Source organism: Kogia breviceps, chromosome 7 (genome assembly GCF_026419965.1).
Source record: "Kogia breviceps isolate mKogBre1 chromosome 7, mKogBre1 haplotype 1, whole genome shotgun sequence".
Lineage (NCBI taxonomy): Eukaryota > Metazoa > Chordata > Mammalia > Artiodactyla > Physeteridae > Kogia > Kogia breviceps.
The window spans coordinates 48,341,913-48,446,019 of record NC_081316.1 but is presented as its reverse complement, the minus strand read 5'-3'; the positions used below and the strand labels follow the sequence as shown (position 1 = coordinate 48,446,019).

General features: G+C 38.7%; 3 protein-coding genes, 1 long non-coding RNA gene and 10 other non-coding genes across 28 annotated transcripts; 4 read left to right on the top strand and 10 right to left on the bottom strand.

The window, feature by feature from the left end:
- Positions 1 to 5,086: 5,086 nt before the first annotated feature.
- Positions 5,087 to 51,760, top strand: CEP295 (centrosomal protein 295). 10 transcript variants are annotated; one of them, XM_059067952.2, is made up of 30 exons: positions 5,093 to 5,220; positions 9,097 to 9,236; positions 10,273 to 10,473; positions 11,601 to 11,725; positions 12,420 to 12,513; positions 15,002 to 15,097; positions 23,686 to 23,826; positions 26,694 to 26,877; positions 27,093 to 27,260; positions 28,760 to 28,981; positions 31,246 to 31,338; positions 31,492 to 31,595; positions 33,710 to 33,847; positions 34,261 to 34,358; positions 34,617 to 38,079; positions 39,148 to 39,346; positions 39,483 to 39,626; positions 43,636 to 43,788; positions 45,215 to 45,318; positions 45,817 to 45,913; positions 46,295 to 46,543; positions 47,318 to 47,457; positions 48,150 to 48,351; positions 48,963 to 49,579; positions 50,420 to 50,557; positions 50,822 to 50,915; positions 51,040 to 51,204; positions 51,278 to 51,377; positions 51,455 to 51,554; positions 51,643 to 51,760. In XM_059067952.2, exons 2-30 carry the CDS (start codon positions 9,120 to 9,122, stop codon positions 51,676 to 51,678), a joined length of 7,782 nt encoding a protein of 2,593 aa, XP_058923935.1. In that variant the 5' UTR covers positions 5,093 to 5,220; positions 9,097 to 9,119; the 3' UTR covers positions 51,679 to 51,760. The 10 variants fall into 10 exon arrangements, 9 of the variants coding, with proteins under 9 accessions (XP_066894384.1, XP_058923935.1, XP_066894386.1 ...); XR_010841373.1 differs by having other exon boundaries at positions 5,113 to 5,220; positions 48,963 to 49,190; XM_067038281.1 differs by having other exon boundaries at positions 5,113 to 5,220; positions 47,336 to 47,457.
- Positions 45,440 to 45,519, top strand: LOC131760685 (small nucleolar RNA U2-19). Its single transcript, XR_009336789.1, has one exon. It is a non-coding gene; the product is annotated as a small nucleolar RNA U2-19 (small nucleolar RNA).
- LOC131760684 (small nucleolar RNA U2-30) lies at positions 45,659 to 45,728 on the top strand. The gene has a single exon (XR_009336788.1). It is a non-coding gene; the product is annotated as a small nucleolar RNA U2-30 (small nucleolar RNA).
- Positions 51,691 to 57,085, bottom strand: LOC136794499 (uncharacterized). Of its 2 annotated transcripts, XR_010841378.1 has the most exons (8): positions 56,822 to 57,085; positions 54,235 to 54,284; positions 53,960 to 53,995; positions 53,285 to 53,331; positions 52,898 to 52,945; positions 52,545 to 52,610; positions 52,074 to 52,212; positions 51,691 to 51,834 (listed from the first exon to the last, which is right to left on the bottom strand). It is a non-coding gene; the product is annotated as an uncharacterized lncRNA (long non-coding RNA). The 2 variants fall into 2 exon arrangements; XR_010841379.1 differs by lacking the exon at positions 52,545 to 52,610 and having other exon boundaries at positions 52,074 to 52,105; positions 54,235 to 54,365.
- On the bottom strand, positions 51,915 to 52,041 carry LOC131760674 (small nucleolar RNA SNORA25). Its single transcript, XR_009336779.1, has one exon. It is a non-coding gene; the product is annotated as a small nucleolar RNA SNORA25 (small nucleolar RNA).
- On the bottom strand, positions 52,381 to 52,501 carry LOC131760678 (small nucleolar RNA SNORA32). The gene has a single exon (XR_009336783.1). It is a non-coding gene; the product is annotated as a small nucleolar RNA SNORA32 (small nucleolar RNA).
- Positions 52,761 to 52,833, bottom strand: LOC131760669 (small nucleolar RNA Z40). The gene has a single exon (XR_009336774.1). It is a non-coding gene; the product is annotated as a small nucleolar RNA Z40 (small nucleolar RNA).
- LOC131760675 (small nucleolar RNA SNORA1) lies at positions 53,050 to 53,184 on the bottom strand. The gene has a single exon (XR_009336780.1). It is a non-coding gene; the product is annotated as a small nucleolar RNA SNORA1 (small nucleolar RNA).
- LOC131760671 (small nucleolar RNA SNORA8) lies at positions 53,397 to 53,534 on the bottom strand. The gene has a single exon (XR_009336776.1). It is a non-coding gene; the product is annotated as a small nucleolar RNA SNORA8 (small nucleolar RNA).
- LOC131760692 (small nucleolar RNA SNORD5) lies at positions 54,100 to 54,176 on the bottom strand. Its single transcript, XR_009336795.1, has one exon. It is a non-coding gene; the product is annotated as a small nucleolar RNA SNORD5 (small nucleolar RNA).
- Positions 54,325 to 54,455, bottom strand: LOC131760679 (small nucleolar RNA SNORA18). The gene has a single exon (XR_009336784.1). It is a non-coding gene; the product is annotated as a small nucleolar RNA SNORA18 (small nucleolar RNA).
- Positions 57,086 to 57,247: 162 nt separating the features above from the next.
- LOC131760687 (small nucleolar RNA SNORA40) lies at positions 57,248 to 57,374 on the bottom strand. The gene has a single exon (XR_009336791.1). It is a non-coding gene; the product is annotated as a small nucleolar RNA SNORA40 (small nucleolar RNA).
- Positions 57,375 to 57,795: 421 nt separating this feature from the next.
- TAF1D (TATA-box binding protein associated factor, RNA polymerase I subunit D) lies at positions 57,796 to 62,913 on the bottom strand. The gene is given in 7 exon segments (XM_067038288.1): positions 57,796 to 57,986; positions 57,989 to 58,105; positions 58,489 to 58,546; positions 58,877 to 59,052; positions 59,848 to 60,226; positions 60,988 to 61,151; positions 62,649 to 62,913. Coding segments are annotated over 6 exon segments (879 nt in total). The 5' UTR covers positions 61,047 to 61,151; positions 62,649 to 62,913; the 3' UTR covers positions 57,796 to 57,896.
- C7H11orf54 (chromosome 7 C11orf54 homolog) lies at positions 62,890 to 100,870 on the top strand. 5 transcript variants are annotated; one of them, XM_059067969.2, is made up of 10 exons: positions 62,890 to 63,023; positions 77,285 to 77,346; positions 87,179 to 87,277; positions 91,492 to 91,565; positions 91,749 to 91,850; positions 92,941 to 93,117; positions 94,574 to 94,723; positions 97,895 to 98,011; positions 99,272 to 99,493; positions 100,108 to 100,870. In XM_059067969.2, exons 2-9 carry the CDS (start codon positions 77,292 to 77,294, stop codon positions 99,443 to 99,445), a joined length of 948 nt encoding a protein of 315 aa, XP_058923952.1. In that variant the 5' UTR covers positions 62,890 to 63,023; positions 77,285 to 77,291; the 3' UTR covers positions 99,446 to 99,493; positions 100,108 to 100,870. The 5 variants fall into 5 exon arrangements, 1 of the variants encoding a protein (XP_058923952.1); XR_010841375.1 differs by having other exon boundaries at positions 62,943 to 63,023; positions 99,272 to 99,495; positions 100,114 to 100,167; XR_010841376.1 differs by lacking the exon at positions 62,890 to 63,023 and adding an exon at positions 68,172 to 68,201 and having other exon boundaries at positions 99,272 to 99,495; positions 100,114 to 100,167.
- The last annotated feature ends 3,237 nt before the right edge of the window (positions 100,871 to 104,107 follow it).

Genomic DNA, 104,107 nt, shown 5'->3' with positions numbered 1-104,107 from the left:
ACATGAGAATTATTGAGGGTCCCCCTACCCCGACTTTAATGCCAATCTCCCATATTGAATGTGGATAAAGATGAAAGGAACTCAGAAAACGGTGAAACTGTTGCCATCAGAGAAACATCTTAAACTGCTCCACTCCTGAACGGCTTTCACTGCATTTTTTTTTGCGGTACGCGGGCCTCTCACTGTTGTTAACTCTCTTGTTGCGGAGCACAGGCTCCGGACGCGCAGGCTCAGCGGCCACGGCTCACAGGCCCAACCGTTCCGCGGCATGTGGGATCCTCCCGGACCGGGGCACGAACCCATGTCCCCTGCATCGGCAGGCGGACTCCCAACCACTGCGCCACCAGGGAACCCCGCTTCCATTGCATTTTAAGGGGCAGCACTGCATAGCAACCAGTCACACTAACGTTGTTACTACCTAGGGGAAACTCTTCCTCTTGATCATTGTTTATTAATGTTCATTCCCTAGTGGGGTAACGACACTAGGAGCTAAACCTATATACCTATCCCTAAGCCAATAAAATACAAAAGGACCTAATTAAAAATTAAACCCTGACTATATTCAATATCTTGTAATAACCTAGGAAACAAAAACAGGAACGTGAAAAGATATCTGCACCCATGTTCATTGCAACATTATTTACAACAGCAAAGATATGGAAACAACCTAAGTTAGATAATGCAACTGTAATAAATATATATATATATGGAAAAAAATTAAACCCCAAACACTAATAAACACATTTCAAAGGTTTTTTTGTTTGGTTTGGTTTGGTTTTGGTTTTGTCTCCTGCAGTCTGAGATGTATGTATTAAAATAAAAGCCAAAAAAGATAACATTTATGGCATGGTTTGTGCTAAGCATTGTCTTAAGAGTTTTAAACCTCATAACCTTTCGAGTACTTTTACTACATCCCTTTTAAAGATGAGAAAACTGACTTCTCAGGAGGTTGAGGAACTAGCTCAAGGTCACAGAGTTGCTAAGCCAGAAATTTAAGCCCAGGCAGTTGGATTGTAGGTCCAATATCTGAACTTTGATTCTATGCTATTTTCCAAGATGCCCAGATGTTGTTTGCCTGTGAGAATTTAAATGTAAATCTACAGCCTCTTTCAATTTGCAAAAGTAAGAGAAACTCCCATTCAAAGCAGCTTAAGTAAAAGGTCAGGGAGAACTTAATGGCTCCTACCAGTAAGCTTTAGAGAGAGCTCACATCAGGGATGGCTGGATCCAGGCACTTGACAACTGTCAGGATTCTCTCTCTGTGTTCCTGGCTGAGTGTCAAACTTATTCTTTCAGACCAGCTTGTGGGTGACCACATGGTGGGAAATCTTGCTGGGGAATCTCCAGCTTCATACCATAACATGAGCTCAGAGAGTTAAATATTCATCTCTGCTGACTCCAGTAAGAAAATTCCTGTGAAAGACTCTGATTGACCCAATTTAGATTATGTTCCTATCCTTGGGTCAATCTCAATGGCAAGGGAGATAGAGAACTGTGATTTGCCCAGTCTGGGCACATGCCTACCCCTGTGGCCTGGAGGGCTGGGTCTGTATGAGAACAGAAAAGGAAGTTTCCCATATATAAAATAACTGCTAATGTATCTAACATGGTTTTGGAGTTTATAAGTGCTCTTTTTGATTCATGCCTTTGAGTCTCACAACCAGCCTGTGAAGAGGGCTGGTCAAGTATTACTAAGGAAACAGTGGTGAATTAAAGATGGCCGCAGATTTTTTTGTTACTTCATTGAGATGGCTTTTGTTTCCCCTTCACTTGAATTTGGGCTGGCCCTATGAAACTTAATCAATACACTGTGGCAGAACTTACTATAACTATTTCTCAGCCTTGCCTTTAAAAGGACTCGCAGCTTTCACTTTCTTGCCCTGGAAATACTTATTCTTTGGACACCCTCTTGAAACTCAGCTAGTAAGAAGTCCAATCCACATGGAAAGGCCACATGAAGGCACTTCAGTCAATAGTTGCAGCTAAGTTTTCAAATGACAATCAGAATCAACTGCTAGTCATAATGAGTGAGCCATTCTGGACATCCTAGGTTGGTTTGGTTGGCAACAGTAGAGAACTAAACTAGAAACTAAGGCTCATTGGCTTAGTGTTCTATAGCTGGAAAGTCTCAGAGTTATGATGCTAAATCAAACACTGACTCTAGGCCCACTGGGCTTTCTTTGATTCCTCAGTGCTTCCTATTAAAACCATAACAAGTCATAATTCAAAATCTTCAATTGTAAGATTTCTACCCAGGATGGAGGTAGAGGAAGTGATGCATATAATTCATTCATTTGTTCATTCATTTAACAAACATTAGAGAAGCTCTGTGGCAGGCAACTGAACAAAATGCACTCCTGGTTCTTGAGGAATTCAGAGTCTCATCAACAGAGTGCCTAATAAACATGTCATTTCAATAAGAATTGATAAGTGCCATGATGGGGAATGTGCAGAGTGCTCCTGGAAAACATGGTGGGCACTAAAACTAGCCCAAGGCATGAAATAATGGGCACACCTTTTGTTGGGTGTGGGAGAGTATTTATGAATCTGTGTTGAGGATGTTGAGGAGGTATGTTTAGAATAAATACAGCTATTCATTAAGATAAATGTGACAGGAAATGGATAGGGAAGCAGGGAGGAAGAACCCCAGTATTGGGGATAAATACATGAACTCTAGTCTTCGCTCTACCCTTCCCTTACATGTGCTCTTGGCCAGGTCACTGAATTTCTCTGTAACTCAGCTTCCTTGTCTGTAAAACCAAGTTGGATCACACTATTTCTTCTTCATCTTCTTCCTCTTTTTTTTTTTTAACATAATGGTTTCTCTTCTTTCTTGATTTTTTAAAAAATTATTTATTTATTTGGTTGTACTGAGTCTTAGTTGTGGCAGGGAGGCTCCTTAACTGCAGCACATGGAGTCCTTAGTTGTGGCATACGAACTCTTAGTTGCAACATGCTTGTGGGATCTAGTTCCCTAACCAGGGATCGAACCTGGGCCCCCTACCTTGGGAGAGTAGAGTCTTATCCACTGTGCCACGATGGAAGTTCCCACACTATTTCTTCTTTGTGTACTTGACAGTTCCTTTCTCCAATTCCTTTAAGTCTCGGTGTTCCTCAGAGTTTGGTCCTTAGTTCATTGCTCTTCTCATTCTGCAAATTCTCCCGAAATGATCTCATCCACTTTTATAGCTTTGGTTATAACTCATATGGAAATGAAACCCGAGTCTATACGCTAGTCCAGTTGTGAGCTGTCTACCATTGTATTCCTCTTCTTGCTGCACGTCATTCCACAGGCACGTGAAGCCCAACATGTCCGGAGCTGAGCTCATCACCTTGCCCACTAAATTGACTCCCACTTCTGACTTCTCCCTTGGTTACTGGCAGCACCATAATAGCGCTCCTTAAGCCAATGACTGTGAAGTTAATTTCACTCTCCCTTTTCCTTTAACCTCACAAGCAATTGTTTGTCAAGTACTGCTAATTTTTCCACCTAAATATTTCTGGAATTCATTCCTTTTTCAAGATATCCCAGGGCTTCCCTGGTGGCACAGTGGTTGAGAGTCCTCCTGCCGGTGCAGGGGACGCGGGTTCGTGCCCCAGTCCAGGAGGATCCCGCATGCCGCAGAGCGGCTGGGCCCGTGGGCCATGGCTGCTGGGCCTGCGCGTCCGGAGCCTGTGCTCCGCGGCGGGAGAGGCTGCAGCAGTGAGAGGCCCGCGTACCTCAAAAAAAAAAAAAAAAAAAAAAGATATCCCAGAAACGGCTCAAATTAAAAATATTCAAAACTTAACTCATTAATTTCCCTCCCCAAACCTAATCCTCTTCCTGTGTGTTCTAGGAGAATGTTATCCCCATCCACTCAGTTGCTAAATATGGAACTTGGGCATCACCATTGATTTCTCCCTTTTTTTGCCTTCCATAACCAGATAACCACCAACTCCCGATGTCTGACCGCCTATTTGCCTCTTAAATCTATCCACTTATCCATTCTTATTGTAATCATCTTTCACTTCCTGCAGCAGAACCCTAATTGGCTTCCCTGCCTTGGCTTCAGTCTTAACTTCCTCTGACTTCTTCTCCACAATGAAGCCAGATCTGATCATATAAGCAACTTCCCTCTCCCCCACTCCCCATGTTCTAATTCTTTGATTCCTGGTATGTTTCACCCTCTAGACTACAAAATCTAGGATGGGGTCATAATCCATTCACCCTTGTTTCCCCTGCACCTAGCACACTGTACTTGGCACAGAATAGGTGCTCAATAAATATGAACCCGTGCTCATCCCCTTTCTGACTCTCCGTTATTTACAGCAGATAAATCCTTGACATGTTCTAGGTGTGGCAGACCTCTGGAAGCACAGAATATCATGATACAGTTCACTGTTGCACGAGTTGAAAGCTATCAGAAAATAACTGCAAAATCAACGTATCTACTAAACAAAAACAGACTCACAGACAGAGAACAGACTACTAGTTGGGGGGGCAGGGTAGGGGAGGGAATGAATGGAAATCTGAGATTAGCAGAGACAAACTATTATATATAGGATGGATAAACAACAAGGTCCTACTGTATAGCACAGGGAACTATATTCAATATCCTGTGATAAAGCATAACGGAAAAGAATACGATAAAGAATATATGTAAATAACTGAGTCACTTTGCTGTACAGAAGAAATTAACACATTGTAAATTAACCATACTTCAATAAATTTTTTAAAAACAAAAAAATAACTGCACCGTAATAGTACCACATGAATTGCATAGTCAGTACACAAAAGGATGCATATCCCAAGGAATCTTCATGATGGCACTAAAGACTAACGTCACCCTCATGGCTCTGGGTAAACGTGTTCCACTTTCCGGACCTCTGTTCGCGATCTGCAAAATAAGCACGTTGTGAGAGGTGAGGTAAAACCCGTGATCCGCCCGCGGTGGGAGAAATAACCCGGCCAACTGAGGGTCTGCGCGTGCGCGTGCGCGTGCGCAGGGAGCGGGCTTTCCGGCGCGGCAGTCCCGGCGGCCCCCGGAGGAGGCGGGACGAGGCGGGTTCCCGCGGTTCCGCCGCGCCATTGGCGGGCGGTTTGAATGACGGAAGTGACGGAAGCTTGGCAATGGCCGCCACGCAGGCGCGCAAACGGCTGTTGGGAGGCTGCTGTGTGGCGGCCGCTGAGACCTTCTCTGTCTGAGCCGCGGTTCGTGAGTCCGGGGTCCCGTTTCCCGGGTGAGTGACGGCTGCGGGCGTGCACGACTCCCTGAGGCCGGGAACCGGGACTGTGCTCTGGATGAAGGGGGTGCCGCGCACGTAGCGCGGCCCGCGGTTCTCCGGCCTCGGCGGGCCGCGGGCCCCGGCTGGGGTCGGGCAGGCGGCCGGGAGGAGCGCCGGCGCAGCGTGTCCCGACCCAGACCCGCCTGCTTCGTGTGAGAGGCTACTCCGGGGCCTTTGGCGCGGGTGGTTTTGCGTGTCCTCCCGGGATCGGGTATCGCGGGGTCCCTGAGCTTCCAAGTCAGGGCGGCCGGGACGGCCTTCGCGGTCGCTACTGAGAACGCTTCTGGCTGCGTCCTGCCCACCCTGCCCCCAGGTCACCTGCGGAGTGGCCTCAATCCTGGTAGCCGTTTAAGAGCACTGCCTGGAATTGTTTAATGCGGAGAGCGTACTCTTTCTCGGTGTCTCTCACCTTTAATTTCTTAGATATTAAGTCCTGCCACAAATCCGAGCTTTTACAACAGTGGGGAATTTTGAATGTTTAATATTTAGAAAATATTTGGCAGTTTATAGTCGTTAAGTCACATAATCATCAGAACAAGCTGTTGGACACGATATTGTTATTCCCCTTATATAGTTTAAGGAAACGAGACCAAAGTGACTTAAGGGGCTTCCTTCTTTAAAGTGGTAGTGTTGGGCCCTGAACCCAGATCTTCTAAGTCTGGTATATGTGATTACGATGTGCCAGCTGCCATTTAATCCTCAGGACAAAGTGTTGCAAGATAAGTAGCATCACCTTTATTATTTGTCAGTTAGAATACATACAATTTGAAAATCCATATTAATGTGAATAAATACTAAAGTGAGGGAATGGGGGAAACTCTTACAGTAGGATTCCAGTTGGTAAGTGTAGAAGGAATAATGGAAATAGAGAATACCTTTTGACAGATGCCTTAGTAATTGTTTCAGGCAGTTATCAATGGATACTAAATTTAGCTGGTAGAAGTATGGTGAGGAACATGATATTTATATAACCTCAACTATCTCTCCACCAAATACTTAAAGGAAAAGTAGTATCTACAGTGGATAAACGTGTTAGACACCTCCTTAATCAAGTTATCAAAATTTGCATCATGTTAACATCATTTACCTCCTGGTGTGATGCACTGAGAAGGGTGCCTAGTGACTTCTGCAGTGGTTTCGGCAAAAATGCATAACCTTAGCCCAAACACAAGAAGGGATTAAACACATCCAAATTGAGGGACAGTCTGCAAAATAACTGACTGGCATCTTTTAAAAATGTCAAGATCTTGAGGGGAAAAAAAAAAAAACAGACTGAGGAAGCTTTCAGATTAGAGGAGTTGAAGGAGGCAAAACAACCTTGGCAGCCATTAGGACGTAATTCATAGACCCTCAGCCCCGGTGTTCTGAAATCTGTTTCCATGGATGACTTCCATGGACTGCTCCTAGTTAATGACTGAGCCTGGTATGGATGTGAAGGCAGGCCCGTTCCTAAGACACAAGGGATTCTGGCTTAAGGACTCCCCAGAAGTCTTGCTGAACCTTCCTGAGACTGCATGGCAGTCTAAGAGGCATCTATCCAACTTTCCTTCCCTCCTTCACTCAGTGTCAGATTTTTATGGAAGTCTGAAATGCTCCCATCTTTTACCAGCTCCCTCCCCATTTTCCCTCACACAGAATTTCCCCTAATAAAATCTTTGTGGGTTTCATCCCATCTTGACATCTTGGAGGACCCAGAGTAACACAACAGTCAAAGGATATGTTTCCCTTGGCTTGGGTCCTGGTCCAGAAAATGGACATTAGTGAGATAATTGATGAAATTTGAATACTGTCTGTAGATTAGTTAAAAGTATTGTGCTAGTGTTAATTTCCTGGTTTTGGTCATTGTACTACGGTTGACATTTAGAGAAGCTGGGAATTATAAGTCAAATTATTTCCAAATAAGTTTAAAAATTAAGAAAATGATATACAAGAGAAAACAGTTATTCTATCACATGTTAGGAGGTAAAAATAACAAGTGTATTATGTTTTTCTGTAATCCTCTAGGAAATGAAATGGATGGATACTCAAAACACTGAAAAGTTTAAGATTTTTTTCTTTTTCGTTGAGGTTTAACTTAGAATTAAATACACAAACCTAAGTGTACTGTTTAAGGAATCCTTACATATGTATACACCTGTTACACTTGTGTAAAACCATCATACGGATTAAAATATGGAATATTTCTAGTACTCCAGCAGGCTCCTTTGTGCCCCCTCATTCTCAGTAGTCTCAGAAAGATGACTGACCCCTATTTTAACCTCTTTCATCATAGGTCGGTCTTCCTTGTTTTTGAATTTCATGTAAATGGAATTTTATAATATGTCTCTTTTTTGCTTTTTTTCCTTTGGTACTATGTCTGTGGGACTTATCAGAAATTAGTTTTAATAGTTTGAATATGAGTGATTTTTCAGAGACCTTCAGACAAATGAATAAAGATGCATTGTGAAGACAATTTAACCTTGCTCAATTTTTTCTTCTTTGTTTAGTTCTTACCTGTTTTTCAGTCCCCCCTCGCAAAATATACTGGCTTAAACAAAATTTTCCTCACTCCATATATTTTAGCATTTCAGAAAGTTAGGAGCCATATGGAGTAAGAAAACGGGATTCTTCCCTTGGTTCTGCCAGTAGATATTGTCATTTGGGTCAAGTCCTTTAACTTAAGAGGCCTTTGTTTCTTCTTGTCTAAAATAAGGAGAACAATTGGCACTTTTCCAGTTTTGTGAGTACATTACCAAAGCCTTGTGAGTATCAGCTGAGTGGGATGCACTGGAAAAGATTACTCCTTTTTTGGCATCAGATTGTAACAGTGACCACATATGTGTATGTAGCACTTTACATGAATTAACTCATTGAATGAGTCATTCATTCATTCAGTCAACACACTGAAGGACCTGCTTACATGCAAGGCACTGTTTTTAGGCTATGCACGTAAAACCATGAATAAGATCATTCCTGCCCTCATTGAGCTTACATTTTGGTGGAGAATTCATTGAGAAAGTGTTAGTTCCTATTAGATAACCCCAACTTCTTCTGGCTGCTGTTTTTACACCTGAGTGAAAGCAGTATCTATCCATAGCATGTGAAATAATTCCTGGTAGTTGTGATTCATTGTTATTATTTTAATTTGAATATTAAAACTAAAAAAACCCAGAGCCTCTGTCCTTTAATTGTTAGGAATCTAACTAGAAAGGGCAAGCTGTAATTGATGAAAAATGAGAGGAAGGTGATACCAAGATAGCATAAGTTTAGTCCCCATATGAATGTGAAGGTAATATTCGTTATAGGTGGGCAAGTCAAGAATGAGTGGTAGGTGGGTGGAGCAAGAATCACTGGAGGGCAGCTTCAAGGAGAAGTGGTGCTTAAGCTTCAGAAAGGGAATTCCCTGGTGGTCCAGTGGTTAGGACTCTGCACTTCCTTTGCAGGGGGGCCCAGGTTCGATCCCTGGTCGGGGAACTAAGATCCCACATGCTGTGGCGCAACTAAGCCCATGTGCTGCAATTACTGAGCCTGCATGCCACAACTACAGAGCCCTTGCACGACACCTGCTGAGCCCTCACTCTCTGGAGCCTGTGCACTACAACTAGAGATAAGCCTGCACGGCACAACAAAGAGCCCTCACACTGCAACGAAATATCCCATGTGCTGCAACTAAGACCTGACGCAGCCAAAAAAAAAATTGCTATTTGTAAATAAGTTGGACTTGGTTTACCCAAATTATTTTATTTGCAAGTACATAGCCCTTTAAATGGTAAAAAATTTTAATATGAATTTAAAAAATTTTTCTAGTATTTGCTGCCCTACTTTAATAGATATATATATTTTTAAAATCAGAACCTTCATATTTAAAGTACTACATGAAAATGAAAAGAAAGGTGGTGAATGCCGCCGGTAAGCTGAGATTGAGTCCTAATGAGGAAGCCTTCATTTTAAAGGAAGATTATGAAAGAAGACGAAAACTAAGATTGCTACAGGTAAGATTTATTTGGAACATAGTGTCAAATTCTTCGTCTTCCCCAAAGTATCAGTATATTTTACATTAGAGTGCTTTAAATAAAATGTCACATTTAACAGTCTTTTCTGGCTGTACAAGAGCCCTGGTTCTTGCGTATTAACTAGTTTTGGAACATTTGAAAAGTATGATGAAACAGTAAATAAATTTGAGGATAAGGACTGACTCAATGATTATTAGGAAATAGTTCATTTTTTGAGATTATTAAATACTTAGCAATATATTTTTCTTTATATATATGTATATATATATATAACTTATATATGCAATATTTATTTCCCAAGATCTTCCCCCAAATAAATTTGCAGAATATATCATTTGACATAAAGGAAAAAAAAAAAAAAAACCCAAAAAACAAAAAAAACCCAAACAAAAAAACCTATGAATCAATACAAAAACATAGGCCAACTCCCCAACCCCATTGCTGAAAATAGTTCATTTTAAAAATCGTATGTAACTGATGAAGATTCGAGCAAGAATATTAGAATGACTTTGAAGATTTACTAGAAAGATAATTAGCTACTGAAAAAAATTTATTCAGAAGTTGTCTATTCTTCTCTAGAAGTCTTTTTAGAGTTACGCAGTTAAGTCTTTGTGAAACATTTTAGGTGCCATTCTGTCTAGAATTGGGGATGATGTATCACAGATACGGAATTCTCATCTAGATCTTTCTGTACTTGTCTGGGCTATACATTTTATTGAATCATGATGACCAATTTAGCCCCTTGTATGTTATTAGAATGATAATGGCAGTCCGAGAGGAGGAACATAATTGCTAATCAGGCAACTTTAGAAGTAGTCTTAAGATTTTAATTTTTCCTCCATCACTTGGATTTTCTGCTTTAAATAGGCCTTATCTAATATAATATGAATATTCAGGAGAATTGATGTAGCTAATACCTAAAGAGAATTCATTTAAGTTCCTTTTTCCAAATAGCTTTTCAGAAAAGTTGAAGGAAGCCTCTTTTCATAAAATGTGTTAAATATTCATCCTTCAGGTTCGAGAACAAGAAAGAGATATTGCTTTACAAATAAGAGAAGATATAAAACAGAGGAGAAATCAGCAACTCACGCGTTTGGCAGAAGAACTAAGGACAGAATGGGAGGAATCACAAACTCAGAAAATAAAGAACTTGGAAAAACTGTATTTGGCAAGTTTAAGAGATATGGGAAAGGGGCATCAACAAGCCAAAGAAAATGTAAGTGAGCACTTATTTGACTACGATTACAGTTGTTAGACACTTATAAAAATGTTTTCATGTAGAGAATTTGCTGTGGGCAGCCCGAACTTTTTTGTAAATTTTAATATAATTTAAGAATTCTAGGTTCATTTCCTAGTAAGAGTCATGCCAAGAATAATCTATTTCCAATGATGTTTAAGTTAACATTATTCTCTAACAAATTTATGGTTACCAAAGGGGGAAGGTGGGGGGGATAAATTAGGAAGTTGGGATTAATGTATACATAGTACTATATATAAAATAGATAACCAACAATGACCTAGTGGATGGCACAGGAAACTTACTCAATATTTTGTAATAACCTATAAAGGAAAGGAATCTGAACAAGAATAAATATGTATATAACTGAATCAGTGTACTGTATACCTGAAACTAACACAACATTGTAAATCAACTATACTTCAGTTTAAAAAAACAAACATTATTCTCTACCAGTCCTTAATTATCTGTGTAAATAAAATAGTAACCTTCAGATTTAGAAGTTGTTATTCATTTCAGGCATTTTGGACAGATTCAGTGGAGTGAATTCAGATTTGTGGTTTCATTTTCATTATCATTCATTATTCCTCATACCTCCAAAACGTGTTAGTGGAGTGTGTATACACTTGAGTTCATTCACAGACAGTAAAAATTCTTTGATGACTTTCACACAGGCCAAGTAGAACTTAACTCAGTATTTAAGACTGCTCCCTGACCTTATTTTGTTGTTTATTGTGCTTTATGGTTGGAAAATGCTAGATTGTGGTCCCAGAGGTAGTCAGAACAAAATAAACAAGCTGGGTTCCAAAAAAGGCACGTCTTTGTTACCAAACTTTTAGGGAATAAGAGAACTCTTTAAAGAATGTGGCAATCAAAATATTCTCAGTCCCGGGTTTTAGTTTGTGTTTTTTAGTAGTAGCCATAAGTTCTGACATCAGATTTTTGTAGCTTTATTTATGCCATCATTAATTTTGTGCTTTAGTGCAGTGTTTCATTTGAATACACACCTTCATGATTTTTGCCCTTACTGGGTACCACCCATATTATCATATATTTGACATTTTAATCCTGTTTAACATGACATTTTAAGTAATATTTGTTTTTAGGAGCCTGATTTAAATGCTTTGGCACAACGGGCAGCAGAAAGGAAAAAAAAAGCAGAAATGAGGCATAAAGAGGCCCTGAAAGTACAGAAAAATCAAAAAGAAATGTTAATGAAACAAAAAACCTGGTAAAGTAATAGTGATTTTTACCATATTCTCCACTGAAACTGATATGGCTGGAAGTAAAGGGTACATTGGATACTTTTTAAAAGTCAGTATATCCATTGTGTTTGTTAAACTTGGTTTAAAATAATGCAGTGGGGGAGTGGTTGCTTAGATGAACATACTAACAAATGAGCTTTCTCTTCTAGTCTGACTGTAGTGGCAATTACTAAGTTTCTGGAGAAATGTATTACTAGTTTAGAATGCAAGTCAACCAAAATCTGTGCCTCTGATATAAAAAGAAAAAAATAAGTGCAATTATGAACATTAAAAGAGGTTGTAGACTCTTTGTAAGTCATTGATGAGATTTTTGCAAGTATAAAAATGAAAGAGCATGTTTACTAGTCAGCAGTGGTCATTGTATACAGTGGCCCATCTTTATCAATAATTTGTAGTTTTTTTACTCTAAATTATTCTCAACTAAAGAACATTAGATGTTTGTTGGGTCACTCCCCATTGTGGAGCTTTATATCTTTAGATATACCTCTTTCACTTGGTAGTAAACATCTTTTTACCTGTTCACTGTGTATAGACTCTTGAGCCTGTGGGATCAGACTGGAGGATTTCTTGAGGTTGTAATGGCTTTTATATTCTTAACCCTAAGAGTTGTACTGTAATATTATCTGAGAGATTAATTTATGACATCTTGTGTTTTTTAAGGCATATAAAAGCTCGAAAAGAAGCACTGCTTGCTGAAAAAGAGAGATCTGCCAAAATTACAAGTCTGCCACCTCCTCCTCCAACTCTTTTTGAGGTGAATTACTTTGAGTATTGGAGCTAGGTTATAATAATTCTTCTTTACTATTAGAATTCAGTGTAGGTCAAAATACCATTTGTATTAATTTTTAACTGTACAAGTAACACATATCTGGAATATTTAAAAATAATCCTAGATATCATTTTACCTATGAATACTTTAGTATGTATCTCTGATGTTTAAGGACTTTTTTAAAAGCACAATACTCATATAATATTGTTCTTAATATAATCTAATACCCAATTTGTGTTCAGTTTTCCCCAGTTGTCTCAAAAATTTCTTTTGTTGTTTGAAAAACTGTAGTTTTTTTATTTTATTGGGAAAGAAGAGGATTATTTGCCCTAAAGACTTTCCTACATTCAAGGTTTGACTATTGTAAATAGTTACCATTTTACAGATAAAGAAATTAGGTTCAGATAAATTAATACATTTACACAAGATTATGTAAAATGAGGGCTTCCCTGGTGGTGCAGTGGTTGTGAGTCCGCCTGCCGATGCAGGGGACACAGGTTCATGCCCTGGTCTGGGAAGATCCCACATGCCATGGAGCGGCTGGGCCCGTGAGCCATGGCCGCTGAGCCTGAGCGTCCGGAGCCTGTGGTCCGCAACGGGAGAGGCCACAACAGTGAGAGGCCCGCGTACCACAAAAAAAAAAAAAAAAAGATTATGTAAAGTGATAAGAGAGGCCTGTTTCTTTATGGGAGTAAAATGTTTGATTTTGTGATTTGGAGCTTATTTTTTTAAAAAAACATTTAACTTATTAAGCAGAAATTAATTTTGAAAGGTCTTGCCTCTCGTTCAGATTATCTTGTTATGGTTATTAAAATGGCTAGTTTGGATGATTATCAAAATTACATAGTTATTTTTATCAAAAAAGTTAAATAGAAGTAAAAAAAAGTACACATACAGGGATATTTAATTTAGTTGTGTAGACAAGTGTATTTTATGTATGTATGATCAGCCTAAGTACCAGATATTCTGGTCTTAAGCCTCTGGTTTTGTCAGCCTTCCTGCTTTTATGTTGAGCCATCTGCCATGTGACAGTTGATCCAACAAGATCCAAATGGAAAAGGCAAATTTCAGCCACTCCCTCAGTACCTTGTTAAAAGGCAGGCAGTATTTTATCCATGTTTTTTTGATTACTTTTGTCATAATTCCTAATGTTCCTAACAAGCCAAGGTCAAAAATTTAAAGCAAGCAAAACATTGTCTGTGTAAGTGATTTGGCAAATATGCATTATATGTAAAAATGTGGTTGTACTTTTTTCCGCCACCTTTTTATTACAAAAAATTTCAAAATACAGAGAAGTTAAAAGGAGAGTACAAAGGAACAGCTGTTTGCATTGTGTATAGATTTCAAATGGTTGTGTATACATTTGAATGAATAAATATATACATTTGAATATAGACTGTAGAGATTGCATTTCACCTTGTATACTTCAGCATGCCTCTGCTAGAATAAGGACATTCTCTTATGAAACCACAATATCACACTAAGAAAATTCACCAGGATCCGGTCAAGGTTTACCTGTTGCCTCTGCTTGCTTTGTCTCTTGGTCTATCTCAATGTAAAACATTATCTCCCTCAACCCTAGTCAACATTTTATTTCAGAATTTTTGCATAGAGTAGACTAGTTTCTTATATTCTGTATTTGTCTGATGTGGTTATGTGACTACAAGAGATCTCCATTGTAAAGGTGTATTTTTCTCTTTTCAATTGTCAAGTAATCTGGGAAATGATACTTTGGCACTAAATAGGTATCTATCACCCTTCTACATTTATTCATTGGCCTACTTCTGTTAGACAAAAGAAAAGAGAACTTTCTCTTATCAGTGATTATGAACCACCACAACCAGATGATCAAACTTAGAAACAATAATAGCAGAGCACCTTGCCATTATGTGCCTCCTGATATCATGTAGTAAACTGTACAGCATCACCTATTCAGTATTCTTGTTGAAATAGAATCTGGGGCTTCCCTGGTAGTGCAGTGGTTAAGCATCCACCTGCCAGTGCCGGAGACACAGCTTCAAGCCCTGGTCCGGGAAGATCCCACATGCCACAGAGCAACTAAGCCCATGCGCCACAACTACTGAGCCTGTGGTCTAGAACCCACGAGCCACAGCTCCTGAGCCCGTGTGCCTAGAGCCCATGTTCCCAATAAGAGAAGCCACCACAATGAGAAACGTGCACGCTGCAACGAAGACTAGCCCCTGCTTGCCGGAATTAGAGAAAGCCTGCACGCAGCAGCAAAGACCCAGTGCAGCCAAAAATAAAAATAAATAAAATAAATTTATTTTTTAAAAAAACAAATATAATCTGGCTTTTAAACCTAAATTCCAGCTTAATGGAAATACAGTGCATGATCTCATGGAAAAAAAAGAATAACTGATTAAAATACAAAATTATTTTTTTCATTGGATCCTGCTTTAAATGAAAATTAATACGTTTAACCTAACAGTCTATTTTCTCTTTCATTTTTCAGAACATTGAAGTAAAGAAAACTTCTAATGTGAAAACCAATAGTTCTACCTACCATCATCTTTATACTTTTGTTAATAGAGAGGTGGACACAAAGCAGGTGATTGACTTTTTTCCTGACCTTCACTTTATTATTTCTCTGTTCATTGAATTGAGTTACATCTTTGTTCTGTTTATTGTTCTCAGATATCAAAATTTGAACAGCTCTACCAACCATATTAGGGTAGTAGTGATAAAAAAAACTTTTAAATATGCTTTGAATTATGATGTCATGTTTATTATGAATGCTGATTTAACATGAAAGAAAAGAGTTGGCTACTTAAACATTATATTTTAAAATAGTATTTTTTACCATAAAATTTTTTTCAACATAAAAATACATACTCTGTGAAAATTTGAAACTATACACATAGGTGCGAACTAGGAAAAACACCCATGATTCCATCACCAAAAAGTAATGCAGTTAATACATTAATGGATTTGTTATAGTGTTTATGTATAAACATATATACATACTTTTCAAAACATGATTTTTAATAGCTACTTAATATTTCATTATAGAATTTAACTATTCTATTGTGGTTTTCTTTTTTTTTGCTTCATAACTGCAAACATTATCATCTTGCACATTTTGTCTGCAGCTCTGACTGTATGTTTAGAATAGATTCCTAGAGAGAAATTATAGGTTCCAAACTGTACAACATTTGATAACATATTTAATATACAGATCATTAAATTGCCTTTTAAATAGCATTAGCAACATATGAAAATGGCCATTTTATCATACCCTTGTCTGTATGAAATGTTGTGGTTTAAAAATTATTGTAGTCTTAAGAGTGACAAATGATTATCATTCCTTATTATAATTGCTATTTCTTTGTAACTGGGTTTTCACTTTTTTCGTATTAGATATATCTGTCTACTAGGAAAATAAACTTTCATAGTATAGCATTCATCTGGAGGTTAGAAATCAACAAATTCCGTAATAGCAGGTCAGTATTCAGTCGAGACATGAGATGAGTATTATAGAATTAACTTCTTTTTATTTTTTTGAATTCTTGAATTTTATTTGTTTTTATACAGCAGATTCTTATTAGTTATCCATTTTATACGTATTGTATATATGTCAATCCCAATCTCCCAGTTCATCGCACCCCCGCCACCCCCCCGCCACTTTCCCCCCTTGGTGTCCATATGTTTGTTCTCTACATCTGTGTCTCAATTTCTGTCCTGCAAACCACTTCCGCTGTACCATTTTTCTAGGTTCCACATATATGCGTTAATATACGATATTTGTTTTTCTCTTTCTGACTTACTTCACTCTGTATGACAGTCTCTACATCCATCCACGTCTCTACAAATGACCCAATTTCATTCCTTTTTATGGCTGAGTAATATTCCATTGTATATATGTACCACATCTTCTTTATCCATTCGTCTGTCGATGGACATTTAGGTTGCTTCCATGACCTGACTCTTCTAAAATAATGAACAGTGGGATGCATGTGTATTTCTGAATCATGGCTTTCTGAGGGTATATAACCAGTAGTGGGATTGCTGGATCGTATGGTAATTCTATTTTTAGTTTTTTAAGGAACCTCCATACTGTTCTCCATAGTGGCGGTATCAATTTACTTTCCTACCAACAGTGCAAAAGGGTTCCCTTTTCTCCACATCCTCTCCAACATTTGTTGTTTGTAGATTTTCCTGATGATGTCCATTCTAACTGGTGTGAGGTGATACCTCACTGTAGTTTTGATTAGCATTTCTCTAATAATTAGTGATGTTGAGCAGCTTTTCATGTGCTTCTTGGCCATCTGTATGTCTTCTTGGGAAAAATGTCTATTTAGGTCTTCTGCACATTTTTAGACTGGGTTGTTTGTTTTTTTAATATTGAGCTGCATGAGCTGTTTATATATTTTGGAGATTAATCCTTTGTCTGTTGATTCGTTGCAAATATTTTCTTCCATTCTGAGGGTTATCCTTTCATCTTGTTTACAGTTTCCTTTGCTTTGCAAAAGCTTTTGAGTTTCATTAGGTCCCATTTCTTTATTTTTGTTTTTATTTCCCTTACTCTAGGTGGTGGATCAAAAAAGATCTTGCTGTGATTTATATCAAAGAGTGTTCTTCTGATGTTTTCCTCCAAGAGTTTTATAGTGTCCAGTCTTACCTTTAGGTCTCTAATCCATTTTGAGTTTAATTTTGTATATAGTGTTAGGGAGTGTTCTAATTTCATTCTTTGACATGTAGCTGTCCAGTTTTCCCAGCACCACTTATTGAAGAGGATGTCTTTTCTCCATTGTATATCCTTGCCTCCTTTGTCATAGATTAGATGACCATAGGGGCATGGGTTTGTATCTGGGCTTTTTATCCTGTTCCATTGACCTATATTTCTGTTTTTGTGCCAGTACCATACTCTCTTGGTTACTGTAGCTTTGTAGTATAGTCTGAAGTCATGGAGTCTGATTCCTCCAGCTCTGTTTTTTTCCCTCAAGACCGCTTTGGGTATTCGGGGTCTTTTGTGTCTCCATACAAATTTTAAGATTTTTTTGTTCTAGTTCTGTAAAAAATGCCATTGGTAATTTGATAGGGATTGCATTGAATCTGTAGATTGCTTTGGGTAGTATAGTCAGTTTCACAATATTGATTCTTCCAATCCAAGAACATGGTCTGTCTCTCCATCTGTTTGTATCATCTTTAATTTCTTTCATCAGTGTCTTACAGTTTTCTGCATACAGGTCTTTTGACTCCCTAGGTAGTTTTATTCCTAGGTATTTCATTCTTTTTGTTGCAGTGGTTAATGGGAGTGTTTCCTTAATTTCTCTTTCAGATTTTTCATCATTAGTATATAGGAATGCAAGAGATTTCTGTGCATTAATTTTGTATCCTGCAACTTTACCAAATTCATTGATTAACTGTGATAATTTTCTGGTGGCATCTTTAAGATTCTCTATGTATAGTATCATGTCATCTGCAAACAATGACAGTTTTACTTCTTCTTTTCCAATTTGTATACCTTTTATTTCTTTTTCTTCTCTGATTGACGTGGCTAGGACTTCCAAAACTGTGTTGAATATAGTGGTGAGAGTGGACATCCTTGTCTTGTTCCTGATCTTAGAGGAAATGCTTTGAGTGTTTCACCATTAAGAATGATGTTTGCTGTTGGTTTGTCATATATGGCCTTTATTATGTTGAGGTAGGTTCCCTCTATGCCCACTTTCTAGAGAGTTTTTATCATAAATGGGTGTTGAATTTTGTCAAATGACTTTTTCTGCATCTGTTGAGATGATCATATGATTTTCATTCTTCTCTTTGTTAATATGGTGTATCACATTGATTGATTTGCATATATTGAAGAATCCTTGCATCCCTGGGATAAATCCCACTTGATCATCGTGTATGATCCTTTTAATGTGTTGTTGGATTCTGTTTGCTAGTATTTTGTTGAGGATTTTTGCATCTATATTCATGAGTGATATTGGTCTGTAATTTTCTGTTTTGTAGTATCTTTCTCTGGTTTTGGTATCAGGGTGATGGTGGCCTCATAGAATGAGTTTGGGAGTGTTCCTTCCTCTGCAAGTTTTTGGAAGAGTTTGAGAAGGATGGGTGTTAGGTCTTCCCTAAATGTTTGATAGAATTCACCTGTGAAGCCATCTGATCCTGGACTTTTGTTTGTTGGAAGATTTTTAATCACAGTTTCAATTTCATTATTTGTGATTGGTCTGTTCCTATTTCCTATTTCTTCCTGGTTCAGTCTTGGAAAGTTATACCTTTCTAAAAATTTGTCCATTTCTTCCAGGTTGTCCATTTTATTGCCATAGAGTTACTTGTAGTAGTCTCTTAGGATGCTTTGTATTTCTGCAGTGTCTGTTGTAACTTCTTTTTCATTTCTAATTTTATTGATTTGAGTCCTCCGCCTCTTTTTCTTAATGAGTCTGGCTAATGGTTTATCAATTTTGTTTATCTTCTCAAATAACCAGGTTTTAGTTTTATTGATCTTTGCTATTGTTTTCTTTGTTTCTTTTTCATTTATTTCTGCTCTGATCTTTATGATTTCTTTCCTTCTACTAACTTTGGGTTTTGTTTGTTCTTCATTCTCTAGTTCCTTTAGGTGTACGGTTAGATTGTTTATTTGAGATGTTTGTTGTTTCTTGAGGTAGGATTGTATTGCTATAAACTTCCCTCTTAGAACTGCTTTTGCTGCATCCCATAGGTTTTGGATTGTTGTGTTTTCATTGTCATTTGTCTCTAGGTATTTTTTTATTTCCTCTTTGATTTCTTCAGTGATCTCATGCTTATTCAGTAATGTATTATTTAGCCTCCATGTGTTTGTGTTTTTTAAGTTTTTTTCCCTGTAATTGATTTCTATTCTCATAGAGTTGTGGTCAGAAAAGATGCTTGATATGATTTCAATTTTCTTAAATATACTGAGGCTTGATTTGTGACCCAAGATGTGATCTATCCTGGTGAATGTTCTGTGCACACTTGAGAAGTAAGTGTAATCTTCTGTTTTGGGATGGAATGTCCTATAAATATCAATTAAATCTATCTGGTCTATTGTGTCATTTAATGCTTCTCTTTCCTTATTTATTTTCATTTTGGATGATCTGTCCATTGGTGTAAGTGAGGTGTTAAAGTCCCCCACTATTATAGTGTTACTGTCGATTTCCTCTTTTATAGCTGTTAGCATTTGCCTTATGTATTGAGGTGCTCCTATGTTGGGCACATATATATTTATAATTGTTATATCTTCTTGGATTGATCCCTTGATCATTATGTAGTGTCCTTGTCTCTTGTAACATTCTCTATTTTAAAGTCTATTTTATGTGATATGAGTATTGCTACTCCAGCTTTCTTTTGATTTCCATTTGCATGGAATATCTTTTTCCATCCCCTCACTTTCAGTCTGTATGTGTCCCTAGGTTTGAAGTGGGTCTCTTGTAGACAGCATATATATGGGTCTGGTTTTTGTATATGTTCAGCGAGCCTGTGTCTTTTGGTTGGAGCATTTAACCCATTCACGTTTAAGGTAATTATATTATGTTCCTGTTACCATTTTCTTAATTGTTTGGGGTTTTTTTGTTGTAGGTCCTTTTCTTCTCTTTTGTTTCCCACTTAGAGAAGTTCCTTTAGCTTTTGTTGTAGAGCTGGTTTGGTTGTGCTGAATTCTCTTAGCTTTTTCTTGTCTGTAAAGCTTTTAATTTCTCCATCAAATCTGAATGAGATCCTTGCTGGGTAGAGTAATCTTGGTTGTAGATTCTTCCCTTCCATCACTTTCAATATGTCATGCCACTCCCTTCTGGTTTGTAGAGTTTCTGCTGAGAAATCAGCTGTTTACCTTATGGGAAGTTCCCTTGTATGTTATATGTCATTTTTCACTTGTTTCTTTCAATAATTTTTTCTTTGTCTTTAATTTTTGCCAATTTGATTACTATGTGTCTTGGTGTGTTTCTCCTTGGGTTTATCCTGTATGGGACTCTCTGTGCTGCCTGGACTTGGGTGGCTATATCCTTTCCCATGTTAGGGACGTTTTTGAAAAAAATCTCTTCAAATATTTTCTCAGGTCCTGTCTCTCTCTCTTCTCCTGCTGGGACCCCTGTAATGTAAATGTTGTTGTGTTAAATGTTTTCCCAGAGGTTTCTTAGGCTGTCTCCATTTCTTTTCTTTTTTTTTCTTTATTCTGTTCCACAGCAGTGAATTCCACCATTCTGTCTTCCACGTCACTTATCCATTCTTCTGCCTCAGTTATTCTGCTGTTGATTCCTTCAAGTTTAGTTTTCATTTCATTATTGTATTGTTCATCTCTGTTTGTTTGTTCTTTAATTCTTCTAGGTCTTTGTTAAACATTTCTTGCATCTTCTCGATCTTTACCTCCATTCTTTTTCCATGGTCCTGGATCATCTTCACTATCATTATACTGAACTCTTTTTCTGGAAGATTGCCTATCTCTGCTTCATTTAGTTGTTTTTCTGGGGTTTTATCTTATTCCTTCATGTGGTACATAGCCCTATGCCATTTCTTCTTATCTATCTTTCTGTGCATGTCATCATAGAATTAACTTCTAGGAAATAAGAGTAAATCTTGAAACTTGTTTAAAATTGTAAAATATTATTACAAGGTCAGTATTTTATAATACATAAATAATAACTTCCATCTATTTCTAACTTGCTTTTGCCCTATATGTTTGTCCACTTCACTGAAACATTGTTTTTACATATGTTTTTACAGTATTAAATAGATGTTTAATACTAAGATTGATGAAGAAAGACATTTTTCTTCTAGCTGTAGTATAGGGTGCCGCTGATGGTATCACAGTAAGTTATTAAACTTTCCTGTTTGACAGGAAAGTTTTTCCTGTTTAACTAAAAGACCTACCTTCTCTTCAATTTTTGGACTTGAAGATTATATCAGTAGTTATAATGCAGTTTTGTAAAAACAGCTACACAGGCTAAAGCATTCTGGTATTTTCTTTTATTTGCTTCCTCACACCATCACTTAGGAAAAATCTGTCCTTAATCCTTGGGTTTAAAATGTGCTTGGTTTTCCATATAACAAATGTCTGCACTTTCATCTGCATCTAAGCTTATTTCACATGCACAATAATTTAGAATCTTTCTTGGAGTATAATAATAGGATCTTTACAGCAGGTATTATATAAAAAATACTTGTACTCTTGGCATACATATTAGTTATTCCTTCAACTGCTTTCTCCAAATAAGCTAGTTTCTTTTTGTTCAGTCAGCCTTTTAGCATGTAATAAGAGTTGCTATCATTTTTTGTTTGAATATCTTGATAAAGTGGTTCTAAAATTTCTTGTATGTTATAAAATTTGTCTTTGAAGAAAAATGATGAATTTGACCTGCTGTATTCCTACTTAGAGCCAGTTATTCTCTAAATTTTGTTTTATGCTACATTTATGTTCTATACACACAATTAAATAAAACTTCGTATGCTTGAAATTTTTGAATTACTCGTGCCCCTCATCCTGTTTGTTCCTTTGTCCGCAACAATTAACACAGCACTTGTTAAAATGGATTTTTCATCCTAGAAATATTTTTCCAATCAGATCCATTATATTGTTTGTTGTGAGACCCAGAAATGTCAGCAGACAAGCAGAAACACTTAAATTCAATTTACCATCATACTTAAGATAAGTCTGATGTAGAAGATGCAGAAGTAGCATGTTTAGTAATCACTTATTGTTTTGTGTACTGCAGATTACAGTTCATGGAAAACATTTTCAGAAACATGTTTTCTAGAAAGAATTTTTTGCTTGGGTTTCACGGTTTTTGCAAATTTCATAGATCTTTTGAGTTCAACTGCTAAAAATGGAATCTAACTATTATTTCAACCAGATTTTTGTTTAAAGTTTTAATTGTATTGACACAAATTTTTAAGGGATTGTCTTTCTAAAACATTCTTGTAAAATCTTGTTTTAACATTGGGCAGTCAGATTAAAACTTGTTTGGGCTACCTAATTTTTCTCTAACCCTTTATTTACTTGATATTCTTTATGTACCTCATTATATCTGGACTGAACATGTTTATTATACACATTGTATGTTTTGAAGTTTTTCCTTCCTTTCAAATTTTGGTTTACCAAAATTGACATTCTGCTTTTAATTCATCCCCACATGATGTGAAGAATTCCCAAATAACATTTTTCTTGAAAACCTCATGGCCTAAATGAAATGAAATGTTGCTCCTAAAGATTATTTTATTTAATGTTATGCATTAATGCAGTCTGACCTGTGTTTATTTAGACTTGCATAAATATTTATTAGCTCCAAAGGGATTTTAATATTTTTCATACACTTGTTTGGCCAGTGCACTCTTTTTTTTTGGCCACACCAAGTGGCATGTGGGGATATTAGTTCCCTGACCAGAGTTCGAACTCACACCCGCTGCAGTGGAAATGTGGAGTCTTAACCACTGGACCACCAGGGAAGTTCCTACTCTTTCTGAATATGTTAACTGTCTCTACCTATTTATCTCACTGTTTGAGAGTTATAAATAATTTTAGATATGTAGTTAACAACTTTCACGGTCATTATTATTTCACTTGACTAATTGTCAACATATAAAATATATAAGATTTTTTACAAAGTGAACGTTTATGTGTAATACACATTGTGTGTCCTCCCACATTTGATATTATTGTTACGTCAATGAGATGATGGCTCACTGTGCAACCACGTAATCACTGATTATGCACAAGTTCTAGGAAACCAGAAATTATATTAAAGTAGGTGTTTTGGTGATTTGGCTTTCCTGAGGCTGAAGCCAAGCTGTACGTTTTGGCTAAAAACCAAAGACAAATCTTAGTGCTTCCCCAAATGGCTTACATGACCTTCAATGTTTGTGGTTTCTTAACTACTAGCTTTGCAGGTCTTTACCTTTCAACACTGTTGTTTTAATAGAATTTCTAAAGAAAAATGATGGAAAAATGTATTTGGATGAGTGTAATTTACTCTGCTTTAAAATGAACAACTTGTAAAACTTTACACTAACAATTTGACTTTTTTCATAGTACATGCTGTTGATAATTGTGGGCATTTAAAACTATAACTTGTTATCATTTAATTCGATATAAGTAGAAAAACATGATTTTAAGGTTGTTTTGTTTTTTAGTTATCACTTTGTTTCACACTTTATTTAATATCTAAAATGTTACTGATTGACTGCTAGCCAGATCCTCATTTGGCTGCTAAAGAAGAGGCTAAAAGATTGGAAGAATTACAGAAACAAGCAGCAGAAGAGAGAATGGAGCAGTGTGAGAAGGCACTTGCACGGGGTTTCCAAGCAATGAAAAAGATCCATTTGGCTCAAGTAAGAATTAAATTCTGGCTGTGACCACTACTGATAGCCTTAGCGATGGCACTGTAAAACTTAAGTGATAGTGAACAGGCTCAGAGGACAGAGTTGTGAAGAATGGGAAACTATTCTCTCTGATTCGTGTCATTTCAAGCTTCCCAACTTGCTTTTACCTCCTGTTTCAAATTCAGGTTGGGTGAAGCTGTTCTCATTTCTCTTCTAAAATTTTTACTGATGAATGTATTAAAATTTTAATATTTTAGTCAGTCTGAAAATAGCCCAAGAAGAAATTAATCACTTTTCTAATTTAATTATTTGAATTGCATTTGTGCTCTGCAAATTTTAAGATTCGATTCATTAAATATTTATTGAGCAAAGCACTTTTTGGCTTTGCAGAATATTGATTCAAAGGTAGAGTCATGATCCTTGCTGTCAAGGAGCTTTGACTTTGTTGCAGAGCTGTAAAATATGTATCGTGCAAACTGGCTTTGTAGTCACAGCTTTACATCTGTCTTGCTTATTGTTCAGTGTTTATTCTCTTTTTTTTTTTCTTTTTTGCGGTACGTGGGCCTCACTGTTGTGGCCTCTCCCATTGCGGAGCACAGGCTCCAGACGCGCAGGCTCAGCAGCCATGGCTCACGGGCCCAGCCAGTCTGCGGCATGTGGGATCTTCCTGGACCGGGGCACGAACCTGTGTCCCCTGCATTGGCAGGTGGACTCTCAACCACTGCACCACCAGGGAAGCCCAGTGTTTATTCTTGAAACAGCATAAAAATGATTCTTCATCTTTTTAGAAGTCTGAATTTGACTAATGCATTTAGATGTTTTAAACATTCATCTGAAGAATTAGTTTTTAAGTAATTCTATGGGAATTAAATGTCTTAAAATTCTTTCGTATGGTTTGAACTGAATTATGACCTTCTCCCTTAAATTTTTAGTTCTTATAAACTAAGGGTAAGTTATGATTATCATAACTTACCCCTAGTTTATAAAAATTAAAAGATGAAAATATTGGTAATAATTCAGACATTCGGTTACTTACTGAATGTAAAATAACTGAATGTCTGAATTATTACCCATAATTTTCATCTAAGATTTAAACTTATAGGAAAAAAAACATGAAAAAAGCAGTTGGTAAACAGAGCACATTCTTCCATAAATCAGAAGTGTTTAGTGGTTAAGAAAGTGGACTCCGTGGTCAGTCTTCCTGGATTTTCCTCCCTTCTTCACTGCTTAGCTGTTTGATCACAGGCAGGTTACCTAACCTCTCCGAATTCTGTTTCATCGTCTGTTTTATGAGGGTTAAATGAGTTTAATAAAGCCCTTAGAATTGTGCCTAGAATTTCATAAGTTCACAGTGTCAGTGGTCATAGTAGTTGTTATAAATAATTCAAGTAGAATAATATGCCACACTTTTAGTGAGCCAGAAATAGTATGCTTATTCAAATAATTTTGAAGTTAATTTAATGATATGGTTTGAATCTTAATATAAAAAATGAATTTGTTCATAATTTGATTCTTTTCAAGGTTGGGCAAAAAAAACTCATCTCCAAATGACAAAATATTTACAAATAAGTAGTGTGTAATCACTTTAACAGAAACTTTGTTTTACAGGCTCTCTACCTTTTTCTAGACTGTATCTCTTACACAAGAATGGTCTGCAATACATACAGAGGATTTCCTTTCCCCTGTTTGAACCTTTTTGCTGCAGACCATATTGTGCCCTGGGATCTTACTTACTGCTATAGTGTGTTGTATTTGGCCTCTACGTGCCTCTCCAACTTTATCTTTTTTCCTTAACCATCCCTGCCCTCCATACCCTATCTATAATGAACATTTTACTCTCCCTGACTGCCCATGCCTTCATCTGCATAATTCCGTGCTGGAGTTGTTATTTCTTACTTGTACTCCTCCTCTTTCACCCACTTATATCTGGCTAAATCCTCATCCCGGGGGTGAGAGGTCTTCCCTTATCCCCCCCTCCTTATCCTCCACCACCAAAATTAAGTTAGGGAACGTCACTAAAACATTGTGCTTAAACTTTCATATTTGCCAGACTCTAAACTTGGAAGAGATATGTACAAATCCCCTTTAATCTCGAGGACTCATAAGTGTGGAGTAACAAGAAATATCTGTTAAGCCACAGTTACCCTGTCTGGGTCTTGGTGCTCACCTGAGACTGGCAGCTGCTGCTGGCTGTGTGGAGAGCTGGAACAAAGTACACTGCAGGAGCAGTGGCAGCTTAGATAGAAGGTAGCTTCGTGACTGTCCTGAGGAAGAAGACCTGTGCCTGGCAGACACTTTGAAGCCCTGTGGCCTAACCAGAGCCGTCTTCTCATAGTACTTACTAACATCATATGGTTAACCCTGGCACTGTATGGGTCCACTTATACCCACATATTTTTCCATAGTAAATACTGTGGTATTGCGTGGTCCATGGTTGGTTGAATCTGTGCATGTGGAGGAACCGCGGGTATGGAAGGCCAACTCTTTTTTTTTTTTTTTTTTTTTTTTTTTTGCCATACGCGGGCCTCTCACTGTTGTGGCCTCTCCCATTGCGGAGCACAGGCTCCGGACGCGCAGGCTCAGTGGCCATGGCTCACAGGCCCAGCTGCTCCGCGGCATGTGGGATCTTCCCGGACCAGGGCACAGACCCGTGTCCCCTGCATCGGCAGGCAGATTCTCAACCACTGCACCACCAGGGAAGCCCTGGAGGGCTGACTATTAATTAGTGTCTTTGTGTTTGAACAAATGGTAGAGGAGGGGAGGGTACTAAAGTCCCTGTCTTCATGATTTCTCCACTTTTCCCTCACGATTCATGTTACTATCCACTGTCCAAAGTGTGTTACTCAATTGTTAATTAATTCTCTTTATTCTTGAAGAATCAGCAGAAACTAATGAAAGAACTCAAACAGCTACAACAAGAGGACCTGGCACGCAGGAGACAGATGGTAGCACGGATGCCACCACAAGTAGTTGAACTTCCATACAAACGCAGTGAAATGAAAGATGATTGGCAGAGAGAGCTAGAATTTGCCTTTGAAGACATGTACAATGCAGACAGGAGTAAGATATTTTCAGTAAACTTTCAACAATGCTTTGAAACGTTTTGGTAGGAAAATACATTTGTCTTGAAGCAGTTTTTATTTTGAAATGAGTTCTCAGTTTGAAAGAGGCTCTCATATTTTAGACTTTAAACTATGATGGTCTTTAAACTTTTATGCTCAAGTTCTTCTTAGTCATTTTGGAATGGAAACATGTCTCTGTATTTCTTTATTGAGAGGTGAAAGGAAACCTGATTTTGCACCTTGAACCAGAGCCTCTGCCCACTGTGACTAATCAGATCCAAGATGAAGAACTGGACCTCTCAATGGAACAAGAAATTTCAGGGGAGACTGAAAACATTCCAGTGACAGAATCTGAAACAATATGTTCTAGTGAAGCAGACGGTAAAAACTTCTGAGCTGAATATTGCAGTATTTCATAGGAAAAAACTGCTAATCATTTGCCAACAGGAAAGTCTGGTCTCTTAAGTGCAAACAGTGACTAATACTCATGGGAGTGATGGGAGGAGGGAACTTCAGATTTCCATCACTAAACATCCTTTTCATATGCATAGGAGGAATGTTATTTTATTTATATGTACATACAGTCTAAAGATTTTTAGGTTATTTAAGTTAGATGATCAATTTTGAATTCATTTGAAAGGTCAGCATTTTTTGTTTAAGACTTTGATCAAATCACCAGAAATCCTACTGTTATTAATTACTGCTAGGCACTTCATGTATAATGATGATCAGCACAAACTTTGGTCTCTCTTCTAAACTTTATCTCTATCTCCACCATTCTGAACTTTTTCACTTGGCTGTTGCACAGGTACTTAGAACTTGGTGTCTGGCAATAAATTTATCATCTTCTCTTGCCTACTGAAACCTTGTCTTCCTGCCTTCCTCATGTTAGTGATGATACCACAGTCTGCAGTAATCCAAGCCAGAGACATGAGAGGTACCTCCTAAAAGATAAAGGTGTCTCTTACTCCACATCTTCTTAGAGACTAAGTCCTCTTCCTTTTGACTTCTTTTCTCCCCATACCTATGAGTATCGCCTTTGTTTAAAACCACTCAGGCTTTCTTTTCATCTTCACCCTATACTGTGGATAGGTAGTCCTTGGGGTTCCAGTTTTATGTGGGTCTCCTCTTAGACTCCTTGGGTGAGGGCTCTAAGCTTTATCCCTGTCTCCTGTGCCTACACTGCTGTCCAAACAAAGTGTAAGCTTCCTGTGGTTTGGCATAAGCTTCAGAAGATGGGTTTAGGGCTCAATTGCCGTGAATTCCCCTTGAAACTTCATTTCTGGCCTCTGCAGAATCTTTTGTTTTCTTGTGAACCTTACAGCACATATTTTGAGTGCTAGTCTTACACACAGATTAAGAGATATGCATTCTGTCCTCATTTAGCAAGCAGAATAAACATCTTCCTGATACATTTTTACACTTGAAATTTATGTTGCTGCCTGTTGTTGAAAAATACAGTTGACCCATGAACAGCAAGGGGTTAGGGGTGCCAACCCTCCATGCAGTCGAAAAATCTGCATATAACTTAGAGTTGGCCCTCTGTATCCAATGTTCCACATCTGCAGATTCAACCAACCCTGCATCATGCAGTCCTGTAGTATGTATTTATTGAAAAAAATCCTCAAATAAGTGGACCTGTGCAGTTCAAGTGCATGTTGTTCAAGGGTGAACTATAGTTGAATTTTGGTGTCCTTATTTAAATTTAAGTTGAAAAAATTATTCCTGGTTATAAAATTGTGTTAAATTATAAATATTGAGGAAAATAAAGTTGTGCTTTTGTTTTAACCAGTGGTTGTTATAGTAACTAAGTATAAAGATAGAATAATTTACCTGGTTTGTAATACGTGCTGAATAAATTTTTTTTTCTGTTCTTTTAGTTCCCTTGCCAATGAAGACCCACCAGATTCCTTCAAAAATTCTTTTTAAAAAATTATTAAATAAGATACGAAACCAAAAGTCTCTCTGGACAATTAAATCCATGTCTGAGGATGAAAGCGAAATGAATACAATTGTTAATGAAACTGAAAGTAAAGCCCTGACAGTTGAATCAGGAGCAACTGTTAGTGAAGACAGAACATTATCCTCTGGGCAGAAACAAGGTAGTTCTCTCCAGTCATCTCATTTTATAGCACATAAACCCTTTCTAAGTTGTTCAAAAATATGCTCATTTCTGAAAAATGGAAGAATAGAGGTCAAAAGGAAGAAAATATTTTAAAGCCCATAATGCTGCCACTTAAAGGCAATAAATGTTAGAAACCTTAGTGAATCTCCTTCCAGAGCACTTTAAGTGTAGTAGAATTATATATGTATATATAATCTTACATATTTCAGTAAGTGGCAAAAAATTCTCTTGCTTAAGCCACAAAGCTTGTCATTCTGGTTCTGCTCTTCTGTATCCTACATCCAAACCATCATCAAATCCTGTCGGTCCTACCCTGAAAATATATCCAGAGTCCACCTGTTTCTCACCACCTACTATCCTAGTTTAAGTGATGTTCATTCTCTAGTGTAGATTCTTGCCTGTATTAACTGGTGGCCTCCTAACTGGTCTTCTATCCACAGCTTTTGCACCTTCCTGCAATAATCTGTTTCCAGAGACATCCTATTAAAACACATCAGCTTATCATTCCTCTGGGAGAAGCCTTCCAACAACTACCCATTTCCCTCAGGAAAACCATTTTGCTTACAGTGGCATCAAAGCTTTACATGAACTGCACACACACCCCTCCCCACTACTTCTCTCTCTGACTTCATTTTCTCCCCAACCACTGCACTGTAGGCACTGGCTTCTTGGCTATTTTTCCAACACAGCAAATACGAATCATATGGTCTTTGCAAGTGCTGGTCTTGGTTGGGCGAGGGAAGAATGCTCTTTGATATTTTTATGGTTCACTGTCTCACTTCCTTCAGATATTTGCTCAGATACTGCTTTCTCAGTAACGCCTTCTCAAACCACTCTATGTAAAACAACAAACTTCTATGCCTTCCCCCACCCCCATAATCTTCACTCCCTATCACCTCCCCACCCCGATAATCTTCACTTCCTATCACGTCTACTCCATAGCTGTTAAGCATAAATTTACTTTCTTGCTTATTTGCTTCTTGTCTTGACACCTACCCCTCTCCACCTTCCTCATCCTCCAGTCCTTTAATATAGGGCTTGATTTTGTTCATTGCTGTATCATCCCCAGAGCCTAGACTAGTGCCTTATACATAAAAGGTGCTCAGTTAATATTTGTTGAATTATTTGACTAGCCTAAAGCAAAGAGAGGTAAGTTTGGAAGTCAGATATACATATGATATTCAAGCACATGGGCATGGAAGAATTCTTTAGGGGAAAGAATTCAGTGCGAAAGGACTGCATCATTTAGATGATGGCTAGAGAAGGGGCAAGCAGCAAAGGCAGTAAAAAGGAGTGAGAAGAAGGAGAGAGAGTATGGTGTTGGCATTTAATACAAAGGGACACTTTCATCTTTAATCCATAACCAAGTTATTTTGGAAAAGGTCCTGTGTGAGTAGGCTTTCTCTAGCCTCATCTGGCTTCATTCTTCCCCTTGTCTGAGCCAAGTTTTTCACTCCTCACAGGGTCTTAATACCTGCTGATCTGTCTGGAAAGGTCTCCTGTACATCCCCACACTCTTTACCTGCTTGATTTCTCCTTACCTTTCAAATGTCCACTTAAATGCCATTTCCTAAGAGAAATCTCATCTGAGTTCCTAGTCTAATTCAGATTCCTCTGAAATACTCGATTGTATAACCCCCCCTTTTTTCTTATATAATACTTAGCACCGTTTCTAATTTTATAATTTTTTTCTAGGATAATTATATAATGTTCTGTCCCCCACTTAACCTCCTTTGAGGCCTTTTCTTGTTGACCATGGTAAGTGTGCAGTAGGTGCTGAACAAATGAGGTGACTGAATGCTCTGTTCAGTTTCTGGCTACCCTAATGTGATCAAAGTATACTGCTTTAACTTCCTTCTCTTCTCTGGATTCATAAATAATAAAAATCCTAACACCTAAGTATGTCAGAGATACATTTAAATTTCTTCTCTTTTTACACTTCGGTGCCTTGCTTAACTCTGCTCTTTTTATGCTTTCCCATTGTGTTTGAAACTCTTTCAGCCTACCTTTTAAGTCATTTCTCCTTTGTTTTTCCTTTTTTGTTTATAATTTTAGTCTTAGGTCTTTTTGTATTAGCCTAGAATTTATTGGATAAAATATGTGGTCTCTAGAAGGTGGCTAGATCTTAACTAAATAAGTCATTCAGGTGGACCAATGTTAATCTGAATGTAGATTTTTGTTACATTTGTCAGGTTTAAGTTTGACAGTGATAATATGTTCATAATGATGTATCTATTACAGTTGTTGAAAGTGACACACTAACAGTTGACTCTGGACCACTTACTAGTGAAGATAAACCACTTTCATTCAATACAGACTCTGAAAAGGAGCAAGGTATTTCTTTTTATCGTATTCTCAAATTAAACTTGCTTGATTCTTCACATCTTTTTCCTAATAAAATTACATGTAATAAATGAACAAAAGACACTACAGTGGTATCAAATTCTAAATTACTGAAACTAATTATTGCTTTGGGGATTCTCTTAGAAATGAAAGAGACTCAGCCTATCACAGCTGTAGTTCAGAGTTCAGTTCTACTTCATCCTCAGGAAGAAGCAGCCAGAATTAGAATGGCAGCAAGGCAGAAACAGGTAATTGGAAATTTTTATTTTATTTTATTTTTATTTTTTAATTTATTTTGGCTGCACTGGGTCTTCGTTGCGGCGCACGGGCTTCTCTAGTTGTGGCGAGCAGGTCCTAGAGTGCGCAGGCTCGGTAGTTGCAGTGCTCAGGCTTAGTTGAGGTAAGTGGGATCTTAGTTCCCTAACGAGGGATCGAACTCGGGCCCCCTGCATTGGGAGTGTGGAGTCTTAACCACTGGACCACCAGGGAAGTCCCTGAAATTTTTATTTTTAAAGGTTTCTTTCTTTCCCTATGTACTGTAGTTTTATTTGACCAGTGAAATTTGTCTTAACATCTGGCTACTTTTGATACCATTTCTTCTGCCTTGTCTTACACATTCATTTGATAGAAGGTACTTCATCTTTACTTGTACTACTCATTTGACCCTTATTGCATTCTGCTTTGTATTTTATACTCTGGTATGTATTTTATCTTCCCTATAAAATTTATCAGTTTTTTAAAGGCAGAGACTCTTTTTTTTTTTTTTTAATGCCTCACCATGGGCATGTGGAACTTCCCCGACCAGGGATCGACCCATGCCCCCTGTAGTGGAAGCATAGAGTCTTAGCCACTGGACCACCAGGGAAGTCCAAGACTGTCTTTATTAAAAAGTCAATTTATCCTACATAGTTTCTTGTACAATGCTTTATATATAGTAAGTACTCAATAAATATTTGTTGAATAAATGAGTCCCTATCATAACATTAAACATTGATCTGGGCTTTGTAATCCCAAAAGTTTTTTTGAAAAACGGTATTTCAAAGAAAAATTTTAAATTCAACTTCTATAACTGTAATATTTGTCCCTTCTACTTTAATGAAAGAGGTTCTTAACACAGATTACCTTGAAAGAAGCTAATTGTTACTAAGCCAGTCAGTTTATAGTCATAGTTTTTATAAAAATGCAGCTGAGGGATGACAATTCTATGAGCCAGTATTTTGTCTCAGATAAATGCTTTCTAATCAATATTCTAAAGCAGTATTGTCCAATAGATTTTCTACAGTAATGGAAATGTTCCATATCTATGTTCAGTATGGTAGCTGCTACCTACATGGGCTGTTGAATACTTGAAGTATGAGTAGTGCAACTGAGAAACTGAATTTTAAATTTTATTTGTTTTCGGTTGATTTAAATTTTAATAGTCACATGTAGCTAGTGACTACTATATTGATAGTGCAGTTCTAAAGTTACTACAAAACTGTAAATGGTTTAAATTCCATGGCTCCTATGAGAAGGAAAGGAAGGTGAAGACAGGAACTAAGCTATAGCCACTATTGCCTGATTAAGAATAGGTCATATTATACTGAGACATGTTTAATTTTTTAATTTTGAAAACAAGATCATTCTTCATTATCTCTAGTAGACGTATTCCTCTTAATAAAACTTCACATACATTTCCTTTTCTATTTATTCAGTATATGTTTCTTATATATGTTTCAAGGACTACTAGGTGTTGGATTTAACAGGCAACCAGACAGACTAGTCCCTGTCCTCATGAATCTTACAGTTACTTTAACACATGTTTTTAGTTCTTGGGTTTATGTGTATGTGTGTTGGTATAATTTTGAGTTGATTTGTCATCACTTTGCCATTATTTTCCATCTCTTTAATGCCTGACAGTAAGGACTGAATATTGCTCACTGTACTTTTATTTAGCTTGTAGATAACTGCACCCTTTTATGAGTATGCCTAAGAAATCAGTGTTGTGAGCATTCTCGATGTTTAATTTCTTAGGCATTATTCTTACTGAGAACAAGGTAAAATTAAAGATGTGAACACAGAATTTGCTACTTCTCTGGAGGTGGTGCTTTAGTGGTGATAAAGGTTTCCCTGTGCTCCCAGAAAATAGAAATAGTTAATATGTTTATTTTTACTATTCTCCCTTTTCCTTCTTTCCCCTTTTCCTGTCTCTTGTTTCCTTCCTCCCCCTGGCAGTGCAAATAACAGGTAAAACATCACCACTTTCTTCTTGGATAATTGGTACTCTTGGTGATGAGACCTGTTTCTTTTCATTGTAATGCATATAAACTTTTCTTTGGCATGAGTTTGTTGTTAATAAATCAATAGTACTTTTGTTATTTAGATAATGGAAATAGAAGAACAGAAGCAAAAGCAGTTGGAATTACTTGAACAAATTGAACAACAGAAGTTAAGATTAGAAACTGAGTGCTTCAGAGCTCAGCTGGAAGAAGAAAAAAGAAAAACAACTCAACAGACTGGGGTACTATGCAGGAAATCTCATCCCTACATAGATTTTTGGGGGCTAAAGAAGTGTGGGCAATCTTAGCATTCAGAAAAGTAAAGTGCATTTCTAATTTGTATTTGATAATTTTAAAAAATTATAATGTATACATAAAAATAACTGTACAAACCTAATGACTTTCATCTTTCAGTTTCTAGAGGGTGCTAATATATGTGACCATGACTTGTATGTAATGTGTATGTTGAGCTCTTGGGCTTGACACTAAAGGAGAGCGGTAGATTACTTCATTTCTTAACAATGGAAATGCCAGTCTTTTTTATAAAAAATAAAGCTATATGGAAGTTTACAATTATAGAACGTCAGTTTATGTAAAGTACTTTAGTTCTTATTTCTGGATTTGCCTTTTAGTTAGTATCTGTGTCTTTTATTAGGTTAGCACTGCACCAGCATCATGCATCATAAGTTCTGATGAAGATAATCACAGACAGATGATTCATAACTATCAACAACAGCTATTACAGCAAAACAGGTATTAGCTAGGGTACAATTTATATGTGATAGTGTGTGGCTGCATTTTCAGGATTTATTATTTGGTTTATATGAAGGTCTTACCAGGATTCCCTTTAGAACTATGACATGTAGATTTCTCAAAGAGCAATGTTAATAACATTGTTCCATTTCTGCCTTGATTATGGCCACCCCTAGATTGAATTTAATGTATAAAGACTTAAGAATGTGGGGCATTTTTTTTAATCAAAAAAGAATAATGCTTGTTTGTTTTGGGTAGGCTTCACAAACAGTCTGTTGAAACAGCCAGGAAACGATTACTCGACTATCAGACTATGTTAAAAGGAAAGTACCCATCCATGTCACCTACACCATTGATACCTGGTTCTGTTACATCAGTACCACCACAGAAATCTGAAAGACGTGCTGTTACATCAGAACATGAGGATCAAGGTCAGAGACCCAAGTTGAGTCCTAACAAACAACCTATGCAACCCATACAGATCTCTAAATTAGAGCAAGATTTTCAGGCTTCAAGACAACATCGCTTTCCACAAAGACAGGTAGAAACAACTGAAATGTTAGTTACTTCAGATGTTTTAGTCGAGCAAGCTTTGGAATCACAGGAACAGCCAAAGCAACTTTCACAGACTGAAGCACAACAGAGAGAGTATAAACTGGTCCCTAAAGACTCTCATACGCTTTCAAGGGCTTTGTCACATGATAAGCCACTGATAGTACAGGATGCTAGAGAAAGAGCTGAAACATCTGGGGCAACAACTTTGCAAACTTTAGACTCCCAGCAAATGTTCTCAGAGAACAATGAAAGTATATCGTCTAAGTTAATTGAACCTTCTTCATTCCTACCATTGGTAGCTGAGCATTCTTTTAGTTCTCTGCCTACTAAAGTTGAGTCTGGAAAAATGCAGGAACGCTTTTCAACTGGGAGCAAAAGTGTAGTTTCTGTAAGCCATTCTGTAGTTGGCCAAACGCGGGATAAGTCTTTGCCATTCTCAGAGAATATCATAGCCCAGCAAAGTAATTTGAAGGCTCTCCAAAAACAGTTAGACCTACAGAAAGAAGTTCTTCGGTTAAGACAGGAAGCTCAGGAACAATTGCTTTTGTGCAAACAGAAAGAACTGGAAGGGCAGACTGGCCTTTCTGTATTCCTTCCATTGGTACCTCTGGATTCGTTTGCTTCACTGCCTTCTGCCAAAGCTGAGTCAGGGAGAATCCAGGAATCTTCTTTAACCAAGAAAGAGACTACAGTTTCCTCAGGCCATCCTGGGGTCCCACAACTTCAGGATAGGCCTAATTTTAAATTTCTCCAAGAACAGTTAAATATTCAGAGGGACAGCTTTCAGGCTAGACAGGAAGCCCAGGAAGTATTACGTGTACATAAACAGAGTGAATTGGATGGAAGAGTATGGGCTGAACAGACTGAGCCCCCTTCTGTCCCATCTCAAGGAGCTCAGCATACATTTACTTCACGACCTTCTGCTGGTACCCAATCTGGAAAAATCCAGGACCAGTATTCATCTAAGAATGAGAAGGAAATTCTCTCAATCCAATCTGAAATCCCAAAATCTCAGGATGGGTCTTCAAGTTTCCTACAGCAGTTCCAACCTTTGCATGATAGTTTGAAGTTGCTCCAAGAACAGCTGACTACACAGAGGGATGCTCTTCAGGCCCAGGCAGAATTACTTTTACATAGACAAAGGGATTTGGAAGACTCTAAGTCTGTGCAGATGAGTTCTTCATTCCTGCCAGTGGTCACTCAGCGTTCAGTTGCTTCACAAGCTTCTTCTAAAATTGAGCCTAGAAGAATTCAGAACTTTTATTTCTCTGAGAAGGAGAGTGTTATTCCCTCAAGTCATTTGGTAATGCCAGCATTTCAGGATGAGTCTCTTAATTTTCCACAGCGTAGCCTGCCACAGCAGGAAAATCTAACAACACTCGAAGGTCAGTCACACATTCAGAGGGTAATGCTTGGTGCTAAACAAGAAACTCAGGAATTTGTACACAAACAAAGTGAATTAGAAAAAAAAATTCCTTCTGAACAGACTGGCACCTCTTTATCTCTGTCTCAGGGAGCTGAATCTGAAAAATTCCAGGACTATATGTCATTCAGGAGTGACAGTACAGTTCCCTTAAGCCATTGGAAGATCCCAAGATTTCAGGAAAGACTTCTGGGGTTTTCACGACATACACAACCTCTACAAGATAATTTGGAAGGACACCAAGAATGGTTAGACACAGAAGAGGAGGCCCTTCAGTTTAGCCAGAAGACCCAAGGGAATGTATCTTCTGAACAAACTGGCCCCTCGTTCACACCCCAGTTAGCACAGCTTTCTTTTCCTTCATTGCCTTCTGCTGAATCTCTTACAGCCTGGGAACCTCTTTCAGCAGAGGGTGAGAGTAGAATTTCTTCAAGCCATTTTCAGATCCCAGAATTGCAGGATAGACTTTTGAAGATATCACAGCTTATCCAGCCTCAACAAGATAATTTGAAGGCACTTCAAGAACAGTTAACTACACAGAGGGAAGCCATCATTCAGTCTAGACAGGAAGCACAGCAAGAATTACTTTTGCATAAACAGAGTGAGTGGAAGGGAAGAATATCTCCCGAGCAGGTTGGCACCTCTTCCTTCCTACCCCTAGTTGTACAGCGTCCTTTTGTTCCATTACCTCTTAGTGAAGCTGGTAGAATCCAAGAACCTTGTTCAACTAAGGGTGATAATATAGTCTCCCCAAGTTGTTCTGAGATACCAAGGTTGCCTGATAGGCTTTTGGGTTTACCACAGCCTGTTTTACCTCAACAAGATTATCCGATTACATTTCAACAGGAACACATGTATACACAGACAGGTCCCCTTCCATGTAGCGAGAAAACCCAGAAAGAGTTGGTTTTGCCCAGACAATATAAATTTGAGGAAAAGTCATCTGAGCATTTTATCCAACCTCTCCATGGTGATTTGAAGGCACTTCAAGAGCCGTTAGACATACAGAGGAAAGCCACTCAATCTAGACAAGAAGTCCGAGAAGAATTGATTTTGCAAAGACTAAGTAAATTGGAGAAAGGGGTCTTACCTGAGCAGACCAGCACCTCTTCATCATTATCCCACATAGCACTCCCTGTTGCTGACTCTGAAAGAATCCAAAAATCTCTTCCAACCAGAAGTGACAGTACTGTTTCCTCAAGTCATCCTGAGATTCCAAGGTCTCAGGATAGGCTTTTGAGTTTATCCCAGGCTTTTCTGCCTCAGCAAGATCATGTGTCAGCACAGTTGGGCTTACAGAGAGAAGTGCTGCATTTTAATGAAAAAGCTCAGGAAGAACTGCTTTTAAACAAGCAAGCAGAGCTGATTGAAGTCGACTCTTCTGAGCAGCCTGTTCCCTCTATGTTTCTACCCAAGGAAAGAGAGCATTCATTTATTCCACTACCTTTTGCTGAAGTAAAATCTAAAAACATTTGTGAATTGTGTTCAGCCAAGAATGAACATGCAGCTCCTTCAAGTGCTTCTATGAGCCCAAGACTTCAAGATAGATTTTTGGGTTTTTCACAACCTCTCTTAGCTCAGCAAGATAATTTGGGACTTCAGAAGCAGATGGAGCTACAAAAAGAAGTTCTGCATTATGGCCAGAAAGCCCAAGAAGAATCGCTTGTACAGAGACAAACAGCATTGCAGCAGCACATTCAGAAACATCAGGAGACCTTGAAGGATTTCTTTAAAAACAGTCAGGTATGTATTAATCTTGAATATCTAAGAATTAAACATCGACAATAACTCAACTCAGCCAAGCTAAATATTTGTTTCAATCCGAGGTCGAAATAAGTTCTGAGTTATTGAGAATAAGTGGTTTGACCTTAACTGTGCTTTAATTTTCTACCTTAAACAACGTGGAAATTAAAAGGTAAAAATTGATCCACCTTGCATGGCATTTATGAAGTTAATGGTTATTTGAAGCCCAACTAATTTCAGCCACTGGTTTGATATAACCAAACTCAAACATCATGGAAAATATAGGTTGCCTTTTGAAGTTTTGTTATAAAGGATTTTGAGCTTGCCACAGGGAAGATTAAATTGTAAAATAACTAGTTAGCAGAATTTCTCTTAGGCAAATGGCAGACATTGTGCATTCTGTAGAGCACTTTGTTGACATTTGTGTAGAATCAAAACCAGTACCATCTTTTTCCATAAGTGACAATATTAACATCTGTTATAAAAGTGGTGCGATTTTAGGCTGATGGACCACCGGACTGGCTGCTTGTGACTGAATTGTTGAGAGGACTCTGATGTGGTCACTCAGATGACTGTTCATAGTTTCTCTATATGGGAGACAATATTCTCTCCTATATATGAATGTGTCCATTTTATTTTAAAAGGCCACTTCCTAAATTTATGAGTTAGCCTAAACAGAATTCTGCAGTCCTTTGATGCTCAGGAGAAGCTTGAGTTGCGTTCATGAGAACTTGAGTTCTGGGTATTTACTGGTCATTTTAAGGAAAAGGAATGGGAAAAGAAAAGCAGAGAGGGATACTCAAGTATAGTCTCTTATTGAAAGGTGCAGTGGAGGCTGTTTGTAAGGTCCCAGGCTGTGACTGGTTGTACTTTTCAATGGAATTATTACCCTTTCAATATTAGAAGTACTTCTCATTTTTATCTATAGATAAAATTGTAATAATGTGGTTGATGGAGCTGTTCATGTGGTTGAGGTTCTAACTGAAGAAGGGAGATACAAATCTAATGACTTCTTCACATGATCTTTCATTTTTTGTCATCCCCACCCTCGTCTGTCTACTTTTTCAGACAAGTAAGCCCACAGTTGAAAATGATTTTGAAACTAAGAAGCTCAGAGAATGCCTTGTTCATCTCCAAGATCTAGCCAAAGACAATCAGGAAAACATTGGTACTGTAGGCAGGAGAAACTGTGATGATAATCAGCTCCTTTCAGAAGATAGTAATGCCAATCAGCTCCTTTCAGAAGATAGTAATGCCAAGCAAAGTGGTAAGATAACTGCATTTTATTGTACTGATTATCCTGATGATGATTCTTTATTTTAACCTCCTGCAACTTGCCAGTTGAAGAAGTTTCTTTCGTTAACAGATTTGTATTGTGCCTAACTTTGTCTTTGACTTGATAGGGGAGCATCAGGACAAAGAACTGGGTGGGAAATCCTCAAAACCACCTGTAGCAAAAGTTAAAGGTGGATTGAACTTGAACCAACATGAACTTAGTGCCATACAAGAGGTAGAATCACCAGCAAGTGGCAGAACTTCTATACTAGGTAAACAGATGGATTGATAAAATACGATTTTTTTAATATTTGCCAGTTTTCTGCAGTTTTTTCAGGATGCTAAATATTTTGTTGCTGAGGAAACTTAGACTGTGAGTACTCATGAAGGGGAAAAAATGGTTTGTACTAACAGTATTTAAAATGTGGACTTAAATATGTCATTAGGTAACTAGTTTCTTTATATATGAGGAAAAGCAATTTATTGTAGACAAAAATTCTTTGCTATCCATTATTCTGACACTTTTGCTTCCCTCTGCTTCCTTTCTAAACCAGTTTCTCTAGGATATAACCCAGTTTTTTTCTCTTCTGCCTTGCTGCTCTTTCACTTCAGTACCTTCACTGCTCTTTTCCTGTATCTTTCACAGGATAATCATGGTGCGTAAAACCATGGCTTTAAGAGCAGTTGTAACACGTACATTTCTTCACTGTACTTCTTCCTAGATTCAATTATCTTGAAAAATTCCTCCCTGCGATCCTTAGTAAATAGCCCTATTTTCATTTTTTAATTATTTCTAGATTTCAGACTCAACCAGATAATTCTCTTGATCAAATCTATCAAAGCAAATTCTTTTTTAAGGGGGAAAATAACTTTGTTAGTAGAAAGGTACTTAGAAATGTAATGTTAATATTAGCTATTTTGGTCTTAAAGCCATAAAATATTGTACCTTTGTTTCCAGCTAAAAGAGTTTAAGAAGACAGAGATTCAGAATAACTCTTAAGAATCATTCCCCTTTTACTTTCTTCTTATGTCTTATGGAAATTATAACAAAGTAATTATTCTATTTATTACTAGGCTTTGGAAGCTTTTCTTCATTTTGCATTATTTGGTAAACACAACTGTTCAGGAATTGATTGGTGCTTTCCCTAATTCAGAATGAGCATTGGGAAATTCTGACCATTGATTCCTATAATTTAATGAGTTGTGTTTGAGATTGCAAAGATGTCAGCCTATCTAAAAGGGAAAGCTATATATTCCCTCACTTCCACCTCCTTATCGTTCAGCCTTTTTTCAATGAAAAGAACCCAGATGTAAGTCTTGACTGTTTCCTTGTCTATACCTCTGCAACTTCCTACAGACTACCAGTTCTTCTCAGTTCTAGCTGATCAACCCTGGAGTCTGTCCATTTGTTTCCATTCCCACTACCACTCTTAATTCCGGCTGTCATTTCTTTCTTGAAGGGCTGCTACAACTCCCCATGTCTCCCTGTTTCCAGTCTAGCATTATTCTCATTCATTTTCCCATGGTGTACTCAGAGTAATCTGCCTCTACTGCTCAATGTTTAAACTCTTCAATTGTTTCCCTTTGACTGGAGGAGTGAGCCTAAATTAAGTCTGAAGTCCCTAGCTTCATCCACAAGGCCCTTCATGATCTCACTCCCTCCCTTCAGGGTTGAGGTAAGTGCCACTTGTGTGGCATAAACTGCCTCAGCTATCAGGCATCCCTCTCATCTGCTCTTTGGGAGCTTTCATCGTAGCCTTCATCACACTTCTTTGGGTAATACTTTTAGCCAAAATATTATAGGCAAATAGTGCCAAAAGGTTACAACATGAAACAGCATTTCTTCCTGCCCCTACACACCCCCCACCCCTTGATGCTACTCACCAGACACAGTCACTTTTCAAGTCTCCTAGGTGTTTCTTCTTGTATTTACTTCTGTAATTGGCAATGGATTTTAGCAAAAATTAAGCCAAATATTAAACACTGCTAAAATAATTTGAGATCACATCATTTTCTGTTTGTGAGAACATCTTTTAGTGCGATATTGGAGGATACATTCTTAACAAGGTTATTATTGTCCCCAAAGGGGATGAAAATTGGTTCTCAGGGAGATGAAAAAGTCTTACTCTTTATGTACCAAAGCACAAATGTACATAAAAAGATATACAGTATATATATAGTTATTAAGTTTCATAGAGTTAGGGGGCAATTAGGGAAAAAGTCTTGAAAGGGCTCCTTAGGTGGGTGATGATAAAGTTAATATTGAGAAACACTGAGCTATAATATTCTTCCAATTTTCTTTTCTTCTCTGTATTCTACTTTTTTTTTTTGGCTTCGCCAGGTCTTAATCTCTTTTTTTTAGTTGTGGCATGCAGACTCCTTAGTTGCGGCATGCGAACTCTTAGTTGTGGCATGCATGCAGGATCTAGTTCCCCGATCAGGGATCGAACCCGGACCCCCTGCATTGGGAGCATGGAGTCCTACCCACTGGACCACTAGGGAAGTCCCTGTAGTCTATTTCTTATGGCTTTATTTTTTGGGAGAATTTTCTCAGCTTTTTCTTCTTACATTTCATAGGAATTTTTATTTTGGCTCTCAAAGTAGTTTCTAAAAGCTTGCCCTCCTTTCTGATTTTTTCTTTTTGTAGCATCCTGCTCTTGTTTCATGGATGCAAAATACTACCTACTTTGAATATTTATAGGTTTTTGTTTGTTTGGGTTCCTGTATTTTCTCTGTTTGTCTGGGTTCTTCCTTTTTTTTTCTGTCTGAAATTTTAGAGGCTTTTCTCTACTATCTTGCATATTTGAGTGGAACACTGAATGGCTAATTGGAAATTCTATAGGTGGGGACCTTATTTACTTCTGGATTTCATTGGAAAATGTGGCTTTTTCTTGAGGACCTTCAACTTAGTATCTGTGGTTCTTTTCCCTGAGCAATTTACAGTTTAGTTTCTTCAAAGAAAGATCCTCCAAGTTTGATATAAGCCTGGCTGTTGCTGTCATGGAGGCAGAACTGGGGGGATCTGAGTCAAGGGTGCAAACTTTCTTTTAATACCTCTGATTTCCTTATGGCATTCTTTTTCTTCCTTCCACTCTTGCCCCTTTCAGTGCCTAATCCCCCTAAATTCAGAGTGTATTGGATTCATGTACTTGTGGCCAAGTGGTTAAGATGACAGACTAGAAATCCATTGGGGTTTCCCCACACAGGTTCAAATCCTGTCAACTACTGCACCTTTCCCCTTAGAAAGGTAATCCTTTGACACTTTACCAGTCTGAGAATCTGCTATAAATTTGATTGCAGAGTGTATAGGATTCAGTTTCTCTAGAGGATAAAACCTTTAGTCTTCTCTGGGGATGTTGTTGAGAGAGAGGAATCTCAGGTGATGGGAGGGATCTGTTCCATGTACATGTTTTTAAACATTCTTCCTGTTTTCAGTTCCCTGATTCACACTTTCCTTTTTTTTTTTTTTTTTTTTTGTGGTACATGGGCCTCTCACTGTTGTAGCCTCTCCCATTGCGTAGCACAGGCTCCAGACGCGCAGGCTCAGCAGCCATGGCTCACGGGCCCAGCCGCTCCGCGGCATGTGGGATCTTCCCGGACCAGGGCACGAACCCGCGTCCCCTGCATCGGCAGGCGGACTCTCAACCACTGCACCACCAGGGAAAACCCACACCTTCCTTTTGTAATACCTCTTGCCTTTAATTCCCAAGTTTTTCTGGGGTTCTGCACAGTAAACTAGCTTCTACTTCTGAGTGTCTCCCACTCCTTTGTTTGTTTCATGAGTGTTTATTTCAGTGATTATTACTTTGATAATCACCCTCAGGTAAACACCATCCAGGTCAGGAACTGGAATGTTAAAGAACTCCATAAACTCTTGCCTTGTACTCTCGCAATTACTCTTCCTCCTCTTCTCCCCAGGGTAAACCGCTATCTTGATCTCTAATACCACAGATTAGCTGTAGCTGTTTTTGAACTTTATATTGTGAATTCATATTATTCATTATAAAACTTAATGGTTAATAATTTTTCCAGGCATTTTTTCCTGTGATTAGTCAGTACTGAAGCATTTTCTATTATTAGGAAGTAGGAGTTTCATTAAAAATTAGTAAAATTGAAGTGAAATAATTAAAGGCTTTGTGAAAGTTAAGCAGTTACTATTTTCTTGCTACACTGATTAAGTCTTTAAGAGTTTAGATTTTTACCCATAATCTAAATTGCCTTTTTAGTTTTAACTAAAAACATAAGTGGAAATCCAGTGAGTCAATTTTTTTTCCCTCCCAGGTAAACCAGACTTTTACCAAGACAGAGACCCACTGAGGGTCTCAGTAAGCCGAGAACAAAGTTTTCTTGGGAGCCCCCTGGACTGTGATCCATTTGGTCATCTTCACCCAGTTGCCCAGGAGAATATCTGTGGTGATGACTCTGATAAAGCAGGTGAGAGAGAAGTTGAAACTGGAATTGCTGTGCATAAGAATATGTGGACAAAAGATAGTTATAGTAGTGTTATTTGTAATGAAAAATGGTAAATAACTTCTGTGAAACTGCAGTTTTGTGAAGGTGTTAAATGAGGGGAGAAAAGTCTATGTTCATGCATTTGAAAACTGTCTGGAATAAGAATCACCAAAGTTTAGGTATGGGTTAATCTTTGTTGGAGGTTGGGTTTCACACTTCTATTTCATATGTTTACATACTGTGAAATTTTTTTTCCATAAGAAGCCTATGTTATTTCTGTACACAAAAAGTTGAATGAGGGAAGTGAAGTTTATTTAGAGAATAATTAATTACACTTTTAAATTGTTTCACTAAATAAGTTAATGTTAGTAGGTATGTAAGGGTATGAGGTTTTTACGTTGGCAAACTCTACACATTTTGTGTTTAAGCCTATTTGTAACAATCCACATTAAATACTACTGAGTATTACCTTTTAAAAATTCTATCTGTGGCATTCTAAACGAGTTGTTTTATGTTTAGTTTTAAATATTTGGAAAGTATTAAGGAACAAGTTACAAGGAAGAAACTTTAAATCACTTAATTCTGCCACCCAGAGACAACTGATGTTAATTTTCTCACTTTTGAATTTGTGCATATTTATAACAAGCTATTTTATATGTATAATATTGACCCTGCAAAGCATAGTTCCAGTACTGCTTCATTAGTTCTAAAGCACCTTTTAAGTAGTTGCCTTTTCTAACCAGATTTTTTATTTTAGCTGTCACATATACTTGGATAATTGTTATCTTAGTTGTATCTAGAGTTTAATACAATGAGAGATGAGCAAGATCTATTTTCTTTTTGAGTGTTTATAGAAAAATTGACTTTAGCTTCTCCTTTTTTAATTGGAGATTGAAATAACTACAAAGTATAATTTCCAATGAATTGTAGTTTTTGACATTTTAAAATAAAAACCATTACCATTTTTTTAGATTTAGCCAGTGAATACTTGCATTTCTTTTTATTCTACCTGTCAATGTCTTCTAGCCAAAGACTACCAAGAACACACATGTAATTGAAGAAAGCTGGGTGCTTCAACTTGTTGTAGTGAGGGAGAATGCACATTGTGGGGAACCATGAGGCCAATGAATTAGTGAGAGGGTATTAGAAGGGACTTACTATAAGACTTGGGCTTTATTACGTGACTTTGAAATAGGGCTTTGCTTGTTAGTATTGGATATTATCAGGAAGCAAGGGTGATCCTGTTATTGGACACCTACAAAATTCTTTTTTCTGTTTGGTCTAAGATAAGGCAACTCTACAAAGCAAAATATGAGAGAAAATTGTAGGAAAGCAGGAAATTATGCCCTCTGGTGCTAAAAATTTGATTTGTCATAATCCAGACCTTCCCCCTCCTTCCCCATTTTAGTCCATGTCAGTGAGGCTGTGGTTGAGAATCATGCAGTATTAAGTTACGCTGTGAAGGAAGAAGACCATACGTACCTGGGTCCAAATGTGAAACCAGATGATAAGGTTAGTAATGTCTTGATGTGTGCTGCATTGTTAGAGTTGCTTGGCTTCATACTGTCTTTTAAGGTTACAGAAGTTGTGGAATATTAGTCTGTGTTCTCTGAGATCTGCTCTTACTGGAGTGGATCGGTGATGAAAACAGCCAAATCTGAGCATCAGAAGACCTCTTAGTCTACCTGATGCATGATCTCTGTAGTTCTGAGAAGCAAAAGAATAATTTAAAACAATAAGGGTGTGTGTGTGTGTGTGTGTGTGTGTAAAGGTGACTGGATAACTGAGGACTTATTGATGGGGGAGTGAGAGTGGGCTGGGGGTGTGTGTGTATGAAAGGCTGATCAGTTCTGAGCAATGATGAAAAGGTTTTACTACGGACCTTTATAACTATGAAGGTTTCTACACTTGATCTGAGCTCAGAATAAATAACTGCCGATGTTGGTGATTTGGGTTTTTTCTAGATATTACTTCCTACATTGTGGCCTAAATGTTCTCCTTAAATTTTAGGCTGAAACACAAGAAATTTATCATGAGCCATTATCTTCAATAACTGTTTCTACTGGGAGCTTTTTAAGTTATGAAAACACAGATTTGAGCCTTACAGGTAAGAATATCAGAATGTTTATAAATAAATTGAAAGAGAAGCACCAGTTGCACTGCAGTACAGTGGTGAGAGCCAACATTGCTTTTCACAAGGTGCTGAGAGGGATCGTTCTTTAAATCTCAAAAGTAATCATGCCTTTAGAATATTGGACAGTATGACATTCTAATCATGATTGAAGTCACAGGGCTGCAGACGCAGACACTCCACTGATCTCCAGTAGCACGTTGAGGAGGGTCTGCTAATGTTGGTGGGAATTTACAGAGCACATTTCTTGGCTGCACTGATTCCTTATTGATGTGTATTGCTATGCCTCTCTGCTAAAATCTATCTCAAAGGAAGTACCCACAGACACTGAATATTTTCATTAAACCCAATTTTCAGAGTCGTTTTCAGAGCTTGTGGACCAGAGGGAACAAGAATCTCCCACCAGTAAAGAAGAGGAAAGAAATGTTTTAAGTTCTGTAGTTCCTTCAACACAAGTTATTTATCAAAGACAGGACTCTCAGGACGCCCTTAAACCTCTTTTACCTGCATTGGAAACATTTACATCTGGTCAGACACAGATTCAGCAGATGATAGACAAGTACATAAATGAAGCAAATTTGATGACTGAAAAAACAGACTTGCGGGGTAAAATTATTTGTGAACAAATACTTTCATGTAAACTAAGTGCTTTTAACTTTTAACCTTTCATCCTTTTTAGTTGGAAGTAGTGTTTGAGCTTTGTGTTTTGATGGCTTGCTGTAGCAGGCATAACATGGAAAACGCTGAGGAGGGCACTTAGTGAGAGAGGGGCTCTGGAAACAGACTGAGACAGTGTAGAAGAGATGAGCAGATCTTCATTCACCTCTGCAGAGTTAACTACAGTAGCTCAGTATTGCCAATACTGAGCACAAGAACTCAGAAATCAGACCTCTGGACCGTTTCCTGTGAGACCACAGGAAGCTTACTCTTTTGTCTCCTGTGGAAGGAGGGGTGTTGGGGATAATGCACAGAAAGTGCAGTGTCTGGCCTGTGACAACAGTCGGTACAGTGAGCTTTTCTTCTTTTTTTCAAATCATTGATCCTGAAATGAGCTAATTGAGAATAACAAAACTTACTGTAACAAAGCAGTGACTATGATGGCATCTTACTCCTAACTAACCCCATAAAGACCTTGAGGCTAGTAGAAATGGAAACTTGCATTTGTCAAAGGTTCTGATCAAACCACTGCCACCACCTGCCCTTTTTGTACATGAGAGATAATGGTAGGACTTAATCTGAAAGTGTCTGCTGGTAATGAAAAAAATGCAAGTAATTTTGTTGGGAATTATCTTAAAATAACTTTTATGAGTATGTTCTTAGTACTACTTTTCTAGGCTTTATTTTTAAAATAAGTGTCTTTTTCCCTTAAAATTCCAACAGTTGACTTTGACTTTCCAGAACTGGAGCACAGTTTTCCAAATTTGCATCATCAGCTGTTTAAACCGTTAGAACCACATCCAGATTTTGATTCGTCATCATCTTTCTCTGGGATTTCTCAAGACAGCAAAAACTTTTACCAGGTATAACAAAGTAGATGCTTCTTTGCAGTGAAATTTCCAAAAACTATCTTTTCTTCTGTTAGAACAGAACAATGCTTCTTAGCCTTGGCTGCCAATTAAAATCATCTAGTAAGCTTTTAGATACCAGTGCCCAGACTGTATCTCAGACCAATTAAATCAGAATCCCTGGGAATGGTCACATGCAGTGATTACAATGCAGAACCAAGATTGAAAACAGGTGCATTAGAATTCTGTCCCAACAGTTTTATCTCCAGCTATTATGACCCATAAAAACTTATCTTCAGGGTTTTGGGGGCAGTTTTATCTCCAGCTATAATGACCCGTAAAAACTTGTCTTCAGGGTTTTGCGGGGTGGGGTTACTTTAATGGAATTCAGTCAGGTAAACAGAATTTTGCAAAATTTAAAGTCTCTTCCTATACAATAAAGGAGCTAAGATTCAAACCTGGGTCTTTCTATTTCCGGGCAGCTCTGCATACTTCCTGCTTATCGGAAAATGATTGTCATATTCTGACCTGTCTTGTTAATTCACAATGTTTTCTAAACAACGTCTGTTTCATATTTACTAAAGTGAAAGAATTGGGCTTGAATAGCAAGTGGTTTATGTGGTAGTAAATTGGAAATTAAGGAAGAATAATATTGAAGAAACAAAAAATTGATTCAAGTGGTAACATAGTAAATACTAATATTTCAGCCTTTCCCTGGTGTCTTCCATCAGAGGTCAGATTCCTCCTGTGAAAGCCTCCGTTCTAGTCTGTCACCCAAAAGTATAGCTTCTTTTAAAGCACTGAGGACCAGCCTGCATTCTTCTCTTAACACCAGCCTGAACCAGCAGCCTGACCCTAACTGGGCTCGTGATGAAGCTCAGAGTTTTGCTACAGAAAATGTTATTGAAGGTATGAAGAAGTTCAGAAGTTAAATAAAGCTCAATAGTTTTTCATGGATGTTTGTATCAATTTTCCTTGGAAATTGTACCTAGTACAATTTCCTAGTACCTAGTACCTTGGTTTGTCTCCGCTCCTCACCAGTTTCTCTGTGTATTTATTTAAATAACAAATATATGCTGTTTGCATTTTATTTTGATAAAATAAAAAGTGCTGCCTCTTGCTCAACTTCCCTACCTCAACCCTTACAGTTATCAGTTTAAGTATCCTTCTAAAACTTTTTATACAAATTTTATATATATATGCACACATCACAACATATATGAGATGCACATACATGTTTAAGTCTGTTATAGTCTATATTCTGTTATGGGGGAAAAGTCCTCGTGTTTAATAGTCAGAGTTCCTTTGTTAAATATAGAAAATACACGGTGTGAGCAGTAGTTATTTGAAAATCACTGTGACCATCCTTTAACTTTCTATTCATATCTATGTACATCAGTTTTCATTCCTAAAATTTTAAGTAACCCGACTTCATTATTTGCAATGTTCTCAGCAACTATTAGACTGTATCTCTATCCAAGTTTTACAACATATAATTATGATCAACTGATTTCTTATAGGGTCTGAACAATCTTTTCAACAACTTCTGCCAGAATTATCTTCACAAGAAGGAAGCCAGCATGCTGACTTACCAAGTATTTTTAGCAGCATTGAAGCGAGAGATTCTTCCCAAGGGGTGGAAAATCAGTACTCCTCTGAACAGAGTAAAATATTACAAAACAAGCAAAAAAGTGTTCATTTCCAGCTCTTTGTTGGAAATTTGTCAAGTTCAGTCTTCAGTTCATCTGGTGAGGCTAATGTATTTCATCAATTAAATCTACAGCATAGCACTCCATGTGGTTCTTCCTCTAGTGAGTGCTCAATAAAAGACCAACCAGAAGGCAGAAAAGAAAGACTGGGCTATGAAGAACTATCAGAAAGAGGAGTTAGTACAGTGTTACAAGGTCAAGGGCTCACTGATAAAGAAACCAGTGGAGTTTTAAATATAAATACACAATTATGTGTAAGAACTTCAATTCAGACACCATATTCAGTCACTGTTCAGAATGAAAAGTGTCTTGAGGATTCAACTAACGCAGAAACTCCAACAATCGTAGGAAACCAATCTCAACTAGCACAGTCAGAGCTCTTTGTAAGTTCTGGATCGTTTTCATTACAGAACTCTATTCCAATCTGGGTAAGTGAAATCTATGTTGTAATTTTTGGTTTCATTTTCAGGAGACTTTTTAAACAAAATTGCAACCAGAACTACTATCTGAGATATAGTCAATCTCATAATCATTGGAAATCTCCAATGAAAAGAGAAAAATTTTTTAAATTTGAGCTTCCTCTGAATTTTGCAGATCTTCCCAATTCGCATTTTTCTCCACTTTCCTGAAAAATGGTGGCTCAGCCCATGCTTCAGCACAAGTGTTGAGCCTCATTGTGCTGCACCGGATTACTCTGCTTGGTTTCCAGCTTACCTTCTAGTACTGTTTGTCTCTCCACAGATAAGCAAAAAATGTGATTTACTTGGCAGCTTTTAGAGTTTTGGGGGGGTGGGGTAAATTCTTGTTCAGTAGTGAAAGGTTTTTTCAATAAAGTGTGGTCTAGGGACTTCCTTGGCAGCCCAGTGGTTGAGACTTCTTTGCCTTCCAGTGCAGGGGGTGTGGGTTCCACCTCTGGTCAGGGAGCTAGGATCCCACAGGCCTCGCAGCCAAAAAACCAAACCATAAAACAGAAGCAATACTGTAACTTAAAAGTGGTCCACATCAAAAACCACATGGTTGAAGCAACTTGTGGTCTTGCTGCAGCCCAACGGCCATTCAGGTAGGTAGGGGACACACACACTGCAGTTCTGCACAGCCCCCCAGTCAGTCAGCAGGCACTTGGCTCTGTAACCCACGGAGGAGTTTGTCTTCTCCAGTATCCTTAGTTGAAGAACCTGTTTTTCCTCCATAATGTACTATTTTTCACATTCTGAGTGTTTGAGGCTATGATTTTTGAATATTGTTTCCCTTTTAATTTTACTGCACAGGAGACAGAATGTGGCCATGGTATAATGGAAGAACCAGAACTTACATTGATAAGCAACAGTGATAGCAGTATTGCTGAAATGGATTTTGCAAACTTAACTCTAGAAGAAAAGAGAGATGAGGCAAAGAGCTGTTTTCAGGTAAATTTCATAGCTCTCATTTTATACAGCAACCCATAGTTGAGAATTAGGGGATAGAAATGGATAGTTTTACTTAGCTTTCTACATGGCATTTCTTCTTACATTAGAATTGTATGGATGTGCTCACAGTGGACAAGCTGACAACTGAACTTTCTAGAAAGGCAGTTCCAAAGGACCTAGGGTTTAGAATGGGTAAAGTTTAGAACCTTTGCTGTGAATCTGTACAGTGAGGTAAAGTGGTAAGTCTGACTTTCTCGCAATTAGGTGAGTGAATTTCTGCCTCTTCTATCAGAAACACAAAACTCAGATTGTCCAGCTGTATCAGAACATCCTGTGGAGAAACCAGCTGTGTGTGCAGGTATGTATGCCCTTAGCAACAGATTAGTGAGCCCAGGGGCCAGTGGGGTTCCCCCTACTTGAGCAGAAACCCCACACGTTCGTATATTGCTGACATAAAGCCTCGATTTTTTTTTTTTAAACAGAAACCCTTTCAAAGTTTACAGCTATTCCAGAGAGCTTACAAGAAGCATTTATGAAAAGAAAAAAAGCATTTATAGAGAGGTCCTCACAGAGACAGAAAGAAATAAGGAATAAAATTCGTGTCTCTGGAAGTTCTCAAACCAAAATAGTAAAGGAGAAACCTACAGGTATACTCTCCACATCAGTTTTCAAAGAGAATCTGGCATTACATACATATTAAATGACTTGTTCTCTGCTCAGGTTCATTTGTCAGTCACCTAAAGGGTGTGAACAAGGTTAGAGTGTCTCTTCCTGAAGACAGAAAGACTGCACAAGCCCATATGCACCAAAGGGCTCTAAGGTATGTATGTGGATATATGAAGATATATGAATTCACATAGCTTAAGTGTCTTTTAATTCCATATAAATTTTTTACAGATTATACCATCAGTTACCTGAAGTGAAAAAGCAAAAGGAAGAGAAAGCAAAGCAAGACGCATATGCCCAAAACAGAGCAAGGGCAAAAGAATTTCATAAGGTGAGCAGCCACCGCCTCCCCCCACCAATTTTTCATGTCTAACTCACATCAGAACTACAACTGATAAGCGTTATTATTCCCTCTACAGAAAACATTAGAGAAACTTCGAGCCAAAAATACATAGTGACTTCCCGCACAAAGTGTAAAGGGTTTTTTTTTAATTATGTGTAACACAGTTATTTAAGTCAATAAATTTTTAAGGAATTTCACATGTTCCGATTCTTTCCACTGCCAATCACCTTAGTTCCTCCAAACTCATAATCTTCAAGATAAAATAGCCCTAAAGAAGAGAGTAGACATTGGTTAAAGTTGGAAAATATTTACATTTATTTTTACTTTCCCTAATCATAGGTATGAGTGGCTTGTATCTCCATCTGGAAAACATAGCACTATCAAGTTACTATTATATCCAGTGGAGAACTCAGTCTTTGGTCACAGCGTAAAGAGCTCCTGGATTTGGTCCCATCAGCCCTCTTTGAAATGACCTATAAAATTTTCTTTAATGTAATGTGTACATACCTTTCCAAAAGAAGTTATCATGTGAGTCAGCCCTGCATAACAAATACAAAGATAAGGATCCATTTTCAGAGATGCTCATGTAAAATTCTGAAGCCAGCCTCCCCTCCTTTAGTAACCAGGCAACCTGTAATGTAATAAACTAAAAGCCCAGGATTAAACAAAGAACTCCAGCAATCTAGGCACACACTGTTCAATATAATAGTCACAACCCATGTATAGGTACTGTAAAATCTAATTAGAAATGGCTTGTGTTCTATTTATACTGGAACAGAGCTGACCTAAGCAGTGGAAATACAAGTAAATAATAAAATGTTCCCAACAGGCTGAATGCTACAAAGTAGCAGAAACAAAACCTAGTGGGAAACTTTTTTTATGGTCATGTCCACAGCAAATGAGAAACTGCATTCTAAAAGCCTTGGTAATGACCATTAAAACCAAATAATTTGGTGTGATAAAATTTTTAAAAATTACCACAATTCTTTTAGTTAGGCTTCTTTGATCTCCAATGAAATATGGACACACTTCAAAATTCCCCACCTACAGAAAAAGATTGTAATGGCAACTGAGACTGATTAGGTTCCATTTTCATTCATACCTAAATTTAGCTGGATTGTTTCCAAACATGCATGTTTCGGGCAACTTTTATCTTAGAGCTTTCATGTTTTAAAATATAGCTTTATGTAAGATGGATGTTCAGAAAGGCTAATTTCATTCAGCCCACTCAGAGCAGTTGAACATTTTGCCCATCATCATGACATCATATGTCACTGGTAAACAGTAAAACAACTAATGGCCAAGGGAAAAAAATGAAATGAAAATCATACCTGTAAATCTTTGGGATCCAATTTCCTCAATCCAATTTCCTTAGGACCCTAGAAATTAAATGTACGTTGCTATTTATCCCTTCATCTTTTCTAATACTGAAAAGCCTTGTTATATCCAATTTTTACTCATCAGCCTAGCCAAAAAAAAAAAAAAATGTTGCAGGTCTCATTGTCACCACTGCAATAAAATTACAGTGATGGAAGCAAAACCTGTGTTCTCAATGTAGCCACATTAACAATTTACAGGCACCATGAACAACAGTGCCCATTTTCAATAGTATGAGGCTATTTCTCTCAAGCTTATATATACACTGTGCAAAAGGCTTCTGCTAACAATGCTATCAATGAAGGAAAGCTACTAGAAGCAACAGAAATAGAAAGCCTTACATGTTTAGGGTCAGGAGATGGATCTGCCTGGTTCTGAATTTGACACCCTAGAAAAATAGTATTAGTTACTGTTGAAGACTGTCAAACTGAACAGTATGAGAAAGTATAGGAATACTGTATCAGTAGAAATACCAGGTCTAACGTGCACAAAGCCAAGAAAACCAACGATGCCAAATACTGAATTTATATTGCACTGTCCTTTGAACACCCAGCAGGAACAAACTGCTGAATGCAGATACCATGCAGTGCAATTACAACTGAACCAGAAAAAACCCTCAAGTTTGTAATGTTACTATCTGAGAAATATTATCTTCACACATCTCTAAAAATTTAAGTTCTTGTAACATGTTAATTTGTCATTCCAATGAGACAACTACATTAACTCCATTTTAAACTATGAACCTAGCCATTGCTACCTTTACCCTCTCTATACCTGTAGAACTTACATAGGAAACTATCCGATTATACATATTTACATGTTAATACTGTCTCTTCATTTTTTTCCAATTCTGTAAACACAAATATTACAGCAGTATTTTTGGCCAAAATCCTGATAATTGTTTTATACCTAATTAACTAGCAATCACAACAGTAATGAATGCAATACTCAAAATTTACATTCTTATCAGAACTTCTGAATCCTTAATTTGAATAGAAATTAAATATTCCACTTACCTCTAAGAATGTATTAGGTTGAAATCATATTCACTCCTGCAGATAAAATATCAAATAAAAGATGGATACCATACTCATGTGATTAAAAATTAAAACCTCAATATATTAACTTTAAAAATTTAGATATTAAGCATACTCAGCTCTATCAGAATTAAGTTTTTTATTAGTTCATGTCTGTATCATTCAGCAGTTGAACGGTTAAATTCATCATCTGAACTGGAATGGTCGCCCCCCCCACCCCCGCACAAATTACACTGTCACTGATTAAAACTTACCTAAGCCATCACACCCTAGAACAGTACAGATCACTGGGATATGCCAATACCTAAGATAAAAAATCTGTTAGGTTTTTCAGTTTACTTGGCAGCTGTATTGTAGTTCTTTCCCACAGATCTAACAGGTAGCTCTATGAGTAAAGGAAACCACACAGTTAATCTATGAGGCGTTTCCAACGATGTAGGTTTACAGAAAAAGCCCCATCGGGATAGACCTCAACCACTGCTTACTTTTTAAAAAATATAAACAAGTCCACAAGAGAACAGTTATTTGAAAGAGCTCCAGTCTCTTAGATGAGTTCAAAACTGCATAACAGTCAGACATCACAAAGGATGTTTAAGAAATTTAAGGAAATCATCCCATGAATTAATCACATGGTAGGTATTTTAACAATGCTTAGAAAAGACAGCTCATCCCATGAATTAATCACATGGTAGGTATTTTAACAATGCTAAGACAGCATTATACTAACAGATAAAAATATGCAAAGTACTAATTAGCTATTATACATGAACCAAATGAAGTGTTCCACATATAAATTTAAGCTTGATTTTAAGAACTTCACTACTGCAACGTATTTTGCCTATGCAATTCCCAGATTACTGCAAAATTCTTACTTTAACTGAATTTTTGCCTTAATTTAAGAACTATATAAAGCATTTTCTCATTAGCTGATATTATAAAAACACAGAAAAATGTTAATGTGGCTTATGTTCTGACCATTGGGGAATCGTTAAAGACAAACTGGGTGTATTTAATTAAACTTTATATCATTCAGATTAACGAAATTTTGTGTCCTGTGTAGTCATTTCTAGCATTATACTTAAATTTTAAATCTTCTACCTCATTTTAGATTATGCATTCATTAAAAACATTGTGGGGACTTCCCTGGCATACAGTGGTTAGGAATCCACGCTTCCACTGCAGGTGGCATGGTTCAATCCCTGGTCTGGGAACTAAGATCTACAAGCCACCTGGTGCAGCCAAAAAAAAAAAAGAATGCACTGGCCAAACAAGTGTATGAAAAATATATCCCTTTTGCAAATCTAAATAACAAAGGTCAGATTAAATCAAAATTATAATCTATTAAATTATTCAGCATATTAACATGTATAACATTAAAATAATCTTTAGGAGCAACATTTCATCTCATTTAGGTCATGAGGTTTTCAAGAAAAGTTATTTGGGAATTCTTCACATCATGTTGACGGTGAATTAACAGCAGAACATCAATTTTGGTACACCCAAATTTGAAGGGAAGGAAGAACTTGAAAACATATGATGTGTTTAAGTAAACATGTTCAGTCCAGATGTAATGAAATATATAAAGTAGAGCCGCAGCCAGAAAATTTTAAAAATAAATAAAAATAAAACTATTGGATAGTACAGTAACAAAAAAACCCACCCAATCAAAAAATTTGCAGAAGACCTAAATAGACATTTCTCCAAAGGCGGCATACACATAGGCACATGAAAAGATGCTCATCATTGCCGATTATTAGAAATGCAAATATAATGAAGTACTACCTCACACCAGTAAGAATGGCCAACATCAAAAAGTCTACAAATAATACATGCTGGAGAGGGTGTTGGAGAAAAAGGAACACCCCCCCCCTACACTGTTGGTGGGTGTATTTAAACTGGTACAGCCAGTAATGGAAAACAGTACAGCGGTTCCACAAACTGAAAACAGAGCTACCATATGATCTAGCAATCCCACTCCTGGGCATATATCCAGAGAAAAACATGGTTTGAGAGGATACATGCATTGCAACGCTGTTTACAGTAGCCAGGACAACCTAAATGTCCATCAAGAGATGGATAAAGATGTGGTATACACACATATATATACACAATGGAATATTACTCAGCCATGAAAAAGCATGAAATAATGCCATCTGCAGCAACATGGATGGACCTAGAGATTATCATACTAAGTAAGTCAAAAGTAGAAATACAAATACCACAGGATATCACTTCTACGTGGAATCTAAAATACCACACAAATGAATACATCTATGAAACAAACAGCCTCAGAGAACAGACCTGTGGTTGCCAAGGAGGGGGATGTGGGGGAAGGATGGACTGGGAGTCTGGGATTAGCAAATGCAAACTACTTATGTATACAATACAGATAAACAAGGTCTTACTACATAGCACAGGGAACTATATTCCATATCCTATGATAAATCATAATAGAAACATGTGTAACTGAGTCTCTTGCACAGCAGGAACTAATATTGTAGATCAATTATATTTCAATAAACTTTTTAAAAATACTGTATAGGGTGCGGGGAGGTTAAAAATATGTTGTATATGCTTGAAGCAGGAATATCCAAGATTCTGATTATAATTGCCTAGTTTATAGTTCTGGGACCCTTTCCTTCAAGCAAAGTGAAACTGGCAGTGTCACTATATATAAAGCATGTCAATCACGAGATTCATTTTCTGAAATTACATTATGAACAGAAATTTTAAATTGGCGTAAATGCCTTTCAATAATGAAACCTATGGAGGTTTTAAATTCTGACAGTTTATCACATTTACACAAATGGGACCCAAACTCACCTAAAACATAAGACATACCTTTTTAAATTATCCAGACACTGTGTTCAAGATAAAAGCCTAGGGCTTCCCTGGTGGCGCAGTGGTTGAGAATCCGCCTGCCGATGCAGGAGACACGGGTTCGTGCCCTGGTCCGGGAAGATCCCACATGCCGCGGAGCAACTAAGCCCGTGAGCCATGGCCACTAGGCCTGCGTGTCCGGAGCCTGTGCTCCGCAACGGGAGAGGCCACAACAGTGAGAGGCCCGCATACCGCAAAAAAAAAAAAAAAAAAAAAGATAAAAGCCTAAAAAAAGAAGCCATCTTTGTTTCATGTCAATGTTAAAATTAAAGTACTAAATCAATACAGCTGATAATTTAAAAGCTTAAGATGAGGGAAATTATCAGCTCTATAGTCCTGGAAGCAATCTTTATCAATACACCCCCATCACTTGACTCTCTTAGGTATCATGTTCCTTCTTATCTGTATCAAAACTCATACTGAACAATGAGCTCTGGGTTGCAAAAGAGGATTTATTTTTGCACCTGTCTAGAAGTCTTTGTCCACAAATTAAACAAAAACAAACACAAGTGCTATGGTATAATGCAATATATAGAGTGGCATAATCTGTAACATACAGTGGTGATAAAAATGACAGTTGAAATATTATAGGTAGTTAGGAAAGGAAAATATTAAGTTCTTATTACAGTAATAGGCATTTCACACTAAATTTCTCTGAGAAAAATAAAAATGGAGTTGCAGGTACTCTAAGGAGGGTGGCTGGCTGTCAATCATTAGTGGTTATTGCAACTAAGATTTTCTTTTCAGGATTACAATCTTATTTCTTTGATTCAAAGCTCAAATGGCACCTTTAAGTTCTCTTACTCAGAAATACACCACCATATGCAAAAACAGTAAGACGTTTATTTTTTTGGAAGTGATTATCTCTGCTGTAACAGCCTCAATCTTTTTTCTACATAATCTCACTGTTTTTATTATTTTTCTTATAATTACTACTTCAGGAGTTTTATAAATTTGTTTTTTCTTTTTATTTTCTTACAAGGTTCTTTTTTATCATAAGGCTGGCATATGTATTCACATTTATCATCTTTTATTTCTATAAAGTTCCTTTTTCTCTACTCTGTTTACCTTGTCTGGTAGTCATAATCCTATCTATTTTCAGGCCATTCTGTCCTCTGTCCAGTGTTTTTTGGATTTTGATGCTCTCTTTTTAGGCAATGCAGCTTCTTCAGTATATTCCTCTTGTTCCAAATATACATTCTTCTTCTTTGGTAATTCAGAACTTATTATGAAATAATTATCCTCCTGCATAAGAAATAACAATACTAAGCAATAACTGAAACTACCACGGTTAATTACATATAACTAAACTCTAGGTTACTTAAAATAACCTGGATACATCTGGATATTAAAAATCCAAATTAACTTCCGCTGATTTTCTCATCTGATATCCTAGTAGCAACACCACACATGAAAACTTACAATAGTATTGTTTTTACTGATACAGTATTGATAATTCATGTCCTCACCAATTACCCATAAAATTCTTATTTTTATTCTTGCATTTCCTGCACCAAGAGCATTGAACCTTTCAAAACTTTAATGCAGACAGTAACACAACAGGATAAAATTCTCCCTTTGTCAACAGCTGTCCTCCCAAAATGAAGTGGGATAAAATTGTCACTTACCACCAATTTAATATCACATTCATCATGTTCAAGATTTGTTGTAATCTCCTCCTCTGCTCTGCAATATTAAAAGCATATCACTCAATGTATAACTGATTCAACTGTTATAAAGCAGAAACGAACACACCATTGTAAAGCAATTATACTCCAATAAAGAGTTAAAAAAAAGTGTATCAGTCAGATAACAAATCTTTTATAACTCAATGAGTAGTATACTCATGACATACAACTGAAACAGCAATACCATTTAAGTTTGTTAATATTTTATCTGTGCTCACATCACTATTAAAGTATAAACAAATTGATAGCATATGGAGCAACATTAAAATTTTAAGACAACCTTATAAAATCTATGTCCAAAATTATTCCAATCCATGATAGAACTTACGCTGACTCTTCAATAGGAGAGATAGATCCATCATCATCCAAGTATCTGTATCTACGACTATCAAGGTCTTCTTTTTCTAAATCTTCACCAACATTCATTTGGTTCAAGGATTCCTTGAGATGGTATTCATACTTCAGTTTTTCAAGGTAGTTAAAAAATCCTCTTGCCACTGCTTGCTATATACCAAAAATACCATATTTTAAGTCAAGGACTTAAAAAAATTTTCTTCCACTCAGCAAATGCCTATGTTCCAAACTGACAAGGATCCCCGTAACAAGGTCCTTACTGATCTTGATTTAACTACTCTGCCACATGGAGATCATGTGTTATCAATTCACAGTTCTACCTAGCAAGTTATCAAAGTTAGTACCAAGAAAAACAAGCGCAAATCTTGTATCATTTGGGCATTACTTAAGACATTTTTTAATGCAGAGAACTGTCTATTTTAATCACCTTAAAACATAAAGAGGTTAATGAGTATTAATCCTTTCCAATATATCAGATTCTAGAACAAGTGACTACAAATTATACAATCACTTATCTCAAATATTTCAGAGTCTACTGCTAAGTACTGGCGTTATTTGTCTGGTGATTCTGTCAGAAATTGAAATATCTGAACAAAATGAAATCTACTAAAGCCACTGAACATGAAAGGCAGGTGTAGGTTTCACTTCGGTTACTATAAAACAACTGGGCATTTGAGTTTTAGGAATGTTTACAGCCCTGACAGGATAAGATCAAGGTATAAAATCAGCCTTAGAGCACTTCATATACAGGTACATTCACCCGTGTTAACAGTGCAAGATTCCACCCAGAAGTCCAAGTGAACTTTGAGCTGAAGGGTATAGTCAGTACAGAGAAGTATTACAAAAGATGAAGACTGTATGTTCCAGGTACATCTGAATTCTAAAAGCGACCAACAACTCATTTCAGACATTTTAAGCTATGTGCATCAGCATATATAGACTCACCTCAAAGGTTAAAATTTTTCTCCAAGGTAATGGTTTTCTTCCATTTTCTGATTCTAAAAATGGGAAGCCAAGTCCTTTGTCTTTAAATTGTTTCTTATTTATTTGTGAGCTTCTAGTGTTTCTCCTTCCTTTTGGTCTTCCCCTTGATCTTCCTGTTGGCTTGTATTTCCTTTTTTTACGCTTCTTTTTTTTGAATCTTTCAAAAATAGCTTTTAAAGTCAATGGTCTTGGCTCTATAGATGAATCACTAGATGAATCTCTTGCTTGAGTACTTTCAGGTGTGTGAACAAATTTTCTAATAGGGTTTCTCTGCCTCCTTTTAGGTGGGATAGGAACACACTGAGTTTTAAATAAGCTGCTACCAGAGGAAGAGTTACCACTAGAAAACAGGGAAAGATTAATTGTACCCTCTTATATTACTGAGTGTTTATTACCAGTAATATACTTTTCTTTTACAAATCAAAGCAGAAAAACATGCCCAAAGTAATTTTTTAAAAGATGGGCTCAGTTCTAGCCAATCACTTAGCTCTGACCACTCTACAAATGGCCCATAATGCCATGTGCCACAGCACTTAGCCAAAAAATCATCTTCCTTTATGTAAGTTCCACAAAGGCAGCCTTGTTCACAGCTAGAGGCTAAACTAAGACAAAGCCTCCTTTAAATAAAACAAGAGTATCCTAGTGGAAAGATGTAGTGAGTATACTAGAAATGCTCATTTGTTTTCCCAGTGAGATCAACGATTAGGACTAGATACCTCTCATCATATACATAAGCCAGCATTCCTGATAATGTGGAATATAAGAACAAGTTGATTTTAAAACAAGATTCCCTACTGATATCCATTTTCTTCTTATAAAATGAAGATGATTTAATCAGGAAGACACCAGTTTGGCCCGGAGAATATACTCCTGTTTCCCTGAGTTAACGATGTGTCCCACGATAAGTAGTTAAAACTTCAAAGGCCTGTACAAACCAGGTTTTCCTTTTCTGTTCTAATGCATGAAAATTACCATTACCACCACTCATTATCTACAATGATTTATGCTTTCCCCATAATTCAAATACAGTAAAATTACCATCTAGTCTCTTTTCCAGAAAAACCTAGTGATTGTTTTTTTTTTTAAAAAAAAGGCACTTACCTTTGATTCTCAATTTCCACGGCTGAGTCAGATGCCGTTGCATAGTTGAGAGAATCCATTCCTGGTATGTGTTCTCCAAGCCTTTCTCAAATTTGTTGTCAATTGTCCTTTGTTTTAAACAGATTTCTGACCATATAAAATTCAGTAAATGTGATGTTGTTTCCCTGAAAAAATGCAAACAGCTAGTATCAGAGTAATGAAAATGTTGATGTAGTCGTGACAATTATGTAAATTAATTACACATAAATTAAGGCAAAAATCACATACAAGGCCTTTAATATTTTCATGTAGGAACTGTCATTTTAGGCCAATCCTAAAATCTAGAGATTTTATTCACAGGTTCTATCTTTCAGTTTTGCCTCCTTAATCTATCCAATGGAAGATTCCAGAAGAGTACTGTAATTTCCAACGAAAGTATCAGTTTTCCACAACTGTAAAAAATGTAATTTTACCCTTAGCCAAATAGTAATGTACAATGAAGAGTATCACTGTTCAACTAACGGCCAAAAAGCTATTTTTCAACAGCAGATGGGAACTAGTACGAAAATCTTTTGTATACAAAGCCAGAAGGTGGAGTATGGCCTCAGTATACCTGGGAAAATAATCAGCAGGACTTAACTACCTCTATCCAAACTCCTGGTCTGGAATTTGCTGTTATGGGTATTAATTTAAAAGTTCTGAATTCTCAAACTTTTCGATGAAAGGCTTACAGATTAAAAAAAAAAAAAGACAAAGGGCACTGTTGTTATCTCCTTAGATACATTACAATAGTTTGGACAAAATTTTTAAAAGATGTCTAATTTTACTTTTCCATCTCCCTTATCGGGGATGTCATCATTCTTCCTACTTGTATATTCTTAGTCTTTAGCATTCCTGGTAATGACAAATGAGCAACGATGAAAGAAGTCCTACAAGAACAATATACTTCAAACATAGGAAACCAATAAGGTCACAGAGATCTCAGATTCGCAAAATATACAATGGACTCCTGGTAATTTCATGGTATGTTTTATCGTAGTTAAATGCAAAATCTAAGAAATAAGTCACGAAATAACTGCCCAAAAAGAAATTCAACAAGTGGATCCAATGGCACTGATGGTATACCTAAGATTAAAAAAAAAATCAGAGCATATTATCAAAATTAAAGTTGACTCAAAACCTCTTTTTCGGAAACTAGAAAGCATTCCTACGTAAGTGTGGCTTCCTATTCCGAGATTCTAAGAGGAGCACATGACGATACTGCCCTTCACTGGCTCTAACAATTCCCCTTCAGCACTTTGTGCAATTCTGGGTCGAGCGTCTCCAGGAAGCGCCTAACCTCGTGCAAGAAGAACGGCGTCAGCAATGGTTACCTCGCACTTAACCCCTATTAATTCAGAAAATGTGTATCGTCTGTACCACCTTTTAACATCTACATGCCTAACAACGGACCACGACCACGCCACAATCGTTTACTGTGGGCCGCAGTAAAGCCACTAGGCCCGAAGTCCACAAAAACCACGAGCCCTACGCCCTCGGGGACTGACTTCCGCGGCTGGACCCCGCCACGCCACGCAAGGGCCTGGGAAAAGCTACAAGAGGAAACCCTCCCCCGCCCACAAGGCCCAGAAGCCCCCCGTCCTCTCTCCTACCCGTCGAGAGGGCGGACAGCTTGCACCAACCTGCGCCGGTTCGGCGTGGGCCTCAGCTGCGTACCAGATACACGCCACCGCTCTCTAGGAAGTCCGCCTTCAGCAACCTCCGGACGCCTCCAGCACTCCAATATGCTAAGAGCCACCAACCTCCACCTCCGCGCTGAAGAAAAGGACAAGCGGGCTGCGCGCCCCAGCTAATAGTGAGGACGAAGTCTCGCGATAACAATTTGACTCCCGGAAGAAAGTGAGAGGTGGGAAGTGACGACCCGCGGGGCGCCATTTTGATCTCCTTGAGGGGAGGAACGATTTCGAGCGGGCAGGGTCTGATCTCCAGGATCCAGAGAAGGCGGAGTTGACTGAGGCAAGATCGGGTTTCAGGTGTAGGCTTCCCTCACCAATTAGGTAAGTGGAGTAGACAAGGATGTTTCGGCAAACTACAAGAAATAAATTGTGGGGTCAGGTTAACGGAATGACTGTGAACAGCAAGAAAACAGGCACTCCACCTGCTTTGCTTCCAGTGGTCTCGCCTTTGCTGAGCTGTCCTCTGACTTCCCAAAATCTGATCTCGAGTGTGTACGGGGGTGTGCGTGTGTGTACGGTGCCAGGTGTGTTTTGTCATATTATGTCTACTTTTGCCTTCAGAATGTTCTCTGCGTTAAATTATAAGACGATCATGCTTTGACCGAGACTCAAAATGTGTAACCTTTGTACTGGAAGCCAGAGTTACCCCGTAGTACATCCAGGTCCCCTCTCCCCTTCGGACTTTTGTTAACTACTCTTTCACTCAGAGCTAAGTGTCAGCCTCCCAGGGATTGGTTAACTTATCACAAGAGATACCAGCGGCGAATTTTTTTGTTTATTTTCTCCCTTAGTTCCCTGAATGATTAATGAATGTTAAGATAAAAGTTTAAACTAGTTTAGTTTTGGTATTTTAGGTGTTTTTTTCCCCAAAGTAGTTACAAAAAGGAATGAGCTGGCTCGATTTGTCCACTTTCAGACCTCTTGTATCATATACATATGATAAAACCAGGAAAGCCGTCTAGTCTTAATCTGTGGTTAGTGTCATCTTCGGATTGGACAGACCTGTAAGGTAATCTAGCCTCTTTACTCAATTTTGCTCTAAATGTTGAACAATTCCAGGCACAGACAGTCTAGTCTTCTAGGCATTATGAAGTACCGTAAGCTCCAGAACAGGGATTGCATGTCTTATTCACTGCCATGTTCCATAACATGCCTGCCTATGTAATTTGTGAGTCTCTATGAAATGAAAATGCAGGGCCCCTTGTTCAAAATGCAAGGGGACAGTGCCATTAAAGGTACTAAACTATAAGCTGTCTCCTTTTTTCTGTAGTATCTCTTTCCACTTGTCATGATGTTTTAATTAATAGCATTAATTTGCTATTATTAATGACAATCATTCTATTTTATTGATTTATTAATTAATCACTAATTATACTATTATTAAATAATAGCATTAATTTGCTATTTATTGTCACTCTAAGTAAAGAAAAATTGAGTTGAACTCATTAGCATGAGATTTGCCACTCTATTCTGCAATACCAGTTTTAACTACAAACATAAGAACATTTAGCTTGTATGCAGAATTACTGAAATTTCACAATTCGTACTATGTAGGCATATGTATTTTGTTCTTACTAGAACACTGGATACTGCACAAAACTAGCACCCCTGTATTTATTTTACTTCTCCATGCGTGCATATTCTACCGACACTATGGAATCCAGGGAATTTGAGTCTCCATGAACTCCCTTGGACTGTGCATCCACCAACATTCTATGCTCACAGGACTTAAACACTTTTTGTGAATGGGAAGCAAGGAGTGGTGGTGGACATGCACATAGACCCTCTCTCCTCTGATCCTAAGCATGTTCCATTGTCCTATCCATCTTAAAAGTTCAACTATAAAGTTAAGAATTTTAAAAAATATTTATTTTATTTATTTAGTTGTCTGTGCCAGGTCTTCGTTACAGCACATGGGGTCTTCATTGTGGCATGCAGGCTCTTAGTTATGGTATGCGGGATCTAGTTCCCTGACCAGGGATTGAACCTGGGCCTCCTGCATTGGGAGCGTGCAGTCTTAACCACTGGACCACCAGGGAAGTCCCTAAAGTTAAGAATTTAAAGATGGTGGCAATGGAGCATAAACCACGTGCTATTCTGAGCACATGGTCCTGTGTAACTTCACTAGTTGCACATCCATGAAGCCAGCCGTGTCCCAGAACCTTATGAGTCTGGAATGTCATAAGTGTTCAATAAAAAAAACTAAGGCTGAACTGGTAACCATTGTATGCTAGGTACTTGGAAGACAAATATGAGAAATACAGTCCTATCTTCAAAGAGATCACAGTCTAAGGGACAGAAACAAAGCAAACAGATGACCACAGGTATACTGAGTGCTATATGGTTGCTCTATACAAACTTTCTCTTATCGTGAGCTAAATTGTATCATTCCCTCACCAGTTAATGGCAAGGTATAATGTGATGAGTTCTGGGTTTACAGTGGGCTAGATTTGGTTTTGAATTCTGTTTCTGCCACTTAATAGCTGAGTGATCTGGAGTAAATAATATATTCTCTCTGGCCTATTTCCTCTTATAAAATGAGAAAGATAATATGTCATTGTGTGAGGTTTTGAAGGAATGTCTGTAAAGTGTCTAACATACTGTCTGGTTTACAGAATGCAGTTTGTCAATAGTTATTGGCCATACTTGGTCTACCCCTTTAGGCATTGCTTCTGCAGCTCCATTTATCCTTCTCCCTCCTATCTTCCATTCTTCCCTTCTCTAGACCCTACTTCTGGGCCACTGACTCCCAGCAGTGGAATCTGGAGAGTGAATGTTGTTTGCCTCCATGTGGCCCAAACCTGTCCTCCTAGAGCCACTCTGGATTTGTATTAGAACTTTTCTAACCCTTTTCTCTCATCCAACTCCAACCTCCTCTTCCCTATCTCTCACTCACACAGAAACACTCTTATACACACTACCAGGCTGCCTTCTGGGCTTTTGGCTTGCATTTCTAAACCCCTTATTCAGGCTGTAGCCTCCTAGGGTAGGAATTTGTTTCTGTTTTGGTGGGGAAAGAAAATAAAAACCTGACCTTTGAAAGATAGTAAAGGGTGTAAAATTAGTGATGCAGGAGATATAGATGGGCCCCAGGCTGAGCAGCTGAAATCTGTCCTGTGTGGACAGCTACTCCAAGATAAGATAATACCAGGAGCTGAGAGGAGCTGAATCCCACCCAGAAAAAAGATAAAGAGACCACATATTTCTCATTCTCAACATCAAGGAGATCTTCCCAACTATACAGGTGCAGAAAGGCTGGGGGTGTGGGGAAGGGAGGGGGCACCACCCCATAGTAGGTGATGTCAACCTTCCCATAGGTCTCTGCATTAAGAGATGTGCGCACATACAGAGGAGAACCCTGAGTTATACCAAATACGGACTCAGAGCCAGGCAAAGCAAGACATTGGCCAGAGGAAACCTGCAAGAAATGCCCCATATAAGTGATTTAAACTACCATGAAAACACAACTCTCTTAGTCCACCCATGTGTGTCTATTCACACGTACTTTTTTCCCTCCTAATAAACACTTCACTTGTTTCACTAATTTCCATCTTTGTTGAAATTAATTTTTACAAATAAGACAAGCCAGGAGCCTTGTCACTAGCCACTGGCCCTCGTGGTATAATGGCTAGGATTTGAAGGGATTATCATAACCCTTGTGACTCAACCCCCACCTAGGGAAAACAATTCCAAGAAGCATCTGGTTACACCCTTCCGAGAAAAACCACAAAACACGAAAATGTAAATTAGGCATCCTATAGCTAACCAATCAAGGAACTAGAGCCCAGTTCCCACTCCAGTCCGTCCGGAACAAACAAACCAATCAGAAAAAAACCCTCGATATATCCACACTTTGCATAATGAAAAAATAAAACCTACAAAATGTGTGTAATTCCGCTTTTAGGGGTTCCTTTTCGGCCTCCTGCGTGAGGACCAAGGAACCCCGGTGCACCGGCTCGTAATAAACCTCTTGCGTGTTGCAACGACTCTCGACTCTTGGCGGTTCTTGGGCGAGCTGGGATCCCTCGGAGACCTTTCAGGTCTAACATTTGGGGGCTCGTCCGGGATCCCCACTCGCCCCCGGGTCACAAGAACATCGGGAGTCGGAGGTATCAGGTAGGCCTAAATGTCTGTCTGTCTTCTGTCCTCTGTAAGCCGCCATCAGAAAGAAGCCGTGCGAACCGGCTCGCTGTGAAATCTGTATTGGACTCCTGGCTAGGCAGACGTGCCAATAGCTGGTGTCCACGGACCCTGGGGGACGCCCTGGTGGTCCATCTGGAAGGAGAGACAAATTTTGTCTCCCCTTCACCCGGTCCTGGCAGGATATACAAACTGCCATCTGAATCTGAGTTGGTTTCAGTTTTAAAACGAGCTCGCGGCGGCAATATTAATGTGTGTCTTCTGAAATTTTATTGTTCTCCTGTGCTCTATCTTTCTCCTGACGGACGATAATGGGACAAACTATGACGACTCCTCTCTCTCTCACCCTAAGTCACTGGACCGAAGTTAGGGCTAGGGCCCACAACCTTTCGGTAGAAGTAAGGAAAGGGAGATGGCAAATGCTGTGTACCTCTGAGTGGCCTACATTTCAGACAGGGTGGCCACCCGAGGGATCCTTTCTGTTAGATCAGGTCAGGCTAGTCAAGTCTAGGGTCTTTAACACAGGACCCCACGGACACCCAGACCAGATACCATATATACTGGTCTGGGAAGATCTGGTTCTCTCCCCGCCTCCGTGGGTCCGGCCCTTTGTTCCCTCAACAGGCATGTCTGCATGCGCACCAGCACGGTCGGAAGTACTGGCCCTGAAAAAAGCCCCAGACACCGAGAAGTCATCTGCAGCCCCGGACCCACCAAAGGCGATATATCCAGACCTGCAGTCCGATCTGCTTCTCCTCGATCCCCCACCACCACCTTACCCTCCAGCCCTAGACCCCATACCGCCTCCCGATCCCCCAGCTCCACAACCCTCCGCACCAATAGGGCCACCTGTTGTGGCGGGGGGGGGGGGGTCCCTCGGCGGGCACCAGAAGCCAGAGGGCTATTTCCCCGGATTCTACCGCTCTACCCCTTAGAGAATATGCCCCCCCCAATAACCATGGGAATAGGCCCCTCCAATACTGGTCCTTTTCCTCTGCAGATCTTTATAACTGGAAGATGCATAACCCTACTTTCTCTGAAAATCCACAGGCTCTCACTGCTTTAATAGAGTCTCTTGTCTTCTCCCACCAACCCACCTGGGACGATTGTCAACAGCTCCTCCAAACTCTCCTCACAACTGAGGAGAGGCAACGGGTTCTCTTGGAGGCTAGAAAGAATGTGTTAGGCGCCAATGGGCAACCTACCCAGTTGCCTAACGAGATTGATGCTGGTTTTCCACTCGTGAGGCCGAATTGGGACTTCAATACCCCAGAAGGTAAGGAGCACCTGAAGATGTATCGCCAGGCTCTGGTGGCGGGTCTCCAGGGAGCGGCCAGGCGCCCCACGAATTTGGCCAAGGTAAGAGAGGTAACTCAAGGGCCCCAGGAGTCGCCAACCGTGTTCCTAGAACTCTTGATGGAGGCTTTTAGACGGTTCACTCCTTCTGATCCAACTTCTGAGGAACATAAGGCCACCATAGCAATGGCCTTTATTGACCAGGCGGCCCCTGACATTAGAAAGAAGTTACAAAGGCTGGATGGCCTACAAGGTTTCTCACTTCAGGACTTAGTAAAAGAGGCAGATAAAGTATATAATAAGAGGGAAACAGAAGAGGAAAGGGAAGAAAGAAAGCAGAAGGAGCAAGAGGCCCGTGAATTAAGGCGGGACAAGCGGCAACAGAGAAATTTGAGTAAGATACTGGCCACTGTAGTCAGAGGAAGAAATATTAGAGACAGGAATAGACAGGAAGGGCGGACAATGGATAAAAGGCGACCATTAGACGAGGATCAATGTGCTTACTGTAAAGAAAAAGGTCACTGGGTAAGAGAATGCCCTAAAAAGAAGAACGGGGGAAAACCAACCAGAGACAAAATTTTAACCCTGGAAGAGGAAGATTAGGGAAGTCAGGGCTCGGACCCTCTCCCCGAGCCCAGGGTAACTCTTAAAGTGGAGGGGGAACCCGTCCAGTTCTTGGTAGACACCGGAGCTCAGTACTCAGTCCTCCTCCACCCAAAAGGCCCCCTCTCAACTAAAAGGTCATGGGTCCAGGGGGCTACAGGAAATAAGCAGTACTCATGGACCACACGAAGGACAGTAGACCTTGGGGTGGGACAAGTAACCCACTCATTCTTGGTCATACCTGAGTGCCCATACCCTCTGCTAGGCAGGGAATTACTCTCTAAGGTGGGGGCCCAAATCCACTTTCAACCAGAAGGGCCCACCATAACTGACAACCAAGGGAGATTACTCCAAATTTTGACTATGAAGCTGGAAGATGAACATAGGTTATATGAAGTGCCCTCGCCTCCACAAGTTGATATGCAGGATTGGGTGACCAGGTTTCCACAGGCTTGGGCAGAAACTGCTGGTATGGGAATGGCAAAATATCGCCCCCCCGTGGTGGTAGAACTCAAAGCAACCACCACCCCGGTGACAGTCTGCCAGTACCCTATGAGCAAAGAAGCCCGGGATGGCATTCGTCCTCACATACAAAGGTTGCTGGAATTACGGATCCTGGTAAGGTGCCAATCTGCATGGAATACCCCTCTTTTACCAGTTAAAAAGCCAGGAACTAATGATTACCGGCTGGTACAAGACCTACGTGAGGTGAATAAGCGGGTGGCGGACCTCCACCCCATGGTGCCCAACCCCTACAATCTCTTAAGTACTCTTCCACCTCAGCACACTTGGTACACTGTTTTGGATCTTAAAGATGCTTTCTTCTGCCTGAGACTCTCCTCTCTCAGCCAGCCCTACTTTGCATTCGAGTGGAAGGATCCAGCTTCTGGGATGTCAGGCCAGCTGACCTGGACTCACCTGCCACAAGGATTCAAGAACTCCCCCACCATTTTCGACGAGGCTCTCCACCAGGATTTGGCATCTTATAGAGAATCCAATCCTCAGGTAACTCTACTTCAATATGTTGATGACATTCTTTTAGCTGCTGAGACCCAAGAAGACTGCATCAGGGGAACTGAGAGGCTGTTAATAGAACTTGAGACATTGGGATATCGGGCTTCAGCAAAGAAAGCACAAATATGTCAACGACAGGTCAGTTACCTGGGGTACTTGTTAAAAGGAGGACAGAGATGGCTCTCGGAAAGCAGGAAAGACACCGTTGCCCAGATACCGGCCCCCAAGAGTCCCAAACAGGTTAGGGAATTTTTGGGGATGGCCGGATTCTGTAGGCTATGGATTCCAGGGTTTGCTGAATTAGCAGCCCCTTTGTATCCCCTGACCAAGAACGGCATCCCTTTCGCTTGGGGTGATAAAGAACAACGGGCTTTTGACCAAATTAAACGAGCCCTACTATCAGCCCCGGCTTTGGGGCTACCAGATGTAACTAAGCCTTTCCATCTGTACGTGGCCGAGAATAAAGGTATCGCAAAGGGAGTACTAACTCAGAAACTGGGCCCCTGGAATCGCCCGGTTGCGTACCTATCAAAGAAATTGGATCCTGTGGCAGCAGGATGGCCCGCCTGCTTAAAAATAATCGCCGCCGTGGCCGCTTTGGTCAAAGATGCTGACAAATTGACTTTGGGACAGAACTTAACGATAACAGCCCCCCATCCATTAGAAAGTGTGATTCGTCAGCCACTCGACAGGTGGCTAACAAATGCCAGAATGACTCACTACCAAGCCCTGCTGTTAAATTCAGACCGTATTAAGTTTACATCAGCCACAGGACTTAACCCGGCCACCTTGCTGCCTGACCCCGACCTGGAAGGCACCACCGTCATCCATGATTGTCAGGAAGTACTGGCTGCAGCACACGGTAGCAGGCCAGACTTGATGGATCAGCCTCTCCCCGATGCCAACATTACCTGGTTTACCGATAGAAGCAGTTTCCTAGAAGAAGGTAAGCGTCGGGCGGGAGCAGCTGTGGTAGATGGGAAAGAGGTCATCTGGGCAGCCGCATTACCGCAAGGGACATCGGCCCAGCGGGCTGAACAAATTGCCATGACCAGGGCATTGGAACTAGCAGAAAACAAAAAGGTAAACATCTATATGGACAGTAGGTACGCATTTGCTACCGCCCACGTCCACGGGGCCATCTACCAACAAAGAGGGTTGCTCACCTCGGCGGGCAAAGAAATTAAAAACAAAGAAGAAATAGTGGCCCTGCTAGCTGCCCTCATGCTCCCCACTAAAGTCAGCATCATTCATTGCCCCGGGCACCAGAAGGACAATACCCCGGTGACAAGGGGCAACAACATGGCAGATAGGGTGGCACGAGAAGTGGCGCTAGGGGAAATCGTACTAGAACTATTGGACAAGAGTCCTGGGGAACCAAATGACAGGGGAATAACCACCCCAGCCATAACCAAAGAAACATTGTCTCCTCAACAAGCAAAATCCATGCTACAACAGATTCACAGATGGACACACTTGGGAACCAAAAAGATGGTATCCTTACTACACAAGACAGGTTATGATACCCCTGGACTAACCAAATTAACTGAACAGATTGCACGGGAGTGCATTCCATGCCAACAGGTAAACTCCCATAAAGGAAAACTTGAGAGCGGGAAAAGGCTCAGAGGAGACCGCCCAGGAGCCTATTGGGAGGTCGACTTCACTGAAATACGCCCTGGAAGGTATGGTAACAGGTATCTCCTAGTTTTCATAGATACCTTCTCAGCTACTGTGGTAGCCAAGAAGATCTTAGAAGAAATTTTCCCCTGGTTCGGGGCACCAAAGGTAATAGGGTCCGATAATGGTCCTGCCTTCGTCGCCCAGGTAAGTCAGGGTGTGGCCAAATACCTGGGGACTGATTGGAAGTTACATTGTGCCTATAGACCCCAGAGTTCAGGACAGGTAGAAAGAATGAATAGAACTCTAAAAGAGACCCTAACTAAATTGTCCATAGAGACTGGCGGTACAGATTGGACGGTGCTCCTTCCCTTAGCCCTGTTCAGGGCTAGAAATACCCCCTCCCGCTATCATCTCACTCCATTTGAAATACTATACGGGGCCCCACCTCCCCTTCTCACGCTAGGGGAAAGAATAAGTCTTGACTGCCAGAATAACACTGACTTATATGCTAGGCTGTTGGGACTCCAGTTGGTCCAAAAGGAGGTGTGGTCCCAGCTGGCAGAGGCTTACCCACCCGGAACACCAGCAGAGGCTCATCCCTTCCAAGTCGGAGATTCCGTGTACGTCCGTCGGCACCGAACCCAGACACTAGAGCCTCGGTGGAAAGGACCATACATCGTCCTGCTCACCACCCCCACGGCTATAAAGGTAGACCGCATCGCTGCTTGGATTCACGCCTCACACGTAAAAGCTGCACCAGCGTCTGCATCATCATCGGAATGGCGGGCCCAAAAGACCAGCAACCCGCTCAAGCTCAAGCTCCTGTGATCATCAGACTCATAACTCTGACTTTGTTACCCCTACTGGCTGTGAGTAACTTTAGTCCTCACCTGCCCCAGCGCTTAACCTGGCAGGTAATTTCCCAAACTGGAGATATAATATGGTCTGTTAGCCATACCGCTGCCCCTTGGACCTGGTGGCCAGACCTCTTCCCCGACGTTTGTAAATTAGCCATAGGAGCCCCTTATTGGGATCTAGAAGAACATTACGATCAAAACACTGTCCCTTCCGTGACCTTAAACAGGGGCGACTACTCCGGGATAGGTTGTCATAACTCATATCGAAGAAGCAGGCTCAGGGCCCTCCCCTTTTATGTATGCCCTGGGTTCCATCGTCACCGATCCCTGAATTATGGATGTGGGGGAACAGAAAGTTTCTATTGCCAAAGCTGGGGATGTGAAACCACAGGGGACACCTACTGGAAACCCACCTCTAGCTGGGACTTTATCAAGGTAATGGCCAATTACACTCATCATGAAGATCCCCGAACTGTTGTGCCCGAATGTTCAAACTGGTGCCATCCCCTTAAAATTTCTTTTAGTGAACCGGGGAAGAAAAACAAAAACTGGATAAGTGGCCATTCATGGGGTATCAGGTTTTATAAAGATGGGTATGATGATGGGTTGCTAATGACCATCAAGTTAAAGATCGAAACCCCTACTCCCGTTCCCATGGGCCCCAATCCTGAGATTGGGCACTCTCTGCTACCCTTGGCCCCCCCCACAATGCTACCAGGGATAAAAAAACCAGACTTCTAGACCAAGAGAAATAATAATCAAACCCAAAACCCCCCGGGACCGAATGCTCTCGTTGGTCCAGGCGGCTTTTGGGGTCCTAAATGCCACAAATCCAGAGGCTACCAAATCATGTTGGCTTTGCTATGCTGCTCCTCCCCCTTATTATGATGCTATAGGATATAGTTCTAATTTTAGTAATGTCAACTCTCCAGATCAATGTCGATGGAAACCAGAAGGAAATAGTAAATTGACCCTGTCTTCAGTATCAGGAAACGGTACATGAGTAGGAACGCCTCCCCCCGCCCCACCCCGTCCCATTGACATCTCTGTACCAATTCAAGCCTCCCACAGGGCTCAGGATATCTCCTCCCTCCTCAGGATGGATGGTGGGCATGTAGCACAAGACTGACCCCTTGCATTTCTCTAGAGGTCCTCAATGCTTCAACCGACTTTTGTGTGTTAGTCCAGCTGGTCCCCAGACTCATCTATCATTCGGATTCATCCTTTCTAGACGAATATGAAGGCAAAAGGAGATTTAAGAGAGAGCCCGTAACCCTCACCCTGGCTGTACTCCTAGGACTAGGAATGGCAGACGGGGTAGGAACAGGTGCAACAGCCCTCATCCAACAACCTCACTACTGTGCTAACTTAAGACAGGCTGTAGATATCGACCTCCGGGCATTAGAAGGTTCCATAACTCAGTTAAAAGAATGACTCACCTCGCTCTCAGAAGTGGTAATGCAGAACAGGAGGGGACTAGACCTGCTGTTCCTTAAGGAAGGTGGACTATGTGCCGCACTAAAAGAAGAGTGCTGTTTTTATATTGATCATTCTGGGGCTATCACCAAAACTATGGACAGGCTTAGGGAGCGCCTGGACAAAAGGCAACAAGAAAGGGAAAATCAAAAAGGATGGTTCCAAGGTTTGATAAATCTCCCTGGCTTACTACTTTAATTTCCACCTTATTAGGACCCCTCATTATTTTGTTGCTGCTCTTAACTTTTGGACCATGCATTTTAAATCGCTTGATAGCCTTTATCAGGCAGCGTGTCAGCACAGTACAAGTGTTAATGCTAAGACAACAATATCAAAGCTTGCAGAAAGAAACTGAAATTTCATGATTGAAATTAGTTACAAAAGAAAAAGGGGGGAAATGAAGGGATTATCATAACCCTTGTGACTCAACCCCCACCTAGGGAAAACAATTCCAAGAAACATCTGGTTACACCCTTCCAAGAAAAACCACAAAACACGAAAATGTAAATTAGGCATCCGATAGCTAACCAATCAAGGAACTAGAGCCAAGTTCCCACTCCAGTCCGTCCGGAACAAACAAACCAATCAGAAAAAAACCCTCGATATATCCACACTTTGCATAATGAAAAAATAAAACCTATAAAATGTGTGTAATTCCGCTTTTAGGGGTTCCTCTTCAGCCTCCTGCGTGAGGACCAAGGAACCCCGGTGCACCGGCTCGTAATAAACCTCTTGCGTGTTGCAACGACTCTCGACTCTTGGCGGTTCTTGGGCGAGCTGGGATCCCTCGGAGACCGTTCAGGTCTAACAGATTCAGTGGTCTCACTGCCATGGCCTGACTTCACTGGGGAACGAGATCTTGCTTCAAGCCACTGCAGGCCAAGGCCACCTGAGATCATTAGGATTGTATTTAATTTAAACTTGAGTCTTTATTATTCCTACTATAAGTAGAAATATCTAGAGTGCTTTTATTATCTTCATTTTAAATAAACATGGTATTCACTGAGCAGATTTTTACATGTTCTTAATTAGTACTTGCTGGTTTCTCATAAAGAAAATATAAGATGATGGGCCTTCCCTCGTGGTCCAGTGGTTAAAGACTCAACGCTAACACTGTAGGGGGCACAGGTTCCACCCCTGGTCTGGGAACTAGGATTCTGCTTGCCTCACAGAGCGGCCAAAAAAAAAAAAAAAAGAAAAAGAAAAAGAAAGAAAGAAAATATAAGATGTCAACACTTGGAAAATCTAGGTGAAGCGTATATGAGATTATTTGTATGTATTTTCTGTCCATCTGAAATTATTTCAAAAAAGTTAAAATGACTCATTCCTAAACAATTAGAGCTTATTCAATTTGAAAATATATTTTCGGGAATTCCCTGGCCGTCCAATGGTTAGGACTCCGTGCTTCACTTTCACTGGCAAGGGCCAGGGTTTGATCCCTGGTCAGGGAACTAATATCCTGCAAGCCGCAGTGCACAGCCAAAAAAAGAAAATATATTTGAGATCATCTAAATATGATTATATAGGGTTTGGGGCCCATTATCAACACTTTATATTTTCTTTGGGAGACCAAATTACGCATATTAAGTAAATAAAGGGTAATAAAGTATTATTTGATAAAATACTAAAGAAATGTCAGGTCTTAAATGTATGTTTGTGGAGGATGTGTTATTTGATATTATCATCAAAATTAGAAATCCAGTATCTAAGAAAACTGAATCTTTGGAAAATTAAAAAAAAATTTTTTGGAAGAGTATTTCAAGTGATGTTGAAGGACTGTCTTTCACTTACTAAGTAATGGTATATCAGAGATTATTCACATTAATGAGGTATTTCATTAACAATTTTAATGAGAACTCCAAAAGTGTTCTTAGAAACAGCCTTAACAGTTGTGTCTTTATTCCTTGTTGTGATTGGCCTCTAGTGGGATTCCCCACCCACCTCATATTACTTTCGTTTGGTTGGGTTTTTTTGCCTGCATTTTATTTAACTCTCTGCTTGCACAGCTCATCACCTGTACACTTGAGGTAAGATACTAATCTCTGTGCATATATGTCTACTTATTGTAAAATAAATTTAGCATATATTTTTTAAAAATCAAATTATAATTGGTTAGGTTATCAGAATAATTGAACATTGAAGCTGTTTACCAAGAAAATATGTTTATTTGTAAATGAAATAATTTGAATTTCAAAAGCTAATAATTTGTAGAAGTTTCCATTTCTCTTAGTAATTTAAATTTTCTCTTGTAAAAGGGATAGTCTAGGAAACTTGTTTAACTTTTAGCCTAAATGTCAAATATAGAATAGAAAACACAAGTAAATGATCTATTATAGAATTACCTGAGAATCCTGTACTGTTATCTACAACCATTTAAACACTTATTCATAAACCTTAATAACTACCTTTGCTTCAGGATCTATATTCCTTAAATCAACCGTTAGAAAGCTGCATGTTAGGCTTCCCTGGTGGCGCTGTGGTTGAGAGTCCACCTGCCAGTGCAGGGGACACGGGTTCGTGTCCCGGTCTGGGAAGATCCCACATGCCTTGGAGCGGCTAGGTCCATGAGCCATGGCCGCTGAGCCTGCGCGTCCGGAGCCTGTGCACTGCAAAGCGAGAGGCCTGCATACTGAAAAAAAAAAAAAAAAAAAAAAAAAGCTGCAGATAACATGACTGAAGAAAATGAATCATGTGCCCTCTTGGTTTGGTATTCCTCTTGTCTATTTTAAATGTCAGCTATTTAAGGTATTAGTATTAAAAGACGTTACTTGGACATTTCTCACTTGGAATATTAAATAACAAGAAGTTATGGTTGCCTTTCTGTGAGGACAGACACCTAAATGCCCTTTTGCCCTCTTTATATAACTGAACTCTTTCATTTCCAGAGCAGCAGTTGTTCATGCTTGGTGCACTGCAATAATTAGCCTTCAATTGCTTTATTTTGTACATCCTCGTGAAACCTCAAAACTCAGATTGGGACTTGAGCGCATGGGCTGAGACTTGACCCCAGCCAAAACTCAGATTGGGACTTGAACACACTGTCCTTTAATTGAGATCACACACTCAGGACTTAACGAAGCTCAGGTTCTTTATGTCTCATCACAGAAAGAATTCAGTGAGACACAAACTGATAGGTAAGAAGTGGATTTTTTTAGAGAGACACACTCCATAGACAGAATGCGGTCCATCTCAAAAGGTGAGATGGCCTTGGGAGAAACATACTCCACAGAGTGTGGAACACCTCAGAAGGTGAGAGGCCCCAAAATATGGGGTAGTTAGTTTTTATGGACTGGGTAATTTCATAGGCTAACAAGTGGGAGGATTATTCAAGCTATTGGGGGAAGGGGCGGAGAATTCCAGGAATTGGGCCACTGCCCACTTTTGGCCTTTTATGGTCATGGCACCTGTGGGTGGGTCATTTAGATGCTAATGAATTACAATGAGTATATAATGAGGCTCAAGTTTTACTGGAAGTCTGCCATCTTGGACCTAGTTGGTTCTAACCAGTTTTTGTGTCCCCCAACAGCTATGTCATTCTTTTAAAGGTTGTGTCCTGCCCCCTTCCTGTTTCAGAAAGAAGATGTCTTGTGCTGAATATTCTTTTCATGTGCCAAGTCTAGAGGAGCTTGTTGGAGGTAAATGCAATACTGACTTTTAAAAATTATCCTAAGGAAAAAAATTTAAAAATAAAAACATTCTAACATCAGGTTTATACAATAGTACTTTCGATACAGAACTAATTTTCCTTTTCTGTATTTGTTCTGTACTGTTTTTCTTGAGAGAGTCCAAAACTCCGCCCCTCAAAAAAAATCTAAATTCACGATTTAAAGATTCTTGATGAGATACGAACTTTACAGAATGAAAATGAATATGGTAATCCACAATTTAAATATGTGTGGTGCCCAAAGAGTTGTACAAGATTGCTTTATTAACTTTTTTTTAACATCTTCATTGGAGTATAATTGCTTTACAGTGTTGTGTTAGTTTCTGCTGTATACCAACTGAATCAGCTATATGCAAACCAATATTCCCATATCCCCTCCCTCTTGCATCTCCCTCCCACCCTCCATATCCCACCCCTCTAGGTGCTCGCAAAGCACCAAGCTAATCTCCCTGTGCCATGCAGCTGCTTCCCACTAGCTGTCTATTTTACATCTGGTAGTGTATATATCTCAATCCTGCTGTTTTACTTCATCCCAGCTTACCCTTCCCCCTCCCCGTGTCCTCAAGTCTATTCTCTACATCTGCATCTTTATTCCTGTCCTGCCCCTAGGCTCTTCAGAACCATCTTTTTTTTTTTTAGATTCCATATATATGTGTTAGCATATGGTATTTGTTTTTCTCTTTCTGATTTACCTCACTCTGTATGACAGTCTCTAGGTACATCCACCTCACTACAAATACTCATTTCGTTTCTTTTTATGGCTGAGTAATATTCCATTGTATATATATGTGCCACATCTTCTTTATCCTTTCATCTGTCGATGGACACTTAGGTTGCCTCCATGTCCTGGCTATTGTAAATAGTGCTGCAGTGAACATTGTGGTACATGACTCTTTTTGAATTATAGTTTTGTCACGGTATATGCCCAGTAGTGGGATTGCTGGGTCATATGGTAGTTCTATTTTTAGTTTTTTAAGGAACCTCCATACTGTTCTCCATAGTGGCTGTATCAATTTACATTCCCACCACTAGTGCAAGAGGGTTTCCTTTTCTCCACACCCTCTCCAGCATTTATTGTTTGTAGATTTTTTGATGATGGCCATTCTGACTGGTGTGAGGTGATACCTCATTGTAGTTTTGATTTGCATTTCTCTAATGATTAGTGATGTTGAACATCCTTTCATGTGTTTGTTGGCAATCTGTATAACTTCTTTGGAGAAATGTCTGTTTAGGTCTTTTGCCCATTTTTGGATTGGGTTGTTTTTTTTTTTTTGATATTAAGCTGCATGAGCTGCTTGTATATTTTGGAGATTAATCTTTTGTCAATTACTTCGTTTGCAAATACTTTCTCCGATTCTGACTGTAGTCTTTTCTTCTTTTTTTATTGTTTCTTTTGCTTTGCAAAAGCTTATAACTTTCATTAGATCCCATTTGTTTATTTTTGTTTTTATTTCCATTTCTTTAGGAGGTGAGTCAAAAGGGATCTTGCTGTAATTTGTGTCATACAGTGTTCTGCCTATGTTTTCCTCTAAGAGTTTTATGCTGTCTGGCCTTACATTTAGGTCTCTAATCCATTTTGAATTTATTTTTGTGTATGGTGTTAGGGAGTGTTCTAATTTCATTCTTTTACATGTAGCTGTCCAGTTTTCCCAGCACCACTTATTGAAGAGACTGTCTTTTCTCCATTGTATATTCTTGCCTCCTTTATCAAAGATAAGGTGACCATATATGCATTGGTTTATCGCTGGGCTTTCTATCCAGTTCCATTGATCTATATTTCTGTTTTTCTCTCAGTATCATATTGTCTTGATTACTGTATCTTTGTAGTATAGTCTGAAGTCAAGGAGCATGATTCCGCCAGCTCTGTTTTTCTTTCTCAAGATTGCTTTGGCTATTCGGGGTCTTTTGTGTCTCCATACAAATTGTGAAATTTTTTGTTCTAGTTCTGTGAAAAATGCCAGTGGTAGTTTGATAGGGATTGCATTAAATCTGTATATTGCTTTGGGTAGTAGAGTCATTTTCACAAGTCATTTTCACAGTTGATTCTTCCAATCCAAGAACATGGTATATCTCTCCATCTATTTGTATCATCTTTCTTTTTTTTTTTTTGGTGGTGGTACACGGGCCTCTCACTGCTGTGGCCTCTCCCTTTGCGGAGCACAGGCTCCGGACGCGCAGGCTCAGCGGCCATGGCTCACGGGCCCAGCCGCTCCGCGGTATGTGGGGTCTTCCCAGACTGGGGCACGAACCCGTGTCCCCTGCATCCGCAGGCGGATTCTCAACCACTGCGCCACCAGGGAAGCCCTATTTGTATCATCTTTAATTTCTTCCATCAGTGTCTTATAATTTTCTGCATACAGGTCTTTTGTCTCCTTAGGTAGGTTTATTCCTAGATATTTTATTCTTTCTGTTGCAGTGGTGAATGGGAGTGTTTTCTTAATTTCTCTTTCAGGGTTTTCATCAGTAGTGTATGGGAATGAAAGAGATTTCTGTGCATTAATTTTCTATCCTGCTACTTTACCAGATTCATTGATTAGCTCTAGTAGTTTTCTGGTAGCATCTTTAGGATTCTCTATGTATAGTATCATGTCATCTGCAAACAGTGACAGTTTTACTTCTTCTTTTGTGATTTAGATTCCTTTTATTTCTTTTCTTCTCTGATTGCTGTGGCTAAAACTTCCAAAACTATGTTGAATAATATTGGTGAGTGGGCAAACTTGTCTTGTTCCTGATCTCAGAGGAAATGGTTTCAGTTTCCTGAAACCATGGTTTCACCATTGAGAACGATGTTGGCTGTGGGTTTGTCATATATGGCCTTTATTATGTTGAGGTAGGTTCCTTCTATGCCTACTTTCTGGAGAGTTTTTAGCATAAATGGGTGTTGAATTTTGTCAGAAGCTTTTTCTGCATATATTGAGATGATCATGTGGTTATTATCCTTTAATTTGTTAGTATGATGTATCACATTGATTGATTTGTGTATATTGAAGAGTCCTTGCATTTCTGGGATAAACCCCACTTGATCATGGTGTATGATCCTTTTAATGTGCTGTTGGATTCTGTTTGCTAGTATGTTGTTGAGGATTCTTGCATCTATGTTCATCAGAGATATTGGCCTGTAATTTCTTTAGCTGTGACATCTTTCTTTGGTTTTTGTATCAGGATGATGGTGGGCTTGTAGAATGAGTTTGGGAGTGTTCCTCCCTCTGCTATATTTTGGAAGAGTTTGAGAAGGATAGGTGTTAGCTCTTCTCTAACTGTTTGATAGAATTCGCCTGTGAAGCCATCTGGTCCTGGGCTTTTGTTTGTTGGAAGATTTTTAATCACAGTTTCAATTTCAATGCTTGTGATTGATCTGTTTATATTTTCTGTTTCTTCCTGGTTCATATTCGGAAGGTTGTGCTCTTCTAAGAATTTTTCCATTTCTTCCAGGTTGTCCATTTTATTGGCATATAGTTGCTTGTAGTAATCTCTTATGATCCTTTGTATTTCTGCAGTGTCAGTTGTTACTTCTCCTTTTTCATTTCTAATTCTGTTGATTTGAGTCTTCTCCCTTTTTTTTCTTGATGAGTCAATTTTATTTATCTTGTCAAAGAACAAGCTTTTAGTTTTATTGATCTTTGTTATTATTTCCTTCATTTCTTTTTCATTTGTTTCTGATCTGATCTTTATAATTTCTTTCCTTCTGCTAACTTAGGGTGTTTTTTGTTCTTTCTCCGTTGCTTTAGGTGTAAGGTTAGGTTGTTTATTTGAGATTTTTCTTGTTTCCTGAGGTAGGATTGTATTCCTATAAACTTCCCTCTTAGAACTGTTTTTGCTGCATCACATAGGTTTTGGATCATTGTGTTTTGTCATTTGTTTCCAGGTAGTTTTTTATTTCCTCTTTGATTTCTTCAGTGATCTCTTGGTTATTTGGTAGTGTATTGTTTAGCCTCCATTTGTTTGTATTTTTTACAGTTTTTTTCCTGTAATTGATATCTAGTCTCATAGCATTGTGGTCAGAAGAGATACTTAATATGATTTCAATTTTCTTAAATTTACCAACGCTTGATTTGTGACCCAAGATATGGTGTATCCTGGAGAATGTTCCATGGGCACTTGAGATGAAAGTGTATTCTATTGTTTTGGGATGGAATGTCCTATAAATATCAGTTAAGTCCATCTTGTTTAATGTGTCATTTAAAGCTTGTGTTTCCTTATTTATTTTCATTTTGGATTATCTATCCATTGGTGAAAGTGGGGTGTTAAAGTTCCCTATTATGATTGTGTTACTGTCGATTTCCCCTTTTATGGCTGTTAGTATTTGCCTTATGTATTGAGGTGTTCCTATGTTGGGTGCATAAATATTTACAATTGTTATATCTTCTTGTTGGATTGACCCCTTGCTCATTATGTAGTGTCCTTCTTTGTCTCTTGTAATAGTCTTTGTTTTAAAGTCTATTTTGTCTGATATGAGAACTGCTACTCCAGCTTTCTTTTGATTTCCATTTGCATGGAGTATCTTTTTCCATCCCCTCACTTTCAGTCTATGTGTCGCTATGTCTGAAGTAGGTCTCTTGTAGACAGCATATGTACAGGTCTTGTATTTGTATCCATTTAGCCAGTCTATGTCTTTTGGTTGGAGCATTTAATCAATTTAAATTTAAGGTAATTATCAATATGTATGTTCCTATTACCATTTTCTGAATTGTTTTGTGTTTGTTTTTGTAGGTCTTCTTCTCTTGTGTTTCCTGCCTAGAGAAGTTCCTTTAGCATTTGTTGTAAAGCTGCTTTGGTGGTGCTGAATTCTCTTAACTTTTGCTCATCTGTAAAGGTTTTAATTTCTCTGTCGAATCTGAATGAGATCCTTTGTGGGTAGAGTAATCTTGGTTGTAGTTTTTCCCTTTCATCACTTTAAATATGTCCCACTCCCTGCTGGCTTGCAGTTTCTGCTGAAAAATCAGCTGTTAACCTTATGGGGATTCCCGTGTATGTTATCTGTTGCTTTTCCCTTGCTGCTTTCAATATTTTTTCTTTGTATTTAATTTTTGATAGTTTGATTAATATGTGTCTTGGCGTGCTTCTCTTTGGGTTTACCTGTATGGTACCCTCCGTTCTTCCTGGACTTGATTCACTGTTTCCTTTCCCATGTTAGGGAAATTTTTGATGCGAATTTCTTCAAATATTTTCTCAGACCCTTTCTTTTTCTCTTCTTCTTCTGGAACCCCTATAATTAGAATGTTGGTGCATTTAATGTTGCCCCAGAGGTCTCTGAGACTGTCCTCAATTCTTTTCATTCATTTTTCTTTATTCTGCTCCCTGGTAATTATTTCCACCATTTTATCTTCCAGCTCACTTATATGTTCTTCTACCTCAGTTATTCTGCTATTGATTCCTTCTAGAGTATTTTAAATTTCAGTTATTGTGTTGTTCATCACTGTTTGTTTGCTCTTTAGTTCTTCTAGATTCTTGTGGAATGTTTCTTGTATTTTCTCCATTCTGTTTCTGAGATTTTGGATCATCTTTACTATCATTACTCTGAATTCTTTTTCAGGTAGCTTGCCTATTTCGTCTTCATTTATTTGGTCTTGATGGTTTTTACCTTCGTCTGTAACAAATTTTTTTGTCTTTTTTGGTTTTTGATGGGTGGTGCTATATTCCTGTCTTAATGGTTGTTTGGCCTGAGACGTCCAGCACTGGAGTTTGCAGGCAGTTGGATAGAGCTGGGTCTTGATGCTGATATGAAGATTTCCTGGAGGTGTCACTCTGATTGATATTCCGTGGGGTCTGAGGTTCTGTGTTACTCCACTGGTTGGACTCAGAGCTCCCACCACAGGTGTTTGGGCCCGACCTCCAGCCTGGAAACCAAGATCCTGCAAGCTTCATGGCGCAGTAAAAAAAAAAAAAAAAAAAAAAAAACGGAAGAAAGAAAGAAAAAAATGGAGCAGTACAATATGAAAGAATAAAAAATAAAATAAAATTAGAAAGATAAAAAATATGTTAGAAAAATAAAATTATAATTGAAACAACTGCAACAAGGTAAAATAAAACAACAGAAAAAAGAAAAAAAATAAAGGTGTGGGGTAACAAGCCAAAAGGAGAGATTACTAACAAAGTATAAAGAATAAAATAAAATTAGAAAAATAAAAGATTAGGAAAAAATAAAAATATAAAAGAATCAACGACAATGAATCTACAAGGTAAAACAGAGCCCCAATCTAAAAGAGGAAAAAAGAAAAGAAAAAACAAAAAGTATTGGCGATAGGGGTAGAGTTTAGGCAGGGAGTGGAGCTTAGAGGTGGGGTTTTGGGTGGGGTGGGACCTAGTCGGGTGGGGGTGTGACATTTGAGCATGGGGCGTGGCCTAGGCAGGGTGATGTTTGAGCGTGGGGCAGGGCCTCTGCTTAGGACCTGCGCAGAAGGGGACAGGCAGCATGTGGAAAGGAGGGCCTCTGAGTGTGGAGTTATGGAGTTTGGAGTCAGGGCCCTGAGTGAGGGTGTGTGGGTGGGGTTTAGGCCCAGCACATTGGAAGGGGTCTCAGAGGGGGTCTGCGAGTGTAGAGGTTGGGCCCTGGGTGGGGGTGTAGTGGTGGGGCTTGGGCTCTGCATGGCAGGAGAGAGGCTCCAAGGGCAGAGGATTAGGCCCTGGAGCCCAACAGGCTCCCTGGTGCCTAAGAGGACAGGGAAAGCACTGGCCCCATTTGTTTGTGCCCCTCCCCCACAGTCTCCCCCAGGGTCTCCCCCATCACTGCTGGACTCTTAACCATGGCTGGGTCCCGCTGGGTGTAGTAACACCTTCCCTCCCCTGGCCACCCCTCAGGGGTGCCGGTCCCATAGGTCCAGGCTTTACTTTTGCTCCCCCTTCCCTCCCTCCCACTCCCTCAGGACCCACACGGCAGGAGGGGGCCTAGGTGGGCAGAGGATCAGGCCCAGGATCTCAACAGTTTCCTAGGGGTCCAAGTGGGCAGGGGAAACCTGGCCATGCTCCCTTTTGATCCTCTGCCCTCCCAGTGGTTCCCTGATTTCCCTCTTTGTGTGTGGGATCCCTTCCCCTCCCCCAGCTGCCCCTCAGGGGCTCCAGTCCCATCCCATCTCCACTTCTCCCCCTTCACTCCCCCCAAGGCCCATGCCCTACCCAGTTACTGGGGGTTCCTCCCGTCCCCTTAGGTGTCTGTGGTCCCCCACCGGTGCCTGATAGGTGCCCTAGTTGTGAGGAGACACGAATTCCATGTCCATGTCCTCCTAGTACGCCATCTTGACTCCACCCCTGCTTTGTTAACTTTTTACCAGTTGTAATATTCTTGAAATACATAATCTACTGTGGTGTATTAATCATGTTCCCAATCTACTACTTTTTACCCCCTCTCCTGATATGACAGACTGCCAGTGAACTTGCTTAGATTTCTCTGTCTGTGTATGTTTTTTAGGTATTTCATCTTATTTGAACAAGAACTTAAGGCAGCTTCACAAGATTAATTTGAAGGAGGGGATATAGATAAGAAAAAGAAAATAAAAATAAGAATATAAAATGAAGCCAGGAATACTACTAATCCAAAACTGTATAGCCTGTCAGAATGCTAGCATTTGTCTGACAGCCTTTGGATTCTATTCTGAGGGTAAGTGTAAAACCTACACTTATCTCAAAGTGTATCTGTCCTGGTAGTTCTTCTGTCCTCCTGATAAGGTTGAAGTCAAGAAGTATATTCACCCTATTCCCCAGTGAAGGGGGCACAGTTCTTGAGGCACTAGCCTATGTTCCCTCTTTGCCTGGCAAAGAAATAAGGCCACTTTCTTTCTCCTCCACTGAAAAAAAAAAAAAAAAAAAGAGGTATATTCACGTTTTGCTTGGTTGTAGCTCTCCTCTTAAAACCTTCATATTTTTCCTAAGTTGAAGGGGAGTTAGTAAACAAACTGGATTACTAATATTCTTTGTATTTCTTTTCTGTCAGTCTTTCTGTCTTTCCTGATATAACAGGACAGCTAGGAATCAGATGAGTGACTTCCTACAACCTATCTTCTCTTGTGTCTTTATGTTTCTGTTTTCTTTCTATCTGTACAAGGTATATTCTATACAAAACAGAGATGAAATCTAAGTTTTTAGGCTTAAAATTTGTTTTCAGTTTTTACAGAAAATCTTATAGCCAGAACTTGGTCCCTTTGTGATGGGTAAAAAATAGATTTTACTACATTTCCATAAATTGAATCTTTATATATTCATAAATATGCAGTCATTAGTCTAGATAGGGGGATTTTGCAGTCAATTTGGTTTCTGTTCTCATGTACATAAAAGATCTGGTATGGAATATCTATTTAGGATATTTAGGGCTAAATTTAGGATGACTTTGTGTTTTTAGAAAGTCTGATTCTACAAGACTTAAAACTAATGGCTGACACTATTGTCAGAGAAGGTTTTTTTGGCTGCACCGAGTGGCACGTGGGATCTTAGTTCCCCAACCAGGGATCGAACCTGTGCCCCCTGCAGTGGGAGTGCAGAGTCCTAACCGCTGGACAGCCCAGGGAAGTCCCCTTAGAGAAGTTTTGTATAAGAACTTTTCATCCTTAAAAGTACATTGCTCCTAGATTTGTAACTTTGAGACATCTGTTTGCCTTTTTACCTTTTTGATTGAGTTATGACATATCTACAGTAAAGTACACTAATCTTTTTAAAATTTATTTATTTAAAAAAATTTTTTTGGCTGCGTTGGATCTTCATTGCTGCATGAGGGCTTGAGGCGAGCGGGAGCTACTCTTCATTGCAGTGCACGGGCTTCTCATTGCTGTGGCTTCTCTTGTTGCGGAGCATGGGCTCGAGGCGCGCGGGCTTCAGTAGTTGTGGCACATGGGCTCAGTTACTCTGAGACATGTGGGATCTTCCCAGACCAGGGCTCGAACCCATGTCCCCTGCATTTGGCAGGTGGATTCTTAACCACTGTGCCACCAGGGAAGCCCAAGTACACTGATCTTAAGTGTATAGCTTGATGAATTTTAACATGTTTACACCCATAACACACCCAGATTAAGATATTAAATATTTCCAGCATCCCAGAAGACTCCTTGCACTTTCTCAGTCAATATCCCTACCCCAAGAGGTGACCACTGTTCTGACCTGTTAGAACCTTAGATTAGCTGCCTGTCTTTGAAATACATATGAGTCATATAACACATACTTTCATGTCTTCTTTTGCTCAACAATTTTTCTGTAAGCATTAATGAAGGTGTTGCATGTAATTGCTTACTTTCTAGCAGTTTAAATATTTACATTTCAATACTTGGATCCTCTCCCTAAAAGAAACGTAGTCCTCAACTGAGTGCGTTGTTTATCTTCAGTGGTTTCTAATCACTACAGTTTACAGTGTTATTTATGGAAGTATTTATGTACCTTAATATATGTATCTTGTAATTAATTATGTGTCCAGTTTCTGATTATATTCATTAATAAGACCATTTCCCCCTCCTTTTGTTTGTTTGGCTGCGCTGCACAGCATGTGGGGAGCACCCCCTGCAGTAGAAGTGCTGAGTCTTAACTGCTGGACCGCCAGGGAAGTCCCTTATCCCCCTCCTTTTAAGTTACACAAGTTTAGGGACTTCCCTGGCGGTCCAGCAGTTAAGACTCCACGCTTCCACTGCAGGGGGCACGGGTTCAATCCCTGGTCAGGGAACTAAGATTCCACATGCCATGTGGCGCATCCAAAAATTAAAAATAAAAAAATAATAAATTACACAAGTTTAGGTTGGAAGTATGACACACAAAACAGTTGAGGGAAGACTTGATATGTGATGGCAAATTTCTACCTAATGTTTAACCCTTTTCCTTGTCCTTATTAGTTCTGCAGAAGGGGCTAATGGATAACTTTGCTGATGTCCAGGTCTCTGTAGTTGATTGCCCTAATTTGACCAAGGAGCCATTTACCTTTCCCGTAAAAGGTAAGCAATATTTCCAAAGGATATTGCCCCAACTTTTATATTAAATTGTGCTTAATTTCTGTGTTTTCTAATATTGGTCAAATTTCATTTTATACCCTTGTAGAAAAATATGGTGTTTTATGTACTTTTGTAACTTTCACAGGTTATATAATAGATATTCAATAGGCTAGAATCCTGAATATCACATGAGAGTTTTGTTTTTAATCATTCAAGTGACTGTTATGGAAACTTACTGTAATTTTTATTTATTTATTTATTTATTTATTATTCATTCATTCATTCATTCAAGACCAGAAGGGATCTTAAAAGCCTTGTATTTATTTGAATCATCTATTAAATACTAATATCCCTTCAACAAATTTGTCAAGTGATTATCCAGCCAATGTTTAAAGTGAGAAGGGAAATTAATATTGATGCTGAAACTCAGCCTCTGTGCAGGACTGCTGAATTGAATCTCAGAGATGAGAGGTTTTGGGTGAAGTAGAAAAGAATACTTTTATTGCTTTGCCAGGCAAAGGGGGCCCCAGAGGCCTAATGCCCTCAAAACTGTGTGTCCCAAACTCAGTGGGGGGAGTTGTGGGGAGTCTTACAGTCAAGGGGAGGGGCTTCTCATAAGGATCAGAGTGCTTGCAAGGCCTGCATTCCTTCAATCTAAGGATCATCTCAGGTGGTCCCGTGATCTATGGTTCTCTAGGTTATTGAACTGTAACCTTCTCTCTGGAATGAAGAATGTTTCATCAAGTAGTTAACATCTTCCTTGTGGTGGGGATTTTAGTTCTGCAGAAGAGCTCAAAGATATAGTTATGTATATCCCCTGAGGAGGAACCAGGACCCTGCCCCAAGGCAACACTATTGTTTCTTGACTGCTCCTCCCTTGTCTCTTCGTCCCCTCCCTTCCCTGATTAGCAACTGTTGGAACCTGCCCTTTGGAACTCAGGGAAGGTCACAGAAGCTGAATGAAGCCTATTTCATTCAAACAGGGGACACAAAAAGACTTTTGTGCCCAGGAGCCCCACAGGGTCCTGCTGGGTTTCTTTTTTGTTTGTTTGTTTTCTTTTTGAATTTTATTTTTTTATACAGCAGGTTAGTTATCCATTTAATACATATTAGTGTATATATGTCAATCCCAATCTCCCAGTTCATCACACCACCACCACCACCACCCCGCCATTTCCCCACCTTGGTGTCCATACATTTGTGCTCTACCTCTGTGTCTCTATTTCTGCCCTGCAAACCGGTTCATCTGTACCATTCAGTTTCAATATTAAGTAAATATAATTTGTCAGACAGTATGATGGATATCTATATTTGATGTCTTAATTTTTATAACACTGCAAGGTAAGTACTAGCCCCAGTTTATAGATGAGAAAACTGAAGCTGAAGAGAGGCTAAGTAATCTCAGTGCGAATCATAATCAGGATTCAAATCCAGATCTGTCTGCTTCCAAAGTCCAACATTCTCTCATTATACCCTACTGTGATGAGGAATTTGGAGAGAAACAGTCACACTTACTCACTCTTTTATTATGTAATTGACATCTTTGTTAAAACGCAGTTTTAAGTAGAAATCCTGGACTCTAGTTCTTTCTCTGCCACTTAAGGTTTCATTACCCTGAGTAAGCCAATTAATGTATCTGGGCTTCAGATACATTAAAATGGGGGTGGGGAGGAGTGGGATTTGGGTTAAATGTTCTTTTTGGGTCCTTCTAGTTCAAACAGTCTTTGATTTTAAGGAGACCTATAAATTCTAGAAGTTTTATGTACCAGATAGCAATTTCTTTTCACACCTTAAAAGCATTTATCATAATACGTTTTTTATTTGTTTTATGTTTTGGTTTTTGGCCCGGAGGCATGTGGGCTCTTAGCTCCCCCACCTGGGAATGAACTCGCACCCCCCTGCATTGGAAGGCAAAGTCTTAACCACTGGACTTCCAGGGAAGTCCCTATCATAATACTTTTTTATAGCTCTGTTTCTTCCATTTATAAGGGTAATATATTTTACCCCAAAATAAATAATTGATTAAATAATTAAAATAAAACCCAGAAAACACAGAAGAGTACAAGGAAAAATAGTTAATTTTATCACCCAAAGGGTTGGTTTGAAAAAGAGTTTTCTAGGTTCTTGTCAATAATTTGTCTTTAAATTACATACTAAGGAAGCCAGATATGTATGTATGTTATATATATGATCTTTCATAAACATATTTAGGTACTTTCTACATGAACTGGTCTTGTCACTAGTGATCTTGGTGTGTTTACAAGTATTATTTCATCTTTTTACCCAAAAACCAGGTTCACCTCTTGGTGGGTGTCGTGCCAATAGACACAACCAAAGCACTAGAAAAGGAAGGATTTATTGTCACTTGCAGCAAGTAAGGAGAACACTGGGGGATCTTTCCCAAGGCAGTGTCTGCCCAACAGCAAAACTGGGAAGTTTTAAGCTAAGAGTACATGCATATTCATGACGGGGCTTGAGCAGAGGAGAATTCAGCATAGAATTGGGGCAAAGAGTCCAAGCTTTAGTTGATTGAAGTCTGGAGGGTCAACATCATCATTCCATCCTCCACCTGGGTGGGGACCTTAGTTCCTGCAGAACTCCAAGATTTATTATTATCATCTATATTCCTTGAGGAGGAAGTAGGACTCTGCTTTATCACTGCACTATTGTTTCACTACCTTTTTTCTGTTCCTGCATTCCTTTGTTCCCTTAATAGCATTAACTGCTGAGACCTGTTCAAGGGCAAGCATTGTGGCCAGGCTTAGATCACAAAATGGCTTAGGCCAAAATGAGTTCTCTTATGTCAGGAAAACCATTCCTGGTTCTCTTTCTCCAGGGACTCCTACCCTATCTGCTTACAGTCTCTCTACACATTTCATACTGGTTGGCCACTGCTGCCTAATATTATTTCTCCTCTTGGTTCTCCTCTCTCCTTGGTTCTTTGCCTCATCTTCCTTGGTGCCTTTCCTTCCTCAAGATCTGTCTTCCTCATTTTTACTGGCTCCTTTATCTTTCTGGCAGGCTCTTAAATTTTGATCTTTCCAGAATTCTTTCCTCATCCTCTTATTCTGTCTAATCTCTCTGGCTTTTCCATCTACTCCTGTGGTTTTAATTCTGCTTGGATACAACAACTTTGAAATCTGTATATCTCACCTAGCTTTCCCTTTTTCTTAGCTATAGGTCAATACTTCCAATTCATTACTTCACCGTAGTTGCCTATTCCTTCTTTGTTCTTTTTCTTAATTTCCTCATCTGTTTTTAGCTCATTACTTGTCTTTTCCCTGGACTACTAAAATAGTCCTTCTAATGGCTTCTGTAAACTTTAATGTTACTATCATTTATGAGTCTTATAAATGAGTAATTTCTGCCGATCCCATGGAAAACATTTCCAAAATCCCTAATTATAAATGGAACCTCACAGAATTCTGTAAATGTGTCCTCTGCATAGCTGAATTGAGCAATTATATCTACATTTATTATGGAATGATGTTAGTGTGAAATTTATAAGACTACTTTTTCTCAGATAAAAGGTAATGATTTTCTACTCTACATTAACAAAAAAATAATAATAATAAAGTGCCTTTTCCCAAACAGTGTCTAGCTGTACCTGTGACGTTTAATTAAAAATGTAAGTAGAAAGTTCCTAGCATCTGAAGTTACCTAAAATTACTTGTCATTTTTATAAACAACCTTGGAACAAACAACTCTAACAAGATGACTTCTCAATATGGATTTTTAAAAGAAGTAATATTTTACCAAAATATTTTAAATTAAAATATAATTTTAGCTAAAACCTTCCCTCCCCAAAAAGAAAGATTTTTAAAGGAATAAGTCATTATATACTAATTCTAGAAACTTCATCCAATTCAAACATTGGCTCCAGTTCTAGCCCTTGCCCTATCATCAACTTTCTTTTTTTTATATTATTAATTTTTACTGGAGTATAGTTGCTTTACAATGTTGTGTATCATCAACTTTCAATTGCCTTTATGCTACTAACTATATCAAGTCATGCTTGGTTATGACAGTATTAGAAACACAGGAAGTTAGAATAGGACAGGGATCCTAGCTACTTACATTTTCCAACCCCTACTCTTTGTAAAACTATGAACTGCAAAGTTATATACTCTTAATAAATTAGTGTCTTCTGGCATTTTATACTTAAGTTTAGATGTTTGCCTATTTTTAAGATGGCTTGTTTTATTTATTTTTTTTAGGTATCTGTGGGAAAACTAGAATTGCAGAAGTAGGAGGTGTGCCTTACTTATTGCCTCTTATAAATAAAAAAAAAGTAAGTTTCTTTTACTTTTCACATTCACATGAAGATTATGAAAATTGGGTTGATTCCTATTTTTATTATTAGAAGGTCCATTGACCAATGTGACAAGGAAATGTTAATGGATATAGTAATAAAAAGTAAACCTGGAAATTTGTATAAGTAAGATTTAAATAATATGTGTTTCCTCTTGTATAGGTTTATGATCTAAATAAAATCACAAAAGAAATCCAGCTTCCTGGAGCTTTTGTTCTTGGAGCAGGAGCAGGCCCATTTCAGACTCTTGGATTCAATTCTGAGGTCAGCAGATATATAATTATTTTATTTTATTGATTTGACACTTAGTTTGCCTTTTCCCTTTTACTGCCCTATCAGAAATCTTGTCTTCTGAATGAATTGTAAGTGGTTGATGTCATACCTCTCTACAGATTTGTTACTGTTTGATACAGATTTGGAGTATAGCACATGCTCCAATTAGTCCAACTGAAATGGAGCACTCATCTCTAATTTAGATTTTCTTATGGCACACACTCAGTATTAGAGGAGTCCATCGAAGGTCCTACTGTGATTTGCTGAGGACTCTGGACTGTGAAAGATTTCAATCCTTACACATCAGAGGATTCCTAACTTCTCTATGATCTTTGCTGGTATAAGGGCAGCTTTCAATCAGAAGATGAATGAAATATTTAATGATCTAATCAACTCCCTCTTTCAGACCAAATTGTGGGAACCTACCCCAGTAGTATGATTATTATTTACAAAAGGTAATATCTATCACTATGTATGTTAACACATTTCCAACATAAAAACATCACTGTTTCTTCACATCTCACAAACAGAAGATTGAATAACCTGCTCAGTCTGCACATTCTCTCACAGCCTCTTACAGGTGTGACTGTTAGTCAATAATCGTACAAGTCCTTCTACAGAAACATTAATTTGCCTAGCGTTCAAGACAGAAAAAGTTTAAAATTTCAGTGAGAAATTTTAGGGACTTCTCTGGCGGTCCAGTGGTTAGGATGCGGCGTGGCACTTTCACTGCCAAGGGCCCGGGTTCAATCCCTGGTCAGGGAACTAAGATCCTGCAAGCCACTCAGCATAAATAAATAAATAAATAAATTTATTTATTTTGATGCAAATGTCACAATCTTATAGAAACAATATAATACTGTAAACATTTTCTAAAATTTTTTTTCAGGTTTTTGATATTTGTAAATCTTTAACATTTTGAATCTAACATTAAATATTTTATTTTTCATGTTTTATTATTAGATCTTGAAATAAAATGTCTTAAAGTCTAGGACAAAATATTTTGTTACATTATTCAAGATCTTCTCTTTGCATAGAGATACTAGGCTTGACTAATTACCTTATTTACTTTTCTTTTCAGTTTATGCCAGTTGTTCAAACAGAAAGTGAACACAAACCTCCTGTGAATGGAAGTTACTTTGCTCATGTTAACTCTGCAGATGGAGGGTGCCTACTTGAGAAATACAGTGAGAAATATCATGATTTTGGGTTTGCATTACTGGCTAATCTTTTTGCCAGTGAAGGCCAACCTGGAAAGGTGATTTGTTCTAAAAAATGCAGTATTCTCCAAGAGTTCTCAGATAGCTAAAAATTTGAATGCTTATTGCTACTACTGTAGTTTTCTTAAGAAAATCCAAAGCTACCTAAGTCCCAAACCTCTTTAAATAACCAGTTATGAAAGATTCAGAAAGTACTACAGGCAGAGTGATAGTCTCATTTAAAACTAAGGTTAAGAATAACACTTTGGGCTTCCCTGGTGGCGCAGTGGTTAAGAACCCACCTGCCAATGCAGGGGACATGGGTTCGAGCCCTGGTCTGGGACGATCCTACATGTCACGGAACAATTAAGCCCATGTGCCACAATGACTGAAGCCAGCACACCTAGAGCCCACGCTCTGCAACAAGGAAGCGATCGCAATGAGAAGGCCTAGCACCGCACCGAAGAGTAGCCCCCGCTCTCCTCAACTAGAGGAAGCCCGCACACAGCAACAAAGGCACATGCAAACAAAAATTTAAAAAAGAAAAAAAACAAAGAATAATACTTAGTAAGCAATAGCCTTTTTTCCAAGGAACTAAAAGTAATAGGATGTTCCTGTGGGGAGTGAGTTAGTCAAATAGATGAACCATGCAGCTGAAGTAGATAATGTCTACCTATATAGTTAGTATATACGTAACTTACTCATTTCTGACTGATCAGACATTGATTGAGATAGACAGAAATGATGGGAGCAAAAAAATTATAGAAGAGGTGAGGAGAATTAATGCCTCACTTCATATTTACTTCCTGTTAGTACAAAAAAATGGATGATTTCATGTTCCAAAATTGTAATGATGGTCGCACAACTCTATATATACACTGAAACCCATTGAATTGTATACTTTAAATAGGTGGATTGTATGGTATGTGAATTATATCCCCAATAAAGCTGTTATTTTTTTTTTAAGATTTCAGTTTTAGCTGTTGTGAGAACTCCCAGATCTTGTAGATATAACTACTTTAGCCACTTTGGGAAATGAGATAGTGAAGCAAAAATACCTAATAAAGTGGAGGTAACAGAAGTCCAGATTTTTAAAGGAAATGAGAAAACATAATCATCTCTCCTCCCTCCAGTTATCAGAAGTTAATCCCTTTAAACCAAAAAATTCTCAGTCTTTTACCACCTTGACATATAATAAGAATCTCTAGAGTTCAGTGTAGAATTTGGCTATAAATTTATAAAATTTAGCTGTAACTCTCTTTCTCAGTCCAAGAAAGCACAAATATGACATTATTAGAGTAAATGATACATAATTCATATATATATATATTATAATACTATATATATTATTAAGACTTAGAGGATTGAGACACTTCTGCTCATATCTGTGTGCTCGAAGCAAACAAGTGAATATTTGTTTGATGGCATTGAATTATATAGTGTTTCACTTGGGTAGTTATTTACATAATATTTTGCAGCTTAGAACAATGGTATATATATTTATGTCCTCTCTAGGTCATTGAGGTGAAAGCCAAAAGAAGAACTGGAAAACTTAACTTCGTGACTTGTATGAGACAGACTCTTGAAAAACATTATGGAGATAAGCCTGTAGGAATGGGAGGTACTTTCGTGATTCAGAAGGGAAAAGTGAAGACTCATATTATGGTAAAGGCCTGTGTGTGGGGGTGGGTGTGTGGGTGGGTGTGTGCGCTTGCATGCGCACGTGCTTAAGATCATAGGATTTTTTTAATATACATTGAGAATTTAACCTTTTTAAAAAACATTTATTTATTTATTTACTTTTGGTTGCATTGGGTCTTAGTTGTGGCACGCGGGATCTTCGTTGCATCATGTAGGATCTTTAGTTACGGCATGCCGGCTTCTTAGTGGACTTAATTGCAGCATGTGAACTCTTTTTTTTTTTTTTTTTTTTTTGCGGTATGCGGGCCTCTCACTGTTGTGGTCTCTCCTGTTGTGGAGCACAGGCTCCGGACGCACAGCCTCAGTGGCCATTCCTGGACCGGGGCACGAACCCATGTCCCCTGCATTGGCAGGCGGACTCTCAACCACTGCGCCACCAGGGAAGCCCATGCGAACTCTTAGTTGCAACATGCATGCAGGATCTAGTTCCCTGGCCAGGGATTGAACTTGGGCTTCCTGCACTGGGAGCACAGAGTCTTACCCACTGGACCACCAAGGAAGACCTGAGAATTTAACTTTTAGAGACACCCTGAACAAATCCTTTTACTGTGATCATATTACTTTCAAATTTAAATGACAAACAATACTGTAAAGCAACTTGTATGATAATGTCCAGCTGGAGTCCTTTTTTCATATTAATATATTAGAACTTTCTTCTCAATTTGTTTGTATTAAAGATTGAGATAGATGTGAGTATAAGCCTTAGAAACTGATTATTTTCATTGCTAGAATCCCTATATAGACTTTGCTATTAAGATGGTTGTGGTTTTATGGAAAGAACTCATGAAAATTATTATATTATGGGCTAACTATAATAAGTTTATAAGACATTAATGACGGAATACTATATGAAGACAGACTAGGTCATCTAGGACTTTTAAAATAATTTTTGGTAGGTGAGTGAAAGAACGAATAAATGAATGAAGTGTAAAACTGTCATAACTTAATGTCCTTTAACAGTGAAGCCATTAGAAAATGTATTGTTTTGATGTTTTTTATCCTGATAATTTTAAATGGCAAGCCAGCTGATTCTCCATAGAAAGACATAACATTTGTGAAAATACTTACTTTTCCAATTTACAACAAAATTATAGATAAATCTATTTGTAAATACCAAAGGATTATAGGATTTCTTAAAATTCAAGTAAACAATACTTTATTATTAACTATAGTTACCATGATGTGCATTCGCTCTCTAGAACTTATTCATCTTATAACTGGAAGTTTGTACCCTTTGATCAACATTTCCCTATTTCCCCCACCCCCTCATCCTCTGGCAACCACCATTATACTGTTTCTCTAAATTGGACTTCTTTAGATTCCACATATAAGTGATATCATGCAATATTTGACTGTGACTGGCTTATTTCACTTACTGTTGTATAATGTCCTCCAAGTTCATCTATATTGTTACAAATGGCAGGATTTCCTCCTTTTTTTAAGCCTGAATAATATTTCATATACATATCACAACTAAAAAGATAGACAGATAACAATTTCTTTATCCATTCATCTGTTGATGGACACTTAGGCTGTTTCCCAATCTTGGCTAACGTGAATAATGCCACAGTGAACATAGGAGTGCATATATCTCTTCAAGGTAGTGATTTCATTTCCTTTGGATATATACCCAGAAGTAGAATTGCTGGATCATATGGTGGTTTTATTTTTAATTTTTTGAGGAACCTCCGTAATGGTCATGCCGATTTACATTCCCACTAGCGGTGTACAAGTGTTCTCTTTTCTCCACATCCTCACCAACACTTTTCATCTCTTGACTTTTCGAGAACAGCAGTCTGCACTAGAGTAAGTGATATCTCATGGGTTTGATTTGCATTTACCTGATGAATAGTGATGTTGAGTGCTTTTTCATATACCTGTTGGCCATTTGTATGTCTTCTTTGGAAATATGTCTAATTCAGTCCTTTGATCATTTTTTAATTGGGCTTTTTTTTTCTTGCTATTGAATTCCTTATGTATTTTTTATATTAACCCCTTATCAGATATATGGTTTGCAAATATTTTCTCTCAGTCCATAGGCTGCCTTTTTCATTTTGTTGACTGTTTCCTTTGCTGTGCAGAAGCTTTTTAGTTTGATGTAGTCCCACCTGTTTATTTTTCCTTTTATTACCTGTACTTTTGATGTCATATCCAAAAAGTCAATCCAATGTCATGAAACTTCCCTCCTATGTTTTCTTCTAAGAGTCTTTACAGTTTTAGCTCTTATATTTAGGCGTTTGATCCATTTTTAGTTAATTTTTATATATGATATAAAGTAAGGGTCTAACTTTATATTTTTACATGTGGATATCCAGTTTTCCCAGCACTATCTGTTAAAAAGACAGCCCTTTCTCCATTGAATGGTCATGGCATCCTTGTCAGAAACCATTTGACCATATATGCAAGGGTTTACTTCTGGGATCTATTCTATTCCATTGATCTTTATGCCTGTCGTTATGCTAGTATCACACTATTTCGATTACTATAGCTTTGTAGCAAGCCTGATATCAATAAGTGTGAGACCTCCAACTTTCTTCTTCTTTTTCAAGATTGTTTTGGCTGTTTGGGGTCCCTTGAGATTCCATATGAATTTTAGGGTGGATTTTTCTAAAATGTCATTGGGATTTTGACAGGGAATGCAGTGAATCTTTAGATTGCTTTTGATAGTATTGACATGTTAACAATATTAAGTTATCCAATCCATGAACACAAGATGTCTTTCCACTTATTGGAGTCTTTTAACATTCGTTTCAGCAATGCTTTGTACTTTTCAGCGTACAAGTCTTTTGCCTCCTTAAGTTTATTCCTAAGTATTTTATTCTGTTTGATGCTTCTACCCCACTTTCAATGCCTTCCTTTTTTTTCATTTACCAGTATCAATAATGACATTTAAGACTGGGATGAGGATATACTCATAGGAAAACTGAGAGACTCCTTTATTTATTCATTCATATCTTTTAGTGTGTACACATTGATTGCTGGTCCTTTTGAAAACTAGGGTATATAACTTCTCTTGGTGCCAAAAATAGCAATAGAATGTATAAGAAGGCTTAAAGGTTTTAACAATGAAATTGTATATGAATTTTTAGCTCAATAATATTCGATGTTTACTTGTTTAATGTCCTTTTATTGTAGCCAGAAGAATTTTCTTCCTGCCCATTGAACTCTGATGAAGATGTGAATAAATGGTTACGTTTTTATGAGATGAAGGCTCCTTTGGTTTGTTTGCCAGTTTTTATCTCCAGAGACCCAGTAAGTCTATGTCTGTCTTTTACATTGCAATAATGCTTGATTTTTAGAATATTCTTTTAGAATTAGGCACTTTTTGTGTTCTTATTTAAGAACTAGGGTAGTCTGTAGAATTGTCTTGAAAGGTAAGGGAGCAAGTATCTGACCACCTATGATTTAGTCAGAGCAGATTTTACCTTTGGAGAATTGAAGGCACAGGCATTTTAAATAACACCCAAAGTCACATTATTAAATAGTAGAATCAGGACAGGATTCAGTTATACTATCATCTTATTTGCTGTTCTATATACTGTTCATTATATTCTAATATTCTACCCTAGAAAAATAATATAGACTAATTCAAAGCAAATATCTACCAAAATACTATTTATATCTTTTTTTTTTTTTTTTTTTTTTTTTTAAATTATTTATTTATTTATTTATTTTTGCTGTGTTGGGTCTTCGTTTCTTTGCGAGGGCTTTCTCTAGTTGTGGCATGCGGGGGCCACTCTTCATCGCGGTGCGCGGGCCTCTCACTATCGCGGCCTCTCTTGTTACGGAGCACAAGCTCCAGATGCGCAGGCTCAGTAATTGTGGCTCACGGGCTTAGTTGCTCCGCGGCATGTGGGATCTTCCCAGACCAGGGCTCGAACCCTTGTCCCCTGCATTAGCAGGCAGATTCTCAACCACTGCGCCACCAGGGAAGCCCTATTTATATCTTTTGATCCAGTGATTACATGTCTAGGAATTTATCATTAAATATATGCTTATGTGCATAAAATGACTAGTTAAAAGGGTAATTCATGACAGCATTGCTGTAATAGCAGAAGAACTGGAAATAATCTAATGTCATTTGGAAAGTGGTATGCGCATACAATAGAATACCATAGATATAAAAGAATTAGGAGGCTCTTTTATGTTCTGATATACAAAGATCTGAAAGCTATATTGTTAAATGAAGAAGAGCAACATACAGCACAGTAGGTGCAGAGTACTACCATGCAAGTAATAAATTTTTTAAAAAATCCTTTTGGAAGGATATAGAAGAAGCAGCTTACTTTGGTTGTCTTCTAGGAAAGGGAGTAGTGAGGGCAGGAGTTGGAAAGATACATTTTACTGAATATATGCTTTTGCACCCTCTGAATTTTGAATCATGTGACTGTATTGCGTACCAAAAAATAAATAAAAATTATTGTAACATAAATTAAGAAGGTCTCCCATCCCCTTAACAAGTTCTATGCAAAATAATTGGAATACTAACAGATAGCTTCTCTGTTGTCCTAGGGGTTTGATTTGCGGTTGGAGCACACTCATTGTTTTAGTCATCATGGAGAAGGTGGACACTACCATTATGACACCACCCCAGATATAGTGGAATATCTTGGATACTTCTTACCTGCAGAGCTTCTCTATCGCATTGATCAACCAACAGAGACCCATTCATTTGGGCGAGATTAAATCAACTGATACTCGTTTCACTAACTCATTAATTGATACTAATATAAAGCCTGGGCTTCCCTGGTGGCGCAGTGGTTGAGAGTCCGCCTGCCGATGCAGGGGACACGGGTCCGGGAGGATCCCACATGCCGCGGAGCAGCTGGGCCCGTGAGCCATGGCCACTGGGCCTGCGCGTCCGGAGCCTGCGCTCCGCAACGGGAAAGGCCACAACAGTGAGAGGCCCACGTACCACAAAAAAACCAAAAAAAAACCCAAACAAACAAAAAAGCCTAATAGAAATGATCTCACTACTTAATAAGCCCTATTTTTTTCGGCCTTTGAAATGAAAGGTATGTTGACACTGTGCTCTCTATTACTTCACAGATCTATCTGAAAGGGATTATTGGGAACAAAGACACATGATGGAGATGTTCTTCATTCTTTTTATTCTAAACATCAGTCTTATGTTTATAATTAAATATAAACACAATTTTTTTTTTTGGTACGCGGGCCTCTCACTGTTGTGGCCTCTCCCATTGCGGAGCACAGGCTCCGGACGTGCAGGCTCAACAGTCGTGGCTCACGAGCCCAGCCGCTCCGCGGCATGTGGGATCTTCCCAGACCGGGGCACGAACCGGTGTCCCCTGCATCAGCAGGCGGACTCCCAACCACTGCGCCACCAGGGAAGCCCCTATAAACAGGATTAAGAATCAAGTGATGATCCCTACTAGCTAATGGCAATAATTTACATTTGTATATTCAGTTTTTCAAGTTAGTCTTACAACTGCTAAGTGGATGTTTCTGGGTATTAGAAAAATCAGTGCTGGAAATGTTGATAGTTGTTAAATCTTTCTACTGAATTTTTAAACTCCATTTTAGAAGTCAAAGTACACTTTTTCCATGGAATAAGTGGTCAGAGGGAGCAACTTTACTCCTTTTGGTGATGTTGATACTCCGAAGTTTGCAGTTTGCCTTTAACAAATATTAGCAACCATACGGTTAGCCATGATTCCTCCTTTGTTTGGACTGTCAGTTGGAAGCAGTTTGTGCCTTGTTGGTTATTTGCAAGAAGAGAAGTGAAAAGAAACAGCAACAAAATATAACCTCGAAGTGAGTGTACTTTAATTTATAAATGAGGCTATTGCTAAATATGACTACTATCCTTCATGAAGTATAAAATTATACCTTTACCAATTGTAATGACTGAAATTTTCCTCAGTGTTTTTCTATAATAACCATGAGCCAAAAACAACTCTCTAATCTTGTAATGCCAACACTGATTTAGGAGCTTTTTAGTACTAAGCATATAATAAATTGTCAAGAAATATTTTTTGTCTTTGGATGTTAACTATAACATGTCCTGTGAGTATAAATTCCTAAATATTATTTTTTAATAAACACTAGTTTGTACCAAAAGAAATGAATAAAAATTTTACATTCATATGATATTGTGTTTCTTTTTAATATCCTACCTCCAGACAAAAATAATATTAGTATTCATTCATTTAACAAATACATACTGAATGAACGCCTACCCTGCCCTCTGGAATGTAAGCTCCATGGCAAGGGCTTTGATCACCACTATAGCACTATTGCCTTTAAGAGAACCTGGCCAAAGTGGGCACTCAAATATTTGTTGAATGAATGATTATGACAGATACTTCACTAGATGCTGGGATCTATCATTCAGTCATTTATATAGTAGGGGAAGGCAAATACATATTATGTCAGGTGGTACTAGTGCTATGAAGAAAAATAAAGCAGAAGATGGACTGTGAAGGAGGATGTTATTTTGTTGTGGGCATCCACACTGAGAAAAGGTGGACTCCCCACCCAAAATTCAGCTCAGATGTTGAGAATGATGAAGTCACACACATACCAAGGGTGTATGAAAGACTTTATTATTCCCATAATGAGGCTTTCTGGGGAAAGCAGGGCAGCTCCCAAGCAAGTCCAAAAATGGCCTGAGAGAACAGCGAGAGGAGACTGGCTTGGGGGTTTTATGGTGGTTAGCGGGTAGGGCCAGGGTGATGGTTCCGCATGCAGTTTGAATTTCCCACAGGTGGCAAAGCAAGAAGCAGCCAGGCTTTATTGCACAAACGTGGGGCAGAAGGGGAGGAAGGAGTGGGGTAAGGCTTAACAGCTGTCAGCAGTCAAACATCAAACGTGGACTCAGACTCTGTATGACATTTTATAGAGAGAGATCGGGGAAAGCCTCTGATAAAGAGACATTTGAACAAAGGTCTGAAAAAACTGAGAGAGTGAGCCATGAAATTATTTGGAGAAACATCCTTTCCAGCATATTTAAAGGCTCAGAGGCAGAAGAGGACTTGGTATTTTCAAAAAATGGCAAAGAGGCCATTGTAAACAAAATAGGATCACCTGAACTCCATGAAGCTAACACCTAGCGCATATTGCGAGAAGCAATTTTTAAAATGCTAGCTAGCTAGCTAATTTGCAAAATTATGTTAATACCATATTCACTTTAGTAATGTGACAAGGATGCCCAATATCATTAACTATTGGAGTTTCAACCAGGAAAAAAAGACAAAGACAAAATAGGTATAACAACTGAAAAGGAAGGAAAAAATAATTTTTTCAGCAGAAAACATGATTGACTTCTTGGAAAACCCAAGAGACTCTATAGTTGAATCATCAGACTGAGTTCAAAGAGGTTTCTAAATATAAATATTACTGAGCCATAAGAAAGAATGAAATACTGCCATTTATAGCAACATGGATAGACCTAGAGAATATACTAAGTCAGACAAAGACAAATGTATGATTTAACTTAAATGTGGAATCTAAAAAATAATACAAATGAATCTATATACAAAACAGGAAGACTCACAGACATAGAAAACAAACTTACGGTTACCAAAGGGGAAGCAGGTGGCAGAGGGATAAATTAGGAGTGTGGAATTAACAGAAACACACTACTATACATAAAATAGATAAGAAACAAGGATTTACCGTATAACACAGGGAACTATATTCAATATCTTGTAATTATCTATAATGGAAAATAATCTGAGAAAAAAATATATATATAACTGAATCACTTTGCTGTACACCTGAAACTAACACAATATTGTAACTATACTTCAACAAGGGAAAAGAAAAATTGCTAAATGTAAAATCAATATACAATAATGAGTTGTATTTCTGCATACCAACAAAAAATAGGTTAAAAATGTAAATTTGGCAGGAATTCCCTGGCGGTCCAGTGGTTAGGACTCTGTGCTCTCAGGGCCAAGGATCCGGATTAGATCCCTAACTGGGGAACTACGATCCTGCAAGCCTCGGTGGCATGGCCAAAACCAAATAAAAAGGAAATTTGAAAAGGATACCAATTACAATGTTACCAAAAGTACACAGCAGTATTTTTTCTGTGTGTGGTACGCGGGCCTCTCACCGTTGTGGCTGCTCCCGTTGCGGAGCACAGGCTCCAGACGCGCAGGCTCAGCGGCCATGGCTCACGGGCCCAGCCGCTCCGCGGCTTGTGGGATCTTCCCGGACCGGGGCACGAACCCATGTCCCCTGTGTCGGCAGGCGGACTCTCAACCACTGCACCACCAGGGAAGCCCCACAGCAGTATTTTTATTTAACAAAAATTATATATAACCTTTATGGAGAAAATTATAAAACTGTTGAAAACTCAAAGAAATCAAAATAAACAGTTATATCCAGGAAGATGCAATCTCATATAAGTATTAAATCTATAAATTCAATTCAACATCAGTCTAATCCCAGTAGGGCTTTTATAGAACCTCACCAGTTCATTTTAAAATATATGGGCTAGGGGGACTTCGTTGGTGGTCCAGTGGTTAAGACTCCACACTCCCAATGCAGGGGGCCCAGGTTCAATCCCTGGTCAGGGAACTAGATCCCATGTGCTGCAACTAAGACCTGGCGCAGCCAAGTAAATAAATAAATAAATATTTAAAAAAATAAAAGCAGGCTCTCACTTGCTTTTGGCTTTAAAAGCCCAGCTTCCTTTTAGGTTCTGTGATGCCTCCATGTGGCTTGTTCTACCATTCATTCCAGGACAATTTACTGAACACCATCAAGCGCCAAGCACTGTACCAGGCCTACCCCAGTCAGCTGGGGACACTGACTGACATATGAACAAATAATTAAAATAAAACAGTATAAGTCCTATCAGTATTACCCTGTAAGGTATTGTACATTAAGAGGACACTTCATATCACAAACACAAAAATAAATTTACTAAAGAACACATGAATTTCTGGTACTGGCCAAGATGGAATAAGCCCACAACAGGCTATTCCACAATTCCAAAATACAAAATTTTGGATAAAATACAAAAAGCAACTCCCAGAACACTGTTGAAAATTAAACCATTTTGACTGAATGGTTGAAGAAGGAAGTCAAAACTTGAAGAATGAACAATACTGATGATGAGTTTCCTGATTTTTCTTTCCTCTTTTATCAGAGGCAGTCTGGGTCACAGAACTACGCAATGGGCATGGACAGCAAAAACTCCCAAGAAACAGTTCTTTTTGGCCAGAGAACCAGGAAAGGAAGCCTCAGCAGGCCACAGTGTGAAAGTCTCCATTTTTTTGTTTCTCTTTTGTCTCTTGGCTCTGCCCGGAGGCTAGTCCCAGTGCAGTCAGAGCTGCACTGCTGCACCAGTGGTATCAGGGGAGCTGTTACCTAAAA

What these genes read in the sequence shown, in the direction of transcription:
- CEP295 (XM_067038279.1), top strand. Translation starts at nt 9,120, where the DNA reads ATGAAAATGAAAAGAAAGGTGGTGAATGCCGCCGGTAAGCTGAGATTG. An exon ending in ATTTCTTTAAAAACAGTCAG is followed by an intron (nt 38,080 to 39,147) that starts GTATGTATTAAT and finishes CTACTTTTTCAG; the next exon opens with ACAAGTAAGCCCACAGTTGA. An exon ending in TGATGACTCTGATAAAGCAG is followed by an intron (nt 43,789 to 45,214) that starts GTGAGAGAGAAG and finishes TCCCCATTTTAG; the next exon opens with TCCATGTCAGTGAGGCTGTG.
- C7H11orf54 (XM_059067969.2), top strand. Translation starts at nt 77,292, where the DNA reads ATGTCTTGTGCTGAATATTCTTTTCATGTGCCAAGTCTAGAGGAGCTT. An exon ending in TCTAGAGGAGCTTGTTGGAG is followed by an intron (nt 77,347 to 87,178) that starts GTAAATGCAATA and finishes TGTCCTTATTAG; the next exon opens with TTCTGCAGAAGGGGCTAATG. An exon ending in CTCTTATAAATAAAAAAAAA is followed by an intron (nt 91,566 to 91,748) that starts GTAAGTTTCTTT and finishes CCTCTTGTATAG; the next exon opens with GTTTATGATCTAAATAAAAT.